The sequence below is a fragment of the Nelumbo nucifera genome, chromosome 6 (genome assembly GCF_055504915.1).
Source record: "Nelumbo nucifera cultivar China Antique chromosome 6, China Antique-T2T, whole genome shotgun sequence".
In the NCBI taxonomy this organism is placed as follows: domain Eukaryota; kingdom Viridiplantae; phylum Streptophyta; class Magnoliopsida; order Proteales; family Nelumbonaceae; genus Nelumbo; species Nelumbo nucifera.
In genome coordinates, this window is record NC_142654.1 from 5,512,275 (window position 1) to 5,634,170 (window position 121,896).

A 121,896-nucleotide genomic window follows, 5' to 3' on the forward strand; every position below is an offset into this window, starting at 1 on the left:
TTCAGTTTTTCCATAACCTGATCCAAGTGTTTGGTAGTGTGGGAATAAATCTGATACTGGTGAACAGATATTAGGGCCATGAATGGGGAAGCCGTTCATGCAAGTCCTAGGAAGACAGGCATGATAATTCTTGGCGGAGGCATGCCCAAGCATCACATTTGCAATGCCAATATGATGCGTAATGGTGCAGATTATGCTGTTTTCATCAACACAGCACAAGAGTTTGATGGGAGTGATTCTGGAGCACGTCCTGATGAGGCTGTCTCGTGGGGAAAGATACGAGGTTCTGCCAAGACTATCAAAGTATAACTTCCTTTATTCCCATCTCTTTTTTTGTATGTGCTCTTTATATTATGGAACCAGTAGAAACCAGCAAAGGGTTGGCCTAGGAAGAATACAGTCATTGACCAACAGAAATCTCATTACAACTTTTCCTTTTCCTTCTCTCTTGTGCCTGTTTGCATGCCTGTGTGGTGTCAAAATTCCAAACCGAATTATTCAAATAGCTGAATGCCACAGCCCACAGTTACTGAGCCTTTTGGCATTTATGAAGTTGTTCCTGTTTATAGCCTATGAAAGCATACTCTAGATGGAAAAATTCCAAGGAAGTGCAGATTTTATTTTTCTTCTTTTTTTTCTTTTTTTTCTTGCCAAAGTGTTCTAATTCTCTTCATTCTCTCTTTTTGGTTTTATGGTGTTACCAGGTACATTGTGATGCAACCATTGCTTTCCCTCTACTGGTTGCAGAAACGTTTTCCAAGAATGCTAATAAATATACAAAGATTGCTGCTTAATGTAATGTGGTTTAAGTTATATTTATTTTACAGTAGCCAAGATCTAAAACCCTGATAGTAATAAAATAATCTTAATTTAGCTTTAGGATGATCTCAAATCTGTTCTGATCATTGAAAACATTTAGGCATGTTTAGTAGGAATTTCAGTCCCAGTGATTTGCACGATGCATGTGGCATATGGTACATGGATGAATGAATTACTTTGATTACTACATTAAAGAGAGAGTCATGAGTCATGACATTATGACAAGGTTGGGATTGTTCACATGCGTTGGAGACTTCAATTTGCGTTTAGCAGGTGCCAAGTGGGAATATTAATATCATCAAACTTGCTTATTAACTGCTTCAAGTTTGTCAAATCTTATATTTATTTATCATGATGTGGAAGCTGCGGGTTGAAGTGACTATCTACATCTTGAGGCTTTATTAGTTCAAAATGTGTTGCGTATAAGGAATATAAATTGGATTTTTTTTTTCTCCAGTTTTTGGATGAGAACTTTGAGTTATTTCTTGTACACAAGTATGCGTGTTTCCACATACCAAGTTACCGACCGTTGAGACGATCACACATCAGATGTGATCCGTAGGGAGTCTCAACTCTTGACTAGAGATAAGAGTTTATCTTTAGGATACGAGTGTCCTTAAAGCATTCAACTGATTGAAGCGTATTTCAGGTTGATAGTCAGCCAGATAAAAGAACTCAAGCCGAGGGTGTTTAAGACTTCAGGCTTGATTGTTTCATTAGAAATTACAGTGTGCAAATTGGATGCAATGACATGCAAGATTTCATCGTGGAAATCGCTCCGCCTTTGTTTTTTTTTTTTTTTTTTGCCTTTGGGTTTAATTGTTCAAAAGAGCAATGATAAATTGGATTTGATTGATTCCATGTGGATTAATCCTATAGGACCTATACCATTATGCTAAGAAGGGACATTAGGAAATTAAATATGGATGTTTACGTCATGTTGTTTGTTGTACCAAAGTCAAATTTAGTTATTATTATCATCTTTAGTTTAATTTATTAATGAAATGTAGTTTCGAAATTGGACCTGGATTCATTGAATGGATAAACTTTGATTCGAGTTAGATGAAATCTTGCATGTCATTTGCATTACTACAAAACCTCGAGACTAACCACCTTTATTTGCAATAGTGCAAATTTATGGGAGTATAAATGCAAAAATGTAAATTTTGATTCACATTTTCTTTGGGTTTGATTACAAGCCAGGAAGACCGATTTTTGGTCAATTCCTGTTTGGCTCGCGGAAGATTTAATCACCAAAAGAAGGTGCATTGAAAAAATGCAAGAAATCCATTTCGGGAAACTTCAAAGCTTCCTGCATCTTTTGCGTTTTAATCTTGCATGGAAAGATGCATGTGCCAAATTGTCTTTGGGCTGCCTAGATCTTATGTCAAAAGCTCAATGCGTCTTCAAAAAGATCTTCTCAAAAAGATGTGCCAAACGGGCCTTTCATCTGCAATGAAAAAATAAAACAAGGTAAAACCTGAAGTAAAAGTAAACCAGAATTGAATCCCATACTTTGGCACAATGCAGATGATATTGCACCAAAAACAAATAAAGCCAAACATAACGCAATTGCCTTGTAGATGGTATTTGGTTCATTTTCGTCTAACCACTTGATTTTTATATAAATATCCAAAATTTTAAAACTTAAATCTTGGATCTCTAAATTTATAAACATTGAAAGTTAAGCCCTAAACCCTAAATTTCTAAATCTTTAAACCTTAATATTAGACCCCAAATTTTAACTAAAAAGGCATTTGATTTGTCACAATTCCTCAAACCAAGTAGGAGCCAATAATCCATACTATTATAAAGTGGATATTTGCCTTGGTTTTGGTGCAGGTTATAAAAGTTAAATTTGATTGTATAATCTCAATTTATATTTTTACCTTTTATTTGCACATAACACAACTTGTACCCTCTCACTAATTCCTTGGGCTCATTTTTGGAAGGAGTGCAAATACATATAAAATAATACAAAATACAAGGTTTTGTACTCTACATATTTGTATTTGTATTCCTTCCAAACTGAGCCTTATAAAGTGGGTATTTTCCTTGAATTCATGGAGGTCATCTATTAGTATAAACAAAACTAGCTATATCGGATGCCTTCTCTTTTCCCTCCTTCCCCAACAAGCTCACTTTTGTGTCCCATAGGTGCTCCATGTGCACATCTCAATGTGCATTGAAACATATTCCTGTACTTGTCATTGGGAGATGTTCCCAATACATAGTTGGGATGTGCTGTGGGGAACTCATGGGGCATGCTGTATAGGGCCCAATGTGATCTCTTCCCCAACCTGCATTTCTAGAGTGTCTCCCTTTTTTCTTTCCCAACTCTCTCAACTTGTCACCTCAGCATGGCCCTCCCTCATTTTCTCTCTCCCTTTCCATCACGTTCTAGTTTGTTTCACTACCTCTTCTATCATTCCTCCTATGAATATTTTGTTTTCCAATGCCAGAATTTCAATGGCCGGGCTTGAAGCCCGAGCCTAACACAATGTAAAGTCAGGCCTAAAGCCTAGCCTGTGAACAGGTCCATTTCCAATTGTAGAGAACACTAATGTGGACCCTACTAAGGTGGTCCCCACTGTTCGAATGTCAGTAATAAGTTATGATTAGGATTATTTCTTTATGATAAGATTAGGACTAGTCTTTTATAAGATTAGGATTAGTCTTTTTTCAACTTTATCTTATCTTATCTTATCTTGCCATGTAAGCAATTCAGTCATTTTACAAGTATGATACTATGTATATAAATTTAAGAGGGGGCGGCTGTTTAAACACATCAACCCAACTCTCTTTTATCAAAATCTCTCTCTCTCTCTCTCTCTCTCTGCTCCCTCTTATTTTCTTATTTTTTTCTTCTCCTTTTAAGTGTCTGCTCAATCTTGAGCGACTACGTGGTATCAGAGCATTCGATCTAGGGTTTCTCATGTGGAATTAATTCAGCCGACCACATGAGAATTATTTAGGGCTGAGTTTTTTCATTCGACTGATTCTTGGAGATTACAAGAAGTCTTCAGCAAATGTCCAATGATTGGAAATTGCTCATTGTAATCAGGAAGAATCAGAGAAGAATTAAGTGATCAAGGTTAGGTCTTTGGTCAAGATTGGAGGTGCCAATCAGATTTTTTGGTTCTCTCATCAAGATTGAAGTTGGCGATCAAGAAGATTTTTCTCCGAGATCAGTTCTATTTTTGAAGTTTCTCGGGTTGATCAGAATCAAGATCAGTTTTGAGCAAACTGAAGTTGGCGATTAGAATTTCAGCAAGAATTTTTTGAATCAAGATCAGGTTTTTTTTTCTCAGAAATTCCTAGGTAAGGTCTTATTCCTTCTTGAGGGTAGCAACAAGGATAGCTTAATTTGTGAGGTATGGCTATATATAATTTTTTTTTTTCTTTTTCTCTTCTAGGGTTTTAAGAGAAAACCCTGAAATCCAGGACTGTTACTGTGTTTGGATAAGAGATTAGACTTGTTTTTAAGTTTGACTGCTATCGGATTTCTGTTATCTGATCTTTGTTTTTGGTGTTATGTACCCAGGCAACTGCTATTAGTTCTCAAATTTAGTAGGCTGATTGATACAGTGATACAGTGATACAGTGAATTGGAATTTTTTTTTTCTTTCTCTGAATCTGATTTCTACTTCTAGACCTACTGTCATTAGTTTTTTCAGACCCAGTAGGCTAATTGTTACAGTAAATAGAAGGTGCTTTTTGCTTAACCCCTAACCAAGAGTAGAGTTCAAGCACCAAGGGGAGGGTGTTTTTGGGACTGGTTCAGGTGGCATGATTGAAAACACCTTCCAGATTACAACTGTAAAGTTTGATGGTTCAAACTACTTAGAGTGGGCCCAATCAACCATAATGGCCATTGGAGGAAGAGAAAAACTGAACTATTTGTTGGGAGATGTGAAGGAACCAAATAAGGAGGATCCCACTTATGCTAAGTGGATTCAGGAAAATTATTTAGTGATGACATGGTTGTGCAATTCCATGCAGCCACACATCAGTTGGAATTACTTATGTGCAAAAACAGCTAAAGAAATATGGGATGTTGTGAAAGAAACCTACTCTCAACCCCTTAATGTTGCTAGGGCTTATGAGCTGAAATGTGATGTTAAAAATCTCAAGCAAGGTGAGAAACAAGTTTCTGTTGAATTTTCAATCTTGAAATCCCTGTGGCATGAAATTGATCACCTTGAATCAATTGAATGGGAAAGTCAGAAGGATGCACAGATTTACAGAAAGCAGATTGAAACTAATAGAGTGTTTGAGTTCTTAGCTGGTTTAAATTCGGAATATGATATTGTGAGGCAGCAACTATTGACAAGAGATAGTGTAACTCTGTCCCAGGCTTATTCCTTAGTGCACAACGAAGAGAGTAGGAGAAAAGTTATGCTACAACAACAACCTTTTGAATCAGCTTTGACAGTAGTTAAGCCCAAATTTGGGAGTGATAAGGAAAGAGACATGAAGAAGGAAACTAAGAAGGACCTACTATGTAAGCATTGCAAGAAACCTAAGCATATTAAAGAGGTCTGTTGGAAGTTACATCCACATCTAGTTCCAACAAAACTCAGAAACAAAAAGGGGAATGCAAATATGACTGTTAATACTGATAGTACAACCTCATCTAGCGCAAGAGGCAATCCTCTAGATACTCTAGTTGTTGTCCGAGCTGCTCTAGTTCAGCTGGAAAATGAAGTTGGTAATTCAGCTTCACCTCCTCAAACACCATCAGACCCCCTACCTCAGCTTTTGCTCATTCAAGTAATCAGGCCTCAGCTCACTATGCCTCAATTACAGGTAATACAGAACATTCATGGATAATAGATTATGGAGCATCTAACCATATAACTGGCTTGCCGTCACTATTTACTACCTATCACTTATCTTCAGGCAAAGACAAAGTGTCCATTGTTGATGGCTCCATCGTTCCTATTTTTGGCAAGGGAGACATCAAGTTGTCTAATGTTATTTCCTTATCTTCGGTTTTGCATGTTCCTAATCTTAGTACTAACTTGCTTTCAGTTAGTAGCATTACAAAAAACCAGAATTGTTCAGTAACATTTTTTTCGGATCGATGTGTTTTTCAGGATCTTGAGACAAGAAAGGTGATTGGGACTGGCCGTGAGGCAAAAAGAGTCTATCTGCTTGGAGGGAGTTCTCATTGGGAAGATAGTAAGACTAAGAGGTCTTGTGCTTCTCAGTTTGTTGATCAAGCTATGCTTTGGCATAATAGGATGGGTCATTTATCTTTTCGGGCTTTGAAGAGCTTATTTCCTAGTTTATTTGAATCTATCTAGATGTCTAGTTTGAAATGTGAGAGCTGTGAACTTGCAAAACACTACAGGACAACCTATTCATTAAGTAATAATAGAAGTAATATTCCCTTTGAGATTGTGCATACTGATGTTTGGGGACCTTACCATACCACTGCCATGGGGGGGAACAGATATTTCCTACTGTTTGTTGATGATTATACTCGTTTTTCGTGGATTTATCTCATGTGTTCTCGAGGTGAGGTTCCAACATTAACCCAGATCTTTCATCAGATGATTTTAACCCAATTTAGGGTCAAAATAAAAAATTTTTAGATTTGATAATGCAAAAGAATATTTTGCAAACCCATTAGCCTCCTATTTGCTTGAACATGGGATTATCTATCAAAGTACCTGTCCTCATACACCACAGCAAAATGGGGTTGCTGAGAGAAAGAATAGACACATATTGGAGGTAGCCAGAAGCATTATGTTTACCTCCAATGTGCCTATACGTTTCTGGGGGGATGCTGATCTTACAACATTGTATATCATCAATAGGATTCCTTTGCGGGTTCTTGACATGAAATCTCCATTTACCCTCTTATGTCCTGATAAAGAGTTATTTACCATTCCCCTTAAAACCTTTGGTTGTACATGCTTTGTTCAGATTCTTGGCCCTCATCATTCCAAGTTTGATCATAAGGCCTCGAAATGTATTTTCCTTGGTTATGCACAAACTCAAAAGGGATATTGCTACTATGGACCTACTTTTGGGAAAATATTTGTCTCAATGGATGTTACTTTCTTTGAAGATGTACCCTATTATCCAAGGGTTTTTCCTCAGTGAGAGAGTAGTAAGGATGGGATTAATTCGTCAGAAGTTCCTTTACCTGTCTCATTAAGTGAAGAGGGGTGTAATGGGGAGGGCTGTCAGAGATGCAGGGATGTGAGAGTCTATCACAAACGGTGGAGATAGGTTGATTTCGGACTTCAACAGTGCAGACCAGTCCCAGTCTCCTCTACAGATCCAGATCCCAATACCACTGTAGCCCCAGTTCCTTCTGCAGAGCCAGATCCAGGTACCATAGATACTACAGATGAAAGACAACCCACCATGGAGCCTTCACCTTCATTAGATGATATTGATCTTCCCATAGCAGTTCGTAAGGGCAAATGTCGGTGCACCACATCTACAGCTCAGAACATTTCTCGGTTCTTGTCCTACGATCATTTGGATCCCTCCTATAAGTCTTTTCCCGCATCCATTTCCGATGTTTCCATTCCTAGAACAATATAGGAAGCATTGGAAGTACCTGAATGGAAAAAAATGCAATAAAAGCAGAAATGGATGCCCTCATCAGAAACAATAGTTGATCAGCCTAAAGGTAAGAAACCAGATGGATGTAGATGGGTATTCATTGTGAAACATAATGCTGATGGTTCTATTGAAAGGTATAAGGCCCGGTTAGTTGCAAAAGGATTTACTCAGACATATGGTATTGACTACTTGGAAACTTTTGCACCAGTAGCAAAGATGACCACTATTAGAGTCTTTTTATCTCTTGCAGCCAGTTACTCTTGGTCGTTGTATCAAATGGATGTTAAAAATTCCATCCTCAATGGAGACTTGCAAGAAGAGGTTTACATGCAGTTGCCTCCTAGATTTTATGGTACAGAGGAAAGAAGGTTTGTCGGTTGAATAAAGCCTTGTATGGACTAAAACAGTCTCCCAGATCTTGGTTTGATATTTAGACAAGCCCTTGAAAGGTTTGGATATGTACAGACCCAGTCAGACCACACATTGTTTATTAAGAGAGTGGATTCTTCATTAACTTTGCTTGCTATATATGTGGATGATATTATAGTAACAGAAAATGATAATACTGAGATTGAGTCCCTTAAGCAATTCCTTCATCAAGAGTTTGAGGTAAAAGATCTGGGAGAACTACAATACTTCTTAGGCATTGAGGTAGCCAGATCCAAGCATGGGATTTTTGTTTCTCAAAGAAAATATGTTCTTGACTTGTTGGAAGAAACAGGAAAGTTGGGTGTTAAGCCTGCTGACACACCCATTGAACAAAATCCCAAGATCAATGCAGAGGGTGGAGAACCTCTTGAAGATAAAGCTATGTTCCGACGGTTAGGTGGAAAACTTCTCCATCTTTGTCTCACTTGACCCGACATCAGTTATGCAGTCAGTGTGGTTAATCAATATATGCACTCTCCTATGACTACTCACCTCCTTGCAGTTGAGAAGATACTAGCATATTTGAAGAGGTGCCCAGGCAGAGGCATTTTGTTCAAGAATAATTATCACATGAAGATAGAAGTTTTCACAGATGCTGATTGGGATGGGTATGTTGATGATCGAAAAACTATCTCTAGATATTATGCTTTTGTAGGAGGTAACCTTGTCTCTTGGAGGAGTAAGAAACAAAATGTTGTTTCTCGTTACAGTGTTGAAGTTGAATATAAGTCCATGGCAAATGGTGTAGCTGAGATCCTATGGTTGAGATTATTATTTGATGAGTTAGGTATTATTTATGAGAAACCCTTGATGTTGTACTGTGATAATTAAGCTGCCATCAATATAGTCCATAGTCCGTTACAATACGAAAGGACTAAGCATATTGAAGTTGATTGACATTTTATCAGAGAAAGGGTTACATCTCAAGAAGTATGTCTTCCATACATCACCTTCGACATGCAACTAGCGGACCTTCTCACTAAGGCGGTTTCAAGGAAGAAGCTAGAAGCAGATCTATGCAAGTTGGGAATGACAAACATCTATTCCCAACTTGAGGGGGAGTGTAGAGAACACTAATGTGGACCCCACTAAGGTGGTCCCCACTGTTTGAATGTCAGCAATAAGTTATGATTAGGATTAGTTCTTTATGATAAGATTAGGACTAGTCTTTTATAAGATTAGGATTAGTCTTTTTTCAGCTTTATCTTATCTTATCTTATCTTGCCATGTAAGCAATTCAGTCTTTTTACAAGTATGATACTATGTATATAAATTTAAGAGGGGGGCGACTGTTTAAACACATCAACCCAACTCTCTTTTATCAAAATCTCTCTTGAGCTTTTTTTTCTCTCTCTCTCTCTCTCTTTTCTCCTTCTTCTTTTCTTATTTTTTTTCTTCTCCTTTTTAAGTGTCTGTTCAATCTTGAGCGACTACTCCAATATTTGGAAAACCATGTTCCAATCTCCTTTATCATGCCTCTTAGGAAGATTTTGTTTCCCAATATTTGAAAAACCACTTTACGGTCATGTACACATCGTTTGTCATCGACCTGCATTAGCATTAGAATTTTTAGTTTCCAAAATATTGGTTTTATATTCTACTTTCATTCCACCCTTCTAATGTAGTACTCACCATTAAGCTTTAACGCATTTGATTACAACAAAATGTATTGAGATTCATTGTTAGGTAAGATTTCAATTTTCAACTATCAAATCTGTTTGTTTTTTCAGTTTTACCCTATTTAAGCTAAGCAAACGTTTTTTGATTTAGTACTCACCATTGACCTTTAGACTGCATTTGGTTGTAGTGCAATTTTATTTTCATTAGTATAAATGCAAGGGAGTGCAAATGACATGGTTGACTTGGACGGTCGGACCATTCAGCTCAAGAACCATCCAAGTAATCAGTTTTGTTTTACCCTAAACCTGGTTGCTGGCCAAAAACCATTGAATTGGTCTACAACTCGTTGATCCGGGCAATGAAACCATTGACCAATTTAATGGTTTTTGCTATTTTATTTTTATTAATTTTTAATTTTAATTTTAAAATTTTAATTTTTTAAATTGGAATGGGTCTTCCATTTGAACCGGACAAATGGACCATCAACCTAAAAATCGGTGGCCAGAACAGTTTCTATTTCATATTGTTTTTAAAACCTTGCTTTTAATACATTTAAAATATGGTATCTCATGTGTTTCAATGACATGGCCATTTTTTGGCAACGTTACTTGAGTAGGATAGATCGTCGGACATAAGCAACTTAGTGCATGTTCTCACTTCCTACACGGGCCCGCACTTACTGGCATGGAACCTTATCATTGATTCCACAGTCGTTGAACAACCATTGTGTTCAACCAACTCTTGCTCATGAAAGAGAAAATAGAACAGGTGAAGAAGGCAAACAAAATAGGTGAAGAAGCCAAATCTTGCTCATTCAGCAACCCTCCAAAAAACTCCAAACAATGTAGTGGGGACTCGTTGGGGCCACCCTATTTATAGCAAATGCGAGTGGGAATCAACGATGGAGATGTGTTTCATCTGACGACCCAGAAAAGGAGTGCACACTTCCAATACTTAGCAGAAAATTCGAACTTTGAATTTGCTCGCCCAATTGAGCCACTTCGGCACTTGGTGGCGAAATTCAAAATTCGAACTCGCGTGCCCAATTTAAAATGCAAACCTAGTGTGTGTTAACCCACTCTCTAAACCGGGCGAGCGAGTCAGCTTGAGATTGTGGAGAACCAACTAGACCCGTCACTTCGGGCCAAAGACTTGTGAGGAGTTACTCTCTTCATCAAACTGACCTCGGCTCGGGAGTGAGAGGCAATTGATAAGGGGTGATTTGGCCCTCCAATGACAGTGACATAGTGACACATGGCTCCACAAAACCATCAGACGACAACTCAATGCCATGTAAGCGGACTTCGGGAGCACTTTAGACACCTCGCACTCGTTGCAACCTCCTCAGCCCCACCTCGATAGGACGACTTGCAGATAGACCAAAAGATGTCAAGTTGGCATAAGAGGCCACTTGCCTCCGCCGACCTAGTAGAAATTAAGCTAGTGGCCTGCATGATGCGATAGATGATCTCCTCCTTGAGCGATTTATCGTCTCTGACTTCCCTAGGATCATGGAGCTTACTACTGCCCCGCCCGTTTCGAACGTAACTGGATAAGCATTACTTGCTTACACAGAGTCTGTCTCCGAGTGTGAAACCACATCCAAACTAGACAGGTCAGAGATCTCGGATGTGCTTCGTGGAGCTCACGATTGTTCGCCTATATAAAAGCATCATCTTCCTTAGAAAAAAAGATACATGTGATTTAGCTCTCAAAAAGCCCACTAGCTCTCTTGCTTATCGAATTACAAAACTTTTTGTTGACTTAAGCATGAGTGCCCACCCCAGGTAAAGCAACTTGGACACTTTGATCTCTTTCTTTGCAACTCAGCTAGGCGACCGATTCAATTAAGTGTTCGAACTGTCTGCTAACAAGGAGCACCAGATCGTGCATCATCAGGACCAATAATATTCAACTCGTAATCCAGAAAAATAATAACATAAATAACATGAAAATAGATCAACAAGGATTAATTTGTGCATGGATACGTGGATCAAAGCGGGTGGGTTGAGGTACTTAAGGGTTTCTAATCCAATATTCAAACAAGATATAGATGACTTTTTTAAGGCATTTTAGTTAGTGTAAAATAAAATTACATGTTTTTATCTAAGGCCTTGTTTGTTTTTTAGCAATTTATTTATCTAGGTAAATGTACTTACCCAATTAAGTGTTTATTGAGAAACATTAACCCACATAGGTACATTTACCCATGTTTTTTTTTTTAATTCCCAAGTAAACAATATAATGACCATTTTAGCCATAAAACCCATTATTAAAAGGGACAGTTTTGTCCCATCCAAGTGTTGACAACTTTACCAGCCAGGGAAAGTTATTTACCCATCTTAGAGATGGGTATCATTTACCCGGTCCCCACATAAATATGAAAAAAGAGCATGAGTTTATTAGTCAATTGGACCAACTTCTCCCCCTTTCAAAATCCAAACAAATGAATGCCCCTTAAGGGTAATCTTGACATTTAAAAATGTTGAAAAGATGACATAAATGGATACAACTGGGGGTGTAGATGCAACAATGTAAGAAAGTTCAGTTAACAAAGAGTAGGGTATTGAACCACAACTATCATATAATAAAGGGAGGTTTCAACAATTTACCCTATTATCAATAGGGAAAATTCCCGATTAGTATATTGTACTATGGGCCTAGTGCCACTTTGGTCCCCAAACTTTCAAAATGTGCCAATCTAGTACCTGTCTTTAACCAGCCATTAAGTGGCATTTGAAAAGACATGAATGCCCTTTAAGTGTCTTCTAATTTCTTTATCAACCATCCAAACATTGACAAAAAAAATGAATAGTCCCAAATCATTGCCTCTTCTATTCAAGAAAGTTGGGTTTATGTCTTTGTGGGCATTCTGGTGATCCCAACTTTCTTAAACAAAAGAAGGAGGGATTTGTGACTGTTCATTTTTTATCAACCTTTGGATGGTTGATAAAGAAAATTAGAAGACACTCAAAAGGCATTTGTGTATTTTCAAATGCCACTTAACATTTGGTTAACAGGCTGGTTAATGACAGCCATAGGTACTGGATTGGCACATTTTGAAAGTTCGGGCACTGAACTATTGCGTTTTAAAGTTCAGGGGACCAAAGTAGCACTAGGCCCAAAGTACAGGGTATTAATTGGGAATTTTCCCTTATTAATAAACTTATCTAGTAAGCCCTTATTTATCCAACAAGCATTCCCAAACAACCCCTTATCAAACCAAACAGGCCAAACGAAACCATTGCAATGATGGAAAAATTTTACAATCGTTCGGGTTTCTCTTATCCATGTTTCTCGTGCTCACTCACGACTAGACATGTTTATGGGCCAGGTAGCTTGATGGCTTGGCCCAGTCCCTGGACGGGCTTGGATATGTTTTTAAGTCTACGGGCTTGACCTCGGGCCCAAAACACCAAGCCTGATTAATTTTTGGGCCAGGATCGGGATTTGTCAAAAAACCCGGCCCAGTTGACTTTTAATATAAGGGTAAAATACAAAAACCTCCCTTGAAGTTTCTAACAATCATAAATACCTCCCCTGAACTTTTGAGAAACTCGACAAAAACCTCCCTTCCGTTACTGATGCAAACGGAAAAATTAACTAATACATTAATTTATTTTAAATACCAAATTTACCCTTCTATCACTACCCTAGATGGAAAATGTTACTGACCACCCACGCAGCAAAGGCACTAGGCCATCGTCATTGCGTTATTCCTTCTTGTTGGCCAGGTCAGACCCAAACCCACATATGCTTTCGAGAGATTTCTAAAGCGAGATCAAGGCAGGTCTGGATTATGAGATCCATGAAAGGGGGAAATTAATGTTGTAATGGCCACTCTCCCATCTTATTACATAGTTGTTGTCATTCATCTCAAAGATTAAAAAGAATAAGCAGCAGCAGAAGAAACTTCTTAATTAACAAATGAAAATTCAGATCTCTAAATTTGTACACGAAGAGCCTTCAACCACCTCTGTAAAACATGTTAAATCATCAAAACTGACTCACTGAAGGACTTTATTGGTTGTGCACCCGTGACCTATCCTTAGTCATGACAAGGATCTTGTTAGCATAGCTGCTTTGCATGAACTACTTTGCAATTAATACTAAGACCTAGAAGAAGAAGATAGTGTTGGTGGCAATGACGAAGATGATACCGAAGAAGAATCCCCTCCACCTTCACCTCCGGTGTCGTGGGAAAAATCCATGGACCAAGATCGCTTTAGTGCTATAGACAGTAATGGTGGTGGGTTTCTCTCGGTGAACAAAATAAGAGAAACCCATAATCAGACATCACCAATTGCAAACGACACCAATAAAGTTCACATCAACGTAGGAATCAACGATGCATTCTAATGTTGACTTCAAATCTCCAGATTGCGAGGCTTCAACTAGATGATGAGAGACTTCTGTCTCATAATCAACCAGAAAGACTTGCTTTCCAGCGGAGAAAACGTCCATTGGAGTGACCCAAGACCGTCATTCTTTCAGGGACGGGCTGACAAGTTTTCTAGCTAAGCAAGCTGCAACTTTAGGTGTCGGAAGTCCAGAGAACTGGCATGGAATCGCACACTTTCTTGGCTAGTGATGGAAGGGTAAAATTGGTATTAAAAGAAATTGATGCATCAACTGACGTTTTCCGTCTGGGTTAGTGATGAAAGGGAGATTTATGTTAAATTTATCAAAAATTTAGGGAGGTATTTGTTATAAGGAAGGTTTTTATGATTGTCAAAACTTCAGAGAAGATTTTTATATTTGACCCTTAATATAATATAAAATATATAAGTATTTTATTTATTTTGTAAACTCTACTTAATCGAGTTGGCCTTTCTCTCTCTGGCTTTCTTCAATCTTCATCATATTCTCATTCTCACAGTTCTCAAGCTAGCAACCATTGGTACCAACGATTTAACGAACCGGCGATCTCCAATGGCGACGAGTCGGCGACAGGCCTGCAGGCTGCAGCCATTCTTTTTGGCCTTCTTTGGCGAACTTAGGTAGCAGGCTAACAACGAACCAGCTATCATCATTTTTGGCCTTCTCCGGTGAGTAGCAGCGGCAACCGGCGATCTCAGGCAATCGCAGTCAGGTCCTCTCTCTCTGTATTCGGGCTTCAGATCAGGCCCGGGCTTCGGGCCTTTTATGGGTCCGGGTTCGGGCGTGAAAAGTTCTGTCCGGCCCGATCCGACGTATGAACAGGTCTACGACAGTCTAAACAATAATTAGAGGTATTTTCGTCATAAAAGTATAAGGTTGATCGAGCCGCGTTCGCTTACGACATTCTAAACAATATTTAAAGGTATTTTCGTCACAAGGTACAAGGTTAATCGATCCCTGAGGCAGATAGATTGAATCATTAAACGAAGAGCGAAACTGAACCCAGACAAAGTGCTCTACAAATCATACTTCAGAGTTCAGATGGTGTAGTCGTCACCTCAATTTCATGGACGACCTTCCTCCGGCTATTGTTCTCGAAATACTGAATCGACTGAATGATTTCGTCGATTTAGCTCGCTGCAGACTCGCTTCCAAGACCTTGAACGCCCTATCTTATGATGTTCGATCTTTGAAAATTCTCTGCTCATTCGATCGATATCTGAAATCAAAGGTACCCGCAACCAAAAGCTCGATTACTCCCTTCAAAACGATAGTTAAGAATCTTGTCTTGAATTTGAGAAATATTGAATTCATTACCATTGGCGTTGAAAAACCATTTCGGGGGATACCCGACGACGACGCCGACGACGAATCCGACGATCTCTACCTTACGACGGTTAATTTCGTGTCTCAATGGTTGCCGGCTATCTCAGGACAGTTGAAATCTCTAGCAATTTCGGATTTTTGGATCCAATCTTGCTGGCGACGATCCGAAGTTCTGTCTCTGATTTCTTCATATTGTGAGTTAACCGAATTTCATTTCATCCCCCTTCCCCTTTTTTTCTTCCTGACTCTTTTTTGTCACTATGGACTATATCTTTGAGCAATCAACAATCTCATGGAATTTATATTCTCTTTCTAAACCCATATTCTGATTTTAGACGATTTGAATAACCAATTTAAAATTTTGGGTTTCAAATGATCCAAATTATGATCACAATTGACAAAAGTAAAGAATCAGGAATTTGTTAAGAAACAGAGAGGTGAAGAATTCTATTGTTAAGAAACGATTTCACCAAGCTCTGGACTAATTTTTATTTTCTTCGTAGGCCACTCCCTTCTCGAATTGGAGGTCAAGAACGCTTGGCTGTCGGTGGAGGGCTTGAAATCAATGCAGGTGCTCACAAGTTTAACACTAGAATTTATAAGATTGGATGATGAAGACCTAGACAAGGTGAATGAGTGCTTCCCCTCACTGCAAGTTCTTAATTTGATCGGCGTTGGAGGGCTTAGAAACCCTAGAGTTCATCTGCTGCAGCTCAAAAAATGCCGTTGGACTGTATCCAATGCTCCACTGTCTCTCACTATTGACGCCCCTAACCTTGTGGAGCTCGACCTGAAATGCGTTAAACCCGACTCTCTAGTGATTGAAGCCCCATTGTTGGCTGCTCTTAACCTTTCAATTGAGAAGGCAGCCAACTTTGGTGTGAAATGCTTACCTAATTTGACGTCTCTTCAGATTGAATCTACTCATCTCTCCACCATTTTAGTGGGGTTTCCAGATGGCAAAACGGTTGAGAAGCTGGTGGTGGATTCACCCAGATGCGCCAACAGTGTTGATGTCCTAGGGAAGGTTGACTTCGACGCATTGATGGGTACTTTTCCAAATGTAAGGTCTCTTACATTGGGGCCTGGAGCATGGTCGGAATTGGAGGTGGGTTTTAGCATCGGAGGCTTGGAAGGTGGGTTTGGAGTGAAGGCTTTGCAACAAATAGTGGTACATTTAGAGGTAACTAATTACAGGATTACAGGTTCTTTCATCTCTTCTATATTGGGCCGATGTCCTAACTTATTAGATGTGGTTCTCATCGTCGACTCTTGCGTTGAGTCTGAGGTTGTGCGCAACCTCATGTCCATGTGCATAGTTGAGTGTCCCAGGGTTAGATGGAGACTAGAGCATGGAAAAAGTGATCAAAACATAATGGGCTTCTAATGAATCCAGATTTAGAAGCAGTCTATCTCTGAAAGTAAGGGCAGAACGAGGAGTTGTCTTATGGTCATTCTGCAATTGCAATTTGATGCACTATTTTGGGGTTGAATCAGTTCACAAATTGTCTGCTTGGACAAGTGGGACATTGCATCTCCTTGGACAAATGAAGTGTATGGATTAGATTGTTGCAATTTGCAAAAGCCAATAACGTACCAGGTTGATGAACTTTTTGACACAGAGAACTGGGTAGAAGTTATTGGATCATTATATGGTTGGCCACCACCTCATGTTGTATCCTGTGTCCTGGTATTTGTACAATGATGTTGCAGTCTGTAAATGCCTAAATTGAATGTGCCAGTGTTTGAATGTATAAGAAAGATCTATGTACATTTATGTGTTTTGATTATGTATGTATGACAGATCCAATTAATTGAAACTTAGTTCAATAATTGATAAAAAAAAAAAAAAACTTAGTTCAATAAAACATTGAAACTACTTGGTTGTTTCCTTTATATGATGCATGGACATACTAAGGGGTTGGAACTGGTGAGTTGTATGTTGATGAAAACTTGAAATCAGAACTGCTTTAATATTCTTGACCGTGCTCAGACTTAGAACCAACTCTTCTACCATGTTACAGTTGGTTAATTCCTACCCTATTGTAAACCCAATTGGGCCTTGCCAGAGCTTTCTAAATCTATCTTGATTCTGACTTGAGAATGAATCCTCTGATCTGATTAATTAGTTCTCTTAACTCTTACGAAGTTAAAAAGTTATAAATATTTGTTCTGAATTATTCCTGGATTAAAGACTTTATTTTATCTTTATCCTTTCTTTTTCTGGTAGTATGAGAGTAGAATCTTGTGCTGACAAGCATGAGAAGTTGAGGACATGGGTTTACAGCCAGGACAGCAATGGTTGTTATTACCTTTGGACTGTTATGCTTTGAATACAATCAAGCATGCCATGTATCAGGACGGTAGGAGGTAACTTGTGCAATTATATCTCCCCTCTATCATTTGTGTCTTCAGCTTTGACCAGGATAGTAAGATGATTGTGATATAATTGATTAGTGTTATGCATACTGTAAAGCCCCATCATGAGAGCATGTTCTGTATCTCCCATTCTTGTTCATAAGAAGTATAACTTGAAGAAAATGAGAGAATTTAAGAGGAGACCATAAGAGTTTAGACAATTAAGAATTTTCAGAATGGATATGCTATGCCAATCTCATGTGTAACTAATTACCATAGTGCACTCTGAATGTCTTATCATTATGTTTACCAAATACAGAAAGAGCAACAACACAGCTGGACAAGGTCTTGGATGCAGAATTTACATATCCAACATGATACAGTGTCCTTGTACAGGTGTATGAATATTATATACTTATCATCTCATTTTGATGTCAAATGACCGTATTCTTACTCTCATTTTGTATAATCTGAGCCTATGCCTAACCTTAAGTTGAGATCAAGTTGCCTTTTTTCAATCTTTATTCTTCTCCATATATCTCCTTTTTCTTTGTAGGAAATAACATTATCCTAATTTTTATTCTCTAACTCCTTTCTTCCTGGGGTTTCTTCATAAGGAGCTTTAGTTAAGATGCTGTTACATCTATTTTGCAGGTGGGTCATTGTGAACTTATTCATCTTTATTGATCTGGCTCCACAGAAATTCTGGGAATTTGAATTTCCTAATTTAGCCAGTAGTTTCTAAACTCGCATTTTAATTTTAAGATTTCAAGAAGTAGTAGGTTGAATTATCTTCAATTCCTGAGATCTACTAAAGCTGCCATTGGTTCCTGAAAGAAGAGTAAGAAAAGAAAAGTTGTGGGAAGATCCTTTAAATTTCCATTACTTTTTTTTTCTCATTCTTTTTTACCAAGGAATCCAAAAGTGGCTCAAAAGGTGAGTCCAGTACTATTGTTCTTGCGAAGGTATTGATTTGGCATTAGGTAGGGCATTAAACCCTGACTATTCAAAACTTAGTTGGAGATGGTCATGGTAGGATAGATCTAAACTGCAATGGAGGGCCTCTCTCTGAGGATGTTTTAATTTTTTGATCAATTACTGGAATTTCATTAAAACATGAAGACCCTCAATCCAATTTAGGGTCAAGTACATTACGGTCCATATTGACCTGAAATAAGTCAAATAACTACTAGAAAGCTCACAATTACCTTAGTTTCATTTCCAGCCTTGGGCTTGGATCCCTCCAAACCAGGTCTGTCATTATTATCCATGCCTTTGTAAGTGATCAGCAAGGCCATTGGCAGATCTAAGTCTCCAATTAAATGAGCAGTTCATATTGGTTGCCAAAGCCTCTGCTTATCTAATTAAATGCAAGGACCTTGAAATGACAATTTGATGGTCTCCTTCAACTAAATTGGAAAATTTTGAAGAGAAAGCCTCTGCTTCTCTAATTAAATGCAAGCACTTCAGCTCTCAATGATTTTCCTTCTCCAAAAGGACCTGAGAAGCTTAACAATATGGCTCCTGCTCCATTCCTTATCATAACTTCTACTCCATATTGTCCTGGATTACCAAAGTAGCAGCTATCAAAATTTAGTTTTATGTTCCCCAATAGTTTTGTTCTTGCTGTTGCTTGGTATAGCTATTTTGGTTGTGTTCTGCCTCAAATTATTGGTTCTGATTTAAGTTTTGCCTCTTTATATTGTATGGACTGAGTCGACTGACTCTTCTATCTATCTGTGTCATGTTAATATAATCTCACTGTCTTGTTACTAATCAGAAAGACAGTTTTGTTTAGGGTAGATGTGTTGCAATATAGATTCCTCTAGTGGGATAGAGAAAGAAGCTGGATCCTTGAAGGCCAGAGTTATTATGGTGCATAATAGTGATGATCTATAGAGTTTCTTCATTGTGCTCAGCTTTGCCAAGGAGATCTTTCCTATGCTTTTCTTTGTTATAGAGTAAATGCCTGGAGTTAGTTCATAGTATTCCATATCTTTTTGCTTAGGTCTGCAAAGGAACTTCCAGTAGGGACAAATAAGTAGTTATGGAGTTTCAATGTCTAACAAATGTCATGCAATTCTTTGTTGTGGCATTTATAGAGCATCTCTTTTGCATTTAAATATTTAATCATCATTCAGTTTTGAGGTTCATCATTCCTGTCTTCTTTGTGATGACTATATGTTGTGAACTTGGTGGTGAGACACAGCAGGGTGGTGATTTTTAAAATATTTTTCCTTCTATCTTGCAAGTTGCTTCGAAGCATGAGATCTGGATTGGTTCTGCAAATAGCGATGTGATAATTGTTCTTTTATGGAAGAATTACTTTTTTTTTTCTTGTAAATGACATAATAACATCCGTTTTGTTATGACTTATTTATCAAAGAAAAAAACTCTTTTGTTATGACTTGTTGGTTTAGTACTTTATTTGGCTATATCTTTGTTTGACAATGAGATTCATAACTTCTACCGGAACATGCATAAGACATCAGAGCTTCATTTATTGGCTTTAGAAAAGAAGGGCCAGCTGGCCTAAGATAATCAACATGCGGGTGGGTGGGCTATCACATTGGTATCTACAAGAGAGGAATTCAAGAGAGTTCATGGACTCCCTAGGTGATGGCAAGTGGTGACTGGCTATGCTCACCAGAGAAGTCAGGTAGTGCAATTTGGGTGTCCCTTGAAGCAGGAAAGATAAAACTAAATTCTTATGATAGTTGAGATAAAACTATCATAAGATGGTTTGGTCATGTGCATAGAAGACCATTGACAGCACCCATAAGAAGTGCTCAGTGCTCTTAACTTAACAATGGATATGACATTAAGCAGAATGGAATGGCGAAACAGGATTCATGTGACTGACTCCATATGGTTGGGGTAATGCTTGGATGATGATGTTGATTGTTGAAATAAAACTAAAATTTGTTGGTTGTACCCTGGGAAAAAACAAGACTATTGAGGTTGATTTTACAGACAAGGGCCATATCATCTTGAGTTACGTTGGCCTATTGGAAAATAAATTCCGTAAGAAATTATAATAAATAAATAAATAAATTCTGTAAGAGATGACAGCTGAGATGCACTTTATTCAGGTGGAATGCTTTGACTGTAAAGTGTGACATCTTGAGTTACGTTGGTTAATGAGATTGTAACTAGGGCATGTAAATCTAACAGTGAGACTATTAGATATGCATTTTCTTTATTTTCTTTCCATCTTTAATCACCATTGAAGCAACTCCAACTTTTTGCAAGTTCTGCAACTTAAACAACAAAGTTGCCTTATGTTTATTTAGTGTCATGACCTTGGGTTTCACATTTGGTGCCAAGGACGCTCATTGTTACTGATCATAAAAGGAAAGAGAAAAAGGATACTCAACATTATGAAAAATTATCAACTAGTTTTGTTTGTTTTGAAATCGGTGGTGGGGGGATGATGATATGAATTCCTTTGCTGTGCATAATATTTCAAACCATTGCTTAACTAGCATAACATAGCAAGAAGATTCTTGACCAGTTACTGTAAGGAGATGATCATAAATTTTGCGAAGTTTCTCATATATTTACCATAAAGGTAATTCTAGCAATCTAGCCTATTACTGGGATTTTTTTCAAATAAAGGATTTTTTTTTTCTCCTGTTCCCATTTTGACTCGGAGTCAGGAATTTAGATGCTCTCTAGCTTTTCCTTAACTAAAATCTTACATAGTTAAGCTCTTTTATGAACCATTGCTATTTAAAGAAAACAATTGAATTAGCATTTGACTAATCTCTCTCCTCTCCTGATTCGGTCAACTTTCGGAGCAGTTTTGGACATGGTAACTGACAAGTGGTTTTTCTATATGGTTGGAATGAGAAGGTTTGCCCTGTCCGGCCTATGATACGTGGACGAAACCTGATCAGATATGAATGCAACTTCCAATATGCTTGGGATGAGGTGGTATGCTGTGATTTGTTTAAGGTGGCGATTGATATCTTAAGACTAAGAGGGGTGCTTGCAGAGAAACCTTCTTCTCCGGCCCAAGATTTTTCATTGTAATTTCATTTGTAATGGTGCAAAAGTATGAGATTGTACAAATTCTGATTTATTTTTATTTTTATTTATATATATAGTGCAAATTAAGTGAAATAGAATATAAAGCAATGCCAAATTAAACCCGAAGGAAAACTGAGTGAGAATTTACACTCTTCTGGTTTGCACTAATGAATTTACACTATATATGATTAAACCACCTCAAATGGATTCGGTTTTCGGCCAAAACAAGGGAAAACGCATAGAAAATGAGGCAAAGTTCCCCTACTGTGATTCTTGGGGTTTATCTGTGTTGGCCAAAACGTGCTACGCCCTCAGTTTCATCTCATCCAATGAGATCAGATTCAGACTCAGTAAGGGCAAATATTTGCCCGGGGCCACAGACAGAATGGGCCAAGATAAAGATCAGATTTTGTCACGGAAGTCTTTAGTGATGGCCCTGATAGACTTTGAGGCTGTGTTGGGTTGTAATGCAATTTTTTTTTTTATAATAAAAATAAATCAAAATTTTCACCTAAATCATTTGCACCACTATATTTAGCATCGGTGTAAATAAATTTGCATAATTGCATTGCAACCAAATACAGCTTGAATTTAAATTTATTGAAAACTTTGAATTAGTCAATTAGGATCTGCTCCTCACACAGACCTCACAGCTATATCCCACCATGTATTAAGAACATTTCTCATGAATAATAAATACAAGTATAGGAGATGTTCCTGATGTGCGATCAAGATATGCTACGAGGAAGGTGTGAAGAGCAGATCCAGACTCAAAGCTTTAGCTGTTTACCGGGCTGTGGAAATGGCCATTTCTTTCCGTGACAATGACTGTTGTAAAGTATTATAACCAACCGATGGTGTATCAACTGGTTTGTTCCAGTACCGATGAGGAATCGAATCCCACAACCAGCACTTTAGAAGAAGTTATTATAAGAAAAAAAGTATTATTATTGGTTTCACATCTGTTGTTGATCAACTAAAGCGTTCAGCTAATCCGATCTCACACAGAGGATTGATACGAGAATTCTGAGCTGAGACACCTCACTAAGCTTGAGGTTAGGGATGTAGGCTTAGGTGGGTCTGGGCTCGGATGATCGTTACTAGCCCAAGCCCAGCCTACCAGAAGTCGTAGGTCGTAGATCGTAGTTAATTAAATTTACGCCCCCAAAATATCAGCAGAATGACAAAAAAGCCCTAAACAATTGCCGTGTTTAGACTAATAGCACGTTTGCAACAATTGACGCAGTGAAGGTAATAGAAGTAAACAGAGGAGGCCATAAACGATTAGCCCTTGCTTTCAGACACATTTCTTCTTTTGTTTCCTTTTTTTTTTCCTTTCAATTTTCTTCTATTCCATTCATAGAATTGCATGATTGGGACTTTCACTGCAAATAAATGCGATTTAGTTGAAAAAATACGTCAAAAGCTTCCTCATTTTTTCTAATAAGCTCTTACACACAGGCGGAAGAGAGAGAAAAGGGGTGAATCTAAAGTCTAAACAGCCATACGACCCATTTACACCCATAGAATCACAGTCGGGTTTCATTCATCTTCAATAACCAATCACAATCACAGCTTCGAGATACTGAAACCTCTACTCGGCTTCTTTCTGTTCGTATTGCGTCCTTGTTTTCAACGAAAGAGATGATTTCTCGAAAACTTCGATGACGGGTATTCTTCAGAAATATTAGTCTTTTCTTTTCCATTTCTTCTTCAAATTTTTTCGCGTTTATTGCATTCGTTCTTTAATTTCTTGCCAATTGCAGCTCTAGCAATTCCAAGCCGTTGACTTGAACTCTGGATTTTGAAGAAAGCAGGGAACTTGGTGTTGTAGCGAATGCTTGAAATGGTTGCACAACGAAGAAATCTGCAGAGTGGGTCGGCGGTTGGTTTGGAGAAGTGGAGAAGATGTGGCAATAATTAGAGGAAAGGGGTGGATTTTAGAAGGATTACTGAGGTGGGTTCTTATTGTTTATTGATTCTGACTCGGATTAAATAGGATACCGGAAGCAGTGGAATAAGGAGGCTTTTGCTCTGTGGAAAAGGAGGTACTTTTCATTAGATTGGTTAGCCCGGGAAACCGACTACTGATGGTGGGAAGGGAAGGGAGGGTTTTAAGCTATTAATCGAGTTTTTGCGATCTTAGCTGCTGATTGTGTGTTAGAATTTTGTCAGTTGGTTTGATACTTGGGAGAAACTTTAGGTCGCAGATTGCTTCGAAACTCCGAATTGTTCTTTATTCTATTTTGTTGGTGCTATCCAATAATAGGAATTTGCAGTTCGTATCAAGGAATTGTTCTTTAAATACTGAGAATGGATGAGTTGTGCTGAATGTTGGTATCAAGGAGAGTTGTAGGGATGAATTCTGCAATGGATGATATCAACTTGCTACAGCAGAGACACCACTTGGTGGTCAGGGAAATAGGAGAGGAGATTGATCTGGAGATTGGGCCTGGCGACGACGATCCCTCATTTGCTAATACGCCTCTCATGGGTGTTCCACCACGAGAACCTTCTGCTGAAGAGCAGGAAGAGCATAAACAGCTCCTCATGGCTGCGCAAAACCAGAATGAAGAGCAAGAGGTTCCAAAGACACAACCAACGAAAAAGAAGAAGAAGGTGGTCAAGAGATGGAGGGAGGAATGGGCTGACACCTACAAATGGGCTTATGTTGATGTCAAAGAGGGCACTGCAAGAATATTCTGTTCTGTTTGCAGGGAATATGGGAGGAAGCACAGAAGGAACCCATATGGGAATGAAGGCAGTCGGAATATGCAGATGAGTGCACTGGAAGAGCACAACAACAGCCTGCTTCATAAAGAGGCTCTCCGGCTCCAGATGGCCTCCAAGGACAAGATTATAACCATTGCTGACAAACCCATATATGTAAAAGGTCTGTTGCTTTCTTACATCATATATAAATAGATCTTGTAAAAGGTCTCTCAGTTAGTTGGTCATAATCATTTTTCTGATCCATCATATGCTACCTTATCATGGGGAAAGATTGTCTCCCTTGCTTATTTTTTTTTCCACTTGATAGTTAAGCTCAACCTTGACTTAGAACTCCTTCAAAAAACCAAAAATAATGTGAATGAGTGATATCTAATCACAGAAGCCTTTATCTTATAAGAGTGTTGCTTCAAGCTTCAACGCTTAACTGCACTAACTACACTAAATTGAGCCTTATTCTACTCAGAATCTCCTACACAAATCCTGCTCCACCATTAACTTTGTCCAGGGTATGATATCTTCTGTTAACTTGAAGTTATAATCACAAGCATCATTATAGAGGCTGGATTTAAGGTTTGCATGCATTGAACTTGAGGCTGGTCATAACTGCTAACCTTGCGTTTAACCTAGGTATAGAATTGACTTGAAGAAGCAAGTATAGCACCTGGATTTAGGAAGTGCACAACCTCAGGAAGGATAAAAGCCTAAATTGGGGATATCAAGTGACTGGTGGCTGAACATTGGAGCTTCATCAATTTTATAATTTGGAAATACATACATGGGTTTGCCAAGGATCATATCTTAATAAATATGCCTCTTCACTCCTGTAATCATCTTTCTGCATTCGTTTTTCTTCCTTAAGAAAAAGAAAATCAAGTAGACTGGTGGTTGAAAATTGGAGCAGCATCAATTTTATAATTTGGAAATACATATATGGGTTTGCCAAGTATCATATTTTAATAAGTTTGTCTCTTCACTCCCATAATCATCTTTCTGCATTCCTTTTTCTTCCTTAAGAAAAAGACAAAAAAAATCTTTTTCTTCAATAGATCAATTTATTGTAGGTTCATTTCTGTATTTCAGCAAACCATAGATATCTAGAATAATAATATTAATTCACCAAGAAAAGATGGCTATAGTTTTTGGAAAAACATCAAAAACTTGTGCTCAATAAAAATGAAAAAAAAAACATAAAAAACTTCCACTGGAAATATGACTTAGATATAGGGATATTTTGATTTTAGTTGATAAGATCCTCCAATCAAAATTGTGGGGCATTTTTACAGCTTCAACTCCCCCAACAATTATGTTACTGGATATTCATTTTTTATCAGTAACTGTTATCTTTGTTCATTATAAAAAGACATATTAATATGTACAAGCATGTTCCAAGTACTCCAAATACATAGGTTGCCTCGGCTAGCCATCTTACAAAAGTATACACAATACAAATTTACCCCTGGGGTGTTAAAGCCCAATATATTTCATTTCTATTTTCTGGATATTTAAACTCATTGAATATTCACTTTTTTGCTGAGTTTATTTGTTTTATTCTCATCAGCTACCGACTATGTTAATTAGATATCTCTGCAATTTTATTTTATCCTTTTAATGTTCCTTTCACCATAATGAGAATTTCAATGTGAGATCTTGAAAGATTTTTTTTCTTATGATATGTCAAAGTTCATGTTTTTATTAAAAAAAAAAGTTTTTCTAATGATGTGCTTTTCTAGAAATTTTCTTTACTCAATTTTCTTTTATTTGCTTTGTTGGAACACGTTTCTCAAACAGCTCTTATGTCTAAAACTGCTGGATCAATTGTTGAAGCTGTACTAAGAAGGGATCCTCATGAGGTTGAGTTCATACAGTCAGTACAAGAAGCTGTTCATTCTTTAGAACGAGTAATAGCAAAGAATACTCAGTGAGTTACCCTAGGAAAAGGAACTATCTTTACTTGGGTCTTTATAATTAAGTGCCAAAAAAAAAAAAGAAAAAGGAAACAAGAAAGGAAGTACAACTTATGAGGTGGCTCTATTATGTTTCAGTTATATCCATATTCTGGAGCGATTGTTAGAACCTGAGCGTATGATTGTATTTCGAGTGCCATGGGTTGATGATAGGGGAGAGACACATGTAAATCGAGGATTCCGTGTACAATTCAGCCAAGTCTTGGGTCCTTGCAGGGGTGGTTTGCGTTATCATCCATCCATGAACTTGAGTACTGCCAAATTTCTTGGGTTTGAACAGGTATTCTTTGCATTTACAGATCTCCAGTATCTTTGTCCTATCCCTTGTTGTTGAAGTGTCCATGTTTTGCCTCAACATATGCCAGTTTTAAATATTTTTTGTCCTTGTGTTTGATAGCATTGGATTGGCATGTTACATATGGATACCCCTCTGTTGACTACTTGGATTAATTATTATAGCAGTTGTCGTTAGAAAGCTATGGTTTAGCTAGATTTTTGTAGGATGATAAAAACCAGCATTGTCTGTCACTCTTATTTAACTGAAGTTCTTTCTTCTTGTTTACAATAAATATTCAGATCTCATTGCTTCCCTCAGAATTTTTTTCTGAGAATCTCTCTCTTTGATGTGGATGCGTTTATTGGGAAGAAGTATAGCCACCGGCAGCAGCAGTAATTGGGTGTTCTCAGTTCTCATCTTATCTAATTCCAGCTAGATACAATTCTATCTTATCTATTCAGCATTCTTATCTTATCTGTTTTCAGTAGTAGGATTAGTAGGGAGTCTTATCTATTCAGTGTTCTTATCTTATCTTCTGTTTTCAGTAGTAGGATTAGTAGGGAGTCTTATCTATTCAGTGTTCTTATCTTATCTGTTCAGTAGTATAGATTAGTAGGGAGTCTTCCTAAAAGCAGGACTCTTATCTCTTGTAATCTCCTATTTAAGGAGCTGATAATATTCAATAAAGGCATGGAAATTCTCAGTCAAGACAGAGTAGAGGAGAGTTGGTGATCTCTTGAATAAATCACCATTAAGGTGCCAAGATAGGTTCCTCAAGAAAAGGGAGGAACAAGGGAAAATAGGAGGTTTTCCCCGTGGACCGACCTGTGACGAGATCCTATTCGCGGGCCCATAACAATTTGGTATTAGAGCAAGGCGTCATGGGTGACCTTGAGCAGTTGATGACTAGGGTTCATGAACTGGAGCTCAAGATCGTGGAAAACAGCACGGAGGTGCGCGAGATCAAGGACGACGTCCGAGAATTAAGGCGCTTGATGGAGTTGTACTTTTCCAGCAAGGAAAGGAACCCGGAAGGGGCTGCAACCACAACCGGCCGTCGACCAGACATGGCAGAATTGTCTGGCGAGCAGCAGGTCGTTGCCCTAGCGCAGGTTAGCAACACCCAGAATGTCCCGGTTAAGCAGGAATCCGATGTCGTCAAGGATTCCATTGACGAGAGTTCAAAGAAGAATAAGAGCAACTACTCCAAGGTTGTCATCGTTGACCTCAATGTCGACCCTCCCGAAAGCGACGACGATGATTGTGCCTCCATCGCGCCTCCTGATTCCACTAGGAGCATTAAGGAAGAAAATTGTGGGGAGAAAAGTACCTCAGTATGTAAAGACGCTGTGGTTGATGCCACAAAAGGAGAAGCTAAACGGTTAAATAAACTGGGGAAGTGTCGTTCAAGAATTAACGAGGGCAAATGTTCTCTTGAATGTGGGCCTAATACAGATGTCGATCAACACTGTCAAGGGGCTCCAGCATCCCGTGAGGAAAAAGTCAGCAGCCGTAAAACTGGTTTGGTTCATGTTGCAAGGAAGATGCCCAAAAATGCCCCTGCACATTTTATACTTGGCCTAATGTACCAGAGGTTGGGTCAGCCACAGAAGGTAGTGCTAGCATATGAAAAGGCAGCAGAAATATCACTTCGGAGTGAGGAAGAGATTGACAAGCCTGAGTTACTTTCTTTGGTTCAAATTCATCATGCACAGTGCCTCCTGCTAGGAAGTACAATTGATCATTGTGCCGATAAAGAACTCACACATGAAGAACTTGGAGAAATTATTTCTAAGTTGAAGGAGTCAGTGCAGTCAGATATTAGACAAGCATCTGTCTGGAATACACTTGGTTTATTACTTATTAGAACCGGCCGTCTACAGAGTGCTATATTGGTTTTATCCTCTTTGTTGTCTATTGCTCCTGACCACTTGGACTCCCTTGCAAATCTTGGGATTGCTTATCTTCAAAGTGGTAGCTTGGAGCTGTCAATGAAATGTTTTCAAGATTTGATTCTAAAAGATCAAAACCATCCTGCGGCCCTAATCAATTACGCATCTTTTCTTTTGTGTAAATATGGTTCAGTTGTTGCAGGTGCGGGGGCAAGTGCTGGTGAAGGAGCTTGTATGCCTCATGTTGCGGCTGGAAGTGTTGCAAAAGAGTGTTTGTTAGCTGCAGTTAGATCAGATCCTAGGGCTGCACATATCTGGGTGAATCTTGCTAATGCATACTATTTGGCTGGTGATCATAAAAGTGCTAGAAAGTGCCTGGAGAAGGCAGCAAAACTGGAGCCTAATTGCATGTCAACTCGATATGTTGTTGCGCTTCATCGTATCAAGGATGCAGAAAGGTCCCAAGATCCCACTGAACAACTTTCATGGGCTGCGAATGAAGTGGCTTCAATACTCAGAGAAGGGGACTCTGCAACAATTGAGCTTCGGATAGCATGGGCAGGACTTGCCATGGTTCACAAGGCTCAACATGAAATTGCAGCAATGTTTGAAACTGGACATAATGATTTGACGGTAGTGGAAGAGCGAGCTCTGTACACACTAAAGCAGGCAATAGAAGAGGATCCAGATGATGCAGTTCAGTGGCACCAGCTTGGCCTTCACAATCTTTGTACTCTACGGTTCAAGACATCTCAGAAGTACCTTAAGGCTGCAGTTGCCCGCGGCAAAGAATGCAGCTACGCATGGTCAAATCTTGGTATCTCACTGCAGCTGTCTGAGGATGAACCCTCTTCAAACCCGATCCAGGGGGGAAAAATCATTCCACCTATCCTGGATTCCTTTGATTGAGTTTCAAGACACATATCCTGATTTCGAGCTTGAGGACAAGTTCTTAGTCCAGGAGGGGAGTAATGATGTGGACGCGTTTATTGGGAAGAAGTATAGCCGCCGGCAGCAGCAGTAATTGGGTGTTCTCAGTTCTCATCTTATCTAATTCTAGTTAGATACAGTTCTATCTTATCTATTCAGCATTCTTATCTTATCTGTTTTTAGTAGTAGGATTAGTAGGGAGTCTTATCTATTCAGTGTTCTTATCTTATCTTATCTGTTTTCAGTAGTAGGATTAGTAGGGAGTCTTATCTATTCAGTGTTCTTATCTTATCTGTTCAGTAGTATAGATTAGTAGGGAGTCTTCCTAAAAGCAGGACTATCTCTTGTAATCTCCTATTTAAGGAGCTGATAATATTCAATAAAGGCATGGAAATTCTCAGTCAAGACAGAGTAGAGAGTTGGTGATCTCTTGAACAAATCACCATTAAGGCGCCAAGATAGGTTCCTCAAGAAAAGGGAGGAACAAGGGAAAATAGGAGGTTTTCCCCGTGGACCGACCCGTGACGAGATCCTATTCGCGGGCCCATAACACTCTTTCTCATACATTTAGTTATTTATTTGAAAGAGAAGTTTATTAGTGAATTGAGAATGAGGGAAAGTATGAGATACTTCAAGTAATGCTATGATTTGGGGGACACTTCTGCTTGTATGGTGTTGACACATGTTGGCATGGACATAGATTTGGAAACATGTTGAGAAACGCCTGGATATGACCAGCTGCGTCTGCTAGTGGTATCAAAATAGGGATAAATAAACAAATAAATAGATAAACAAAAAAAACGTAGTAATCCACGTGGAAGCAAGGGAAACCCAAGTAAAACAGGGGCTGTAGGCCTGCAACTGCTATTTTCTCAGTTTCAACAAGACCTTTAAACTTGCACTACTATTACTGTCTTAGGCTCTCCTAGAAGACAGACTCGAAAGCCTCATGCTCCTCATGATCCACCCCTTCAATTAGATTTCTCATGCACAAATCCTCTCATTTGGAGCTCCTTAATGATGGGTTGTCCATTGTTGGGCCCATAAACTCATATGAGAGCCTAATTAACTTCTTCTTTGCAGCTAAAATGCACTGGACTGAGATGGGGATTTTCCTTCTGTGTTCTATCCACCATGGACTCAAATAATGATCCTTTCTGAGGCCCCAATAGATGGAAGCACTGCCCACTTCTTATTTCTAATCTCCCATAATGCTTTATCTAGTCTTATGTCCACCTCATCATTTGTTTCTTCTAACACAACTCTACTTTGTTTGGCCTTTTTTAATAACATCCTTGACAATTGATTTTTTAAGCTCTCCCCTCAGGTCTCTTATGTTCCAACTTAAAATCTTCATGATAATTTTCTATGATGTCTTCCTGGTCCTTTCTTCCCTTCCCTACTGCATCTTATATTTTTTTATCGAACATACCCCACTGAAGATTTCCTAATTCTGTTTTCCCTAATTTCTTTCAGTATAGGAACCTACTTCCATCCATTCCTAGGAATTTCTCCAAGCCCATGAAACACCCCTTTTATCAACACAGTTTAAACCCAGTTGATCTGCAATCAGACTTTATGTCTTTATGTTACTCTTCTCTCTATTCTACCTTCCCGAGTCTGGGTAACACTGAAGCAATCCCTTCAACTGCTGATTGTGGAGAAAGTGTGGATGAGGATGCCTGTTTGCTGGAACACAGCAGCCGAAGAAGAAGAAGAAGAAGAAGAAGAAGAAGAAGAAGAAGAAGAAGAAGAAGAGAAGAAGTTTTGAGAAAGGCGGCATACTCACTTCAGCCGGCCCTACAATCTTATATAGATGATTATAAAATAATGTTACATGAATGGACTAGAATGCCCCTGATTAGTGATGGGACACCTAGACAAATAAAACAAATAAAACATTAAACAAGTTTAGGCCCAATAACTAAGAACTTAAGACACAAATATGACTAACATAAACACTAAAAACAGCCGAACCAACACTCCCCCTCAAGCTAAGCATGGATGTCAGTCATGTTTAGCTTGCCAAGTAAGTCTGAGAACTTCGTTGAAGCTAGCCCTTTAGTTAACACATCTGCAATCTGCATCTCGGAAGGAGTATAAGGAATGCAAAGTTCTCCTGAAACGATTCTTTCTCTAACGAAGTGTTGGTCAATCGCAATGTGCTTCGTCCTATCATGTTGCATTGGGTTATTTGCAATGTTGATGGCAGCCTTGTTGTCACAGTACAGCTTGAGTGGACACTCGACCTTTACCTTGAGCTCAACAAGAAGGGTCCTAAGCCACAGTAGTTCAGCAACACCATGAGCCATAGCTCGATATTCAGCCTTTGCACTTGATCTAGCAACCACATTCTGCTTTTTACTTCGCCATGTAACCAGATTTCCTCCAACAAACGTGCAATACCTAGAAGTAGACTTCCTGTCGCCAACAGAGCCAGCCCAATCTGCATCAGTATACGCTTCAATTTCAATTTTATTGTGTTTTTTTAACAGAATTCCTTTTCCTGGGCAAGTCTTCAAGTACCTAAGAATTCTTTCCACTGTTCTCATATGAGGAATCTTTGGAGAGTGCATGAACTGGCTGACAACATGTACAGCATAAGCAATATCTGGTTGGGTGAGAGACAGATATTATCAACTTCCCTACCAGTTTTTGGTATCTTTCTTTATCAAGGTAGTCCTCTCCAACTGATTCCTGTAGACTATGGTTCTGTTCTATTGGAGTATCTGTTGGTCTACACCCCATCATACCTGTCTCCCCTAGAAGGTCAAGGACATACTTCCGCTGACATATATAGATGCCCTCTTGTGACCTAGCAACTTCAATTCCAAGGAAGTATCTCAGATGGCCCAAGTCTTTGATCTCAAACTCAGAAGCCAAGAACTCCTTTAATCTTTTTATCTCTTCCAGATCATCCTCTGTAATTACCATGTCATCCACATAGATGATGAGTACCGTAAGTCAGTTATTCTGTTTCCTTATGAACAAAGTATGATCTGCACCACTTTGAGTGTATCACACTCTCTTCATGACCCCACAAAGTCTCTCAAACCAAGCCCGAGGAGACTGCTTAAGGCCATATAATGCTTTCCTCAGTTTACATACTTTCCCATCAAAGCCATAACCTGGTGGAGGATCCATGAATACCTCTTCACGTAGATCACCATTTAGAAAAGCGTTCTTCACATCCAACTGATGTAGCTCCCATGAGAAATTTGCAGCTAATGACAATAAGACCCGGATTGTGTTGAGCTTCGCGACTGGAGCAAAGGTATCTTTGTAGTCAATCCCTTCCTTTTGAGTAAACCCCTTTGCCACAAGTCTGGCCTTGTATCTTTCAATGGACCCGTCCTCCCTATGCTTTACAGTGAACACCCACTTGCATCCCACAGTGCTCTTCCCTTCTGGTAGATCCACTAATTCCCAAGTATTTGCTTTCATTAAGGCTTTCATTTCTTCATTCATAGCCTCTTTCCATCTTGGATCAGACACTGCCTCTGAGTACCTAGTAGGAACATGCACGGAGGAGAGAGTAGACACAAAGGAATAACAACGAGGAGATAAACGTGAGTAAGAAACAAATTCAGCAATGGGGTGTTGGATAGTACAAGAACGGGTAGACTTACAAAGAGCAATAGGGAGATCCAAATCAGAAGTATGAGTGATAGGATTACCTGGAGCTGCTAAGGCAGATTGATTCGAGTCCAATTGACTGCTCCCATGAGTTAGAGGGTCTTTTTTCCTTATGTTGTAGGTGATTCTTATATCTTTTTGTTGCTTACTGGTGTCCTCAATTACATCTGCAACATCAAGAGTGGTAATAGGTGCAATGGGAGCCTCACTAGGTTCACCCGGGATGCTACAACTAGGAGGATCAGGAGGAGAAGATGGAAGGCCCGAAGCAAAAAGAGGCACAAAAAAGGAGGGGAAAGAAGAATCCTCTTCCATCTCACTAGTCTCCCCCTGAAGAGGATTCTGGGAAGAATGAAAATAGGAGTGAGACTCAAAAAATACCACATCTTTTGTGACGTATTTCTTCTTGGTGGTGGGATCATAACACTTGTAACCTTTTTGTGTAGGAGAGTACCCAAGAAAGATTCCTTTCGTAGCCCTAGGATCCAACTTAGTCTTCTTTGGATCCTTTACATGTATAAAACATACACAACCAAAGACTCTAGATGGAAGAGGAAAGTCAGGAAGATTAGGGCAAAGGACAGAGAAAGGAGTTTTCATACCCAACACCTTGGATGGCATCCAATTTATCAGATATGATGCGGTAAGGATTGCTTGAGACCAGTAGTGCTTGGGAACCTTGTGCTGAAATAATAAAGCTCGAGCGGTCTCTAATAAGTGTCTATTTTTGCGCGCAGCAACCCCATTCTATTGAGGTGAGGGGTACTAGCACAAGATGACTGATGTAGCATGTCAGCATCTTCCATGAACAGGTTCAAGGATCTTTCAAAATATTCAACAACATTGTTTGAACGGAATTGCTTAATCTTCTTGTCAAATTGAGTTTCAATCATTTTACAAAATGCCATGGTTATCCGTGGCACTTCATCACGTCCTTTTAACAAGTAGATCCATGTGCATCGTGAGTAGTGATCAATAAAACTAATAAAGTAACGAAAGCCATTCATAGAAACAAGGGGTGAAGGGCCCCAAACATCAGATGGACCAAATCAAAAGGAGCTTGAATTTCATTACTAGAAATTGGATAAAGAGTTCTACATTGTTTAGACAATTGACACACTTCACAAACTAAACTTTGACTCGAAATACCCTTGAATAATTCAGGAAACAACCCTTGCAATGATGAAAAAGGTAAATGACCTATCCTAGCATGCCACAAGTGTAACCTAGCTATTGACTCCTCATTATTCTGACTACCGGTAGCAGATGATTGTAAGGCTGAACTTATGTCTGCATCAAAATAGTAGAGACCTCCACACTCATGACCGCTCCCAATCGTTCTCTTCGTCAATCTGTCTTGAAAGACACAATGAGTAGGAAAGAAAGTTACGCTACAGTTTAAATTCTTGGTAAGATTCGAAACAGATAAGAGATTGGAAGTAAGATTTGGAACATGTAGAACAGATTTAAGAGAGAAGTTCTTGCTTAGTTCAACCCCCCCCCCCCCCCCCTCCCTTCCCAGAGATGGTGGAGAGGGAACCGTCAGCAACTCTCATCTTATCTTGGCCAGACATCAATTGGTAAGAAGAAAATAAAGAGGACATGTGTGTCATGTGGTCAGTTGCACCGGAATCAATAATCCAAGAAGTAAAGTCTATAGAACTAGTTGTGCTATAAGCAAAGACAATACCTGATCTGGCAAGAGAGGTGGAAGCAAGGGAATTAGTCTTTAGACGGGTTAGGGCCCGGCTAAGGACCTCTACCTCATCAGCAGTGAAACCCAAGGACCTGGATGTGGAGGAATTAGCAGTCTGTCCCATGGGAGAAGATGCAACTATAGATGTGTTCTTCGAGCTATCACCACTGTGACTAGTAACATGGTTCCCAATTGCTGTTTGATTCTTCTGGGGCTTCTTGTCTTTCCTTAACGCAGCTGGTTTCAGATGAGGATAAAGAACCCAACAAGTCTCTTTTACATGCCTTTCACCACCACAGTGAGAGCACTTAAGATGCCTCTTGTCTGAATGCTTGCTCCCCTTTTGGTTTGAAGAAATCAGGGATGAATGTTCAACAGGTTCAGCTGGCTGTATTTGAGTGTCAACTTGCATCTCTTTCCTCCTAACCTCTTCATTCCTTACTAGATAATAGACATGGTGTAAATCTGGCATTTCATCCCTTCCCAGAATTTGAGACCTTATGCTCTCATACATTAGGTCTAAACCAGCCAAGAACTTAAAGGCTCTATCCTCTTCAATTTGTTTGTCATGCCTCTCCTTGTCTTTTGCATTCTCCCAATCAAGAATAAGATGATGATCAAGTTCTTCCCATAGTCCTTCTAGGGTTGCAAAATACGTTGCAACTGTCATATCTCCTTGTCTCAATGCAGCAATGTCTTGGTTCAGCCTCTAAATTCTGGCATTGTTCTTTCTCTGTCCATAAGTTTTAGAGACTTTCTCCCAAATCTTAGCAGCAGTAGGAAGGTGTTGAACAGTCCTGGCCACTCTTGGGGTCATCGAAGCAAGCAGCCAGGACATAACAGTAGCATTTTCCTTACGTCATACTGCATACTCCGCACTACCCACTACAGGTTCCTTCTTCTGTCCATCTAAATAACCCGTAAGTTCCCGGGAAGTAATGAAGAGCATGGCTGAAACAGACCATTCTCTGAAGTTATATTCATCCAACAATACACTAGTGATTTGCAAGCTGTGCAGATTTGGATTTTCCAGATTAGGAGACCTCCCACCAGTTCTATTATCCCTAGAAGACACTTCTCCCGATATTGAAGACATCTCCTTCCTCTTACAGTGATCACAATTGAAAACTCAGTACAAAGAACACTATTTCAGACTTACCGAAGCTGTTGCAGGTCTGAGAACCCCTTGTAACAGGTCTGAAACCAAGAACAATCCGCCTCTGTACTGTGCTGAACTCTTCTGGACTAGACTGGGCTTTGATTTCTGCTGTCGTAGACTGGGATCACCCTTGCGATCTGTACTAGGACTGTCGAAGTCAGTCCTTCCACCTAGATCTGTTCCACACAGATCTCTCTTAGCAGCCGAATGGCTACTACCTGCTGCAAGGTGTCTAGTAGGGCATCGGTTTCTGGAACAAACTCCCCTTGGGCCCTACAACCAAGGGAAACCCTAGATACAGACCTTGCTGTGTTCTACGGTCAGCCCTAGGGTTTCTTCACAGCGACCAAGATAAGAGAGAGAGAGGAAAAAAGGAATAGAGAAGAGCAGAGAAAGGTGGCGGCTGTAACCAAACAGACGGATTAGTGCTCTGATAACATGTTTGCTGGAACACAGCAGCCGAAGAAGAAGAAGAAAAAGAGAAGAAGTTTTGAGAAAGGCGGCATACTCATTTGAGCCGGCCCTACAATCTTATATAGATGATTATAAAATAATGTTACATGAATGGACTAGAATGCCCCTGATTAGTGATGGGACACCTAGACAAATAAAACAAATAAAACATTAAACAAGTTTAGGCCCAATAACTAAGAACTTAAGACACAAATATGACTAACATAAACACTAAAAACAGCCGAACCAACAATGCCAACTGATGGGGAAGGCCAAAAGTAGACTCTGCAAAACTTGACACTGGAGGTGGAGCGCAAGCAAGAGAACTATAAGAGGAGTGCAGGGAGAAACTACATAGTGGTTAGGTTTTTCATGGGAATTATCTCAGGTATGATAGACAGGTTGGGAGTAGCAGGGATTCTTATCTTGCTTTCCTTACAGAATCTTACCAGGTTCTCATCTTGCTGGAAGTCTGAGAGTGTTCTTGTTTTGAGAAAAGGTAACTGTGAGTCAGAATATTTTTTCAAATGGCATCTCGGATCAGCACATTCTGTCTTGGATTTCCCATTAAGGATCAGGGTTGGCCTGCTGAATGGAACTCCCAAATGAAGTTCCTTCTCTGGCTGTGTAATAGCTTTCAGTGTAATCATCTGATATTTCTTCACCCTTCAATCCTGTGTATAGGTCTTCCTCAGGTCTGTTTGTGGTCTGGGTGCCCAACAACAATCCAAGGTGACATTGACTTGATTCTTTTATGGTGTTTCCATGGAAATGCTAAGTAGCTAGGAGAGGTGGGAACTGGACTCTGATACCTTTCTTAGTTTGTGAGGAGTCAGGATATTCCACTAGACATCAAGGCATCAAAAAGGACCTATGGTCATCTGAGCATTTGTCTACATCATGTGTTGTGGGTATAGGTTTGCCCCTACCTGTTGTTCTCTCAACCTGATCCACTGCCCCAGCATACCTAATTTGATTTGCTTCTTGACTTAATGGCATTTACTTCAATGACATCCATAACCTCTTCCATTTGACTTTAATTTGTTTTTCACATTATGAAGTTTGCCAAATGCCAACAAATCATCTTTTCCTGCACAGCCAAATCAGTTTTCAGATCTGGACTCACTTTCTCAACAGCCTAAATGTAAGCCGGGTCTTTTCGAGATCAGTGCTGGAAGCCCTTCACTGTTGGCAGTGACAGAATCTGCCTCCTCATTGCAAGACATCTTGGTTCTTATCCCAGCAGCCACCCTCTGGTGTATTTGGATGGAGAGAAACAACATGATGTTCAACAGTAAAGCTTCTCAATTGGATGAATTCTGTTGAAACATCTCTGGTAAAGGCATTTCTTGGGAAAATTTTGCTACTTATCATACTGATTAACTTTTTTCTACTTAGTATACTTTTGCTGTCTGAAATTGCCTATGCTTGTACAGAATCTCAAAGGGCTGTTCCATCTTTTGATCAGCTAATACAAATTTACCTTACCTTTTTCTCAAAAAAAAAAGTTTGCCACTTCTGATTGATTCCATCTAGTGGTTTACCCTGTACCCTCCTATTTTTAAATTTCATTCCTTTTTTTTTATAGGAAATGGTAAATTTCATTCCTTTTTACTAGGGCAGTTATAGTAATCTATTATCTTATTAGCTTGAATGGAGGACTTTCTGGCTTCCAATCTTCTCATTGAGTCCTTCTAGATCTGTGTGCCACTTCTGATTGATTCCATCTATTGGCTTACCATTTACCTCCTATTTTTAAATACCCTTTCTTCTTGCTGGGGTTGTTATAGTAATATGTTATGTTCTTAGCTTGAATGGAGAACTTTCTGGCTTCCAATCTTCTCTTTGGGTCCTTCTAGATCTGCATTTGGAATGTCCCTTCTCTGAGTACAGCCCTTGATGTCACCATATGGAATGACACCAATGGGAGCCAAGTTCATTTCTTGAGTTTCTGAGTTGGACTCACTCATCTTCTCCAGGGACAGGGTAAGATAAGACCAGGCACTGCATTTTAGTGAAGGAATGGATATAGGAACTACTTGAGTACATCTAGCTTTTGTTATCAATCCGGCAGCTTGCTCAAGTTTCTTGTGTCTTGCTACCATTCTCCAATCCCCTGCATGAGTGGCCAACAGAGGTGAAGAGTCTCCCACTGTTATTCAGGATATAGCTGGTGCTGCTCTCCATTTGGGGAAAGGAAGAGTTGTTAAAGTCAAAGCCAGGATTTGCATGGTTTTGAGAGTTTCCAACTTTGAAGTGAGTTCTCCCCACTAAAGGCCTAAATTAACAATTTCCTAGGTATCTTCAGGTTTGCATATGCATGCAGATTTTGACTGCCACACCCAACTATCTAGGTGATTGATTCTTCCTCTATTGTTTACTCTTATCTGGACGATTGAATGCTTATTTTGTTGAGAAATCTTTTATATTTGTATTACTGTATCTCCATCCTTGATCACTTACTATGGGAAGGCTAAAAACCATCTGATTTTGTTGGAAAATAGAGAAACTCTTGACCAGAATCATTTTCCTATCTCAGTTATGGTTAGAGGTATCTGATTTCATTTTACATAGATACCTTTCCTCTATACATGAAAGAGTCAACCTTTGTTAACTATGGTTGGACTATCAGATTGCATGCATAATGTTAAATATTTTCCCATTATAAATCTGGGAGTTGGGGAAACCAAATATTTAAAAATGGCTACACACACATAGAACTTAGGCTGTTAGATGGCCACCTAACCCATTACTTGCTTAAAAGTTGTGGCAGTTGAAAAAATCATGGAAATCAAGGTTTCATCTTTGTTGATGGACAACCACTAAGTACTTTCTTCTTATCTATCAAAAAAAAGTACTCTTTCTTGAGAAAGTTGTCAATACTTTATTTCATTATTTTTTCAAAGCCAAGGACAGCCTTATTTATCCTCATCCCATATTAGTCATGATAAAATACTTGGTGGCATTTGGGAGTTCTTCAACCTGGTGTCTTTTAGATGAGAACTGACTTGACTAGACCTTATATTTTCACATTTCTCCACAGACTTTAAAGAATGCTTTGTCGCCATACAAGCTTGGAGGGGCTGGTGGAGGAAGTGATTTTGACCCAAAGGGGAAAAGTGAAAATGAGGTACTCTTTATTTTATTATTACTATATTAGTATTTTTGTTTTTGTGGAATGTGGATGTATCTGTTCTATGTAGTATGAGTCACTTCATTTTGCAGTAGGTTCTTTCTAAAGGTAAATCTTTCTGGAGGCTGTGAAGATGGTTCTCCTAATGTATTCTAAACTCATTTTGCAGATTATGCGCTTTTGCCAAAGTTATATGGATGAATTATATCGATATTTGGGTCCAGATCAGGTAGCAATGACAACATTGATACTGCTTAATTTGTTTCAGGACCCTAAATGTCTTGAAATGTCATTTTATTGATGATGTGGAATACAGGATTTACCTGCAGAAGACATGGGGGTTGGTCCTCGGGAGATGGGTTACCTCTTTGGACAATATAGACGTCTAGCCGGTCATTTTCAGGTATTCAAAACACTTTATGAAGCTTGAATGCTAGAAGCAATCATTCTAGTTTTCAGGAGATGAGTGTATATTTTCTTCCCTTTACAAAGAGGTAATATCAATATTTGGTTTTCATAGATGCATGGTCATGAATGCCCGTGAATCACCATTTCCATAAAATGTCTCCTATTACTTTGCTTATATTTTTATTGCTGATATTGTTGACACAAGTAAATTTGGGATCATGTCTTTGGGATTTCATATATATGCTTTACTTATGCAGGGAAGTTTTACAGGGCCAAGGATCTTCTGGTCTGGTTCTAGTCTTAGAACTGAAGCTACTGGCTATGGACTGGTGAAATATCTGCCCAGATGAAGCATTTCTTATTCATTTTCCTAGTCATTTTTGTTTGTATAAATGATAAACAGTTTTTAGGATTATTTGTTAGCTATCTCACAAAATTTCTGTGTAATCTACAGGTTTTTTTTGCCCAGATTATGCTTGCAGAAATGAATAAAGAACTGAAAGGATTAAGGTTTTCAGCTTGACTTTGGAAGCTCATATTTAAGAAAGATTGCAGAATACTTAAATTTCCATGCTCTGTTACAGACTTGTTCTTCCTCTGGTTAATTGATTGGTTGGATGATCTTTTCAAATCTTATATGGCTCTTTTCTTTTTTTTATTCTTTTTTCAAGACTAAAAGTATTACCAAAAGCAAAAATTGTCTTGGTTTCTGCTAAAAAAAATTATGGTTTTTCTGGCTAAAGAATCCAAAAGGATTGGTATGGATGATGTGCTTACAGAGTAGAGAGTAGTGGAATGTTCTTTGATGATTGTCTCATGATCTTGGGTCCCCCTCCCATCCAAGACAACATAAAACTTATCATTGATGGCTGTTCATTGGGAACTAGGCATGTCCAGTATAGGAAGTGTGAGATACAATGGGCATGCTCCTACATGATCTTGAGCCCAATGGTTATTGCAAGGGCCTAGAGCTTTTTCAGAGTCATGGTTTCTTGAGAACTGTGGTTAAAGGGAATTCTTATGTATTAATCCTCCATTTTAGGAGCACCAAAGATTATGTGGTGCTCTTAGAGAAACGCTTTCCTTGTGTTGGCTTTTGAACATTTCGTTCTTTATTGTCCTGAGGTTATGTAATGCTTTGGATCTTTCATTGCTGAATATGTTGTTAATATGGTGGCATTGTTTTGTAGGAAGGGTTTTGGTGTAACAATTCCCTTATTAGACATTAACCTTTTGTCTTTCTCCTTAGTGGGGTTGTGCTTCTTTTTATTTCTCTACTAATAAAGATTCTCCATTATTGATAAATTCAAAAGGAGAGAAAATATATTGATACATGATTTTAATATCTTTATTGTTTCAATCTTTGTTTTTTTTTTCATGAAAATTTCAGTGCCATGTCTTTTAATATAGTTTCTGTCATCTGTATTTTTCCTTTTTCATGTAGGAAATGTGTTCACTGATGCTTTGTATTTACCTCCAGGTGTGTTGTAAGTGGCTGTGGAAAGATTGCAATGCATGTCTTGGAGAAGCTTCTTGCTTATGGTGCTGTGCCCATCACAGTATCAGGTAATCTCTAGATTTCATCACTTTTAAATTCATTATGATGGATGTCTTGCTTGAGAACTTCTGCCTCTTACTAAAATGTAACTTGGAGATTAAATAGTGAGAAAAGCATTAAAAGAAAAAATTCCCTTCCCTACGCTCTCTCTTTGCACAAAATGAACTTGTTTCAATTATGTAAGCTTTTTGAAAAAGGGTTTAGTTTGAGACTTTGCAATAAGAGGACCGAGAAATATTGATTAAAAAAAAAAAGAGGACCGAGAAACTCAAACTTTGGATGCCCTCTCTTTTCTTGAGTTGTTGCATAATTGGTTTATCCTGTTAAAGCTATATGGGGAGGTCCAATTTCACTCAAGATCAGGGACTTCTGCTGGGGGGTTTATCTTGATAGAATCAATTCTGTTGAGATGCTTCAGAGGAGAAGGCCCTTTTGGTATCTCTCTCCCCAAGGGGAGGGGAACCGGACGCATTTCTGGCATGAAACAAGTGTGGAGATATCTTTGATTTTGGCCTTCCTGATGTTACTAAGATTAGCTGAAGTCCCAAGGCCCTTATCCAGGAACCTTATGAAATGATAGTAAATGAAGTATTTTGGGTACCTTGGTTTTGTTGCCATGTAAATGCTTGGGAAGCAGATGTATTAGCTGAGTTCCTTGCTTGGCTGCAGAACATCCTTGCAATGGGTGAGGACAGAAGAATATGGAAAATTGACCTGGAAAGTTGCTGCTTTGTTAATTCATTCTTTACAGAATTATTATGTCCACTGTGGTCTTCGTTTCCTTGGGGTTGGATTTGGAAGCAAATGTCTCGGCCAAATTTTCATACAAGGCTTGGGCACATTTACCATATTGTGCATTTTCATACAAGGCTTGGACACATGCTACTAGGAGTTTGAGTACTTTAGTGCATGATTTTCGAACTTTGACTCAGACAGTCGGACCATTCGGCCCAGAAACTGTCCAGTCAACTGGTTCCATTTCTCCCTGAACTGGAATCTTGCCAAAAAACCGTTGACTTGGTCAGTGATCCACTGACCTCAGAAGTTGAACCATCGGCCTGTTTGACTCAGACAATGGTTTTGACTGTTTTTTATTTTTATTATTTTTACTTTTTATTTTTATTTTTTAAATTGCAATAGGTCATCCGTTCGGACTGGACGGTTGAACCACTGACCTGGAAACCGGTGGCCAAAGTGGTTCCGGTTCCAAGTCGGTTTTTAAAACATCGCTTTAGTGTACCATTGGGCTATATATGGGTTATTGCAGCTTTAATGCAATCAGAAGTTGTTTTTGGCAATGTTCTAAAAACCATAATTGTATTGTAAATTGTAGAGAAGGTTGAATTGAAGTATTGAACTGAATCATGAATTATATTATAAATCATAACATTTTTCTATTTATAGAAATTTGTCAAAAATTAAAAACATAGTCACTTAAAGCTATATGTGTACATTAATAAATAGGGATTTACTGCCTTTTTTTATCAGTAACTCAGAATTTTTATTATATCAGAAGAATAGTTACAATTACAATATTCCAACATATCAAGCTAGATGACACCTAGCCCATATACATCATTCATACAAGGGGGCACAAAACAACCCAAGGATCCCCTTGTTTGGCTAAGGTATCATACCCATTTGCTGATTATTTAACCAATCTGAAGGTAACCTCCATTTCTCTTGCAAGGGTATACTGCTTGTACACTAGAATGTAAGATATAATTAAGCTTGACTTAAAAGTCGAGTAATACACAAAAAACCAAAATATTCCTTGTTCTAGTAAGGATTTTAAAGAAGTGCCCCCTTGAAATTTATCAAAAAAATAAAATAAAATAAGTGCCCCTTGAAAAAGAAAAACATTAGAAAAACAAAGGAATGAAGCACATGAATCGCATAAATCATGAGTTTCATGCATCAAATTGTAAGATTTTTTAAGAAAAAAAGATTCAGACATAAGATTTGAGTCAAAACCCCTTGGATTCATGTTCTGTCATGAATTATGTTGTAAATTGGAAGATTTTGACAACTCCAGGCCCGTTTAGGAGAGCTGAGCTGAAAATGACCGACTAATATCCAATTTGGGATCTCCACCAAACATACCTTAAATGCTCTGTGTAGGGCCCACTTTGGAAAGCCAGAATCTGCTGCACTTCAGCCCTCCCAAATGGGCACTTTTTAGTTGAAATTGACTTATAGTGAGTCTAGAAGTAGAGTATTTGTAATTGAATTATTAGAAGTATGGAGTGAATAAATTTTTATTTGGTTTTACCTGCATATAAGTTTTCCTCTGTTTCTTTCTCTCCTCTTATTTTGTATATCTCCTCTTTCCCTCTATTTTTTCTCTTTCTTTTTGTTCTACTGAGAGTAATATCTGATATCTTCTCTTAAAGCACCAGTCCTTTGTTTTTTCTTTATTTGATGGTTAACAGTTAACTTTTATTAACTATGAGATAAAAAAAAATTGATTTGTACATAAATGCCAAAACACCCAAACATGTAGTCTAGCATAGCTACCTATCCCTTCTTTCTAATTACAGCTTATCAAGTTGTAAGTATCCCCAAATCATTTGAGTCCTATCCACCCCATGTCCCCAACTGCCACTAGAAATTTTTGCAGCAAAAAATCTAATTATACAGAAGCTTTTCTTCTAGTTTTCAGAATTCAAATATTTACCAAAATCCATCCTTTCACCTATCTTTCCGTATCTGAAATATGATGCTTTCTTTCCCATCATTCTATCATTCTCAGCCCACTGTTGCTGACCCAATAGAAGCGGTTCCACTTAGGAAAATGTAATCACATGATAAAAAATATTAGTGATGTAGGAGTAGGACCACCTTGGCAACGAACAGCCTTTCTTTGAGGACAGGTTAGGTTCTTATGGTGGATGGGTGGGGTATGCTAACTAGTATGAGCAATTTTCATCCTCTCCAGAAGTAATTCTTAAACAAGTGAAAATATAACATCTGCTTGGACGCTCATTTTCCTATTTCTATTTTTATTCTTCTTTTCTTTTTGTATGCAATGAGGCAGCTTTAATGATTTTAAGCTTGATTTCTCTGGCCTGTGCCTCTTGGAAGCAGAAAAGCCAGTATCATCATACTATTTAACTTAATTAAAGATGCATAAAGAAATTGAGTTGATCACATGCCAATGGAATTCAATATCCTCTATTATATATCCAGATTCCAAGGGTTACTTAGTGGATGAAGATGGATTTGATTATGTGAAGATATCACTTTTAAGGGACATCAAAGCTCATCAGAGAAGTTTGAGGTTTCATTTCTTCTTTTATCTCTCATCTACCGTTGCAATTTTTTTGAAAGTTTGCTATGTGTATTTATAATTCTTTCCATTTACAGAGATTATTCAAAGACCTATGCTCGATCTAAGTACTATGATGAGGCAAAACCTTGGAATGAAAGGTGTGATGTTGCATTTCCTTGTGCAGCACAAAATGAAATCGATCAATCTGATGCTGTGAATTTGGTTAATTCAGGCTGTCGTATACTAATAGAAGGTAGTAGCTCTCACTATGATGCCTTGTGCCTCCTGGAGCTTTTGTTTCATGACCTAAATTTAGTCTCTGCTTGTACTAATCATATACTAACTTTTGATTTCTAGGTTCAAATATGCCTTGTACCCCAGAAGCAATTGATGTGCTGAGGAAAGCTAATGTTCTGGTTGCCCCAGCGAAGGCTGCTGGTGCTGGAGGGGTACATTTAACTACTCATTTTCAATTTCAAACCGTGGAATTGAGAAAACATGTCTTGTTTGCAAAAGTAGGAAAAAGGAACTTCAATAGTCTGGAAACAAGTTGCCATATCAATGGATCACATTTTCTATCTATTTTTCTTACCTTTTGCTGACACAGTATCTGGGACCCACTTCTGAGAATGAAAACAGACAATAAAGAAAAAATGGACTTTTACCATTTACAGGTTGTGAAAGTAGTGAAAACACATTAATTGCTTGGGTCCCATTTTCTTGAGAAATCCACCAAGGAAATGACCACATACGCAAACACCTCCTCAGGCTTCTTCCCTGAATGACCTAACCAGAAATCTCTCTGCAAAAAAAATTATGAGAAGCCCTAAAAGGGCCATTATCCAATGTTTGTCCAAGCTATCTAGGGTCATGGGAGGGATGGACTGAATATGGAAGTTACCTTTGGCATTTTTTACAGTGTCCACTCTCAGGCTCAAACCTAAAATCTCACTTGTCAGCAAGAGATTTTGCTATTGCACCAGGCAATGGTCTCTTCTATGAAAACCCTGAATCTATTTACTTATAAGTTCATTGCCAATGATGACTTTGTTTTTAACAGGTATATCACCTCGGATCTTACTTCTCTGCAGGTTGCTGCTGGAGAACTTGAATTAAATCATGAATGTAACTTGATGCACTGGTCTCCTGAGGACTTTGAAACTAAATTACAGGTATGGACCATAATATCTTATCTTTAATAATCATTTCCTTGGTGCAAAATTGAAAATAGCTGGTTGGAAATTCTTGCATTATTATTATTGTTAATCGTGACCAACATGCAATCACATCTTGGCTTATTGGTAGGAAGTGAGTGAAGAATTTATTTAGTACATTTCCCATTTTTATTTCAAAATTCAACATTTGAGGTTTTTGATAAACAGTGATTCCAAGGCTGGCATCACTTCTTTTTATGGTTAATAACCAAAAAAGCTTATTAATTACTTTTCTGTTCTGTAAAATTTTATTAATGATAAGAATGTACAAAGCTTAACTAATGCATATGCATATATTTGAACAAAAGGTTTTCCATTACCTTCATAGATTCTACAGTTCCTGAATTCCTATCCATCCAAATACTCTGACGTACTACATGAGAAACCATAACCGCATTGATTTAGCCATTTCATTATAAGGGGTGATCATTTCTAGCCCATTTCCAGGCTTGGGCCTAGATTTTGTGTCCAGGCCTGGCCTGGGCCCAAGCCTACATCAGACCCAAAAATTTGTGGCCTGGCCCTGGCCCAGCCCAGAATACTCATAAGCTTAATGAGCCATTACTACTATAGGTCTTCTTGCAAGGATTGGCAAATTAGTAGAAATGGACAAAACAGAGAAAATAATACTAAGAAGCAAGCTGAGAAATTATTAAATGAAGCTAACATTAAAGAATCTGATGAACTCTACCAGTATTCCAGTACAAAAGAAGGTGAAAACAATATGCAAACTATTAAGGATGAGAGAGATGGAAAATGAGACCTAGATCATGTTAGATGCATCGAAAGTGGAGATCAAAGGATTCTTGTAAAGAATGAGCAGATTAATAAAAAGCATATCAAGAGCTCACATTTTAAAGGCCTTAGGAAATATATGGAGAGCTGCAAACATAGAAATGGTTATTGAATAAAATATTCAAAAGTTAAAGAAGCCCTAAGAAAGATAAAGGTAGGAAATGCTCTAGGACCGGATAGTATTCCAATCAAAGTTTTAAGGTACATTGGTGGATGAGTTAATTATGGTTGACTAACTTGTTTAACATGATTTTTTAAAACAAATAAAGAACCATATGAATTGAGGAGTACAATGGCCCCTATATATATAGCGAAGGGTGATATGCAAAATTGTACAAATTATTGTGGTATTAAGATTATGAAACATAAAATGTAACTTGGGAGAGTGATTGAGCAGTGATTAAGACATGAAACTAGTGTCTCAATTCTGTTGCGCATCCAAAAAACAAAACAAAACTACTGTCTTAGAGAACCAATTTGGCTTCATGTTACGAGATCAATAGGAATATGTGTGTATATTGATATCAATAGGAATATGTATGTAAGAGCAGTAACTGATGTGAGAAGAATTGATAGAGAGGCGAGAGAGATTCTAGTCACAATGGGATTACATCAAAGATTGACACTTAGCCCTTATCTTCTTGCATTGGCTCTGGATGAACAAACTTGGCATCTACATAAAGGTGCAACTTAGATTGGGTTGGATTGACCTTTTAATTTATGTTTTTGCTTGAACCTATGAGGTGCCTCTCCACTTGTCATTTGTAGGAGAATTGACAATATTATGCTATTACCATCCTTTTGATTCATGAAGAAAATAGTCGTGGACAGAAATATTCATCTTTGTTCCTTTTCTGGCAGGATGTCATGAAACAGACATACCAGAAAGCCATCAAAGCAGCAACAGACTTCGGGTATCAGAAAGAATCTCCTGAGTAAGTGTTTGTACTACTACTAATGACTTCATATGCCCATCTTTCCATGTCTCACTGTTTATTTCATTTCCATATAGACATTTATGTTTCAGAATATACACTGACATGGTTACTTGCCATTTGGTGCTTTGAGGAGATTTACTGGGTCAAAAAATCAGCACCACTTCCCTTCCCCATGGGTATCTAAAATGCATTGTCTTGCCACCCTATGACCGCACTTTTTTGTTGATCTTTAACCCAAATTACTTATCCATTTGCTATATACTTGCTTAGGTGGTGTTTGTCCTCTAATGTGTTATGGACTAGAAGCACGTCTTTCAAGTTAAATACCTATCTCCCAGTCCAAAAGAGTTTTTTTCTTTTCAATAATTCCAACATATAGGGACCATTACTTAGTGTGATGGTAAAATCTTGGGTCAGCAAGCATGAGAACATGGATTTGAATCTGATAACGGCCACTTTGTGCAAAAAAATGCCAAAGGTTAGAACTGTATCCAGTCTGCCCTTCCCAAGAACCCAGATAGTTGGATCCGACATTGGTAATGGCCCTCCATTAATTCCAACATAAGTTGGCTTCAACTAGTTCATCCTCAAATTTTGGCTTCCTGCTGGTTTAAGAAGACACTAAGTTACAACTTAAATATCTGTTTTATCTTCTGTTCTTTTCCATACTTGGCAGGGCTTTGGTGCATGGTGCAACAATTGCTGCTTTCCTAACACTTGCTCAAGGCATGACCGATCAAGGCTGTGTATAGAAGCCATGGATATTGTTCAATCAATGTGCATGCTCGTCAAGATGTGTGCATGCTGCATCTATAACCAGATAATTGAGGACCATCAGCTATCATTGGATCCTTTGGCGTTTGTGTATCTCAACTTTACATGTATTTTTTTTATGGCTGATGACATGAAAGACTTGGCGGTGTACACGTGAAAGCTTCTTCCTCTGATCCTCTTGTAACATAATTCTTCTGTTATATAAAAGTCTTAGAACTAATTTGTGGAATACAGGAAAAGTTAGTAGTGGCAGCAGCAAAGGATCTTCAAATTTCATTGCTGGGAAGCTTTTGTATTCTACCTCCACTATGCACATTGCAGCTTTGTGAAGAACCTGAAAATGATTGAATTGAAATATGATTTTTCTAGTATCTATGTCACCATGTAGAGACCATTACATGGTGCAATTGTAAAATCTTGGGCTGGAAAGGAAGGTTGGTTCAAGTCTGAGAAAATCCTATTTCAGTCTGTCTGTCAGGAAACCAGGAGGACAGGGCCAACATTGGGTAATGGCCCTTTTCTGTCTCCATGTTGAGACCGAACATTGATTCAGTATGCTTGGAATCAAGGTTCAAAATATCGATACATATCGTGCCGGTGGCTTTCCGATATGCCCCTACAGGGGTTGTATCGGGTCAGACCATGATTCAGAGAATCTATACTGCATGGAATATCAACGTCAACCAGCCAACAAGGCTTCGAAATAAAATGATTCTCGGTATCACACTGTATCGTATAAACCTGGGGGTTCACTAGAATAGCACAAAGAGCACTATATATCCATAAGACCATAACCTCAGGCTGAGGACAGATGGGAAAAATAAGTTACCGCAGCTCTTCTACTTTGGAACCACCATTGAGCTTCTCCTTGGGGGGCGTCGTTTAAGTGCAGACACTGGCATTAGCCTGAAAATTAATTAATATATAGTTTTGGTGATACTGATAAGGCATTGTTTGTTTGCAGTGTAATTTCATTTTGCACCAATGCAAAAGTATGGAAGTGTAAATGAGTTGAGCACAAATTTAAGTTTTATTTTGTCATGGGTTTTACTTTAATATTGTTTATTTGCAATGCAGCTGAAGCAAAATAAAATAAAATCCAGCATGAAAAAGAACCAAAATTTTCAATTTTCTCATTCACACTCCCATGCATTTGTACTAGTGCAAATGAAATTGCCATGTAAACAGACAAAGCCTAAAGATTAAAGCTAGGCAAATAGCATTATTACTGTAACCCAAAAATGGATTAATTCTTATATATAAATCAGTTAAAATAATATTAACCGGGGATAGGCAAATAGCACTTAGCAGTTGAGACATTAGCGTATAGAACAAATTTACATTACCCTATTATGGATTTTTAAAGGACAAATTTACAGGTTTAGAAGATACCATCAATATTGGTTCTCCTCAACATTTTCGCCCTTTTAAGTATATGGTATATTAAATTCCATATTATTTATTATTTTTTAATTGATTTTTTAGCATAAATTTATGTTACAATTGCGTTTTAAATACTATTATTTGTAACATTTTCATCTTTCTCTTTAGATTTTGAAAAATTTACCATTTTCTACCCTCAGATTCAAATCCACATTAGGGCAGGCTGTCTGTGTAGTGAATGGCAATGGGGTGTTGAGCTGGCTGTGGAACTAATGATAATATTTTATGTCAGTAATAAAATACATGGGGCCCGTTGAACAGTTATCGTGCTTGGCTAATCCGACCTTCATACCATGCATGTACCGTGACGGGATCTGCTCCTCACAAATGGGCACCTCACAGGCACATCCACCGTGCATTGGGAACATCTCTCGTGAATATTCACTAATAAGTACGGGAGATGTTCCCAATGCATGATAGGATGTGCGTGTGAAGCACCAGGTGTGAGGAGCAGATCCGGTCTCGCATGTACCATACCATAGCTAACCTGCTGACCCTACTAACTAGGTCTAGCTTATGGCGCTCTGCCCTTGTGGGGCCAAAACTACATCAAATATGCAAAAATAATTTTGGCCATTCTACATTTCTACTCAAAAAATAAATAAGGTGGCCTCTTTTTAGAGAATGAAATTATTTTGACCATCCAATAATTTCTTAATATTTAATTTTGTTACATCTTCAACATAAACCTGAAAAAGATATTTTTACTTATTTATTTATTTATTTTAACAGCCTGAAAAAGATATTAGATTGTACGATATCGTAGTCGAAGAGGTCCTCCGCTGGAATCTGGATGCTCTCACAGTACCCATTAGGATATCTCATGGTTGGTGGCCACATTGTTGGGTGGACAAGAAATGCTGTCCTTTAGCTTTAGGGTTAAAGCTGATTGATTGGAGCTGTTGACTTTGGAAGAATATTTTTACACTAAAACAGTGGCTCACGGACTAGGACATTTTGTATTGGAATCCATTTTCTCAATTATAGAGTATGATCTTCACTTCTCATGATACCCCATATACATTCATCTCTAAGTAGAAAATCCTGTAAGAAAATGGAGATCACATCTCTGCCCCACAATGACTCACTATCTTGATGATAGTATCAATTTCTATAATGTCATCATCGAGAGATGTTCTCAATACATAGCGGGGATGTATTGTAGGGCATTGGGAGGTGGAGATATGAACTCAAGAAAATGAAATATATTAAAGATGAATGAACAACTATTATATTTTGATAAGCTTTAGGATTTGTACTTTTTAAGCTAAAAATCATAGAGCCCCAATTTAGGTTTCGTGCCAAGAGGCTTTGAAGTGTTCTAACTTTAGATTATAATGTTTTTTAAAACCAATATACTTTTTGGTTCAATTTGGTCTCCAAACAGATAAATTGCCAAGGCCAAAGCGGAGGCTTGTTTATTTTGTTATGCTTTTGTTTTCACCTCTTGCACTTTTTATTGACAAATACACGAAAATTATTGCCGCCTCAAAAGGGTTCCAAAATCCAAATAAGCATCTTAACACAAAGTTAAAAAAAGAAAGAAAGAGATGATCATTGGGTGAACACCTCTTGCATCTTCATCATATAATCCTTATCACAATCATATGGGGAGGGCTGTCTATCTACTGATCGAATTGAACCAAATCGATTATATCGGTTCTGGTTTTGAGATTTTGTCTCGATTAATAATTGGGTCAGTTCTGGTTCTTACTTTTTTTAAACCGGTTCAGATTTTTTGCTTAATTTTGTATAATTGTTATTATATTTTATATCTAAAGGGGAAATTTGATATGTAATATATAATTAAGACATTTTTCTTGGAAATAGTCTCTCTGTATGTATAGACCCTGTAGGGGTAAGGTTGTGTATATTTGTCTCTCCCAAACCTCCAATTGGCGTGAGCCTCATTCATTGGACTGCCCATAATATATAAGATGATTTTAGTCAAAAATACTTGATTTATTAACATATAAATAATTTATTAATTTACTGAAATTTTTATTAAGATTAGGTTATGAAAAAACTGAGTTTTAATTTGTTATTTATATAAAACAATATATATCAGTATAATTGGGTCTATCAGACTCGGGATGGTTCTAGGTCTATGATTTTGTCCACACAACAGCAAGGAAAACCCTGTGCAACACGTGGAGTAAATAAAGAAGAAAATAAACATAAACATAAAAAAAGAAAAGAAAATCTCTAAAAAGATATAAAACAAAAGTGAAGAACAATTTAAAGGGAGCTCTATGGTGAAGAATGAGTTGACTTCATTTGACAAGATTGAATAGAATCCTTTGGGTTGGTGAAGAAAAAGAGAAATAGGTCAATTGAGTTCATATATCAAATAGAACCTGAAAATGCCACATTTCTATTTGTTTAGCAACCAGGGCTTTTTTCCCCTATTTCGCTGGTTTTCTTAGTCTTAGCAAATAGCAACAATGGAAGATTGTAATCTAAAGTATCATGAACCGGAAAGCCACACAACATTCATAGGTCGTGGTGGAGTCCTACAGTGACAGCTGTTTATCATCAAGGGTTTCTCTTAAGACACTTTGGGTCGCCTACAAACAAGATGCGTACAATTTGCTGCAAAATTCAATTAGAAAGAAATAATGTTGATGGTGCGCAATCCGGCCGGTCTTAGTTGTCAACGACCTTGCTTCTGAATTGAATTGCAGGGAACCTGAAATGGAAAAGATGAAGAAGCTCCGGGGGGAACCCGATGTAAAGGCTCCGAAGCTCAAGTTAGAATCCTTCAAAGGCAAATAAAACCAGATAGCGCAAATTTGCATACCTTGTTCTTGGGGGGTAGAGAGCCTTTTATAACCACCTCGCGCACTCACTCCTAAGCTTCTATCAGGTCGGGTATGATTACTTCCGTGCTTCTGCCAGTTCGGGTGTCATCACCTCTGCTGGGGCAGAACCGCCACTGCTCTTTTTGTCGGAGTCGTCTCTATAACTGGAGATGGCGGTAGCAGGTGGCGGTGGTAGGTGGCCGTTGAAGTGCGGCTGTCAAGCGTCAGATCCCAAGTCAGTCAAGTGCGCCGCCCCTGGATACGGACTCCTTCGATGTCAGGTACGGTGTGGTTTGTCTAGTTTGGCGTCCTGGAGGCGAAGTGCTGGAGTGGTATGCGAGGTGAAGTCTTGAGTTCGGATAGGGGAGTGTCCCGAACTGCCCTGAGACGGGCCAGTTCGGGTCACTGCTTAGTATCCTTGTCGAAGTGCCTTTTGAGCGAGGGCTCTGCCCCCCAGGTGTCTGCCGCACAGACCTTCATGAGTGTCGCGGAGTACGAGCTCAGCTTCGGCAGGTCGTAAGCAACGCAGGTAGGGGAGCGTGTAGGATCGTCGGTACAACCATTCGTCTATTATGACGTATTTGGCTGCCTGGCGTTGCACCCTCTTGGCTGCATTGCGGTCCGCAGGGAGGGTTCCATCTAGCAGGAAGCTCGCGAGTGGGTCGATCCGGCTCGGCTCTGCTTCAAGAACGGGAGCGACCCCTTCTGCCCCATCGAGAATGCTGGGCCGGGGTAAGTCCTCTATGTACACAGTTCTCATGGCGTTTTGACTCGTGCTGGCTAACCGGGACAGGGCGTCGGCCTCAGTGTTCTCTGACCTCGGGATTTGCCTGATGAAGTGTGACTGGAAGTTGAGCAGAGCCTCCTTTACTTTTGCCAAGTATGCAATCATAGTGAGCTCGCGTGCTTGGTACTCGCCTGTAACTTGGTTGACTACGAGCTGGGAATCACTGCAGATAACTACGTGCTTTGCTCCAACCTTGTGCGCTAGGTTCAGCCCGGCTATCAGTGCTTCGTACTCCGCCTCGTTGTTGGATGTCGCGAACTCAAAGCGTAGTGCGTATTCCAATTTTGTCCCACTTGGGCCGCGTAGCAATATTCCAGCCCTGCTGCCCTGTTGGTTCGAGGAGCCATCTACGTGAAGGATCCAGGGCTCCTCATCCCAGTTCGCGTTTGGCCTAACCAGAAGAGATGCTACACTAGCTGCTACTTCACGGGGTTCGGACTCTATTGGCTTGGGAGCTCCGAGCTCGCCCGAACTGGGGATCTCGGGCTCGACCGGCTCGGGGGCTTCGAGGCTAAACGTGCACTCGGCAATAAAATCTGCCAAGGCTTGGGCCTTAATAGCAGTTCTTGGCTTGTACTGGAGGTCGTACTCGCTGAGTTCGATGGCCCATTTCGTCAGTCGACCGGAAACCTCGGGCTTGAGTAAAACTTGCCTCAGAGGTTTGTCAGTCAGGACGATGACGGTGTGAGCCTGGAAGTACGGGCGGAGTTTCCGAGATGCTATCACTAGTGCGTATGCTAGCTTTTTTATCTGCGGGTACCTTGTTTCTGCTCCTTGCAAAATTTTACTAACATAATAGATGGGTCGCTGGACCCGGTCTGCTTCTTTTATTAGTACCGAACTGACCACCTCGTCGCTTGCCGAGAGGTACAGTTCTAAGACTTCGCCCTCCTCGGGCCGGGCTAAGGTTGGCACACTAGCGAGGTAACTTTTTAGCTCGTCAAACGCGAGCTGGTAGCCTTGGGTCCATTCGAACCTTTTGCCTTTGATTGCTTTGAAGAAGGGCAGGCAGCGGTCTGTTGATTTGGACATGAAGTGGCTTAGAGCGGCTATGCGGCCGTTTAGCCTCTAAACTTTTTTTACTTTCCGGGGTGGTCTCATATCTAGGATGGCTTTTATCTTGTCCGGGTTGGCCCCAATACCACGCTGGTTGACAATGTACCCTAGGAACTTACCCGAGGTGACACCGAAGACACATTTGTTAGGGTTCAGCTTCATGCTAAATTGACGCAGGATTTGGAAGACAGAATCTAAGTCTTGTATTAATTCCTGTGAAAACTGTGTCTTGACGACCATGTCGTCTACATAACATTCTATCTTCGTGCCAATCAAGGGCTGAAACAGCCTATTTACAAGTCTTTGGAAGGTTGCCCCGGCATTTTTTAATCCGAAGGGCATGACCTTGTAACAGTACAGGCCAAACTCGGTTATAGCCCCGGCATTTTCCTCATCGGACTGATCCATCCTGATTTGGTTGTAGCCCGAGTAGGCGTCCAGGAAGCTTAGCAACTCATGTCCTGAGGTCGCGTCCACTAGGCGGTCAATTATGGGGAGGGGGAAGCAATCTTTCGGGCAAGCTCGGTTCAGGTCGGTGTAGTCGACGCACATGCGCCACTTGCCGTTTGCCTTTTTCACCAGCACTGGGTTGGCTACCCAGCTCAGGTAATGGACTTCCCTTATGAAATCTGCTGCGAGGAGCTTCTCGACCTCCTCGTTGACCGCCCTTCAGCGCTCTGGGGCTAAGTTGCGTTTCTTCTGTCTAACGGGTCTAACTACAGGGTCAGTATTAAGTTTGTGAATTATCAGGCTGGGGCTAATACCGGGCATGTCGGCCACGGACCAGGCAAAAATATCTAAATTTTGAAGTAAAAAACTCACCAGTTCGGTTCGTAGTGGTTCCTCGACGGAAGCACCGATCTGTAGTGTGCGAGCTGGGTCTGTAGCTGAAGTCGGGACTGCGACCGTTTCCTCTGTGGGCGAAGCTCGTTCCTCGCCTTGCTCCGCAGGCCGCTCCAGTTCAAGGTCGTCAGCCACCTTGGTTTTTCCCTTCAGGGCGGTAACATAACACTTGCGGGACTCGAGCTGGTCGCCCCGCGCTACCCCTACACCGAAGTCTATAGGGAACTTCATTGCCAAATAGTAGGTGGAGACCACTGCCCGCAGGATATGCGTGATTGGCCGCCCTATTATGGCATTGTATGGGGAGGGGGTCGCGACCACCAGGAAATCATGGTTGAGTCTGACCGCACAAGGCCATGTGCCGACTTCCACAGGTACTATTATTTTTCCGAGGGGCCTGACTTCCTCTCCGCTGAAACCCACCAGAGGAGTGTTCGCGGGCTTCAGCTCGCTCCTCTGTAACTGTAGTTGGTCAAATGCTGACTTGAAGAGGATGTCCGCTGAGCTGCCTGAATCTACGAGTACGCGTCTGACCTCGAAGTCGCTGATCCTTAGTTTAATGACAAGCGCGTCATTGTGGGGGTAGTGGACCCCTCGCGCATCGTCTTCCGTGAAGAAGATCGGTTCTTCAGTCTTTGGTTTTTTTGGGGGGTTCTGTTCCTCGAGGGTCGCTTCGCGAACTGATGTCCGGGCTGCTGCCGAGGTACACCCTGCTACCACCAAACCTCCCACAATTTCATGGACGGTTCCCCGAACTGGCCTCTCTTCCGGAGGCTGTCGCTGCAACGGTTCGGCTGGTCTGCTGCTAGATTCGGGGGCATCCTTTCCGTGCTCCCCTTGTCGACCTGCCTTATTGTTATTATTGTCATGCTGTACAAAATTTCTTAAGTATCCGCAACGGATGAGTCCCTCTATCTCGTCCCGGAGATTATTACACTGTTCGGTACTATGACCGTGGTCTCTATGGAAACTACAGTACAAATTCTTATTTCTCTCGTTCGGATTTCCCTTTAGGCGAGGTGGCCACTTTACATATGGGGCGTCCTTGATCGTCATTAAGATCTCGGTTCGCCTCGTGTTTAACGGCGTGTAATCCGTCCAAACTGTTAGGGGAGCTCGGAACGACTGGTTCGGCTTCGGCTCTCGGGCCGGGTTTTTCCTATCGACTGGGTTGGAGGGATCGCCTTCCCTCTTTCTTTTCTCGTTCCCGCTTTCAGTTCGTTGGTTGATTTCTTCCTCTGTTCTCATGAAATTGTCCGCGAGCTTGAGAAATTCGGCCACGGTTGCGGGTTGGTTAGCTACCATGTGCCATTTGAACTCTTTGTGCGTTACTCCTCTCTTGGGCGCCGCGAGCTGCACCGCAGGATCTAACCGCGGTATCTGTAAGCATGCTTCATTGAACCGCTTGATGTAGCCCCGGATGGATTCTCCTTCCCTCTGGACTACTCCGAAGATGCTTTCCTCTGTTCTGGGGCACCGCTTGCTGGTGACAAAGTGTGCGGTGAAGACCTACACGAACTAGGCCCAGCATTTTATCGACCCGGGGGCCAGGTTCCTGTACCAAGTGCGGGCTACCCCCCTGAAGGTGGTGGTGAAGGCCACGCACATGCATGATTCACTGGCCTGACGAGGTGCATTTGGGACTGAAAAGCATCAACGTGGTCGTTGGGGTCGAAGGACACATCATACTTGTCCAAAGGTGGGAGCTTGAAATCTCTGGGCAAGGGGACCGCCAGGAGTTCTGATGCGAGGGGGGAAGGAACTGAGAGAATCAGCTCCTACCTCGTCCGAGCTCATCTCTTCCTTGCCTCTGAGCTCTGGCAGGACACGGGTGGCAGTTCGGCGACTTCGTCGGCGCCTTCGTTGTTGAGTGGGCCTGGTCCTAGCGCTACTGGCCTCTGTGTTGCTGATCTCGATGGGCCCGGAATGCTGGTAGTCTACTGCCAGGGCGCCGAATCGGTTTTCCGTGAGCGGGAACTCGGGCCTGGAGCGCCGAGGTGCCGACCTTGCGGGCGAGGTTCCTGACCCGCCTGCGAGCTATGAGGCGGGGATGATTTTTCTCTCTCTTCGGCCTGGAGATGAGGCCTGACTATTAGGGGGGTTCTGGGGTCGGGAGGCCTTTCCCTGGTGGGGGCGTCCATCCTGTGGGGAGGCCTTAACCGGCCTCGGAGCAGGGTGCCGAGGTGGAAGTAGTGGTTGGTTCAGCGGCAGTTGGGGGAATTGCTGTTAATAGTGATACTGGGAGATGTTGTGCAGTACTTGGTGCTGATGGAGCTGGTGTTGTTGGAACTGTTGCATTTAGGCTTGCATTGCCCGCATGCACTGCATCAGGTCGTCCAACCGGTTTTGGCTGGCTGCCAGGGGGACGACAGTTGGTTCAGTAAAGGTTGTCTCGATAGGGGAAGAAAAGGGGATGCTCATGGCAAGAAGGTTTACGGGTGCCACTGCTTGTGGCGCATTCAAGCTGGGGATCCCGTCCACCAAAAGGGGGATGGTGAACTGTCCGACGCACACCACGGGGACTTGAAGTTGTTCCCCGGTGGTGTTTGTCTCCGTGCCACGTCCGGCGTTGCCGGAAGAAGCCATGAGTGTTGGGTTTTTTGAAGAAAAGAGGTTATGAGAGTTTGGAGGGAGGCTTTTTTAAGCGTTTCCCACAGACGGCGCCAATTGATGGTGCGCAATCCGACCGGTCTTAGCTGTCAACGACCTTGCCTTTGAACTGAATTGCAGGGAACCTGAAATGGAGAATATGAGGAAGCTCCGGGGGGAACCCGGTGTAAAGGCTCCGAAGCTCAAGTTAGAATCCTTCAAAGGCAAATAAAACCAGATAGCGCAAAGTTTGCATACCTTGTTCTTGGGGGGTAGAGAGCCTTTTATAACCACCTCGCGCACTCACTCCTAAGCTTCTGTTAGGTCGGGTATGATTACTTCCGTGCTTCTGCCAGTTCGGGTGTCATCACCTCTGCTGGGGCAGAACTGCCACTGCTCTTTTTGTCGGAACCGTCTCTATAACTGGAGATGGCAGTGGCAGGTGGCCGTTGAAGTGCAGCTATCAAGCGTCAGATCCCAAATTAGTCAGGTGCGCCGCCCCTGGATACGGACTCCTTCGGTGTCAGGTACGGTGTGGTTTGTCTAGTTCGGCATCCTGGAGGCGAAGTGCTGGAGTGGTGTGCGAGGTGAAGTCTTGAGTTCGGATAGGGGAGTGTCCTGAACTGCCCTGAGGCGGGCCAGTTCGGGTCACTGCTTTGTGTGGCTCGGGGCCTAAGGGAGAGTTTGGGCTTCGTAGGGAGTTCGAGCTCTTAGTAGGGAGGTCGGGCTCCTCGTAGGGAGTTCAGGCTCCTCGAAGGGAGTTCAGACTGTTTTAAGTGTCGAGCTATTCGTTTTTGCCACGTGGAGTGATTGCGAGGTCGGGCCAAATCTTCCTTCATCAAATGTATTTGACTGGTTGTAGTAGAGACATGGGATCAAATCCTATCTTCACCTGGATTGAAAGTTGAATGTGGGGAGGTAGCTCACAAATCAAGAGAATAGCAAAGATAATGAAACATACCGAGTATAATTTAGGGTTGTTCATAACAAGACCCAAACTGACTAAACCGACCAAACCGATCCGTTCCAACCCGAGTTGACCGGTTTTTCTTCAGCACCGGTCGGTTTTGGGTTACAGAAAAACATAAACCGATGGTTCGGTCAAAAACCGAAACCGAACTGACTTAGATATATTATATATATCTGATATATTTCAGTTTTAATATATATCTGATATATATATTTCAGATATATATTTGTGGAAATATATATATATATATATATATATATATATTTATTTATTTATTTATTTCAGCTTTATTTCGGAAATATACATATTATATATAAAATTTCAGCTTTAATCCATCAAATCATTTTCCAGGCATCCAGCCTTCGCTTCTTAGACTTGAATCTTTACCGTTCACACCGGGAGAGTCATTCACAAAATTGACCCAAACAACTCAAACTGACCAGGTCGGGTTTTACTTAGTATTGGATCAGTTTCGGTTTTATTTCTAGGTAAACCGACCAGGTCGGGTCGGTTGGAAAAATGCCAATAAACAGACCCAACCCGACCTGTAAACAGCCCTAGTACAATTCATTACATTAACAAAACTTATAGGGCTTTTGCTTTTGAGCTTTGGGCCAACCTAGGCATATTGTATCCATATCCAAGGTCATTGATACATCAATAACATAGGGTTTGGGGGTTTTGAAAGTTTGGGTGGTGGAAGGCATCCCTCTCAGGCTGATAAAATAAAATAATAATAATAATAATAATAATAATAATAATAATAATAATAATAATAATAAAAGAGTATTAAATTATCGATATTCGATAAGATCAATACCCAGTTTTTGGTATCGGTGCATATTGATATTTTTTTCTTTGCTTGAGGCTGTGAAAAATAAAATTGAACAAAAATGTGCCTTGAACCATTTATTAGGAATTGCTCTTAAAAATATAACAATTTAAAGGCAAAAATACTTTAAAGCCCCATAGCAGCCAAAAATTTGGGGTTTTGTGTTTGTTCTTTAAAAGTAGAATCCTAAAGCTTCTCCAAATGCAACCTAAAATATCGAGGCAAACATGCAAAAACAGTAGAAAGTTGTGATCATCTGTAAAAAAAAAAAGAAAAAAAAACTCTTATTTTGGTAAAAAATGAGATTTATAGACCAATCCATCTTGCTGATTTTATTTTCATTAACACAGCCACTCAAAAGTACTAACCCATCTTTGTAGTTTTGGTTCCAATGTGGAAATTTTGGTTCCACCAAGGCTGGTTATACCAAGGTTAATTAAGCTGGTTCTACCGGTCAAAGGCCAGTTCTTTAGGTCGATTCAAGTAGGATAAAACCCCTAGACCCTGAAACTAATTTGGGTGGGGGTTAATTCCAAGAATTTATAACTTAATCTTATTTGGGAACTGATTAAAATTGGTCTTATCAAGTAAAGGTGCAATCGAATCAAGCTCTAATTAAATAGTTTGGGTTCGGGTTCAATTAAGTTCAATTAGTTATTTGAATTTGAGTTCGATTAATAAAAAGTTTGGTTCAAAGGCTCGCGAGCCTAGCTCAATTAACATATACATGTATACATATAATATATGTATTATAGAATATAAAAATATATATTATAATATATTATGAAAATACATTTTTATATTTTATGTAATATAATATTATACTATAACATATTATGTGTATAGCCAAACTAAAGTTCATTGAATATTTAATCAAACCGAACTCAAATAAAGAAATAGAGTTCGAATTCAAGTTTAATAGTATTTTAGTCGAATCAGCCAAGACATACAAATATTACCAAGGCCAATCTGAGGTGATTGCCCAATTGGTTTTAGATAGAACCAATCCATTTGCTCATCTCTACTTATTTTTTTCGAAGCCCCACATCCCTACTTTAAAGTACAAAGACACTCTTCATTAGTTGGTAAATAATTTCCCAAAAATCTTTATCCATTCATCCTAATCATGTTACAATTTTATACTAGGCATTGCACACATCAACGATTATGAATGGGTTTTATTTTTTAAAGGTTTTTGTTTGTTTGAATACAATTTGATACTAGCCACTACAATTACACGGGAATGCAAATGAAAATAATGTAATTTTTGGTTCACTTTTACTTTAGATTTTACTTTATTTTGTTTCAGATTTTAAAATTTAATTCAATTCATTACTACAACCAAACAAAATAAACTAAAAAAGTAAAAGCTAAAAAAATCAGAATTTGCACTCTTATACTATTGTGCCAGTACAAATAAACATGACATACAAATCAGGCCTGGATTGGATTGTGGAGAGCATTGAAGATTTGTTGATCTCTTACTCTTTTGGATAAATTCCATATGCCCCATTTCAAGGTTCAAAGTATCGATATGTATCAACTTAATATCAGCTAATACGTATTGTTCCGAGATCCCTCCGATACGTTTCTACAGTGGATATATCAGGGGTCTGACTGGTTCAGAGGTGGAAGAACTCTAAATTGACCCCCTGAACAGGTTTTAAAAAAAAAATAAAAAAAAAATATCAATTTGCCCGATACTCCTCTGGTAAGTGAGGGAGGATTTGGCACAAAAGAAACAATCTATAATTAAGCCAAAAACCCCTCATATTAGAGCCCTACAGGGGAGTGTATATGGAATTTGGGTTAAAGGTGGGATACTGTTTTTCTTTTTTTAGCTTGGAAACTGGGGTTTCATTACAAAACCTCACGGTGTGCAGTGCGCATCCTTTGTTTCCATTTTCTCTCTCCTCCTCCGCGAAGCATTTATAAACCCCCAATCTCCAACAGCTTCTCTCCTACTCTTTATTCTCGCCACTCCGGAAAGAAAATTAAAAAGGAAAAAAAAGGAAACAAATAATAAAAACACTGTTTCTCTGCAACATATCCTCTCTCATGGCAAAAGTGATAACAAAAGGTGGGTCTGATCCAACGGAAACTTTCATCACCTCACGTTCGTAACTTCCCCACCCTCCCGTACACTCTGAATGCCACAGACAAGTTATCGCTCAGACAGAAGGAGAGAGAGAGAAGGAGAGGAGGACAACAAACTGGGATCTTGTTTGCATCATACAAAACCCATCTGTTATTATTTCTGGACTCATCATTTTCCCAGATTTCCAGTCACAGTCAACCTAGGGTTTTGTTTTTCTCTTCGTTCTTCAGGTGGGCATGAAGCTTTTCCCTTCACTGGTTCGGTATCTCCCCTTCTTTTTTTTTTTCTTCATTTAACTGTTATTTTGTTTTGGATTCAAAAATGTGATTTTTTTATTAATCTCTATCGTCTTTTGGGTTGTATTTTGGTGAAGGATATCGGCATTGGTTCATGTTAGGAGATTTTTGAATCTGGAGACTTTAGCTGTTCAGAATGGAGATTGAGATCTGTTTTTTAAGACTAGTTTAGTTTGTGTTGGACGAGAGAGACATAGAGAGAAGGAGAGGGGACGAATGGAGGGTGATTGTGAGGCGAATACGAAGGGGATCGACTGTTCTGTGGGAGGCCTGGTCTGGGTTAGGCGACGAAATGGGTCATGGTGGCCAGGGCGAATAATGGGTTTGGATGAGTTGTCAGAAAGTTGCTTGGTTTCGCCGAGATCGGGCACTCCGGTGAAGCTCCTTGGAAGGGAGGACGCTAGCGTGTGAGTGCTTTCGTTCTTTCTTTCTTTCCTTCTTCTTTGTTCAACTTTTTTTATCATATGCCATATATTACTCTTAAGGTATCTCTACGCTGCCTCAGAAGGAAATAAAAAAGGGAAAAATATAATTACATGCAAGAGTTACATGATTGATATTTTGCGTTCTGCTTTTAATCGGTGGAACGACTTAGCCCATTTTTTGTTGATCGATATGATTTAGAACTAGAATATTCTGTTCAATTTGTTCATTTGTTCTACATTCTTCTGTTCCTGACCCCCCCGGGTAATAGTAGATTACTGGTGGTGAGTCTTTATCAATAATGTTTCGTTTTTTTTTTTTTTGGGGTGGGGAGGAGGTGTGAGGGTGTGGGTGAGCGGGTTGGCCATGGAGTTCAATAAATGGTAAATCTAGTTCTCATGTATCTAATTAAGTGTTTTTTTTTTCTCCTGCTGCTGAAGAATGTTGGCTTTAGATTTTGTATGCCAAATAAGGCCAAGGCCCATTGAGAGTCATAAGAAGTGTTGGTATGTCAATTCTCTTCCTCTTGAAACCTTAATAAGTAATTAGATAGATATGACCAATGTCTGCAGAACCAAGAAGTTAGCAGGATAAATGAAAATCCAGCAAGAAAGAATGAACAGCTAAACATTAAATAAGCAAATATATGATTCCATGCTACAGACTTTGGTATTTTAAAATGGTTATGGTTGCAATTAAAGACATTTTATAGAGATTTCTTATTGGTACTTTATTCTTTAACACTGCCCTTTGTTTTTTCTATTTTGTTAAAAATACTATTTAGTGTTTACTGTTGTTCTTTTCAAATCTTAGCTGGGGGTATATTTTTAGTTGGTCACTTGGTAAAATCTCAGTGTAGTCTATGTGGGAGAAAGTTCACATACGAGTACAAATCAGAAAATTCCATTGTCTGTACAGATGATACTTTGAGCATTTTCTTTTATAGTTAAGAGTGTTAAGTAGTTGCTTCTCTTTCTGCTGCATTATGCAATATGTTATTGATAATTTTCTACTTTTAAGGATGATTTTTCTGTAAAATTGGAGCATTGGAATGTTAACTTTTATCAGTTGGAGATCATAGTAATTCCCACAGCTAGTGTTTGAAAATTGAAGGCATCAACTGCCAGATTATATGTGTTTTTTATGATGTAAGGCAGCAATTCTTACCTCTTTTGATCTTCAGGGACTGGTATAATCTTGAAAAATCCAAGCGGGTGAAAGCATTTCGTTGTGGTGAATACGACGAGTGCATTGAGAAAGCAAAGGCTGCTGCAGCACAGCTTAATAAGAAAACTGTAAAATATGCTCGTAGGGAAGATGCCATTCTTCATGCCCTTGAACTCGAGAGTGCTCGCAAATCTAATGAAGCTCAAGAATTTTGCTTGAGAATGGATTATCCAGATGATACAGATTATGATACTTGGAGCAGACAATCACAAAAGATGTTTGGTCCAATCCAAGAGAATGAGCATACAGCTGGGAAAGTTAGTTCAACCGAAGGTAATTCAGCACAAGAATTAACTCAATCTGGTATATCATTTGAAGATCCAGATCACATCAGTATGCCTACGGGACATGCACAGAAAAAGAAGCGAAAAACCCCAAATGATTCAGAGGACGATGGAACTGAAGGTACTAAGCGCATGAGAGGGCTTGAGGACCTTGGGATGAGGGTGGCATTAAAAAGAAAATCCAATATGCATTTTCCCATTGAAGGCTCAATTGAGCTGGTTCAACTAGACAGTGCTTCTCTCAGTGATTCTAACATTGGCAATAGTTTGTCTAATGGGAGTCCAGTGAACAGCAGCAGGGTTTACTGCTCATCCCTGAAAAAAAGGCAATCTCAAGTTAACAATGTTTATGAAGGCCTGAAGAGAAAAAATCGTCGTCGTCCACTGACAAAGGTTTTGGAGAGTACAGCCATGGTGGCTGTTCCTGTTGTTTGTGAACAAAGTGCCAGCCCAGGTGGATCATCTTTTCAAGGAATAACAGACAGCAAGATTTCTACAATAGAATCTATTGAATCAAAGAAAACAAGCTTTTCGGTTATAATCAACAATAATTCAGACAGTACAGGGGCTTCATGTGAGAAGGAAACCTCTTTAAATGCTTCTGAGCAAATATGTGATGCTGGAGTTGATGTTGCTCATTTCCATTCTGAAATGAAGGATGGTGAATTTTCCAGCATGTCAGAACTCCCTGATAATGACTGTTCTGACAGCTTATTTGATGTGCCTTTTGTTGCAGAGGAAAAACACAATGGAGGTGTGTGTGTTACAAACTTTCCACTGTTGCTATATATGATTCCTCTATCCATACTGTTTTCCTGATTCCTCAACTCAACTCAAGAAAGCCTTATCCTGATTGTTTGGCATTGACATGCTCTCTATTCCTCATCATGGGAGGGGATATGACAGTTCATAATCATCATTTTAACAAAGAAAAGAAATAGGAAATTCAGCTATAATGTAATTGACCCTTTGGGTGGAGGATGACTGGGGAGATGTCTAATATGTTCTGGATGCATATAAAGATCAAATGCCCCTAATCAACATTTATGAATCTACCTTTTGAAATGATGAAGCCCCTACAAGATAGTAACTCAAAGTATCTTCCAAAGCATCAATCAAATGGAAAAATTAGCCACATCCCTAGCCTGGCATACCCACTTTCTTCAAAATCAGAAGAGTGAATTAGCAGGCCAAGACATTACTTACTCATCAAACCATATCCTACTACAGGTCATAAATGACAGGGATATTTTGAAATGTATACGTTTTCTTTTCAAAAATGGTAAAAGTATTTATTGTATTTCTGTTTTCTGCATGTCAAGAAACTCACCATAAACCAGTATTCATGTATACTAAGGCTCTGTACAAGAGATCAGGTTATACACTTACACAAAAACAAAAGTATACCTTTCAGTGTGATCCAAATAAAGATTCAGTCAAAATTAGTGGAGTGAGGTACATTCCTGAAATACTGTTGCACCAATAGCCAAGGTCTGAGGGGTTCTCGCTGTTATTTTAAGGATCAGTTCTTCATTTGTACAATTTTCTTGGTGAATAATTTTTTTATCATTAATTTTCTTGGAGTATAATTTTGAAAATTTTCTTCACATGGCAAGCTGATAGTGCCCAAGAAGTTAATATTTTCTTCCACATATTGATGTGAGTTAATTTGCACTTATTTTTATTTTATAAATTTAATTGTTAGAGAACTTTTTAAGGTTCATGTTAATTTGAGTGGCTAAGAGCAAGGGGAAGGCCAAAGAAGGCATAGATTTAATAAGAAATGATCCAACGACTTACAATTTGACAAGAGATATTACTTATGATGAGACAGCTGAAACAGCTGACAAGGAACCTGGTTATCAGTTATAACTGGACTTACAGGTCTGCCAATGACATGGTAGACACATTGGCAAAGCAGGGGGGTGAGTAGAGGGAGCTTGTTTTGGGGAGTAATGGGAAACGGTGATGTAATTTGAATGTTGTGACTTCAATAACAGAAAGTAATGTGGGTGGGGGACCTGGTGTGGTCTGTAGTTGGGATGAAACTTGAAAGCTTTGTTGAGTTGAGTTTTTCTTCCCTCTCTCTCAACCCTCTTAAATAATCTAAGAGAGCTTGAAATTAAATTTTAATATTTTTTATCAGAAATAAATATATTTTATTTATTATTAAGTTTGAACCACAGAAAATGAGTACAACTTGGTGATAGGAGTATCATTCCCAACTTTTAATCCCAAATTAGTACAATCTTCACTCCCAAGGTACATAGCTGCCTAAAATAGTTGTTGCCTCAAGGCCCCTTGTTTGGCAAAGGAATCGGCTTGCCCATTTGCACTCCTTCTGACCCACTTGAATTCTGCCTCTACATCCTTCGCAATATTTTCCACTTCCCTAATCACATGTTTGAAATTCCAAGGGGTATGTCTGTTGTAACTTGCCCATCAAATGACTACTTTTGAGTCTCCTTCCACAGTTCCACCTCAATATGCCCAAACCCCAACCCTTTAGCTAGCTTGAGACCTTGTAGCAATGCCGGCAGTTCAGCCTTCAAGGAATTTCTGGTGCCAAACCGCCTTGAAAAATAAAGAACTTTTTAAAAACTTGTATGTTTATATTTTTTTACATTGCTAATCATTGCTGTATACTCGGTACTGGTTCATGTGTTGATAATTATTATGATATCTAAAATCCAATAATTGGAAAATTGTCAAAGTTTACATGCATTTTGTCCTTCCATTTTCCTAGAACCGTAGAGGGAAAACAAAATGTTCTGAAGAAATTTCAGAAAATGAAATTATATATCTATCTATTTTCATTTCCTGGACAAAGGATTGATTCCATAAGGAGTGGCTTAGCCAATAGGTAACCAAACATCCCTGTGTGAATGGTTTTCTATTAGAAATAGCTGAAACATAGATGACTAATATAGTTGGGATTCATTCTGGAGATGTCGTTGAGTGAAGTAATAGTGTGGTATTCCTTTGCTAGGGAGCTTTCCGGAAAATATTTGAGTTTATTTGACAAGGCCATGCTTAAACCACATTATATCTTATCAATAAAGAAACCCTAAATATCTTTTCATTTCTATTCTTTTTTTTTATCATATACGATAACTTTCATTAGAGATAAATTAACCTGAAATACAGAATTCAACCCTTATTAGAAAAGGTTGATCCAATAAACATCAAACATTACAACACTGCCCAAAAAAGACTCTCCCTTGCAGTCCCTAGTTTTGCTAGGGCGTCAGCAAAACCATTTGCTGATCTCCTTACCCACTTGAACCAAACACCCACCTCCCTTGTTATGCTAAGAATTTCCCTTATCAGCTGTCTATATTGCCAAATTCCCAGCTGCCCTGATTGCATCCACCCAATTACCAACTTGGAGTCTCCCTCTATCTCAATCTGCTGTAGCCTCAACTGTTTGGCCAGTTTTACACCTTGATGTAGTGCCAAGATTTCTGCTCTTAAGGAATCTCCAACTCCTATTGGACCTGAAAACAAAGCCATTATCTTGCCTTCATTATCTCTGAAAACACCTCCTATACCAGATGAGCCTGGATTACCTATAGAGCTTCTATCAAAGTTCAATTTCACCCTTTGTTGTGCCGGTGGGGACCAAACTTCCTGTATCATAGCTTTGGAAGTAGTAGTAGATGCCACAATACCCCAATTTCTATAAATGTCTTCAACTGAGAAATCCTTGAAAAGATCACAGGATTTCAACCAATGGATAACCTTAGTAGTTATTCCTTCCACAACCTCTTCCTTGGATCTACATCTGGCTTTAAAGATCCTATTGTTTCTTTCCTCCCACACTAACCACAATACAGCAGCTCTAGTGGCTCTCCACATAATCCTTCCACGAACCATTGGTTGCCTGTAAAAAGTTGGATCAAAGAGGTTCACCACGCTTGAGGAGGGAGTCCACTTGTAGCCAAAGAGAGAAGAGAACCAAAGACCAAATAAAGAACACAAAGGGACATGAGATTAGTAAATGTGAAATTGTCTCACCAGAACTCAAACAGAGGCAACAAACATGGGGGGAGAGGTACATCTTTGGCCTTTTTTTCTACAATAAATCCAAGGTGTTGATTTTTTGGAGTACCACTTCCCAACAAAAGGCTTGAATTTTAGGGGGTACAGGGCTACCCCACACCTTCTTTGAAGGAAAGTTCCCTACAAGGTTAGAGGTCTGAAGCAAAATGTTATAGAAAGAAGAGTAATTGAAAAAACCAGAAGGGGAAGGTTTCCAAATTCTGCTATCTCTACAGGACTGATCAAGAAAGACTTCCCCTAACTGAGTGATCAAATCATCAACCATCCCCATTTCAGAATCCCTTAGACCTCTTCTCAAGCCCAAATCCCAGGAGTTATCAACAAACACCGAAGAGATCACTTTTCTTTTGTTTTCAAACAAGGAGTAAATAGAAGGAAATCTATCTCTAAGGGAGTTTTCACCAACCCAAACATCTTCCCAAAACAAGACTTTATTTCCAGCGCAGACATCATATTTGAAATAAGGAAGCATAAGAGGCAAAATACCTTGAATAGCTTTCCAAGGAGAACACTGAGAAGCCCTAGGGTCGAGTCCTGCATCCCAGCCGTTATCTGCCAATTAATGAATACTAACAATCACTCTAGAACACTGAGAAGCCCCAGATCACTTTTCTTTTCTTTTGAATAAAATTCTCTAATTGGTTACTGATAAAAAAACCATTATGTTAGAAAAATGCCATGAAGGCTTGTAGTATAATCTAAGGATTGATGTGATGTGTGATGCAACTCAATTTTTCATTTCACCCTTGTCTTCTAAGACAAGTAAAACGAGCATTACTTCTGTTTCTGTGTACCATGGTGAAATTCTGGACTAATGAGTGAAAGTGAGTTCAGGTCATAGAGTGGCCACTTTGTGCTAAAAATTCCTGAGGTTAGGTCTGTAGCCAGTCTACCCTTTCCAAAAAGAATTTAGTTTAGTTGAACACAATGGATGTATAATGGGCTTTGGAACCAATGATAACACCCCACACCAGCCATAAATGCTAAGCGAGAGATTGAGTAGTTGTGGGTCATTTGGATTTTATGACTGGCATGGGGTGTTATCATTGGTTCCTTGGCCTGCTACACAGCCATTGCATTCAGCTAATCCGATCGTGTCGAAAAATTAAATTCTAGCTCTATGCACAAAAGGCACTGGATTCTTGTTTCTGAAATACTCCGTGGCTTTGTCTCCTTTACATAAGAAGTGAACTTCTTCAATTATTCTTTAAGGTGGTAAGTCCTTTGTCTCCCTTCAGTTATTCCATAAGAAGTAAGCTTCTTCATTGCCTCCAACTTATTGCCTGGGGCTAGGTAGCCTCCATTTTTGGCAAGGCAGGCAATAACTAGTAAATGCCTAAGTGCTGACAAATTGACCACAAAAAAAAAATGCGTTGATATTGATAGAATCTCATATATAAATTAATACAGACCGCAAATGTGCAGATATGTGATAAAATAAAATAAAACTCATAAAAAATATGTGATAAAATAGTGATTTAGAACATTTAGTTTATGGCCATTGTTTTGCAAGCATAAAAAGGCAAAGCTGTATAGGTTGGGATAAGTAGCTACAATCTTTATTTTTCAAAGATTATTTGATGTGCCCTTATTTTGTGGTAACTTGATATTGGTGTGCCATTGATTGGAAGAAGATCTAAAAGAACTTCTCCACTGTTCTTTTTATTTTATATGCCATCATCCAACTATATGCCACTACAAATGTTTGAAGTAATTAGCATATGCATATAGCAAAACAAAAGCATGTACCGGAAGAGCTTTGACCAATCAACCCCCTCCACCTGGTGAATTTTGATGAATACCACTTTTATGATACTGTTTGATTGGTTACATTTTTTTCTTTGGGTTATCATGCCTTTACAGTATCATAGTCAAATTTGCAAGTTGCAAAAATAAAATAAAATAAAACAATAGTGTGGTTGACTAAGTCAATTGGTTGTTAGTCTATCTAGTTGATGCATAGTCATCCCAAGCAACCATATCATGGGTAGTGATTCAGTTTGTTGGCCCTCAACTTATTAGTTGGTTAACTAGTCAATGCTTTGAGATATATGTATGGAGTCTAAATGACCAAGGAATCTTCTACATGGCATCTCACTTTGGGACTCAAAAGGAGCCTGTGCATTTGTGTCATCTTCCTTTACTGATGGAATAAATTTTAGCCTAACAGATCTTGCCATGGGTCCAATACATCATATTCTATAAGCACTTTTAGCCTAACAGATCTTGCCATGGGCTTTGGGTGTCTGCTGCAGGAGTGGACATGTGACTGATCTAGAGGGTTCTTGAGCTTATGGACTTTTTGAATCAGTGACATCTTTAGTTCATGTGACAGAAATAGATGAAGTTGTATGGGGAAGCTCTCTACTTGGCATAGTTAGGAAACCTGTAAATAGGGACTTTCCCTAGGTGATTTCTTCCATCTTTAAGAATGATGTGACCAATCTGAGCTATCCACTACGTAGGAGACCCTATGGGTTAGTTATGTATTCAACTCTCAGCCTACATCAATCTTGTACCCTAAATATTCTTATTGGTAACTATTGACCTTTATTGGTCGTGTAAAACAAGAAAATACAAGCGTACATCCACTGCATAGACTGGAAATGACTCCACATATTACAATTGGGCCCCCAAAGTTGTTCTCTTTATAACCCTTGTTTTGCTATTGGTCAGTGAGAGACTTAGCTAACCTTTAACTGTTGCCTCAAGCTCCCTTATCAGACATTTGATATCTCTATTTACATGTCTATATTGCTACAATGCCTGGCTGCTATTCCTCATCAAGTTCACTACTACTTCGGAGTCTCCCTCAATGTCTAGATTTCTGAAGTTTAGTGTTCTGGCTAGTCTTAAACCTTGCAAAACAGTTATATTTTGAGCCCTTAAAGAGTGTTCATGACCTGCTGGACCTGAATAGATTGCCAATATGGCACTATCTCCTTTTCTAAATGCTCCACCAAGTCCTATACCCTAGCAATAGTAAAATTTTCCCAACTGATGCTATCTGTTCAAAGTTCAAAATACTATTCTGAACATGTGTGAGGGTTTTGAGGCTGAAATATGCTCCACTAATGGAGGGTTTTGCTGAAATACTATGATACCCAGCTCCTTGTACAAGGGTGCCATATCCTGTATACTTCAATTTTAAATGCGACTTTCATATCCCTCGCATGTCTTGCCACATAGAAGATTCCTGAATTGTTTGGAATCTTCGGTAAATGATCTGGTCATCAAATCCTCCATGTTTATGCTCCATACAAACTGAATACTTAGGTTGATCATAACCTCAACAAGTAGTGTTGGAATAAGGCTCGAGTTCTATTCTCAATAAGAAGTAGTAGTAATTAGGTTGGCCATATCCTCAACAAGTAGTGTTGGGATAAGGCTTCATTTAATTAAGTTCTATTCTCATACGAGCATTGCTAGCTACTTGACATCGTTCTACTACAATAGTGACCTAATTCCCCTGCGTACTCTCATTGTTAATTTCACAATTCTGGAACTAATTTTTGAGGTGTGAAATATCACTGTCTTGAAAAGCAAATAAAAATGTTTGATCAGGTCCAAGTTTTTGACCATGATGTCAGTTGCCTGGCACTTCAGGTGGCTGGGTAACGTGGGTGCCCATTGAAGGCCCTAATTTTGATGCATGGATTTGTTCGTCCATACTGATAGTATTAATGTGAGATTGTACACCAATGCACAGTTTTTGTCTTAGGAGTCTCTAAGCCATGGATCTATTTGTTCCCTTCTTGAGTATTGGGTTTTCTCTCCTTCCCAGAATGCCAGAATTTTACTTTTAATAGATATTTAAATTCAGTATTTTTTCTTCTTGGATGTTTCATTCTTATCTTCTGGTTTGTGGAAGTATCTTGGTTACTCAATGGAGCAATGAAATGGAATATGGTATATTGTTTATTTATAACATAAACCCTGAATGACAAGATTTTGAAAATTTTTCTTGCCATACTTGTTCATGTTCCAATAATCATATGATTCCTGTGCTGTATCTCATTACGGTGCTTCCAACAAATAGAGAAGATATTTTTTCTGTTATTTTGATATGTTGTATTGGTTCTCTCCAGGCTTTTCTACTGTATTTGCATCATGCTCATCTGGAAAGCTCCAAACTGGTGCTGTTGGAATGCAAGCTAGTTATTGCAGTCAATTTGGACCCACACATTTGAGAGCTGAAGGACTTGATGAATCTGGTTCTACCAGTTTTGCTGCTCTTGATTGTAATGCCAGCCATAGGATAGAGAAAGGTTCCTCAAAATGGCAGTCCAAAGGAAAGAGGAATATGAGAAATCTGAGGAAAAAAACGAGCAAAAACCTCAAGTCAAGGAGACCCATCAATTATGATGATCAAGAAGATGCTTATTTGGTAGATGTTCAGCAGGCAGATGAGTTTTCTGTAGGTTTGAATCGCAAAGTTGGCATCAACTCTTTTGAGCGGTCCCATACATCAGAAAATTGTGCCCAACAGGCAAGAACCAAATTGCTTTCAGAAGACCTCAAAGATGCCTCTCGGAATTGGAATAAACAATACTCTCAAAGGGAATATCAGGTAGGGCAGCCCCGTTACCTGAATTCCATCAAATATGGGAGACAGGTTTCAGGACATAGAGAGGTTGCATTCCACACTGCAGAGAGTAAAGATGGTCTATCCCTATCAAATGAGAAGTATGTAGTAGCTAGGCCAACAACCCAAGTGAGAAACAAGGAGTCATTCTTGACGAGGCGTATGCCCGTTTCCCCTCTGATGTCACACAGGTCACTTCCACTTCACCAGTCTCGATTTACAACTTACCCCCGATATCAGACTGCAGGTGCACCCAGAAGAAACATTTCTGGCACTTCTACTTTATTTGATGTTAATCTAGATGTACGAGCAAGCTATCGGGGCCAGCATGTACCTCTGGTTTCTCTCATGAGTAAATTGAATGGTAAAGCTATAATAGGTCATCCTGTGACAGTTGAAGTTTTGGATACCGGTTACCGTGATCTCCAAACGAGTAACACGAACTACTGTGCAGCAAGCAGCGGTACTGAGTTGTATGACATCTCAAAAGAAAACATATCAGATCAGTCAATCAATGTCAGTAATAGTTCACCGATCCCAGAGGAGGGTGATAATGCTGGTGTCAATTTGCAGGCTGAAACTGTTGAACCTCAAAGTAACCAAGCCCTGGCCAAGCATTTGACAGTCCAACCCACTTTGTTGCCAAAGAAATCTCCCAAGTTCAAGAAATCCGGGCTTTTGTCTAAAAAGACCCGTAAACTATCTTCACTGACTGTTTCTCAGGATCACAGGGAAGGGAGGAAACCAGTTGTAGAGAATTCAGGACCTGTAATTGCTTGTGTCCCCTTGAAGGTTGTGTTCAGTAGATTAAAAGCAGCAGTTAACTGTTCAACACGGCCAGTGCACCATGTCTCAGCATCAACCAACCCATGATGATGGTCTCTTGAAACTTTGCAGGAGCTCTAGGCTTGTAATTTTGGTGAATGTGGATCGGCTGTGGAGCCCAATTTCCCTTGGCACTCCTGCAAGACTGTAAATTCCACCCTGAAGGTGGAAGTAGATTTATACAGTCATGTCATCTTTTGTTCCTTGGCATGGCAGTTCATTGTTGTAGTAATGGGAAGTGGCAGGAGGCTTTTCCATTGTACTTTACTAGGCTGGATCCCTGTAGATTTAACGTTTTCGGATCATTGATATGGTATGATAGAGCAGGCTGATATTGGCTATGTACATGATGTAATATTACTTTGGAAGTGTAAAGATGATGATCCGGTTTAGGCTTTAACTGATGAATACATGAAGCCAGTTCTGGGATTATTACTGCTTTATTCAAGATGCTTTTCCTTGACATCTCATTTGCAATTTTCTAGCTTGCTCCTCGACTGGAAACTTTAGCAACATCAACTGTATTTTGTTATTTAGTAGCTAGATGAAAAAAGGGGAAAAAAAGAAAGAAGAAATTAAGAAATTAAATAGCTATGAGCATTCTTTGTGTTGTTGTTGTTGTCTTCCATGGAGGAATCCTGCACTCCCTAAGGAATGGGTTTAGGTTCAACAGGACTGGTTTAAACTGAACCAGACACAACTCTAAATTCTTAGACCTGTCATTTTTGTCATTCAGGCTGTGTTTGGAAACGATGCAAATGGAGTGTAAATCCCGGTTCAGTGTAAATTTGCACTCTGGTTCATTTTTGTCTGTGTTTGGCAACATTCATGTTTGCATTCCATTACAGTTAAAAGTCTGTTTGGTAAGAAGATAAATTTGTCGATGTAAAATTAACTCGACCTTACAATTTATATGAATCGTTTTATACTCTACACATTTGCATTCACACTTATTCACACTTAGGCTGCATTTGGTAAGATTGCAAATACAAATAAGTTCGGTGCAAATGTAAATATGTATGGTTTATGAAAATGCAAAATTAGTTTAGTTTTTGCATTGTTAAATTTTGTATTCTTATCACACGTATTTTGTTGTGATGGGTGGAAATTTAAATTCTGAGACTTGTATTTACCGTTTTTGCATTTTACTTCGAGTGCAAGGAAAAAAAAACAAATATACCATAATTTTCAATACAAAAATGTATTCTTATTGAATGTTTGTAATACTGAACTGAAGCACAAATTCTATCCGATTCAGCAATTGCATTTCTTATCAAACACAGCCTTGGGAACCACTTCTGTGTCAAGTACATTGTTATGAAGCATGTGGAGAGTATTTGATTCATAAAACCTTGGCAGGATTTTAACTCATGATGGTTCAAAGATGATCTAATACCCAGTGACGAAACTTCAAAATTAACAATTCTCTTATTTGCATTGGTATTATAAATGGTGTATTAGAAACGAGAAGGCCATTTTAAGAGATGCATCAAGGTATGTATTAGAAACATATGGATGGTGTATTAGAAACGAGAAGGCCATTCCAAACGAATTCATATTTTGGTGGGTTCTTTGACATGCCAAGAAATATGATTAGGGTTAACCGAGTGAGGTGGGTCAGTTGGTATGTTATCTGGTTTGTTTTAGTATAGATGAAAAAGAATATGACTTGAGGGTATAAATGGACCGGTTTTAGTTTAACCCGGATTTATATATACATAGACAAGATCTTATTACTGAGGTTTGATCCAAGGTACGACAGATGTTCCAAATGTTTGATAATCAAATTTGCTCTGTCATCAAATCATCTCCTACAAGAATATACCTCACAATGTCCCACAACAGATCTTCGCCATGTATTAAAAACATTTCTCAATGATGTCGGAGATTTATGAAACTTCAAAATCCCCTCACTAGGGCTTCGTTTGAAAACATGGCCATAGCAAACCCTTTTTCTTCATATTTGTTTGGAACTTTGGATGGGCTTAGGTCAGATCGGCTTTCATAATCCTGGTCCCGATTTTAAGCTCAGGAAACTAGGTCCTACAGAAATGCCAAGCGTAAATTTTCTTTTCTTTTTCTTGTATGCCTTACAAATCCGTTTCACACCACGTGAAAAACACCGACTGTGGGACCCACCTTTGAGTTGCTAAAAGTGTTCGAGATTCGTGGCGTAGAGTGCACTTTCGAGGCATACAGGAAAAAAATCCTTCGTGTACTTAGCATTGCTCTTTAGGGTTTTGAGATTTGAGATGCATAATAATAACATAACTATAAACGTCGTCTGGGTGCCTAGGGTTCTTGTTCCGGAAGGTCTCCCTCCCTCTCTTTTCTCTCTCTGTGCGGTATGTAATCCTACGTTTCTTGCTTGATTCTCTCTTAAGTGTTGATTCGATTTGATCTTTCGGAATATGATATCGATATTTTAATTTCATAGTATTTTTTTTTTCCGATCGGAACCGTTTTGATCGCTAGGTTATCTTTTGTTATGATCTTCATTTTTTCTGTTTAACTGATATCTCGCAAAGATTTAATGGCGTTCGTTCAATGTTGTGCAGGTGAAATGGCTACTGTTCCAGGGCCTTTGATTTGGGAGATCGTGAAGAGGAACAACTCCTTCCTCGTGAAGGAGTTCGGGAACGGAACTGCAAGCGTGCAGTTCAGCAAGGAAAGTAACAATCTCTACAACCTGAACTCCTACAAGCACTCAGGTAGTGAGAGCCATCCTCTGGTTTCACACCATTTCTGCTCATCGTTTATACTTGAGCGTTCCTGTGTTAATCTCATCTCTAAACTTCTGGATTGAAATTATAGGTTTAGCAAACAAGAAGACGGTTACGATTCAACCTGGAGGAAAAGATCTTTCTGTGGTGCTTGCCACTACGAAGACGAAGAAGCAGAACCAGCCTGCAAGCTTGCTCCACAAATCGGTCATGAAGAAGGAGTTCCGTCGGATGGCCAAGGCTGTTGCTAACCAGGTACTGGAGAGAATCGTCATTTCTAATTGTTTATGGTGCACTTGATAATAGATGTGAAATAGGAATGCCACTTGGGCCTCTAATTAATACAACGAGATTCTTTTGAATTCGTTAATGTTTTCTTGGTCGTTACTTACAGCTACTTTGATTGCATCTGGTTGTTGGCAGACATATTTCATTTTATCACTGATACTAATATCAAATTGCCAAAGTATTAATTCAGAAATGACTGAAAATATATTCTCGAAAGCTAGTTCTTTCGAAATTTATTTTGTTGTAGCTAGTTTTCTTCTACTTGTGTTGAAGAACAAGTGAAACTTATTTTATACAGAAAACATAGTGCCTTTTCTTTCTCAAAGCTCCTTGTATTCCCTGTAAAATTAGTTGGAGTTTTTTATGCGGTGATGAAGAGCTAACATGTAAGAAGAACCCTTGCATGCAGGAGTCTTCAATGAAATCTACCTGTTACGCTTGGCTTCTGAGCTTATGTCTGTCAGCCCTAGGATATTTTGTTATTTTGGTTTCTTATGGATTATGGTCACTGAGGCAAAATGTTTGGTAATGTTCCAACAGAATGGCAACATCCCACTGGCGTGTTACCAATTAGCCCCTATTTTATTGGATGCGTTTTGGTTTAAAATTATGCCTACTGCCTATGTATGATTGGAGTTGGTCGGTTCGCTACACAATCAGGTTTTCAAAAGATGAGATGGGAAATGTGAATGTATTGGATATGCGATTACCTTCTAAATACATTCTCTTGTTGCTATTTTTATTCTATTTGCTTGTGTAGCCGATTTTTTTGCAGTGATGAGATGCTAACATGGAAGGAGATTTTTGTTAGGGAACCCTTTTATGAATTTACTAGTTACTTTTGGCTACTTGACTCTTTTTGAAGTTTTGAAATTTGTCCTTTTTGCATGTTTTTTTTTCTTTTTGAAATTATAAATTTCTGGTCAAGCGATGTTATGTAACTGAAAATGCAACAGCACAGATAACCCGATGCCTTTTCTTTCCCGATTCTCCTTGTATTCTTTGTGAAATGAATTGGAGCTTTTTATGCAGTGATGAAGAGCTTAACATGTAAGAACCCCTGCATGCAGGAGGTTTCTATGAAATCTACTTGTTACGCTTGGCTTCTGAGCTATCTCTGTCAACCTAGGATATTTTGTTATATTGGTTTATTGTGGGTTAAGGTCACTGGTGCAGTGTTTGTGAGTTCAGATCTGCGCCCCACAATGCCCCACAGCACATCCCGACCTTGTATTGGGAATATCTCTCGATGATAAATACAGAGATGATGAGAGATGAGAGATGTGGGGCGCAGATGTGAACTCGGTGTGTTTCGTAATGGTCCAGCATAATGGCTACATCACAGTGGAGCATTACCAGGTGTCCTCTAATTTATTGGATGGAAATTTTGATGCATAGACTGGCTTGTATAGGTAATTGGGTATATATATATATATAGGCATGGGTGATGATGATGATTGTATCAATACACAGCATACATACATGGATCCCGAACTAGAAGTGTTTTTCAATCCTCTGCTTTGTTATATCTGACCCGTCTGTCTTTTCACCATGTTATTTCCATCCATTTTTGTACTAGAAAAACCTCATTCTAGCTCATGTTTGAACTGTTGGTGTTGAGAAAGATGCTTACTTTCTATTCTTCAACTGTTGATGATTGCAGGTCTCAGATAACTACTACAGGTCGGATCTGAAGAATGCAGCCCTTGCAAGGCTTAGCGCTGTACACAGGAGTCTCAAGGTTGCCAAGTCCGGTGTCAAGAAGAGGAACAGGCAGGCAGTGAAGGTCCGTGGCAGGAAGTGAGATAACGACTAGTCTGTTATTTTTCCCCTTTCCGTCACTTTTTATTTTTATTTGTTTTAGTTAAAGGGGGGAACAGTATCTTTGGTTTAGCTATCTGAGTTGGGAAGAGCCTAGTTTGTTGTCTGAAGCGTGACAAGGTCTTGTTATTGTTAGCCAAATTCTTGCAATGGGCCTTTTATTTGAATTTGTTAAATACCATTATTATGATTTATGGGCGAGCTCACAATATATCTAAAGCGAAAGTTTTGAAAGAGGTAAACGTATCGGATTCGAGTCGAACATCGAATGGGGCAATAATTTGATTCCAATTTGACCAATTGATTATTAGTAATTAATATATATATAAAAGGAATATTTTATTTATATGAATTTATTATATATAAATTGTATAAGATGTTTAAATATTTTATTTTTGATTGACTAGTTGAATATCCTGACACCCCTACTTATAACTGAACAATTGTTAATCATTCACAATGAAGATTTTGCTTTTCCTCCACAGGGTTTGGGCCTCACCCACCTCACAAATTAGCCTTGCATTCGAAACATCTCTGTAGTATTTAAAGGAAGATGTTCCGAGTTCATGGCTGTAGACCCGTAGTTTTGTGAAGTTGGCACGAGGACCAATTTTTTGATGATTAAAACTGGATTCCATTTATATGAGATGATCATGGAGTCCATATGTTTGGGAAAAGATAAGCTGCACCTGGTACATTTGGCGTCTCAATGGTGGAAAAGATGAGAAAGCTACAAATCAAATGGGATCAGGATCTGTTATATGGGTAAGATGACTCCTCTCCACTCGTGAAATCAAGATAAATTTTGGTGTCTCAATGGTGGATGGCAGGTGTACATATGGATACAAATATGTACAGTACAAATATATATAAAATAATAGAAAATACAAGATTTTACACTCTACATATTTATATTTTTATTTCTTCCGAACTGCTTTAATAATCATTATTAAAGTTCTCCAAGACACAAGTAGAGCCTCTGTGGAAATGTCAGCAATTGAACGGAAAGTGGAAGTCCATTGCCAATAACTTCTCTCTAGGAATCACATACAGAGAAGTGAGCTGCTCCGCTCTTGGTTAGCTGGGATGTCATGGGTCACATTGACTTCCCTGGTGATCCTAAACTTGGAGCTTTTCTGGATATTTCTGTGAGATTTATCTCTCGTGTGGTTATCTTGTGTTTTTTTTTTAGGTTCAGGTTTTCTGTTTTTATTTCTCCCCACTTATAAAAAAGGGCAAATTTCTTAAAATATCTTTACGATTTAGTTAATTGATTAACTCTATCCTTACTGGTTATATATTGTCTTAAATTATCCCTACTGTTTATAACATCATCCTAAAGTGCTAATAGAAAAAAACAAAATATCGAATTTGCTTTACACTATCCCTCAAATTTTCAAAATAAAACCCAAGTTATGAAAAATTTGCCCTCCCCTCTTCCCTTTCATCTTCCCTTCACTATTTTGATCTCACCTCTTAAAAACACATCCATCAGTAAATTGGTAAAAGATAAAACGACAAGAAAACAAAGAGAAACGAGAAGAGAGGAAAGCGCAAGTTCCAAAGTTGATTCAATTTCAGCTAAGGTAGGGAACTTGATTTCTCCCTTATGAGAGTGGCTGCATAAAGTTTCAGACGACTGGGAAGTCTATGGTGAAACCCCAACTCAAACGCATAATCGATGTCCCAGTCTGAACTAGGTCCTTTGCCAAGCTTATCAATGTGCTGGCACCTGAAGCAGCACATCTAGCATTGTTTTTTGGTTCGCTGCTAGCGATCCTGTATCCAGCATCGTCCCTGATGCTATCACTCTGAACAACACCCCGACCACCCCGCCACCACAAATCAAGCATTTCATTCAGCATTTACCACTTAGATTTTTTCTCGATGTAACCAACATCAGCAAGCTCCATTTTTTGCAAATTGACAATGACTGAAATCTACTACGAGGAGGAAACCCCCCAACTTTCAAAGCAATTGGTGGACTCCCGTTGGGATTTGACGAGGTTGGTCTGAAAATGCCTTAAAATGCAGCGAGTAAGAATCGAATGCCAATGCCAAGAAATTGGTATTCAATTGCAATTGTGGTATCAGATGAACCCAACTCTATAGCCCTAACTGTGGTAATGCATAAGAATTCTTCCATCCTCATACAAAATCCAGAACCTAAATCTCAAGAACCTGAAGGTTTAAAGTTTTAGTGATCAAGTCAGGGGCATCGCAAAATTCGCCCCTGTTTTTGTTCAAAAGCTTTTGGAGAAACACCCCTCTCAAATCGATTTGAGCATCTGGGTTGTCTACCTCTCTCTAGACAAGTTCATGAAACCAATAACAGAGAGAGAGAGAGATGAACCTGCTTCAAACGTTCAGCCCAAAAACCTTCTTCACTATCTTCAGTGCCTTAAACATTAATCCTACTTCTCATTCCTTTTTCTCCCCACCAAACCATGATGTTGATCCTGGTCCTAGCTGGAACCGCTTATTCTTTGCCTCTTCTTGAAACCCAATTTTATCTAAAAACCTCTCCCTCCCTTCACAATTTCAGCAACTTCTGAATTAATCTAGAACCTTAACTCAAATCATGACACTAATTTTAAGCCTAAAACGAAAAGTCATATTCTGAAAAGAAAAGTTTCGAAAAAAGTTGAAAATTCCAGCAAAGTCTTTTTAACGATTATCCCTTGGAAATCAAGACGAGGGCGAAGAGTATGAGAAAGGAAGGGAGGTTTTAGTCAATGATTAAAAAAAATACAAGAGTATGGAAATCAAGACGAGGCCTAAAATACAAGAAGAGTATTTTAGGAATTTAAAAAAAAAATACCAATCGCATGATATTACATGTAAATGGAGTGTGAAAGAAAATTAAAAGCAAGGAAGGTTTTAGATAATTATCAGAAATAGTAGGGATAATTTAAGACAATATATAAACAATAAAAGTAGAATTAATTAATTAACAAAACCTTAAAAAAATTGCCAGAAAAAATCTGGATTCTATTTGAGGTTTTAATCAATCGATGGCTACAAACGGCCGTGTAAAATGTTATCGAGGGCCCCTGTCAAATTTTAACCATTTATTTCTCTTTTATTGCAAGCCATAAAGTTTGAATCCATTTCTCTAGATTAAAAGAATATGCCCACCATATCATGCTTCAGCTAGTTATCAACTTTATCATGATTATGTTCTTTTCATAGGCACTTGACAAGATTATGTGGACATTAAATTTTAATCTTCAGACATTTTTCTCTTCTTAGATCATGTCCAAAAATTAAAAAAAATGATTATTAGAATTTATATGTTTATGAATATTAAGAATTATACTAGTTTGCATTAAACAAAAGACTGACAAAACAGCATTCATGTATAAAACTTGGATTATGATGATGATGAATTACTAGGAATTAAAATACACATTTATTATTCTACAACTTTAACATGTTTCAAGTGTATTTTGGTAGTTCATATGAGACTTGGATTAGTGTTATTGATGTTTCAAGTGTATCGATGCATATACCAAAATTTCCATTGAATTTATGTCTCTTAAAATTGTTTTTCCCCGTACTTTGAACCTTGGCCGAGGTCCTATTCTCACAAAGTCTAATTTGTCCTGCGTGAACCAAAATCCTTGAGATAGCTATCGGCAGACATCTATTAGAAGAAACCTGATGCATGAACTGAAGAAAATTTCTGGTGTTCAGTGGAGAGAACTCACTAAAATTATCAGCAGTATTACTTCGAGAATTTGCCAGGTATAGGGGCTACTGATTAAACAAGGGGTGGTAACCCACCACCCTCTCATCTCTGATGAAAAAGTGGGATTCAATCCTAGGTCTCCACTACAACCAACAGGAGACTTTGCAAGTTGATTTTAATGCGTTTAACCTCCAAGCTAGATCCATTCAATTGGAGTCCAGATTTTCAGAACATGTTATATAGACATCAAGGGTCAAAGGTATCAGAACGCAAATAATATGGGAAAGGCAATTCTAAGGGACATGTCACAATATGATTTAGATGCACATTGATACCATGGAAAAATTAAGATATACATGCGTAAGTTAGGAAAACTCGAATAACTCCCAAAAAATATATATATTTTAGCACAAAATGTAAGTTTTAGATGACAATAAATAAGCTATACACATTGGAAAGACATGAATAGCACATGTGAAGTGTAAACTATGGGAACACACTTGGTAAATGTTAACAAATGACTAAAGAACTAAAATATGCATATCAGTATTCTCTCAATTCTAAAAAAAAATCATATAATGTGTGTTAATATTTATAGTATGTAAATATTAATAATTAATTTTTTAACATTTATTGGTAAACATCCACTAAGAATAGAAAATTTCTAAACAGTTGAGATTCAAAATACATGTTACTATAATAAGTAATTGGAGCATGGCATAATGATGGATTATTGTCTTTTTTCACTTACAAGACTCCATGTTTTAGTTCTAGCTATTACTCACAAACATGGTAGGAGTTATGGAGGTATGGAGTTTAGACCAACTTGGAAATTCTAAATGTTTCAAGCTTGTAGGAGTAGCAATTTAGAATTTAAACAACTCATACCTATAAACATTAAGTCAAATTTGCATTAATAAAAACTAACCAGCTTCAAATATACAATCCAAAAATGAAGAACTCACCTGTCACCTCCAACTATCGTTAAATCCAAAAAAATGGATAGCAGGAGAGTTTTTTATTAGAAACAACAAGAACAATAGAACGGACAAAGAGGAGTACCTCCAGCATCCGACATCCCAATCCCCAACTTTTCTTCAGTATAAATAGCAAGCCCATCCTCTGTTCTCTTTCTTGGTCGAGATGGAGGATCAACAAAGCCCATCCTTTTTAGAAACTTTACCCTCCTTCTTCTTCTTCTTCTTTTTTCTTTAGGTTAGAAGTAACATCTTCTGTTGGTTTCTCAGCATGTTCCTTCAATATTCTTCCTTTTTTCCTTGTTGGAGAAGACCTCATCAATCTCATGTCCAAGCTTTTTCCTTGCAGGTTTTAGATTTTCCTGTTTCAACACAAGTTCATCCTCTTTCATTGGAAGTCACTTTTTAGTTGAATTTTGAGATTTCTCGGTTGAGCCTATTTTGGGCATGGATGAAGTCAACAACTGCTTATCTAATTGTTTATCATAATGTGATATAGGTAAAGCAGAAAAAAAAATAAGACCAGAAACTTGATGCTTCAGCAGCCGGATCCTCCCAACTTTATTTCTACTGTATGGAACCATATATCTGAAAATGAAATTTAGCGAGTCAAATTTGCAACTAAGAGCACAAACAAGATTTTCCATTTTCACATACCATATCACTTTTTGTCAAGCCACCCATTTTTTCTTTTTTTTTTCTAATAGAATGGGAAAAACACAAGTACATAACAACTAAGTGTACCTTTTGCTTTGTTTTATCAGTTCAAGTGTACCTTTTTTGATGAATTGTTTCAGTAATCTGTTTTTGTAGCTATGTCCGACACTTTCATCATTGATAAACCCTGTTGTAATATAAAGAGATGTTACAAGGTTAAGGGTGTTAACACATTATGAGTTTTGAGGGCATTTGCTATGGTTATTTTCTTAAAGTTGAAAGATTTGAGAATAGGCGTCTTCTAATACATATGGTACATGTATATCCCCCATGGTACAGAGCTTTGGTGTACAGTACAGGGATGTGATGTAATCTTTCTAGACATACAAAAACTTAAATACTACAATACCTTGGTTGTGAGAGAGAGAGAGAGAAACCTGAATACATCTCACTCTTTTTACAAACTTGTGCTCAAGTCAAAACCAGTAATAATCTACTGTTTGGTATCAGATGGGTTCGGGGAGATGGAAACAGCAGATATCAACACCACAGCCAGGCACTTATGTTTTGCTTTTGTTTTTTTTTTTTTTTGCTTCTTGCATTAAGAAATAAGCTAAGGGTTCCTACAGATATCCTCGTTACCTAAGGAGTTAAATCTAGTTTGTGCAGGTCTTTGGATCTACTTATGGTTTCTTTTATCTACTTGTGAAATCCATTGGTGCACTTGAGCACTTGGAATTCTGATTCAAGCAATAGGAAAGAGGTAGATTTAGAGATCAGACTGGAAGCTGGGGAGTTTTATTCCCGTCATTTAGGATGAACTGCAGAATCCAAAAAAGAGGAAGACACCCAGAGAGTAACAGAATCCAAAATAGTACAGGGACTTTTTGTTGATTGTCAAATGAGACAATGGAGTAGGGACTAGGGAAGGCTAATTTTGTTGAGAGCCATCCTGAATTTCAAATTACCATCCTGGGCTCAGACTGAATTCACTCTGAGGGGCCAGACATAGGGGTGCAACTTGGATTTGGCCTTGGCCAACCCAGACCCAATCAAATCCAGGAGGAAAAGGTATTGGGTTAGGTTGGCTTGCGTTGCGAACCTGATGTATTACACTAGTAATGCATATGATTTTTATGTATCACAAATATTGTCACATGATTTTTATGTATTATTTTCATATTTAATGCGTGCTTGCATGACTATGATAGTTTGTATGTTTTCTTGCATATCTTATGTTAATTTAGTAGATAAGGTTCCAACCAAAACACAACCTGACCAACCATTAGATTGGGGTACAGTTAGGCTTTTAACACATAAGGTTGGGCTAGGATTAACCTCAACCGCAGCCAACTTGGCCTTAGATGCACACCTAGCTAGATATTTGCTCTAAAATTGTGGACCTGCTGGCTGAAAGTGAAAACACTCCAAGCCAAACTAGTAATTTAAAAGTGCAAGGGCCTAAATGTACCTGAGGCACAAGGCTCAAGGTGAGGCGTGTGCCTTTTTTTGAAGCAGGTGCATTTTTTTAAAAAATAAAGTACATAATTGAAAAAAAAAACAGATATATGTGAACTTTAAAATAAATTAAATTAAGCAAAAGGCCAATATGTTAATATAAAAAAATGATAGACATGAGCATCAGTACAGTCCAAGAATACAAATTACAAAATATAAACTATAATAAGCAGTTGTGTATCCATTCTTGAAGTCTCATTCATCATTTTCTTCATCTTCACTTGAAAATTCAATTTCATTTTCATAATCATCTGATCTGTAGTCATCAATATTCTCTTCTTCCAACTCTTCAACTCCAGAAGAAAGTGCACCATCTCCATCTCCTTGTGTCAATGAATCATTATCAAACACCAAATCATTTTTTGCCCCACCACCATCAGATGCCATCTCTCCCAATAACCATTCATTGTTCTCATCTAAATCTTTTAAAGAAATGGGATCAATAATACTATGTGAGTTGAAACTTTCTTTGAGCATTTGGTTAAACCTAACGAACACCAAGTCATTTAATCGCTTTTGATCCAATTGGTTTCTTTTTCTGGTATGAATCTGTTAACTCATAAAAAAGTATAGGATTATCAGAAGCACAGAATTTAAGTGTAAACATAAGATTAAATATTAAAAAAAGACAAGCATAGTAGTTTTGTTTTGACATACATGCTCAAACACACTCCAATTTCGCTCATAACCAGATGCACTACATGTTAAACTTAGAATTTTGACAGCAATTTTCTGTAAATTTGGAGTTGAAGCACCAAATGTAATCCACCAATCAGCTGAAAAAATATAAATAATAACCAAATTAGTAAATTGACTAAATAAAAATATTAACGATTAGTTATTATAATATTAAGTAAATGTTATTACTCACCTGGTTCTTTTTTCTTCCTCTGACAAATGGCCATATTAAAACCAAAAATGCCCTCTGCATTCTTATATTTAGATAATTCATCAATGATTAAGCTTGCCTTGTCCCTGTCTTTTTCAAGCATTTGGATTACTTTATAAAGCCCACTTACAATCTCTTCGTCCGTATCAGTTTTCTCTGCATTATCATAATAAAATTGTGGATTCAAATAGAAACCAGCTGCATGCAATGGTTGGTGAAGTTGGCACTCCCACCTCTTATCAATAATCTCAAAAATGCTTTCATATTTTTCCTTGTTACCACCAAATGCATTAGCAATGGTCTCCTTTGCCCTATCCATAGCCTCATAAATATGACCCATAGATGGCTTATTTTCACGATCTACCAAACGTAAGACGTGAATAAGAGGATTACACACCTTAATTATAAAGATGATATTATTCCAAAATGAGGGCATCATGACTGTCTCCCTTACCATTCTACCTTTCACTTCTTTTACTCATTTGCTATCACTCCATTCCTTTGAATTGAATAAATCCCACAAGTTCTTCTTTTGTTCATATATACATTGCAATGTAAGAAAAGAGGTAGCAAAACGAGTTTTTGCTGGTCTAAGCAATTCCTTTTGGCTTGTAAACTTCCTCATTAGGTTCAGTAAGCCAGGGTGGTTATAAATGTACCCCGTCAATGCTATTGCCTTCTCAAGTGTTCTCTTGACAACGGGTAGCTTCCCAATGTCTTCTAATATCAAATTTAGACAATTGGTAGCACACGGAGTCCACATTAGATGAGGATACTTCACCATCAAAAACTTCCCTAATAATACAACATAACAATTTAAAAAACAAGAACTCAATAACTATTGCCAAACATGTGAAATGCTGAAGGAAAGTTATTGAAAATGAATAAAAATAGTAATTAAGTAATAAAACTTACTAGCCAAAACATAATTTGGCGCATTATTTGTAACAACTTGAAGTACATTCTTCTCCCCAATTTTTTGAACCATCTTATCAAGTAAAGTAAACAATTTCTCAGCCCTCTTTACATCACTTGAAGCATCAATGTTTTCTACGAACATAGTCCCAGCACGACTATGAACCAAAAAATTTATGAGGGCCCTATCTTCCCTATCAGTCCACCCATCAAGGATAAGAGAACAACCCCACCTTTCCCACGTCTCCTTATGATGTTGTAGCAATGTCTTAGTGTAATCCACCTCCTTTTTTAAAAAAGGAACCCGCAATTCATGGTAACTTGGGATCTTTAATCCTGGTCCATATTGCCCAATTGCTTCTACCATGGCTTCAAAACTTTTCAAGCAAATGGTATTTAAAGGAATACCGGTTTGGTAAAACCATCTAGCAATACGTATAGAGACTAGCTCTCTCCATTCTTTATTATGTGTATCATTGATGGTGTTTTACTTTATTCTTTTCTTAACTCTTCTCATATCCACGACCTGTTCTGGGCTAGGTGTGGTCAAAAATCCATCCAAAAGACCCTATTGTCGTTTTATGGTTAGTCTGGAACATGATCCACTAGAGGCAAAAGGACTAGAACCTACTATTGGATTTGCATTTTCATTACCACTACCAGTAGGTGTAGATACATATTTTCCATGCTTACCACCACCAAGGCCTTGAACCTCCTCACCTAACTCATCTTCATCTTTAATTACATTTTCATAGTCATTATTGTCCTCTTCTTGCATTCCAACCATGCCATCTTTCTTGGATTTTTTTCTTTGCATGTATGTTAAAACCTCTTCTCTAACATCTTTGGGTCACTTGTTACATTTTTTAGCATTTCTCCTACCACCAACAATGTGCTCCTTTGCTCTAAATATTCCTCCATTTGTCACTTTTTCACAAAATTTACAAGTGACAGATTTAGTGTTCTTGGGATCTCACAAATAACAATACTTCCAAGCTGGATCTTTTCTATTGCTCTTCTGAGTATTGCCATCCATCTCTAGACTCAACTTGATAAAGAAGCCTAACTTAACTCTTTGAAGGTCTATAAGAAAATAAAAACTAAATTAGTTATCAATCTAAATTAAAAATAGAAATATGCAATTGTTTATTGTCATTTAATAAGAAATTGCACTAGCATGTTCAAATCAGAAATTTAAAATAGATTTTATGAGTTGCAACCATCAATAATCAAATCCGAATAAAATAAATTAAATAATTCAAAAATAAAACGAGTTATCTAATTATCCAAAACCAATATCAAATCCAAATGCCAAATCAAGACTGTCAAGTAGAAAATTCAATTCCAAAATCCCAAATCCAACTTCTAGCATGTATTTTTTTTTTTTTTTTTGATAGATAACTTCTAGCATGTATATTGAATATGGACTTTGTCTCTATTCACTATCACAATTAATTTGTTAAACATAACAAGCTACAAACTTACCTAGGAATTCCATACAAAAACAGCAAACCATGAAAGAAAAAAAAATGGGAAATAAATGTGTTTGTGTTTTTACCTGGATGTGAATCCACAATAAATTCTGTAACTATCACAACTCACAGCTCACAGGATTAACACTGAATAACAAATAATATAAACTGTATTATTTTTTTATCAATAATAATATAAACTGTACTAGATCTTTCTCAACTATCAAACCCATATAATGAAGGAGGAAAAAGGGCACTGATTTAGCGAATTTGCATTTGCATGCAAAACAGCAACTAGTATAAACAAAAACATGGGGTAGAGCCCCTGTTTTGGTGTCAAAAATAGAGGGAAAATAGATGGGTTAGAATAAGAAAGAAGAATGGGGTGGAGCTCCCATTTTGTATTCAAAAGCAGAAGGGAAAAAGAAAGGGAAATCAAATGGGAAAAAAGAATCGAGCAAAGCCTATTTTGGCGTGAAAATCAAAGAGGAAATCAGGCAGCGCCCTTTTTTAGCATAAAAAATATAGGAGAAATAAGAAGAAAATGAATGGGGTGGAGACACTGTTTTGTTGTTAAAAAAAGGGGGGAAGGAATGGAGCAAAACGCCTGTTTTGATGTAAAAACAAAGGGAAGATAGATGGAAATTAAAAAGGAGAATGGGGCAAAGCCATTGTTTTGGCATTAAAATCAGTGGGTAAATAAAGAAAAGAAAAGGACACATACACACTTTTAGAATTTGGATTGAATCAATTCAGCCACTGCATTGCTAGTATCTTCTTCACACTCAGGCTTGCCAGCCTCAAGCTTACTTCTCTTTCTCACTTGGTCTATCACTTTATTTAGTGCTCTAAGCCTCTAACTACCTTTACCAGGCCATATATCAAAAACTTTAGGGAAAACAGCTTTAATACATCATGAATATTGTATAAAAAACATAAAATTTGAATACATAATACAGCATTATTAAGACACTCGCCTTGGCCACCTAGCACCCTGCCCGAGGCAAACACCTAGTTGCTGACTGCTGAGACAAGTGCTTTATCTAATTCCCTGTGCCTTGACACAAGCAAGGCATGCTGCTTGAAAAGCACCTCACTTCTGACCTTAGGCGCGCCTTTTAAATCACTAAGTCCAACAAGTGCAAGTCCAAAAGATAGAGTTTACATATTACTCTGTCATTGATCTAGATCCTTTAGATAAGACATATGTTGGGCATGATTGTGAAGTAGATCTCAAACTGATGAGAAAAAGTTCCACTCGTGTGAAGAAAACTTGCCAAATCACCACCATTTAAAGAAACAGTTCAGAAGGCATTGTATGCATGATAGACATAAGCTTTTATAAATTCCAAACCAAACTAATAAGGGACAAGTCAAAGTTGGAAATGTAAGGATGCATCTTCCTAATCTATATATATATATATATATATATATATATATATATATATATATATATATATACATATATATATATATATATGCTACTTCTAAATTATAATACTTAATAATGACAATATATAAAAATAACTACAAAATATTTACATTAATTACCTCCATCATAGTTGTTGAAGAAAAGAAGTAAAAGAGAAGAATGTTACAGAATTAGAAAAAGGAAAAGTATCGCTTAATAAAGTTCCAAGTTTGTTATTAAACAACTATACTATCGTTTCTCAATCACTCCAAGATCAACAAAGCCACATAGATCAAATTAAAGGAAAGTGGACGTAAACATTTAATTATGTTCTCTCTCCATCTATAGGCCAAAATTGAAAAGGGGAAGTATGCAGAGCAAATTATTCAAAGGAGTTAAGAAACTGTAGACTTCCTTAGTGGAGAAAATACACAATTCAACAATCTCTTGCATAGGAAAAAGATTAATATTTAGAAGGAAATAATAAGATTGGACATGAATTAAAGAAAGATGATCTACTTGACACAAACAAACCATTCTTGGTTTCCATCTAAAGAAAATACATGAAATTTACCATAATATATGTAAATCCAAATCAAGTTGCTCAAAAAAATGCAAAATAAAATTTTGAATTTCAAGTAAGAGATATATTTAAAAAGCACAAGCAAAAATAATGGGCTTATTTTTTTAACACACAATTGATAGCAAAAGCATTCTGGTTTTGACCATACATCCAACAGCTTCATTATATCCAAAAAACCTTAGATAAAATTGAAAAAAGGACATACAGCTTTACCACACATGATAAATTTCACTAATTGATTATTCTTATTTTCTCTAAATCGAACTAAGTTCACATTAAAGATAAATAGGCAGTTAATTAACTAGGAATTTTATTATTTCTGTTAGAATTCAATTACCTAGTTCGAAATCTGGAGTTATATCATGCAACATTAAAGCAGTCTTTATGCATTTGAAGAAAATAAAGTTAAAAAAAAAAAGAACCAAGTTCAGACAGAAACATATGGTAATGAGAAGACAGAAAGAAAGAAACGTCTAAACGTGAAAAAAAAATTAAAAAAAAAAAGTAACAGAGAAATGTCAAATGAATTGAGGATAAGGAGTAACCTTCCACCGGGTACATTAGGAAGGAACCCTGCAGATATCTCACAATCCCTTTCCATAAATACCCATCACTAATTTCCATTAAGCTTTGTCCATAAATTATACAAAAAAATATTAAAATATAAAAATAAAAACAGTAGAAAGCCTAGAAATAACTACTGAGACAATCGTCCATAAGGTGATACTGGGTTATTGTTCACCTTTTTTCCGATAAAGAAGAAATCTGGAATCGCTCGTTAAGTATTAATTTTGGTCCTTCCTCTTCATCTCTTTCCTTCAGGAACGATCTTCTTCCTCTCTTCGTCTTCCACGTCCCTTTTCCAATTAACCTAAAATCAGAAGGAAACGATTACAAGAGCTATTAAGCATTAACCAACGGCGGGCAATCAAAATTCAAAAGCAAGCAGATTTTTCTATTGTTTTCCTTCACGCAGATAGTGAGGAGGACGAGAGCAAGCAAATAGAGAGAATGGGGGGAAAGAGTTAACCTGCTTCACGTAGAAAATGCTTCTGTGAGCGTGAGTAGTAATGCATATAGAATACCGAAGAAGCAGGGTTAGGATCTTCGCGAGGCCGAGAGACAGGGGGACAAGAAGGGTTTATGCCTAGTAGCAAAAGAACCAATAAAAAGGTTTTAGGCCTTCCCGCTCTTTTCCTCTGCTGTTGCTTCATAATACATACATGATTATCCAATCAGATTCCTCCACCTGTCATAACTGCAACCGACAACTCATTTGGTTGGTTCTTTTTGGGATTTAAATTACATATAAATACCTATAATTTGGGTAATGCCTAAACTTTTAAATGCAACACTTGAACATCCTGAACTCTAAAAATAAAAGAACTTGGTCTAGCGTCACTAACCAACATTACGGTGTGCTGTAAATTTAATGAAATTATATACCTAAGTCCATTAATTGTATTTAGGATAAATTATAAAGAACTCCCTTATAAGATCAGTGACAAAGTCCCTCCTTATACCTTTTTTTGCAACAAAGACCCCCTGACCGTTAGACAATGACCCCTTCTGTTACATTCTATTTGTTAACTTTGAAAAAGATTCTCATTTGAACGTTTAAAATTTTTTAAATGCACAAACTACCCTTTATATTGTTCATTGTCTTCTTGATTGAACCTCAAGCACTTCTATTTGTTTGCTCGCTTGCTATACTAAGAGTCATGAGAATTTGGGGTGGAAGTAATTGAGGTTATTTTGCAGGGAATGGATGCAAAAGAGGTCGTAAAAGCTTGTATCATTCAAGATGAACAACAAGAGCGAGAGAAGCACGAGAAGGGAAAGGAAGGAAGCAACTCATTTTCCTCTACCACACCATTGTATGCATCGTCTCCAACGTTGGAGAGTAGGGAGGTGAACTGGTCCATGGACCCTTTGGCACAACAGAAGCGGTGCCACTACCACAAGGCCAACGGGGTTGCAACAGAGTGGGAAACGGTGGCGATGGGGCGACGTTGAACATTGAAAAAGAAATCCAACTGATGTTTCTCTTCACTCAACTTTATCCATCACCATCGACAAAGGGGAGCTGTCCAAACCCGCACAGCTGATGTTTGGGCGACGTTGAAAAAGAAATCCAACTGATGTTTCCACCCATAAATAGTTTGACAGGGAGAGTGGGAAACGACATAGGGGCGACGTTGAAAAAGAAATCCAACGTCTTCCTCCACCAGCTTCCGCACATGGGCGACGACTTAACCTGCTCTCCCTCCTTATGCCCATTATAGCAGCAGTATCAGGGCACGCCGCTGCTGCTGGGTTCATGCTTGTGCTTAGCCACGACTACGTCTTGATGAGGAAGGACAGGGGGTCCTCTACATGAGCAAGCTCAACATCGGGCATACCCTTTTCCGACTACTTCATGGCGTTGTTGAAAGAAAAAATTTAATCGCGATGGCTCGGCGCAACGTGGTTCTGCATGCTGCGAAGATGAAGGCCGAGGAGGCGATCAAAATGGGATCATAGACTCGACACACAATAGCGTGGTGGAAATTGTAGAGGCCGCATTGCACATGGGTGAGAAGTTGGCCTTGGCCGCTAGGAAGTGGGATAGTGGGGTTTATGCCAAGATACAGAAGTCGACATTTTTGGAACTCTGTAAAGTGCTCGGGCTACAGAGGAGACCAGCAATCAAAACAGATATCTATTTCCTAGGTTAAATAGGTTTTGAGAGAAAAAAGGGTAAGAAAAAGAAAATAGAAAAAAATTAGTGAAATATTTTAGTAATTTAATGTTTTTGATCATCTGACTTAACATTGAAGGGGGTCTTTATCTAATGCTAAAGTTCAGGGGGGTCTTTATTGCAAAAAAAAAGTACAGGGGGACTTTGTCACTAACCCCATAGTACAAGGGGGGTCTTTGTAATTTACCCTTGTATTTATATTAGAATTTGGTTTATTGGTTCACCTCAGTGAAAAAAGAAAAATTAAAACAAACATGAAAAAAAAATTATACTCTTTAAATACTCTTAGTATAAAAGGGTGTCATGATCCAATGGGCTTTAGGGCAACAAACCCTGAACTTGAATAATGATAAAGAATCAAAGCCCTGCCTCAATCCTATAGGATAGGATAAACCCGAATTAACTGCTTAACCCGACCCATTAGCATTCATATCCCTAGTTCAAGTCAAGGTAGTGTATTATTTTCTCTGATATCAAACAGTTAAGCAGTTCACAACAAAATAAAAATAAACTAAAACAAAAACCACAATGGCTTTGTGATGAAAGTTTTAAATTGTAAATCTGGTAATAAAAAACAAGACTTTGGCCAATAGAAGTGGAATTTGAGTTTTTTCTTGTTGGCATATTCAAACACACATACAGACAAGCAAAGTTTCCACTTGGAAAAGCGGGAGAATTGGTGAATTGCGCATTTTTCTAGTTTAACACACCTACGTGCCATTGACACCACATAGGACAACTCATTAGCAATTTCTCAAAATACATGATAATAGGCATGAACTAGAGCCTTGGATGAAGGGATGAACTGATCTCTCTCTCTATCTCTCTCTCTCGATGCAGGCTGATATATACCATGCATACTGATACACATCAGCTAGTACATCTCAACACTTTGCTTACAGCTTATTCAACCATGGCAAAGAAGAAAATTAAAACATGTGTTACTCCATAGTACGGGGCGGGGGGAGCGCAGAGAGAGAGAAGTTTGGAATTTCTCATCTCAAATGACCGACATGCCAATTGCCAAAAGACTTGGCCAAATCTAGTATTAAAGGCAAATGTTGGCCACCAAGAGTCACTTGAGGCCCTTTTTCATTAATACCCTGAGAAAAAGGACAATACACCAGTTATACTTTGGTAAATACAAATACCTGTTATTTGTCTGTTGAGTCTGTACCAAAATGTATTGACAAGAAAGGCCCTCGAGGGGCACATTTTCCTCAATGTGGGACAGGCCAATGAACACCATGACCCTCTCCATCATTTATCAATTTATGTAGAACATAAAGCCCACCTTAGAAAACTATACGACTAGAAAGCAATCAGATTGCAATAATACTTGGGTAACAAACTTCAGCTTATCAGCTGCTATATTCAGTTCAACACAATTTCCAGAAGTCCAAAGACGGGAATGCCCATGCCCAACATAATTATATACCACCAATATGTCCTTTGCCTTTTTCTTTTTACAGATAACCAGGGACTGGATATGGTGTTTCAAACTCCATGTGATCATGCAGCCTGCAGGCTTGCAACTTCATGTACCCACTGACCATAACTCATAAGCATATTCCCTGGTCCACTCCAGGAAGAGGAAGCCAAATCAAGTGGAGCAGCAGGTGCTCTTTTGATTGAGTGGCTGCCCACGCATTTGCACGGTTGCTGGTCTGTTGACATTTGTTGCTGGTTGACTTGCCATCCTATAACAGAAAAAGAAAAATATAATTCAGGATAATTGGGGAACAATATTGGATAATGTCATTCTACTTTGTATACTTCTTAAAAATCTGAACTGGATCATTCTAGGTGGTATGGCCTCAAGGAGAAGAAACTCCTAAGTTCTAACACAACCTAATCAGAATAAGCAGTCAACCCACTTATTGTTTGTTGCTGTGCATGTTCTAATCTGACAGTGTCAGAGAGACCCGACTATTCATCAGACAGTTTGCAATCCCAACAGTCACTTCAAGATGGAAAAGAAAGAAGTTATTGATCCAAAAAAATTTGATATCAACTCTGCCACATTGAATGCCCTTCCGAACTACCCAAAAAATATGTACCATGGTTGAAAGAGAAATTAGAGGAAAAAAAAGGAACTTACCTGTTCTTTATCTCTGCAGTCATGGTCATAAATGCTTGCTCAACGTTAGTGGCGTTCTTAGCACTTGCTTCCAAGAATGGGATGCCTATCTCATCTGCAAATGCCTTAAGATGTAGCAAAATGAAAAGCACAAATTAGATCCTCATTAAGTACAAGAAACAATGTCAGTAACATTATCCTACCTTCGCAGTTTCATAGGAAACAACTTTATTAGTAGTTAAATCACACTTGTTTCCAATTAAAAGCTTGTTCACATTTTCACTGGCATATCGGTCAATCTCACTCAACCATTGCTTGACATTTTTGAAGCTTTCTTGGTCCGTGACATCATAGACAATCTGGCAAAAAAGAGTAGTACATGCACTGTAACATCTGGTATCAAAAAGGGGGAAAACCACTGCAAGAAGCATATCAACTTACAATAATGCCATGTGCACCACGGTAGTAACTGCTTGTAATTGTCCGGAAACGTTCTTGGCCAGCAGTATCCCACTAAAGCAAGAAGGAATGAATATTTAACCATCAGGACTGGATACTGGATAGTATTATTGTGCAAATCTAGAACCAAAAATTAGTAAGGTACTTACTATTTGGAGTTTTATTGTCTTTCCATCCTGCTCTACAGTGCGGATTTTCTAAAAGAAAGAGAAGTTACAAGAAGTTGAAGATAATAACAGAGGTACAGAAGATGGCAGCAAATTTTTGAAATGCATGTCAGCATACTTACAAAATCAACACCAATAGTACTGATGTAACTATCTAAATACGAATCATCCTACACAGCACACAAAGTAATCAGCAATTACAAGTACATGCACACACTATGTCTGATATTATGCTCCTCCCAATAATTTTACAGCTTTCTTCTTTTTTGATTTTCATTTAAATTGCCAATTATTTCCTCTTTTATTCCTTATAAAAGACACTTCACCCTTTCAACATTGCTAGCCATCCTCTCACAGAAAAGAAAAAGATAAAAGAAAAAAAAAAGAAGGGGGAAGGGCATCTCTCCCCTTCACTGTTTTGCAAAGAAACAGAGTAAACAAAAACATGAATCTGTACCGCAAATCGCAATAGAAGGCATGACTTGCCAACACCAGAATCTCCAATAAGCAGAAGCTTGAAAAGATAGTCACTGTAAAACATCAATTGGGAAGAACATGTATGCTTTGAGTTACACCCAGGATAGACTTTAAAAAGAAAATTTCAAGGTACAACTGCAATACTACATATATAACCATGCAAACACTAACAATAGATCTTAAAAAAGCATGACCTATATCTTTCTTGGTATAAACTTTATAATTAAGAAACACCGGCAAGAAAGTTTTACTGCTCTACTGGCCTAATGTTTAATAGCTTCAATATTTAAACTTCAGAATAATAAGAAAAGGTTCAGAATAACAAATTAACAATATCAAAAGAAATTTCTTGCAACGGGAACTACTTAAAAACAATCTACGCTTGTGAACCATATAGGTCTAAACAAAAGCCCCCCAACTGCAACCAAAGAACGAGGGATGTTACAGTGAAACTAGCATGCAACACATGGGTGGAATCCAACTTTGCTACCCTGCAACAAGACAAAAGATTTCATTTGATGATTTGTTCTTTCTATCTCAGCATCACTTTCAAGATATAATGAATTCTTAGCTCTCAACCGACATCAAAGTAAGTCATCCATCCAACCAAGATAATCCATAGTCCACAACCCTCATACAAGAGGTTTAACTTGATGCGTTTTTTTTTTCCATCTTAGAATCATTTTTAAGATAAAATGAACTCTCAAACAACCTCAAGGTTAGTCATCTATCCAACCAAAGTAATCTACAATCCACAATTCCCAAAATAAATTTCTCTGGTTCACCAATAACTAAGGGGCTACTTTGGAACTTCGGAGGCGTAGAAAATTTGAGCACATGCATTCTTTTGAATATCCATGTTTCTTTTGAATGGGACTGAAATAAAAACACAGACAGACCAAAATAGAATACGAAAAAGTCAACGCATAGAAGCACATCACTGTCCTCCTAGCTAGTTTCATCACTGAGTCAAATTTAAAATGCAGTGGAAGACGAACCTATTAAATAAAGGGAAAAAGAAAAATATTATGATTCTTTTCTAGGTCAGGTCGAATTTATACTTGAGTAGAGGGAGAGAAATCACATGAAAAGGTCCAAAGATTGATTTACGCAACCTTGAACTTCGGATTTATCAATCATCTTGAATCAGCAGGCTTGAAGTCAACTTGACTCGAAGGAATCAAGGAGTCAACTTTGGGAAGCAATGGTTGATGATATAATACTGAGTTACCTTAGTGCTCATGTGACATCAAGCACAATAACAGGGGATTCCTCAAAAGTTGGATGTAGAAGTACCCCAGCAATTTTAACTTCAAAATTCATGGCTATCAGAAGGCTTTATAGTTATTTTGTATTTATTCTATTAGTGAAGGTGATTTTTTTCATCCATTACCTGCTTCCAAAAGACTCCAATAGGTCCACAGTGCTTGGTATATGTCATTGATCTAAACATGAAATTCAGCACAACTTTCTATTTTCATAGGAATATCCAAGATAACCAGTAGGAAGGCTGTCGCAATGATGACATGAAGAGGTTAAGGTATCTTGAGACTCCTGCTATCATGTGAAGTATACTCCTGCTAACTTAGGTGATCCTTTCCAGTTTAGTGGTACTATCCTGCTTACTTTTCAGTAGAACCTCACCATTTTAAGAAAATATATAAACCAAATTGTTTACTAGGGGGCATATGCATTAACATCCAGAAATACTAAGATCATGCTTCACCCTTCCGAGACAAAGTAACTTATTCCCTTTCTAACTGCTCGTATTCACAAAGTTTTTTTATTATTACATAACCACAAGGTTTTAACAGCAGCATTTCTTACAATATAGGTTTGCATATGTTCTATTTGGGAAAAAACTAGGATATTGCCAGGAGGCCCAGGAGTAAAGAATAACAGATTATTATTGCAAATAGAACATACATAAACTTACTATTTAGCCATTAGTACTGGATACTGGTGGGAGTTTTGTATCAGATTTTGGGATGCAAAATTTTTGTTCCAATGAGCACAAATAAAGTAAAAAGTGCAAATTATCAGGTTGGGATGCAAATCACCACTGCAAACAAACATGTGTAAAATTAAATCGGGTGCAAGTTTTGCACCCGGTAAGGATTTGCATTGCAAACACACTGAGACATAAATAGAAATATTTTCTTGAACCATATAAAAAACTATAATACCATGTAAGTTTTACCCATTACCCATAATGGAATCCAAACAATGGCAAAAGATTGATCCTTCATTTAACTAAAACATAAGTCCACCATGGAATTAAACAAACTCAGTTCATAAGAATTTACAAGCCATGGTGTCTTCTTAAAGAAGATTCAGTGTCAAATCATAAATGACATGAACAATGAATCTATGAGATCTCAGTCATTTGGTCATCATTGTTCCAATATCAAACCTGTCTCTTCAGGACTCCTTGATAGGTTTATCAACTAAAGTAAGAAGTTAGGACATGGTGAAACTTAATTGATGCAATATATCCGGTTCATATCTGCATGTATATTGAAACATGAAGGCCTTAAAGCTATGACTAAATCATGTATTAAAAAAAAAAAAAAAAAAAACGGGCACCAATATCAACATGAAAAGAATTTATTCTTCTCCTGCTTGGGTCCATGATATGCAATTAGAGAAACCTGGTTCTTAAGTTAAAATTGGGTAACATACTTGACCAATACACCAAATGCCTTACTTTGGAACATGTCAAGCCGAACTGTTTAACCGTTGGGATCAAAACATACCACACTTCCACAGCCGACATTCCAACGGCTCTCACTCTAGTGGCAGGCAGCCCTTTCCTTTTGGTAGCTTTTCACTCTGCTCCAGGTAGCCCTTTCTGTGATTCAAACCTAGGATGTAGGGTAACTCTAATACCAACTGTTCCATACTTGACCAATATGCAATGAGTCTCAAGAATGTTGGAAAGCATCAAGTCAAGCTGTTTAACCTTTAGGGTTGTAACAAATTGATTGGTACAGAAAATCTTTATAATACTTTGAAAAAATTATTACACATTATACAATATAAATTATTTTAACTTTGTAGTGTTGGTTTGCATTGATTTATGCTGAGTTTAATTTGTTCTATTGTTATCCATAAACCTAGAATTCTGCCAATCCTATTTCTCTATACTTGACAAGTCCATCTTGCGCAGATGCATGCTCACATTCAAAACTATGGATCAAGGACATTCAGACACCAAAGTTTTCAATCCACATTAAATTTATCAATGGATTTACAGTATTCAAACCAATGAATTCTTCTGATGTGCTCACCAGAATAAGGATGAGAGACAATTTTCCTTCTGTTCATTTCTTCTCCCTCACTACATTGGCGTCCAATCACAAGTTTCACGTTTACATTTTATCTCTGTTCCAATACGATGAATTGCAACAACTCCATGCAGTGTTCCAAACATATATCCAGGCCCCTCATTCAAATGCAATAACCAAACAAGCAATAAAGTACCTTAATTTGCCTCCCAAAAATCTCTGACTGAGGTGCCAAGTACAAACAAAATCTAACCAATTTCTAAAACCATATCAACCCATGCAATTCCTTCGTTGTCCTAATGAAAAAGTTATATGGGATACGAAGCATGTAGTGGAGATAAAGTTATGAGATGATCATATGAAAAAATCTACAAAACAGCCAATCCAGGAGATCAATATCGAAGAAAATAGATTTGCATCAAGCAAATACTATATTCTCGAATTAGAAAAAAAATGGGGAAAGGAGGAAAATCAATAAGCAGAGAACCAGAGACTCGGGTGCAAAAGCAATCGACAAACATAAATTACTCACCAATACCTGAAAACTGAAAAAAACGAAAGAATCCAATCAAAAGGAGAAGCTTACTATTCCGAGTTCATGACTGAAATTTGTACAAGATAGCAGATATATCTGAACTTCAATCGATCGATCAACCCTTCAGAGGTAGTTTTTGTTCATAGAAAATAACTGGAACGAGTAAAATAACAATCTGTTCCGAAACTAGAGAACGTAAACCGAGAAGGATGGGTCCAGACTCAAGAGGACTATTTATACAAAGATCACAGAGGGAAAGAAGGTTGGTCACATTGAATGCTTCGTCACCAAAGCAACATGAATTCCATTTCCACCCAGCTAGCACATTCTTTTCTCCCGGGTTTTTCAATTTAATTTTATTTATTTTTGTGGGCCCAAGCTATTGAAATGTGTCCCCTACCGCTCTCCGTCCGATCGAACGTACGCCGTAACGCGTAATAATGCGTATCCTGATTCCTGATTTCGCTGGCAAACGCGCTAATATGCAAAAGATTTGGAGTGGTCCGACTGGTGAGTGGGAGTACGTCTGAGACGGCTTATGCGTTGACTGAACTGGTGCTTGGCCGTTTTCTCAGAGGTATGTTTTGAGAAAACGGTGCCGGATTGGCATATTATTGTTTTTTCGCAAAATGTTTTATTTTTTGTACGGTGGTTAATTGTTAGGTTGTAAACGGATCGAATTGGAATAGAATCAGTGAATATCTGAATTTAGAAAAATGGATATTCGAATATATTCAATAGAAATTAAAAATTAAAATTCGGTCCAACATTCAATTTGATTTAAAATCAACTAATTAATTATTTTAGGTAATTAATAAATATATAAAATAAATATTTTATTTAGATAAAGTATATAAATATTTTATATAGATTAATTATTTTATATATAAATTGTATAAAACATTTAAATATTCTTTATATTATATACACGAATTAAATAATCAATCAATTTTGGATATTTATCGAATTAAATTCGACTGATTACAACATTTGAATTATCATAATTCAATTCGATTATGTCGAATCTCGAATTCAAAATCAGATTTTCGAATACCGTTGACACTGCTACTAATTGTTGCTAGGGATATTTTTTAGGAAAAAAGTGTGGTCTAAAAGAGTGGATTTCAAATGTGATATCGTTTTTCAAGAAAACGGCATTGATTTCTGATACATGAGATATCTATCAGCTGCTTTGGAAAAATTCCTAATACCTAAAATAACTTCATTGAAAAGTCGGTTTTGTAGCTAATGTGAGTTTATTTTTCATTTTTTTACCAAATAGGACTTCCATGCATTTTGGGTTTTTCACATCATGTAACATCAGAAGCCACTACATGAAAGCTCTCCCAAACAAGTACTTAAGATTCAATTGTGGATTGAAACTTTGACTACTTTTACTGAGCCACTTTGAAGAGGTTACTAGAACAAGCTTTATGCAAAGGCCAAAAATTTGGCTGATTGACAATACATTTGGGCTTTCTAATGCTCTCACCAAGCATAGCTTATGGACATCTATGTGAGGCTTTGTAAACCCAGAAATCGCTGCACAAAGCAAAAGCAAAGTGCCAACCAGCTAGTTGGTAAGGTTTCCTACTGGTCGTAGCGGCAATTTGGGATCGAATTCCGCTTACACCTAGGTTAGGAGTGGGTTACCACCGTTGTGTGGCCCTTCACAATATATTAAAAAAAACCACTACACGAAAGTCCTCCCAAATGGGCACCAGAAGAGGCTCTAAGAGGAAAGCCAAATTTTTTGCCATGCTTCTTTGAGGTTTTCTTAAACATTACTATTACTATTTAGGTGGGACTCACTTTTTAAAGCCAAAACTAGTTTTGGTTAAACTGCTTTGGATAAATGTCTAAATGAAAGGCCTGTTTGGAAAAAGGGAGGATTGAGCTGAAGATTCAGCTAAGCTGGCTCAACTGTTTTCAAGCGTTGTGAATAGTCATAACTTATAGTCTGTCTACGTGGAGATCACTAAGGAAACTAGAAGCTGTCGTGGCTCAGCCCTCTCAGATGGGCAAGAAGCTTCAAGTGAAAACTTAGCTGAAGTCCAAAGAACAGCAAATTTGGGCTTGTGGAGTTCTCATCAAACATTCTAAGTGGGATTTGGACTGGGTGCAATTTGGGTTAGCCCAATTAACATTTTACATCTCTTTAGTCTCGGGCCCATTTAAATTTTTGACAAAAGTCAAATCCAAACCCACCCAAACTCTTCTTTATGGATCGAAGTTATCCCAATCCCTTAATTAACGGAAGATAGTTCTTGAAGGGGATGCGTTCAGCTAAACCTATGTCGTATATTTCAGGTTTCCAATGATTCAAAATATAATATTATTGTGGTTTTTTAAGATATCAAATAACAAAAAAAAAAAGGTTATTGGCATTGTTATAATGTTACTAACTTATTATACACATTGATTTTGGCACTCTTTATCTTTCATGATTGTGTGTGTGTGTTTTTTTTTTTTTTCTAAAGACAAGTAAAAACTATCAAAGAAACATCATACACGAGAGAATTTCCTCATTAAATAAGACCCTTATCCTGTAAGGCTGTATCATTTTCTTCGTTAAGAAACAAAAGTTTATGTCTCGTTTATTTGTTCATGTTATTTTATTTTTTAAGTAAATAAGATAATGACCATTTTAGCCATAAAAATTTATTATTAAAAGAGGTATTTTTGTTTCATCCAAGTAACAACTTTTTCCTTACATGGGAAAGTTATTATCCACTTGGGGTGTCAATTGGATTGGATTTGGTCCAATCTGAGCCAGTCCAATGTGAATCCATTATAAATGGGTCAAGTCAAATCCAATCCAATGAATGTTTTGGACCAATTTGGACCGGTCCAATTCAATGTATGGACCGTCCAATCTGTTCAAATTCATTTTGATTTAGATTGGTTTCAACCCAAACCTGGTCCATTGACACATATTCTTATCTTATATCAATGGACTAGATATTGGCTTAATCCAATCCAATCCAATATAAATTTGTTATGGATGGACAAGGTCTAATCCAATCTAATAAATATTTTGGACCAGATTGGTCCAATCCAATATGTCTTGTTGGTCCGTCCAATTCATCCAAATTGATTTGACTGGACGGGGTCCAATACAAAACCAATCAATTGACACCCTTATATCCACCTAAAAGATAGGTATCCACTAAAATAATTTTTTCTAATCCCCCATAAAAAGAATATAAGTTTCAAAATCTAAAAAAAAACTAACGCCCCCTTTATTATTAAGACTAATCCCCCATAAAAATAATTTTTTCTTGATTAACTAACTTTCCCACTTCTCAAAATCTAAAAAAAAAAAAACTAACGCCCCCTTTATTATTAAGACACCATATGGGAGTTTTTGAGGCCCATTCTCTTTTGAGACATAATAGGGAGAAATGTACAGCAACCCACTGCAGATTTCTGAAATTATAACCCTCCATAGTAGCCTCCCCTTATAAACCACGTCCTACCCATAAATTTGACATCAATCCACAGTTAGAATTCATTAATAAGACTAAGAATTCTGAGTGGGCTAAACAGTAATTCTTTTGGTTGCATCGAGTGAAGAAATATGAACAATTTCCTCGATAAATGCTATTATGTAGGAAAACAATTCATTTTCACAATTAAACAATGACACTACACTTCAAAACCATCGAACTAAATAATTCCAAGTTTCCAACTTCACTATTTCAAGATTCATATCTAATTATTTTTATATGTTTGTTTTGATTTATTAAGATAAATTTTGATTCGGTAAGATCTTCACACAAGGGTAATTATCTAGAGATTTGCAATCCGTGTTCAGAAAAGAGTTTTTTCTGAAGCTGGATTGGAGTTCACATCAGCGCCGGAGGCGCCCCACCACGTCGGGAATATCTCCTGATGATGTTTCACATCTTTCGTTCTTGTCATCGGGAAAAGTTTCCGATACAAGGTCAGGATATACTGTGGGCATTGTGGGGCGCCTCTGTGTGACGCGCTAATGTGACTTCGCTGGATTGCATTGGAATGTTATTTTATTTACAAAAAAAAGGTTCCGTACGCAGGTGTCATGCGTCAGGTTCCATGGTCTAGTGGTCAGGACATTGGACTTTGAATCCAATAGCCCGAGTTCGACTCTCGGTGGAACCTTTCATGTGTATGTAGCTTTTTCACAGTTATTTTTCACCCTTTTTTACACACCAAATTATCAATAGTTCACTACTCTTCGGCAGCATATATTTTTTCGGTAAGTTATAGATTAGCGTAAGTTACAGATATCCCCATACTATGGGATCAGAATACCCTTTAAACTTTTACTTTGGCTGAGTTTGGAAGGAGCATAAATGCAAAATTATAGAGTGTAAAAAACGTTTACTTTGGCTGAGTTTGGAAGAAGTACAAATGTAAATATATAGAGTGTAAATACATAAAAATACAAGGTTTTATATTCTATATATTTGTATTTGTACTCCTTCCAAATTCAGCCAAATTTGCGACAAATATCCTCTTTTGTTGGAGTTTCATCAGTTAAATTAAAAACATAAATAAAAGTCTTATTTAGTTATTTAATTTTTTTAAACCCTAAATTATTCTTTTCTTATTTATTTAAATGATTTATGATTCTATTAGTTTTATATATATAACATTGAATCCCTCTTGGTTGATCTAATAGATTCTTGCAGATTTTTGGCTGGATTCAATATTTAAATGAAATGGTAGAGGTTTCTTACTAGTAGATATAGATTTATGGTTTTGTTTGGTTTTTGTTGAACTATTGGAAAAAAAGAATGGATAATTTTTATATTTTAAGATGAAGAGAGACATTCATGTGAGTGAAAGCTTAGTTTGGAAGGAGTACAAATGCAAATATGTAGAGTGTAAAACCTTGTATTTTATATTATTTTGTATGTATTTGTACCATACATATTTATATTTGTACTCTTTCCAAACTAAGCTTTAGAGAAAAAGAAGATATTTTTGGTCAATTGGGGTTTAAGAGGAATGGCAAGAAAAAGAAATTAAGGAAAATTTATGTAGGTATTTTGGTAATTTAATGTATTATGTCATTTGACTTAACAATTAAGGATATTTGTTACAAAGTGAAAGTTTAGGGAGTCTTTATGTGAAATGAAATTTTAAGGGATATTTGTCAAGGGTGGTATTTATTGCAAATGAACGTTTAGGGGATATTTGTCAATTGTTACTGACCCCTTAGTAAAAGGGGGGTCTTTATTATAAATGAAAGTTTGAAGGGTATTTCCGTATTGGTCAAATGTCACTGACCCCAATTCCCAAAGTAAAAGGGGGTATTTGTAATTTATCCTATAAATTATTATCATGTAATTTGGGATAGTGGGTGTGGCAATTATCCCTGAATTTTCATTTGCAGATCTGAGAGATACGTAGCAGCAAAGATAAGCATATCCGAATTTCTTCACCAGTCACCTTCAAAAAAAGAAAATTCTTCACCAGTCCGGATGGCACCTTCTAAATTTTAGGAATATCAAAGGCTCCAATGCCAGAGTCGTCTTCCAGTTTCCGATCGAATCGGAAACCGTGCTGTGTCTGATTGATCTTGGAGAGATCTTCGTTTTTTGTTTTGTTTTCAACTTCTTCTCCCTCTTATTTTCTCTCTAATTTGAAAATTATAGGTGGAGCTTCAGTTTCGGCGTAAAGGGTCAAGCTTGCATCGTCGAGTTTCATTGGTCTGGTTGCAAACTTGGAGGACGGAGGATGGAGGGTAGAGAGAGAGAGGCTATATGTGTTGGCTTTGAAAGTTGAAACTAGTATAAGTATAGGATAGCCCTCCTTTCACATCGGTTCAAAGCTTATTCATAGCTGCCCACTTCATCTCATATCAATGAACTTAGATCTGGACCTGGGCGGCAAAGACAGATCGAGGAAGACAAAGAAGAATTATAGGAGTATTTAAGACGTTGACGGTAAGGAAGATAAACCTCTACAATTTGTGAAAGGTGTGAAAATTTTCTTTTGAAAATTTAAAGAATAATAATGGGTAAAATAGTCTTTTTAATCTTTCAGTTAACAGACATTGATGGTAAGGAAGATTTAGTCAATTCTTAGAAATAACAGGATTACTTTAAGACAGACAATACTGAAACAGTAGAAGTATAGTTAGTCAATTTCCTAAACCTTAGGAGTAGTTTAAGAAATTTACCCTTATTTAAATTAATATTTTTTATTAATTCTATCAAATAGAATCAGATTTTTATATCATAACTGATCTAACATGAAAAATGTTGGATCAGATTCTAACCCGATCTATGTCTTTTACATCCCTAGTCAAAATTGAAATTTCAATAAACGATTAGTTGAATTTTGTAGTTTCTTTACCTAGATATGGGACCAACCAGTTTGCTTTATATCAGCCATAAAGTTGGCCCACAATTACCTGCATTTATAGCTGATGTAACAACTATCAAAAGTGTGGGTTGCATCGGGCTATATTGCAATTTTTCGTCACAGTAATCCGCACCACAATGGATTGAATGATTATTATAGCATACCCTAACAGATGACTAAGATATTTATTGACTCTATAGTACAGTACAGAACAATTATAGAGTGTGGTGTGGTAGGGGGTCCATTTGATTCAAGGGTGTAAGTATGATATCATATATTAAAAATTTGTTCAAATGCATCATATGAGATATAATAGACCACAGTGCCAAACACGGCATATGGTTCTAACTTCTATGGGTTGATCCCGTGCCTCCTATTTTGGAGGTATGTCAAGTACTTATCTCAACTATTGGGTCATGGGCACTAACCAATGATAATTCTCTACGTCAGTAGTAATGTATTTTATGATTAGTGTTGAGTGTTATTATTGGGTTTACCTTACCAGGCTGGATCTCCTCTTCATACAAATTCTGCCCACATCTACCTACATAATATCTTAGCTACACATGGAAAATATCTCATTCTCCTAAGTGGCAGAGGGAGATATTTCCAATTCACGGGGGTAGTATATTGTGAGTAGACCTAGACAAAGTTCTTGTGGGCAGATGATCCGGAGTCTTACCTTACAGCATGCTCAACAGCTCAAGCTTTCTCACATGAGACTCATCAAACCCAAAGATGAAGACTTTCTATCAGCTCTTCATCGTCTTCCTCTTCCTCTCCTTCTCTCTCTTGCTTTTTTTACTGAGATTGAAGCTCTGGGGTAAATGTAACATCTGTAATTATTAAGGAAGAAGACCAAGAAAAATGGAATTGACGGGTCTTTATAGCATTGCAGGAATGATTTTCAAGGAAGCCGGTGGTTGGGTATTTGAAGAGGCATCATCGGCCTGGAACTTGGAAGAAATGCGTTGGAGGCTCGAGAATCTACTATCTACCATAAAAAATGCAGAAGCAACAAGTCCAACAGACCCTGAGATCATAGATTGGCTGGCCAAGCTTAAAGATGCAATATATGATGCGGAGGACGTGGTGGATGATTTCACTACAAAAGCATTGCAAAAACAATTGAAGCGTTATTAATAAAAAAAAAAAAAAAAAACAATTGAAGCGTCAAGTGAGCATCAGAACAAAGGTATGCAATAATCTCGCGAGAATAAAGGTACGCAGACTCTTCCCCATATCCAAAAGAAAGGTGCGGGACTCAGCTTCACGTTTAATTCCATATAACATTAAGATGGTTCATAGGATCAAGAAAATTGAGAATAGTTTTGCTGAGATTGCAAACAATTTCAGTTTCTCTAATTTCCAGCAGAATTTTAATAATAACAGGAGAAGAAGAGAGGACACTCACTCCTACGTACCTTCATCCGATGTTACCGGAAGGAGTGAAGAGAAAGAGTATATAATAAAATTGTTGAAGATGCCACGACCCAAGAGGTCACCCAGGATCACGGAGAAAGGCTTCCCTTTTGGGTAATTTTCAAACCTCGTCTTCAGCATATACTCGATGTTATCCGGATTGGCTGTAATCGTGTTTCCGAGCAAATGGACATGGATGGTCTTGCTGGGAGACTTCTTGAGGAGATGAGTATACCAGTCGCAGAGATTGTCGAATTCAATCGACCAGCTCGCAGTGAGATAACTATGACAGACATCACAGTTACACCAGAGCTTCAGTTTCATTAAGAAGAGCAAGAGAGAGAAGAGAGAGAAGGAGAGGGCGAAAGAAAAGAAGAGGAAGATGATGAACAGTGTCTTGCCTTTCTTGATATTTTTCAAAAAAAAGTTACTTTATTTTTTATATTTTATAAAAATTTTATCTATTCAAGACAAAAAATTGCCCTTTTTTGCTAGAAACCCTTTTAATTTTACCCAGGGCCAAGATCGATGCATGCATCAAACTTACAGAACGAACATGAAAAAAATTCAACGCCAGCATGGAGTGGAGGAGCTCAGAATGGAGAATTATCAAAGAAAATTGTCAAGTGCCATTGCCCAATTAAACAAGCAATTTCATAACAAGTTTATCATTCCCCTTTTGATGTTCATTTTGTTGCAAACCTCATGAATACCCAATCTAAATCAAGCATGGTTTTCAAAATCGGATCGGATTCAGACCGGAAAAACCGGGAATCGATCACTTAATCGGTTCTGTTTTTCCCCAAAACTGCTTTTTTTCCTAAAACCGCTAATTTTAGTTAACAAACTGCTGAACGGCCAATTAATCGTTCGAACCATTTTCCAATTTTTTTAAATTTTTGTCAAAACGGACCAGACCGTTCGAACCGATAACAAGGTTCACAATTTTCTTAGAATTGTTTTGTGGAATATCTCACAGCAATGAAGCCATCTATTTATCAAATTTAACTTCATTTTATCAATTCTCTCTGAAATTCGATGGCCAAGCCACCTGGGTTTATCATATAATGTAAAAAAAAAAAGAAAAACAAAATCTTGGTGAGCATGTAACCAGAGCAAACCCAACTAGAACCAGTGAACCACTACACTCGCAATATGTTACTAGGGATGACCAGCGAGAGAAGCGAGGTTGGAACGAAAATCAACCTAGGTAGCATTATTGGACGAACAAGCTAGAATGAAACTTGAAATCGATCATTTGGGTTTTGATTAAAAGACGAAAGGAAGCTACACTAAAGAGCACAGAGCACAGAGCACAAATGACCCCAATGTTTCATCTTGAGGTCTCTAGGAATGCTTTTGAGAACCAATTTGTTAGGATTTGTGGCAAAAGAACAATATACACAAACCATTCAAAGAATACAGAAATTTAATGTGGTTCGGTACTAAGACCTACTCCACGAGAAGTAATCCCCAATTCTGTCATACTATGGTTTCACCCTTTTAAAGATAAAACAAGTACAAGAAAGGGAAAAAAATCTCACGACAATATTTTCATAATACAAGGAATATTCGACATCCAAGAATAACAAGATTGTTCCATAAAATGAGCAGGAATATTGGTAATTAGGCCATTTGTTCAACATTCCCCCTAAGTTGGGGATAAAAATATCTATGGAGCCAAACTTGGATAAAATTTGTTGGAAATGTTCCTTGTCATTAGTTTTAGTAAAGATATTTGCAAGTTGCTTTCCACTTCGGACATAAGGAGTCTCGATTTTGGCTTGAATTTTCTCTCGAATGAAATGACAATCAACCTCAATGTGTTTAGTTCTTTCATGGAAAATAGGATTGGTGTCTATGTGTATAATTGCTTGATTGTCACAAAACATCTTCATAGATTTCTGAGATGCAATCCCTAAATCATTAAGAAGATATTGCAACCAAATTAATTTGCTATCCATTGAGGCCATGGCTCTATATTCAACTTCTACACTTGAGTAGGATATAACATTTTGTTTTTTACTTTTCCATATAATAAGATTTCCCCCAACAAGTGTATAATATCCCGAGGTGGACTTCCTTTCCATTTCATCACCGACCCAATCTACACCTAAGTATCCTTGTATTTCTATATGTCCATTCTTTTTCATCTAAATTCCTCTTCCTGGTGATCCTTTGAGATATCACAAAATTTGATCAACAGCTTCCATATGTCCCTCTTTAGGATCATGCATAAGTTGGCTAACAAAGCTAACAACATAGGCAATATTTGGTTTAGTAATAGTTAGATAGATCAATCGTCCAACAAGTCTTTGGAATCTCATGTTATTATTCATAGGTTTATTATTAAAGTTGCATTTTCCCTTGTAATCTATAGGAGTTTTAACTAGCTTTACTCTTAATTTTTCTATTTCTTTTAACAAATCCATGGCATATTTTCTTTAGAAAAGAAACAAACCTAAGAAATATCTTCGTTTAGTTTTCCCGAGTCTTTGATATCAAACCTTTTGTTAAGATGTTCCTTAAGTTCAAAAATATCAAGAGTATTGCCACTTGTAATAACTATGTCATCCACATAGATTAGAACAATAATAGAATTTGAACCACTCCCTTTAATGAACATAGATGAATCGGTTGCACTTCTTGTAAAACCAAGAGTCATAAATGCTAAACTAAGTTTGGTATACCAAGCTCGAGGAGACTATTTGAAACCATATATTGATTTATTCAATTTGCACACCAAGCTGTTATGAGACTCTTGTGGGTGTCCATGAAAGAGATCCATATAAATTTCTTCTTCGAGGTCACCATGTAAGAATGCATTTTTTACACCCTTTTGGAAGTGAGGTCAATCATAATTCACTACAACTGATATAAGCACTCTATAACAGTGCTCGTTTTTTACAACGGGAGCAAATGTTTCTTTGTAATCAACTCCATACGTTTGAGTGTAGCCCTTGTCCACCAACCTTGCTTTATGACGTTCTAGAGAACCATCATTGTTGTATTTGATTTTGTAAACCCATTTGCATCCTATGGACTTCTTTCCATTTGGTAATGGCACAACATCCCACGTGTGATTTCTATTGAGGGTTTGAAGTTCTTCATCCATGGCCTTCCTCCAAATCAAATGGTTCTTAACTTCATCAAAGCTAGATGGTTCAACATGTTTTCCGATGGAAGTTAAAAATGCCAAGTGAGAAGAAGATATATTATCATAGCAAACATAGTCTTTAATAGGGAAAGAAGTTACATGATAGGTGTAAAAGTCTTGAAGTCTAGTAGAAGGTTGATGAACACGCAATGACCTTCGAGGAAGATTTTGGTCATTGAATAATGTATGTGATTGTAATGTAGGATCAGGTTCAAATTCAACCACGGGTTCCATAGGATCAACACTCTTCTTGAGTAGAGATTGGAGGACCTTCTTCATGAACATCTATGTCCTCACTCGTTTGTTCACCTATTTGATTTGTAATGCGATTCAAATGTACATCTTCACTAATAAGGGGAAAAGGAGCAAATTCACGATAATTCTTCCTCTGAGTTTGACCTAAAGAATTTTGAAAATATGATTCATTCTCAACAAATGAGACATTACAGGTGATATATAGTTTCTTAGTTTTGGGATTATAGCATTTATACCCCTTCTTTGTAGAAAAATATCCAATGAAGACACATTTAGAAGCATGGTGATCATGTTTTCCAGCATTTTGTAGGTGAACGGAACAAATGCACCCAAAAACCCGAAAGTGGGAGATATTAATTTTGTGTCCTTTGATAACTTCTAAAGGAGACTCATCATTCAAAACTCTACCTGGCAACCTATTGATCAAATAGCAAGCTAAAACTGCATTTGACCAAAAATATTTTGGATGATTCATTTGAAACATAAGTAACCTAGTGACATCAAGATGTCTATTTTTCCGCTCAACAACTCCATTTTGTTGAGGAGTTCCTACACAAGAGGTTTCATGTATGATCCCTTCACTTTTAAGGTACGATGCAAAAGGTTTGTTATCATACTCAGTACCATTCAAGTTTAAAATTTCGATACGATATGCCATATCGGGGGTGTATCAGTAGCATATTGACGAAAAAGATACGGCCAAAAACTAAAAAAAAAAATAAAGGGGAAAAAGTAAGCTTCTTTCCCCGAAATAAGCCTTCTTTCACCCCCAAATGATTCTAAAACTCCAAACTTCATTCTTAAAGTGCTAAATTTGCAAAAGTTTGCAAAAAACAAGTATGAAATATTAATTTTTTTAAGATTTTTCAAATTTTGAAAAAAAATGGCAAAAATAGGTAAATTTTTCTAATCTTTTATAATATCTTGTGATTTCTTTTTTTTTTCTTGAATGTTTGAATTTATGTTGATCTACATTTCTTACATTCAAAATCACAATTTTTTTTGTGTGTTATCAGAAGATTTAGGGAAATTTCATGAAGATATTTGAGAAAAATATAAATTAACAAAAAATTTGAAAATGTAATTTTTTTTCTACCTATAAAGACTAAATATGTTTTAGATCTATGGATTTATCTATCATATCCATTTAAATTTTCACATCAACCAATAGGGTACTTGATTGAGTGAAAGATTTGCCTCCCTACTTAGCTTGAACCGGTTCTTGTTGTATCTCAAATATTTTTTAAGCGCTATTTTGTTGTCTATACATATTACGAAGAGAATTCCACAAGTCTTTAGTCGTTTTAGCTTAGGCAAAAATATCATATATTTTTTGTTCTATAATTCTAAACATCCAGGATAAAATCAATTGATCATTCATCTCCCATTCAGCACATTGTAGGGAGAATCACAAAATCAAGCAAATTATAACCAAGTTTCAAAAAAACAGCGGAAAAATATTTTTCTCCCTTTTTGTGTGAATCTGTAAGGAAACAATTTAGTAGAGCTTAAACCAAAGAACAAGCACACAAGAACACAACTAAATTTACGTGGAAAAACATTTCCGGTGTGGGAAAGAAAAAACTACGGTCACCCAAAAAACTTTCACTATCAAGAAAGTGGTTGTACAAGGGTTCTCTCTAGATAAAACTAGAGGCATACAATCAGCAAATCATCAAGAAAATATGTTTCTTGGAAACTAACAAATATCTCAAGATAATGGAGAAATCTCACCCAAAACGGAAGTACTGTTCACGAACTCAGATCTCACAAACCAGATCTCCACCGTTCAGATTGAAGAACCTTAAGTCGCGAACATGCCTGCAAAGTTTCAGCTCAATCGGACCACAAACGACCTTCGATCGGAGCACAAGATGAAAAACTGCGCAGATTGGAATTTCAAGAATCCGCTCCTTTTCTCTCTCCGTTTTTGCACGGGATTCTCTTCATTTTTCTTCTCTTCTTCTCCCAATCTTTTTGGCAACTAACACCACTAAAAGATTATTTCCTTTTCCTATTTTCATTTGAACAAGAATACCCTCATCCATGGCTCAAAAATACCACATGGGCTTCTTGAGCCATCCTCCACATAAGAGGGAAACCCAACACACACTTAGGAGTGGTTTAGTTTCTCCATTTATAAAACCTATTTTTCCTCTTCTCTTAAAAGCAACTGTAACTCCTCTAGCACAAGACAAATAATTAAGTCCATTCAACGGTATGATATTAGCCGCGAAACTGGTGCCACTTTGTGCAAAAAATCGGTCCATGACAAAAAAAAAGGGCAGAACTTTAAACAAATCAAAATTTAATAAAAACAGGTACTTGAAACTGCCACAAAAAACGGAGAACAGCACTTGTGGGTAGTGAAGCAAAGACAGTGGTGCTGCCCAAAGAAAAGTTCAATCGATAGAACTCACAGAATAGATCTTAGGCCTGATCCTAGACCTATACCATGTGGCAAAAGAACAAACATACACAAACCACTCAAAGAACACGGAAATTTAATGTGGTTCGATACTAAGACCTACTCCACGAGAACTAACCCCCAATTCTATCATTAAGGGAAACTACCATGGTTTCACTCTTTTAATGAGAAAACAAGTACAAGAAAGGAAAGAAATCTCATGACTATTTTCACAATACAAGGAATACTCAACTTCCAAGAATAACAAGATTGCTCCATAAATGAGCAGGAATATTAGTAATTAGGCCATCTGTTCAACAGGTAAACAAAATGGTAATTAATGCGTTCTGGAATGAACTGTATCAGTGACTGAGAAATCAAATATTACATTAAGTAATGAAAGCAGAAAGCCAACCCAACTCACTCTCTCCTCTTTCTTTGTGATGACTGTAAAAAGTAATACAAAATGAAAGATTACAGTATCTGCAAGCTACTAATCTGAGATTCTGAACAACCATCACGAGAGAAAAAAAGAGACTCAACGTATAAAATGTTACACATTTAATACTAAACTTCTTCCTCTCAAAAGACATTACTATTCTACAAAGTGGAATCAAGTACTTACAAATCATATCTCCCTATTTTCCAGAGACAGAGTACTGATGTTTCAAAACCAAATAGCCCAAACAAGCTTGTTGATCAATGAATGGGGAGATCTCTCAGAAATAAAGCTTTATTCCCAGACGCTCCCGATGACCTGACCTCCTGTAGATTTTGTAGTGCTTATCCTCATTTCGGTTTCTTCTCTCTATCTGAGATGCTCCTCAAAAGCTGCTTAGAGCACATATCCTGTGCCTGAGTTGCACTCTTTACACGCTTTGCCGTCACCCAAGCAGGTTCCTGCCAAGAAAGGAAATTAATTTTCCATGATCTTTAGCTTCTTGAGTGGTGGCGCGGTACCCTATAATTTAAGAATCATATTGTTTGTGGAACTTCTCTAATCCATATCATGGGTTGTTTTGAGATGCAATGGGGGAAAAAGTAGAAGAAATCAAAGGAAGAAAAAGTATATGATAAAACAGATAATCAGCCATTTTCGTGAGTCAGTCAGCAAACAGAGAGATAGTTACCTCTGGCACAAAGTGAGAGAATCCAAATTTGATAAACAGGAGAATGTGCTCCATGATAAGGATTGCTGCTAATCCTGGCTCAATTTTCCATTTGCCCTCCCGATCATACAAGCACACCAAAAGTGCACAGTTGGTGCAGATTGACATCACTATCAGAAACTGAGAATTACAAGATATGGTATTTTAGATAGATCACAGGGTTGCAGGAAGAATAATGAATTAACAGATGCAGATAGGTCCTGGCAGTTTTGTTCCTCGGCAGAACCACATCTTAGTCTTAGTCTGCTACTACACAAACCAGAATTGCTGGTTGCAAGATTCCCTCAATCTAGAAGCACTTAAATGAGTGCAAATAATAAATCTACCAGCCATTAACAAGGAGCATCAATGCAAGAATGTCTCTCAAGAAAAAAATATATGTTGCCATTGCCTACCAAAATCCCCTGCTTAAAACCATCAAATTCCTTTAGGATACCCACCCATCAAATAAGAATTGGTGGTCTTTATTTTATAGGCATTCTTCACTGAACTTCTGCCAAACCTAAATTTAAATCCAGAGAGCCTCATGAAAAACAGAAATGAATTAACCATTTTTTGGCAATATAAAATTCAGTAAGAATTGGAGGCTCTATAGCTTGCTCCCATATTGACACAAACTTCCAAGTGTCATACGAGGCCTTTAGTACCTGAAATATGTTTAGCCAAGCTCCAATTGTTGCGGCAGCACGAGGAATAGGCCTCCTCAACATGGAAAGAAGCTTTAATGCATCTGTTCTAATCTCTGTAATATTGTTCTGCACCAAGGTGTAATAGACATTTCATTCTCCCCCCCTTTTCCTCATTAGACTGCAGCAAGATTCCTATACAGCCCAACAACAGCATAGACATGCAAATATGGGCAACTTACCAACAAAGTGAAGGAGAAAGCAAGGGGAAATGCACATGCAAACATCATGGCCATTCCAAACTGCAAAGCCAACTCAAGAAAATCTGCAAAGGATATTGTCTTTTAAGTCAACCAAGAAACTTAGGTTGGTCCAAATACCAAACTGTCAACTGACTTTGCTTTGTCACGTTACCATCAAATAGACCATCTTCAAGTTCTTCCCCTATGCTTGCAGAGTAAGCAGGTTTGAGATACTCTTTCTCTACTCTAGAAGTAACTTGAATCTTCCCTGTTGATGATCCCTTCTCGTACTTTTTCTTACTTTAGGGAATACAAAATGGTCAGAAATTGCCCACAGGGGAGATAAACCCGTTGAATAGACAAAAAGTATAAGTACTAGACAAATGGTAAAGCATAGAAATCCATCAAGGAACTTACTTGACAGCTCTATATTTTTTATAGTTGTATTTTAGATACGGAAGAGAGTTCTCCATAACATTGTCCAACACCTGAAGAACATCTTCTCAGTTTCAATCAATACAAAAGCAAAAAAAAAAAAAAATAGTACATGAAGCAAAATACAGGCAGGAAGTTAATTACCTTTTCTTACCTGAGACACAATCAAGCGTTGAATAAGAACTTGGCGGAGGGTTGTAAAGTTTCGGTGCAAAAGGGCATGATAGAACAGACCAATATATGATTGCATAAAATAAAGACCAAAAACCTGAGAGAATGTACAGATTTGCGGTCAGGCATGATTTCCTCTGAGGTACAACAAAAACTAAGTGGGATGCCTCGATTCCAAATAACAATAGACCAGTGGGAGAATCTACGCTGCATTTGGTTCCTCAGTAAGTGATAAAGGGGAAAGTTATGGGGAAATCCTTTACATTGGTCAAAATTCCCCCTTTATTCACTTGTTTCCCAAGGAACAAAATGCAACATTAGAGTTCAATCATAAGGAATTTTCATTAAGAAACAATGAAAACCAAGTAGGAGTCCATTTCCAAATTCTAGAATCACCTTGTACACCAGGCTATCAGACATATACTCTGTGCTTTTATTGTTTTCATATTTAATGAGCTTGACTGAAACTATGCCCCCAATTTTTGTTAAGTACTGGATGGCGAAAAGATAAACAGCTGTCAGACTAAACCTGAAACACCAAAGATATATCTAAAGATCATAACGAGAACTTCATAGAAAACCTACCAACCATTTTCTACTAAATGAATATAGACTATTCATTAAGTGTAGTAGGCAGGGGTATATGTTGTTTTTTCCATATAAATAGTAAGAGCAATCACAAAGCAGGTAACAGGAAGGTAAAATAAATTAACGAAAAAGTGGTAGTAATAAATTAGACTTGTTTAATCTTAACTTCGAATTGTCCAAAAGAAAATGCATTGCATTAGTTTATTTTCATTAATCATAAAGTTAAAATTAATGGTTTGAATAGCATCACAAGCTTATTTTTCTAAAAAGGAAACAAGATAGCCTGAAAGATTTAAGTTAATATCCTGCAACCAGCACAACAAGTAAGACAGAAGCAATACTAAATGATTTTCCAAAACAGTAGAGAAGTGGAAAAAAAAAGAAGAATGCCTACATCCATAAATTATTACTAAAGTAGAGAAAATGTGGTCAAGTTTACGAACACAGAACGACAGAATCTCTTCACTACAGATATTCCTAAGAGGAAGACCAAACACTGACAGACTCCAGTAAGGAAAGAAATCTTCTTTAAATATATTATGAGCCAACAACATAAAAAAGGAGGAAAATGAATAAATTTTCTGCAATTCATCTGACAAAAAACATGTAAGGGAAAAAACAAATAAAATTGTTTCAACTGTGGAATTTGTGTGAAGCCAACATAACTAATGTGAGATTAGTAAATAAGTGACAGTTCATTCTGTTAATTTGATACCCAAGAGCAATTCATAATTAACCACCTTTTTCAGTATAGATGCTTCCACATATGGTAAATATGGTCATTAACTCACATACAAATAGTGAAAGCTATAACTATGATAATGCCTGATGTGCCCAAGTGTCAAAGTGCATTTAGCAGTCATACTTGTGGCTTGACTAAGGAAATGGGTAGGAACTGCCAAACATTATATGTGATCTAGACATTGATTAAAAAGACGAAGCTACTTACAATCATAAGATAATAATATTAACCTTTTACCAGAGAAAATCAAACACAGCTCAGATTCTTACTTGGTTAGATCAGAACCAAGAACTTCATATGTATGAGCATAAGCCAGCTCAAATGGTAATTGGAGACAAATAATACTCAAGATAATGATTGCATCATTTCTGAATCTCAGTAAATGTCCAAACCACTCGTCTCTTTGAAATGCTTCTTTTTCTTTTGCTTTATCAGTTCCCAACTTCTTCACAAGTTCCACATCAGACAGAAGGCCACTCTGCCCCATGTCCAAAACTGTATATCCAGAGTCTACTCGTATTGAATTACTCACCGGCCATCTACACAGAAGATGTGAAATAAATGGATTTAATATCATGTGGTCTGATGGCCCACGTATCAATGAAATATTTATGATTTCATTGAAAAGAAAGGTGGCTATAAACGAATTGATATACCTGGCCAAAAGAGCATAGTTCTTGCGTTTCCAGAACTGTAAAAATAATACAGCCCAAGAAATAATGCATATAAAGAAAATAGGAAGAATCCGTAATTGCCATGATCTGAAGAAGATGTCAAACACAAAGTAAGCACATAAATCCTATAAAATTGCACCCAACAGACAAAATTATTGAAGGCTTAACAGCATTAAGAATTTTTAAGAGGAAGCAAGACCTACCCAAAATTAATCAACTGCAAAGTAAGCCCAAATACAGCAGGAAAGAACATCCACCGTGTATACATTCCAAGGAAAACAAAATATGTTGCAATCTACATACAGGAAATATAGAGTGATCAGTTACATGTTTGGGGGGGGGAGACAAAAAGGAGATGTTATAATGCCATCCAGATCCATAGATTTGTTCCACCTTTGTCCCAAAGTACAAGTAAATCTCATCAACTGGTTGCCATGTGAGGTCTAACCAGTTCAGTGCCCAACTTCTCAAGAGCTGCTTCCTCTTTGATTCATCTATACATAAATAAATTTTCATAGTTTAAATGTCACCAAAAAAACTGTGCATAAGTTGGAAGTTGGAACGAAGGTACAAGTGAGCATACCATGCAAAGGGAAGGGTTGTTTGGCAATGCCTTCAGATTCCAATTTTGCAAGTAGAGATTCCCCCTGTTCCCACTTAAACTCTTTCCCGTCAAAACTTAGAGTTACAAATGACTTGTTCTTGTTTACCTGTGAAATTTCACTTAAAACTCAGATCATTTTAGTGTTGCATAGGTAGAAGAAGAAGGGAACTAAACAGGCAATTGAGAGAACAAAAAAGAATATCCAGGGAAATGAAAGGTAGGTAAGTCAAAATTATACATCAAAATTAATTGAAGTTAGACATAATTCATAATTAACAATATAAGATGAAAGAACAAAAGGAAGATATCCTATTGGATGGATTATTCTGAATAAAATCAAATGGAATGTAACACTATACCAAGAGAGATGGCTGCTATGAAGAGAAAAGGATAATAATATGGGCTCTGATAATAATGAAAATCAAGCAATGAAACTTCAACACTTCATATGATATGAATTTGATCTGATTATTAAAAAAAAAGTCCAAACAAATCAAGAATCTTTTAAAGAAGTAAATAGGCAATGACTCACAATTCCATAAACTAGGTGATGAAAGCAATGGAACCTCTCACACCAACTAAACAATGAACCATCAGGTTGCCTCACAAATGCTTCAACCTCGTCCCATTGAAATGGTAAATCCATTCCTGGAACCAAACCCATAAGAATCCATAATTATAAGAAACCCATCAATTACTACATGAAATTGGAAAAGAAATATATCTTTTACCCATAACAGTAGACCATAAAATGATACCTCCTTATTTTAGTGAAAAAATAGAAAAGCAGATCCAATAGCATGGGGAATCAACCGATCATTACCAATGTGAGTAGGCTTCCTTATTTGCAGGTCAGATGCAACCCTCCCCAAAATCTCCAGAGGTGCTGCCAACTAAAGGGGCCCCAAAAGGGAAAAGGATATGAAATGGAATTGATAACCAAATTTTGTAGGAAATAAAGAATTATGAACAAACTCTCTTTTAATAAGCACTTAAAATGATACCACAAATCCAGATATCCAAGAAATAAACACATCAAAGTACCTTCAAACTTGCTTATGTTCTCTTTAAAAGCAACATTCATATCTAAATTCTTATCTATAGTAGAATTCAGGAAGATGTTATCATTTTCTTTTTTCTCTTGCGGGAAAAGCAATGGCCATGTTGTCTCTTTTTTTATTGGCAGTGGTCATGGAAAATGAAAAAAAGTAATTTTTGAGTTTGACCTTTTACGTATCTGGATCAGGAGTAAATCCTTGAACGACAACATAGTAAAAAGAAACATCGAATAGAGAACCCCAAGAAGGAAAGGCAAGAACGCATTGAGGAGGGAAAGGAAGAACGATCAAACCTTAATAAACTCGTCTGAAAGGCCAACTACTCTCTCAATTATCAAGCCTGCATTCATAAACTCAGAAACAAGAAGCTCAACGCAATCGCAACTCCCATCTCCTTCGTTCACCGTCCTCTTCGGAACCACCACTGCAACCTCAAACCCAGTTCGCTCTTCTTCACGTCCATTCATCTCTGGCCCCCAATAAAGTCACCTGTCTACTCGCCCAAGCTTCCACGACTGAAATGGCAAATGGGTCTCGGTGTCAGAGACAGAGAAAGCTCTGGGAAACCCGAAAATGCCTTAACGGGTTGGTGTTTCCAGAAGAAAGGCACGAATGGAGGTCGAGAATGTACAATGACAACAACCCAACGAGAGAGAGAAGACAGAGATGGAGGGAGGGAGGAGGGACGAAAGGAGGAACAGGGGGAGCTGTTGCGGGTAACTCAGGCGTTATGGAACTGTACACGTGGTGGTTCTCGTTGAAAAAAATGGCGGTTTCCTTGCTTCGGAAAGGGAAGGAAGCGTGCGAATGAGTCGCGGGAACGACTCCCAATGTGTCGTTGATTTTCGTAACGGCACCAGTACAATTACAAAGGATTCGTGATCTATGGACCAGTACAAAGGATAAGGATTCCTTCAGTAGACCTTGGCTAGAATGAGTTCAACATCGGATCGATCACCTTTCGTCGAGTTCGGATCCGCAGAACATTCAGACGTAGGGGTGTCAATCGACCGGTTTTGTATCCAAACCTCTTATCAAATCGGATTTATACGATTCATTATAATTATTGGATTGAGTCAATCTAAAATAAATTGATAGGTATGAATTTGATCTAAACTAAATTTTTAATAATCCCATTATGAAATAATTTAAAATCTATTAATTAATTAATATAAAATCACTTTTATGAAAGTATTTTTATAAAAGTAATTGTATGAAAGTACTTTTACTAAAACATTTTTGTAAAAGTATTTTTGTGAAATTATTTTTACAAAAGCATGTTTATAAAAATATTTTTACACGAAATAACTTTTATGAAATCACTTTTATAAAAGTATTTTTACAAAAAACACTTATACAAATATACTTTTATAAAAATACTTATATGAATGTACTTTTACAAAATCACTTTTATGAAGTTCTTGCTTTTTGTAAGTTTCAGATTTTTTTCATTTTAATATATTTTTATAACTTTTTATATGTTCTTTTTTATATAATTTTTGATATTTCATTCAGTTTGGATTTGATCCAATTGGAATGGATTTAGACTGGATTGGGTCCAATTCATTTGTAAGTGGATTCACATTGCGCTGGATTGGGTTGGACCAAATACAGTCCAATTGACACATCTACAAAGAGGTGTACATATTATTATTTTCTACACTTTATGCTACATCTATCGATTAGTATGTAACACATTTTTTTTTACGGCTGAGTTTGGAAGGAGTACAAATGCAAATATGTAGAGTGCAAAACCTTATCTTTTGTATTATTTTGTATGTATTTACATTGCCCATAT

The 121,896-nt window shown here is 37.9% G+C and overlaps 10 protein-coding genes, 1 long non-coding RNA gene, 3 other non-coding genes and 1 pseudogene across 31 annotated transcripts in view; 11 read left to right on the forward strand and 4 right to left on the reverse strand.

Annotated features, from left to right (window-relative positions):
- The window catches only part of DHS (deoxyhypusine synthase), an 11,246-nt gene extending 10,238 nt beyond the window's left edge, over nucleotides 1-1,008 (forward strand). The window contains exons 6-7 of the mRNA XM_010268736.3: nucleotides 68-303; nucleotides 705-1,008. Of these exons, the coding sequence (XP_010267038.1) occupies nucleotides 68-303; nucleotides 705-794 (326 nt within the window). The 3' untranslated portion in view covers nucleotides 795-1,008. The remainder of the gene's footprint in view (nucleotides 1-67; nucleotides 304-704) is intronic.
- A 13,718-nt stretch (nucleotides 1,009-14,726) lies between these two features.
- Nucleotides 14,727-17,027, forward strand: LOC104604420 (F-box/RNI-like superfamily protein). Its single transcript, XM_010268737.3, has 2 exons — nucleotides 14,727-15,353; nucleotides 15,663-17,027. The coding sequence occupies exons 1-2, from the start codon at nucleotides 14,900-14,902 to the stop codon at nucleotides 16,544-16,546; spliced, it is 1,338 nt and encodes a 445-aa protein (XP_010267039.1). The 5' UTR covers nucleotides 14,727-14,899; the 3' UTR covers nucleotides 16,547-17,027.
- A 5,787-nt stretch (nucleotides 17,028-22,814) lies between these two features.
- On the forward strand, nucleotides 22,815-48,751 carry LOC104604421 (uncharacterized). Of its 5 annotated transcripts, none has more exons than XM_010268739.3 (16): nucleotides 22,816-23,220; nucleotides 23,316-24,442; nucleotides 26,071-26,200; nucleotides 26,325-26,526; nucleotides 39,306-39,419; nucleotides 39,592-39,651; nucleotides 39,739-39,825; nucleotides 40,088-40,159; nucleotides 40,285-40,340; nucleotides 41,311-41,396; nucleotides 44,578-44,668; nucleotides 44,755-44,912; nucleotides 45,017-45,108; nucleotides 45,751-45,831; nucleotides 47,530-47,603; nucleotides 48,283-48,751. In XM_010268739.3, exons 2-16 carry the CDS (start codon nucleotides 23,881-23,883, stop codon nucleotides 48,356-48,358), a joined length of 1,941 nt encoding a protein of 646 aa, XP_010267041.1. In that variant the 5' UTR covers nucleotides 22,816-23,220; nucleotides 23,316-23,880; the 3' UTR covers nucleotides 48,359-48,751. The 5 variants fall into 5 exon arrangements, 4 of the variants coding, with proteins under 4 accessions (XP_010267041.1, XP_010267042.1, XP_010267043.1 ...); XM_010268740.3 differs by having other exon boundaries at nucleotides 23,360-24,442; XM_010268741.3 differs by having other exon boundaries at nucleotides 23,367-24,442.
- LOC148790572 (uncharacterized) lies at nucleotides 26,570-36,548 on the forward strand. Its single transcript, XM_088890532.1, has one exon. It carries the CDS (start codon nucleotides 27,405-27,407, stop codon nucleotides 29,322-29,324), a length of 1,920 nt encoding a protein of 639 aa, XP_088746658.1. The 5' UTR covers nucleotides 26,570-27,404; the 3' UTR covers nucleotides 29,325-36,548.
- Nucleotides 48,752-61,549: 12,798 nt separating the features above from the next.
- On the forward strand, nucleotides 61,550-73,964 carry LOC104604422 (uncharacterized protein At1g51745-like). Of its 3 annotated transcripts, none has more exons than XM_010268744.2 (4): nucleotides 61,551-62,056; nucleotides 62,173-62,502; nucleotides 63,702-64,783; nucleotides 72,180-73,964. In XM_010268744.2, exons 2-4 carry the CDS (start codon nucleotides 62,312-62,314, stop codon nucleotides 73,547-73,549), a joined length of 2,643 nt encoding a protein of 880 aa, XP_010267046.1. In that variant the 5' UTR covers nucleotides 61,551-62,056; nucleotides 62,173-62,311; the 3' UTR covers nucleotides 73,550-73,964. The 3 variants fall into 3 exon arrangements, with proteins under 3 accessions (XP_088746933.1, XP_010267046.1, XP_010267045.1); XM_010268743.2 differs by having other exon boundaries at nucleotides 61,551-62,029; XM_088890807.1 differs by lacking the exon at nucleotides 62,173-62,502 and having other exon boundaries at nucleotides 61,550-62,029.
- Nucleotides 73,965-75,706: 1,742 nt separating this feature from the next.
- On the forward strand, nucleotides 75,707-78,527 carry LOC104604423 (large ribosomal subunit protein eL28y). Its single transcript, XM_010268745.3, has 4 exons — nucleotides 75,707-75,846; nucleotides 76,060-76,212; nucleotides 76,316-76,479; nucleotides 78,176-78,527. The coding sequence occupies exons 2-4, from the start codon at nucleotides 76,065-76,067 to the stop codon at nucleotides 78,314-78,316; spliced, it is 453 nt and encodes a 150-aa protein (XP_010267047.1). The 5' UTR covers nucleotides 75,707-75,846; nucleotides 76,060-76,064; the 3' UTR covers nucleotides 78,317-78,527.
- On the forward strand, nucleotides 76,875-76,966 carry LOC148790573 (small nucleolar RNA R24). The gene has a single exon (XR_016078023.1). It is a non-coding gene; the product is annotated as a small nucleolar RNA R24 (small nucleolar RNA).
- Nucleotides 77,538-77,627, forward strand: LOC148790574 (small nucleolar RNA R24). Its single transcript, XR_016078024.1, has one exon. It is a non-coding gene; the product is annotated as a small nucleolar RNA R24 (small nucleolar RNA).
- A 6,698-nt stretch (nucleotides 78,528-85,225) lies between the features above and the next one.
- Nucleotides 85,226-91,627, reverse strand: LOC104604424 (uncharacterized). Of its 7 annotated transcripts, XM_010268750.3 has the most exons (6): nucleotides 91,477-91,627; nucleotides 91,189-91,317; nucleotides 88,539-88,599; nucleotides 86,048-86,221; nucleotides 85,834-85,952; nucleotides 85,226-85,725 (listed from the first exon to the last, which is right to left on the reverse strand). In XM_010268750.3, exons 4-6 carry the CDS (start codon nucleotides 86,166-86,168, stop codon nucleotides 85,372-85,374), a joined length of 594 nt encoding a protein of 197 aa, XP_010267052.1. In that variant the 5' UTR covers nucleotides 86,169-86,221; nucleotides 88,539-88,599; nucleotides 91,189-91,317; nucleotides 91,477-91,627; the 3' UTR covers nucleotides 85,226-85,371. The 7 variants fall into 7 exon arrangements, with proteins under 7 accessions (XP_010267052.1, XP_010267051.1, XP_010267050.1 ...); XM_010268749.3 differs by lacking the exon at nucleotides 88,539-88,599; XM_010268748.3 differs by lacking the exon at nucleotides 88,539-88,599 and having other exon boundaries at nucleotides 86,048-86,860.
- On the reverse strand, nucleotides 86,544-87,347 carry LOC104604624 (uncharacterized). The gene is made up of 2 exons (XM_010269063.1): nucleotides 86,981-87,347; nucleotides 86,544-86,860 (listed from the first exon to the last, which is right to left on the reverse strand). The coding sequence occupies exons 1-2, from the start codon at nucleotides 87,345-87,347 to the stop codon at nucleotides 86,544-86,546; spliced, it is 684 nt and encodes a 227-aa protein (XP_010267365.1).
- Nucleotides 91,628-91,872: 245 nt separating the features above from the next.
- Nucleotides 91,873-93,415, forward strand: LOC148790575 (enoyl-CoA delta isomerase 3 pseudogene; annotated as a pseudogene).
- Nucleotides 93,416-94,492: 1,077 nt separating this feature from the next.
- On the reverse strand, nucleotides 94,493-100,518 carry LOC104604426 (ras-related protein RIC1-like). Of its 3 annotated transcripts, XR_736405.2 has the most exons (9): nucleotides 100,243-100,518; nucleotides 96,350-96,422; nucleotides 96,015-96,062; nucleotides 95,875-95,922; nucleotides 95,708-95,779; nucleotides 95,470-95,625; nucleotides 95,288-95,391; nucleotides 95,064-95,149; nucleotides 94,493-94,886 (listed from the first exon to the last, which is right to left on the reverse strand). XR_736405.2 is itself a non-coding variant. In XM_010268751.2 (8 exons), exons 1-8 carry the CDS (start codon nucleotides 100,254-100,256, stop codon nucleotides 94,790-94,792), a joined length of 612 nt encoding a protein of 203 aa, XP_010267053.1. In that variant the 5' UTR covers nucleotides 100,257-100,514; the 3' UTR covers nucleotides 94,493-94,789. The 3 variants fall into 3 exon arrangements, 2 of the variants coding, with proteins under 2 accessions (XP_010267053.1, XP_010267054.1); XM_010268751.2 differs by lacking the exon at nucleotides 95,064-95,149 and having other exon boundaries at nucleotides 100,243-100,514; XM_010268752.2 differs by lacking the exons at nucleotides 95,064-95,149; nucleotides 96,015-96,062 and having other exon boundaries at nucleotides 100,243-100,516.
- Nucleotides 100,519-104,262: 3,744 nt separating this feature from the next.
- On the forward strand, nucleotides 104,263-104,334 carry TRNAQ-UUG (transfer RNA glutamine (anticodon UUG)). The gene has a single exon. It is a non-coding gene; the product is annotated as a tRNA-Gln (tRNA).
- Nucleotides 104,335-105,549: 1,215 nt separating this feature from the next.
- LOC148790576 (uncharacterized) lies at nucleotides 105,550-108,645 on the forward strand. The gene is made up of 2 exons (XR_016077729.1): nucleotides 105,550-106,127; nucleotides 107,447-108,645. It is a non-coding gene; the product is annotated as an uncharacterized LOC148790576 (long non-coding RNA).
- A 5,510-nt stretch (nucleotides 108,646-114,155) lies between these two features.
- LOC104604427 (anoctamin-like protein Os01g0706700) lies at nucleotides 114,156-121,094 on the reverse strand. Of its 4 annotated transcripts, XM_010268753.2 has the most exons (16): nucleotides 120,392-121,091; nucleotides 119,864-119,933; nucleotides 119,573-119,688; nucleotides 119,020-119,146; nucleotides 118,830-118,930; nucleotides 118,640-118,731; nucleotides 118,419-118,523; nucleotides 118,032-118,301; nucleotides 116,829-116,961; nucleotides 116,416-116,529; nucleotides 116,244-116,314; nucleotides 115,999-116,126; nucleotides 115,827-115,909; nucleotides 115,606-115,713; nucleotides 114,920-115,078; nucleotides 114,156-114,689 (listed from the first exon to the last, which is right to left on the reverse strand). In XM_010268753.2, exons 1-16 carry the CDS (start codon nucleotides 120,563-120,565, stop codon nucleotides 114,579-114,581), a joined length of 1,962 nt encoding a protein of 653 aa, XP_010267055.1. In that variant the 5' UTR covers nucleotides 120,566-121,091; the 3' UTR covers nucleotides 114,156-114,578. The 4 variants fall into 4 exon arrangements, with proteins under 4 accessions (XP_010267055.1, XP_088745346.1, XP_088745345.1 ...); XM_088889220.1 differs by lacking the exon at nucleotides 119,864-119,933 and having other exon boundaries at nucleotides 120,392-120,520; XM_088889219.1 differs by lacking the exon at nucleotides 120,392-121,091 and having other exon boundaries at nucleotides 119,799-119,935.
- Between the last annotated feature and the right edge of the window lie 802 nt (nucleotides 121,095-121,896).

Bases quoted from the DNA above. Each gene is read 5' to 3' on its own strand.
- LOC104604421 (XM_010268739.3), top strand. From the start codon at position 23,881: ATGTTGGTATCAAGGAGAGTTGTAGGGATGAATTCTGCAATGGATGAT. The intron at 45,109-45,750 runs GTACATTTAACT...ACTTCTCTGCAG, and splicing joins AGGCTGCTGGTGCTGGAGGG to GTTGCTGCTGGAGAACTTGA. The intron at 45,832-47,529 runs GTATGGACCATA...CTTTTCTGGCAG, and splicing joins ACTTTGAAACTAAATTACAG to GATGTCATGAAACAGACATA.
- LOC148790572 (XM_088890532.1), top strand. From the start codon at position 27,405: ATGGGTGACCTTGAGCAGTTGATGACTAGGGTTCATGAACTGGAGCTC.
- LOC104604426 (XM_010268751.2), bottom strand. The intron at 95,780-95,874 runs GTAAGTACCTTA...TTCTTGCTTTAG, and splicing joins AGACAATAAAACTCCAAATA to TGGGATACTGCTGGCCAAGA. The intron at 95,626-95,707 runs GTAAGTTGATAT...CTTTTTTGCCAG, and splicing joins GTGGTGCACATGGCATTATT to ATTGTCTATGATGTCACGGA.
- LOC104604424 (XM_010268748.3), bottom strand. From the start codon at position 86,522: ATGGTAAGGGAGACAGTCATGATGCCCTCATTTTGGAATAATATCATC. The intron at 85,953-86,047 runs GTGAGTAATAAC...ATATTTTTTCAG, and splicing joins GAGGAAGAAAAAAGAACCAG to CTGATTGGTGGATTACATTT. The intron at 85,726-85,833 runs GTATGTCAAAAC...ATGAGTTAACAG, and splicing joins ATTGGAGTGTGTTTGAGCAT to ATTCATACCAGAAAAAGAAA.
- LOC104604427 (XM_010268753.2), bottom strand. From the start codon at position 120,565: ATGAATGGACGTGAAGAAGAGCGAACTGGGTTTGAGGTTGCAGTGGTG. The intron at 119,689-119,863 runs GTAATGATCGGT...GTTTGGTTCCAG, and splicing joins AAGGAAGCCTACTCACATTG to GAATGGATTTACCATTTCAA. The intron at 115,714-115,826 runs GTAAGTTGCCCA...ACCTTGGTGCAG, and splicing joins CTTTCTCCTTCACTTTGTTG to AACAATATTACAGAGATTAG.
- LOC104604420 (XM_010268737.3), top strand. From the start codon at position 14,900: ATGGACGACCTTCCTCCGGCTATTGTTCTCGAAATACTGAATCGACTG. The intron at 15,354-15,662 runs GTGAGTTAACCG...TTTTCTTCGTAG, and splicing joins GTCTCTGATTTCTTCATATT to GCCACTCCCTTCTCGAATTG.
- LOC104604422 (XM_010268744.2), top strand. From the start codon at position 62,312: ATGGAGGGTGATTGTGAGGCGAATACGAAGGGGATCGACTGTTCTGTG. The intron at 62,503-63,701 runs GTGAGTGCTTTC...TTTGATCTTCAG, and splicing joins GGAAGGGAGGACGCTAGCGT to GGACTGGTATAATCTTGAAA. The intron at 64,784-72,179 runs GTGTGTGTGTTA...GGTTCTCTCCAG, and splicing joins AGAGGAAAAACACAATGGAG to GCTTTTCTACTGTATTTGCA.
- LOC104604423 (XM_010268745.3), top strand. From the start codon at position 76,065: ATGGCTACTGTTCCAGGGCCTTTGATTTGGGAGATCGTGAAGAGGAAC. The intron at 76,213-76,315 runs GTAGTGAGAGCC...TTGAAATTATAG, and splicing joins GAACTCCTACAAGCACTCAG to GTTTAGCAAACAAGAAGACG. The intron at 76,480-78,175 runs GTACTGGAGAGA...TGATGATTGCAG, and splicing joins CCAAGGCTGTTGCTAACCAG to GTCTCAGATAACTACTACAG.
- LOC104604624 (XM_010269063.1), bottom strand. From the start codon at position 87,347: ATGGTAGAAGCAATTGGGCAATATGGACCAGGATTAAAGATCCCAAGT. The intron at 86,861-86,980 runs GTAAGTTTTATT...TTGTATTATTAG, and splicing joins GCCAAATTATGTTTTGGCTA to GGAAGTTTTTGATGGTGAAG.